Source organism: Maylandia zebra, linkage group LG5 (genome assembly GCF_041146795.1).
Source record: "Maylandia zebra isolate NMK-2024a linkage group LG5, Mzebra_GT3a, whole genome shotgun sequence".
NCBI lineage: Eukaryota > Metazoa > Chordata > Actinopteri > Cichliformes > Cichlidae > Maylandia > Maylandia zebra.
The window spans coordinates 22900591-23040938 of NC_135171.1; the positions used below are offsets into that span (position 1 = coordinate 22900591).

At 39.4% G+C, this 140348-nt stretch overlaps 11 protein-coding genes and 2 long non-coding RNA genes across 34 annotated transcripts; 7 read left to right on the top strand and 6 right to left on the bottom strand.

The window, feature by feature from the left end:
* Nucleotides 1–963: 963 nt before the first annotated feature.
* LOC101485037 (uncharacterized) lies at nt 964–5001 on the bottom strand. The gene is made up of 6 exons (XM_076884464.1): nt 4949–5001; nt 4799–4858; nt 2806–2841; nt 2573–2668; nt 1988–2028; nt 964–1894 (listed from the first exon to the last, which is right to left on the bottom strand). The coding sequence occupies exons 1-6, from the start codon at nt 4956–4958 to the stop codon at nt 1823–1825; spliced, it is 315 nt and encodes a 104-aa protein (XP_076740579.1). The 5' UTR covers nt 4959–5001; the 3' UTR covers nt 964–1822.
* Nucleotides 5002–11622: 6621 nt separating this feature from the next.
* LOC101468274 (WD repeat-containing protein 82) lies at nt 11623–15022 on the bottom strand. Its single transcript, XM_012917458.2, has 9 exons — nt 14658–15022; nt 14459–14559; nt 14306–14372; nt 13122–13221; nt 12614–12730; nt 12356–12511; nt 12179–12248; nt 11957–12099; nt 11623–11857 (listed from the first exon to the last, which is right to left on the bottom strand). The coding sequence occupies exons 1-9, from the start codon at nt 14816–14818 to the stop codon at nt 11825–11827; spliced, it is 948 nt and encodes a 315-aa protein (XP_012772912.1). The 5' UTR covers nt 14819–15022; the 3' UTR covers nt 11623–11824.
* A 216-nt stretch (nt 15023–15238) lies between these two features.
* On the top strand, nt 15239–17922 carry rpusd4 (RNA pseudouridine synthase D4). Its single transcript, XM_004544739.5, has 6 exons — nt 15239–15832; nt 16542–16749; nt 16836–16929; nt 17120–17270; nt 17360–17457; nt 17551–17922. The coding sequence occupies exons 1-6, from the start codon at nt 15421–15423 to the stop codon at nt 17749–17751; spliced, it is 1164 nt and encodes a 387-aa protein (XP_004544796.3). The 5' UTR covers nt 15239–15420; the 3' UTR covers nt 17752–17922.
* A 1091-nt stretch (nt 17923–19013) lies between these two features.
* Nucleotides 19014–27062, bottom strand: qrich1 (glutamine-rich 1). Of its 5 annotated transcripts, none has more exons than XM_012917533.5 (12): nt 26916–27062; nt 25514–25773; nt 25371–25439; nt 22267–22404; nt 21366–22172; nt 20843–21002; nt 20509–20663; nt 20295–20409; nt 19822–19930; nt 19576–19727; nt 19397–19487; nt 19014–19309 (listed from the first exon to the last, which is right to left on the bottom strand). In XM_012917533.5, the coding sequence occupies exons 1-12, from the start codon at nt 26920–26922 to the stop codon at nt 19120–19122; spliced, it is 2253 nt and encodes a 750-aa protein (XP_012772987.1). In that variant the 5' UTR covers nt 26923–27062; the 3' UTR covers nt 19014–19119. The 5 variants fall into 5 exon arrangements, with proteins under 5 accessions (XP_012772987.1, XP_004544793.1, XP_012772988.1 ...); XM_004544736.3 differs by lacking the exon at nt 26916–27062 and adding an exon at nt 26780–26902; XM_012917534.3 differs by lacking the exon at nt 26916–27062 and adding an exon at nt 26675–26812.
* LOC101484200 (proline-rich transmembrane protein 3) lies at nt 25757–32515 on the top strand. Of its 3 annotated transcripts, none has more exons than XM_004544737.3 (3): nt 25757–26053; nt 29620–30113; nt 30448–32515. In XM_004544737.3, exons 2-3 carry the CDS (start codon nt 29636–29638, stop codon nt 32085–32087), a joined length of 2118 nt encoding a protein of 705 aa, XP_004544794.1. In that variant the 5' UTR covers nt 25757–26053; nt 29620–29635; the 3' UTR covers nt 32088–32515. The 3 variants fall into 3 exon arrangements, with proteins under 3 accessions (XP_004544794.1, XP_076740132.1, XP_076740131.1); XM_076884017.1 differs by lacking the exon at nt 25757–26053 and adding an exon at nt 26858–26959; XM_076884016.1 differs by lacking the exon at nt 25757–26053 and adding an exon at nt 28753–28883.
* Nucleotides 32516–37694: 5179 nt separating this feature from the next.
* tmcc1b (transmembrane and coiled-coil domain family 1b) lies at nt 37695–53629 on the top strand. 8 transcript variants are annotated; one of them, XM_076884018.1, is made up of 9 exons: nt 37695–37836; nt 40946–41119; nt 43620–43663; nt 43807–43875; nt 45704–46481; nt 48842–49261; nt 51483–51967; nt 52046–52181; nt 52263–53629. In XM_076884018.1, exons 5-9 carry the CDS (start codon nt 45882–45884, stop codon nt 52575–52577), a joined length of 1956 nt encoding a protein of 651 aa, XP_076740133.1. In that variant the 5' UTR covers nt 37695–37836; nt 40946–41119; nt 43620–43663; nt 43807–43875; nt 45704–45881; the 3' UTR covers nt 52578–53629. The 8 variants fall into 8 exon arrangements, with proteins under 8 accessions (XP_076740133.1, XP_004544795.1, XP_012773032.1 ...); XM_004544738.3 differs by lacking the exon at nt 43807–43875; XM_012917578.3 differs by lacking the exon at nt 43807–43875 and having other exon boundaries at nt 46219–46481.
* On the bottom strand, nt 44575–46904 carry LOC143418622 (uncharacterized). Its single transcript, XR_013098642.1, has 3 exons — nt 46781–46904; nt 44805–44915; nt 44575–44709 (listed from the first exon to the last, which is right to left on the bottom strand). It is a non-coding gene; the product is annotated as an uncharacterized LOC143418622 (long non-coding RNA).
* Nucleotides 53630–55201: 1572 nt separating the features above from the next.
* LOC143418623 (transmembrane and coiled-coil domains protein 1-like) lies at nt 55202–60101 on the top strand. 2 transcript variants are annotated; one of them, XM_076884021.1, is made up of 4 exons: nt 55202–55432; nt 58789–58962; nt 59035–59170; nt 59452–60101. In XM_076884021.1, exons 1-4 carry the CDS (start codon nt 55359–55361, stop codon nt 59761–59763), a joined length of 696 nt encoding a protein of 231 aa, XP_076740136.1. In that variant the 5' UTR covers nt 55202–55358; the 3' UTR covers nt 59764–60101. The 2 variants fall into 2 exon arrangements, 1 of the variants encoding a protein (XP_076740136.1); XR_013098643.1 differs by lacking the exon at nt 59035–59170 and having other exon boundaries at nt 55207–55432; nt 59452–60097.
* A 347-nt stretch (nt 60102–60448) lies between these two features.
* Nucleotides 60449–62052, bottom strand: h1m (linker histone H1M). The gene is made up of 5 exons (XM_024802570.2): nt 61831–62052; nt 61521–61756; nt 61348–61447; nt 61223–61272; nt 60449–60751 (listed from the first exon to the last, which is right to left on the bottom strand). Exons 1-5 carry the CDS (start codon nt 61922–61924, stop codon nt 60530–60532), a joined length of 702 nt encoding a protein of 233 aa, XP_024658338.2. The 5' UTR covers nt 61925–62052; the 3' UTR covers nt 60449–60529.
* A 615-nt stretch (nt 62053–62667) lies between these two features.
* LOC112434845 (uncharacterized) lies at nt 62668–79511 on the top strand. 5 transcript variants are annotated; one of them, XM_076884022.1, is made up of 21 exons: nt 62668–62748; nt 65248–65295; nt 65545–65589; nt 65763–66059; nt 67297–67323; nt 67953–68267; nt 69833–69880; nt 69973–70035; nt 70227–70283; nt 72508–72555; nt 72653–72712; nt 73667–73729; nt 73892–73942; nt 74034–74096; nt 74207–74308; nt 74575–74593; nt 74897–74916; nt 75025–75065; nt 75212–75278; nt 78594–78634; nt 78733–79511. In XM_076884022.1, exons 1-21 carry the CDS (start codon nt 62727–62729, stop codon nt 78823–78825), a joined length of 1590 nt encoding a protein of 529 aa, XP_076740137.1. In that variant the 5' UTR covers nt 62668–62726; the 3' UTR covers nt 78826–79511. The 5 variants fall into 5 exon arrangements, with proteins under 5 accessions (XP_076740137.1, XP_024658341.2, XP_076740138.1 ...); XM_024802573.2 differs by having other exon boundaries at nt 74037–74096; XM_076884023.1 differs by having other exon boundaries at nt 73670–73729.
* A 1695-nt stretch (nt 79512–81206) lies between these two features.
* Nucleotides 81207–92713, top strand: LOC101483443 (uncharacterized). Of its 2 annotated transcripts, XM_024802355.2 has the most exons (19): nt 81207–81328; nt 81529–81555; nt 81671–81958; nt 82249–82563; nt 85426–85482; nt 85580–85636; nt 85925–86014; nt 86365–86424; nt 86518–86577; nt 86776–86820; nt 86922–86972; nt 89282–89341; nt 89537–89641; nt 90200–90218; nt 90504–90523; nt 90617–90657; nt 90755–90821; nt 91666–91703; nt 91794–92713. In XM_024802355.2, exons 1-19 carry the CDS (start codon nt 81295–81297, stop codon nt 91884–91886), a joined length of 1527 nt encoding a protein of 508 aa, XP_024658123.2. In that variant the 5' UTR covers nt 81207–81294; the 3' UTR covers nt 91887–92713. The 2 variants fall into 2 exon arrangements, with proteins under 2 accessions (XP_024658123.2, XP_076740139.1); XM_076884024.1 differs by lacking the exon at nt 86365–86424.
* A 20803-nt stretch (nt 92714–113516) lies between these two features.
* Nucleotides 113517–124150, top strand: LOC143418624 (uncharacterized). Of its 3 annotated transcripts, XM_076884025.1 has the most exons (8): nt 113517–113804; nt 114261–114341; nt 114425–114496; nt 114652–114750; nt 117821–117861; nt 118007–118073; nt 121571–121611; nt 121718–124150. In XM_076884025.1, exons 1-8 carry the CDS (start codon nt 113543–113545, stop codon nt 121814–121816), a joined length of 762 nt encoding a protein of 253 aa, XP_076740140.1. In that variant the 5' UTR covers nt 113517–113542; the 3' UTR covers nt 121817–124150. The 3 variants fall into 3 exon arrangements, 2 of the variants coding, with proteins under 2 accessions (XP_076740140.1, XP_076740141.1); XM_076884026.1 differs by lacking the exon at nt 114652–114750 and having other exon boundaries at nt 121718–124149; XR_013098644.1 differs by lacking the exons at nt 113517–113804; nt 114261–114341; nt 114425–114496; ... (1 more) ...; nt 117821–117861; nt 118007–118073 and adding exons at nt 119685–120162; nt 120233–120403 and having other exon boundaries at nt 121718–124144.
* A 5851-nt stretch (nt 124151–130001) lies between these two features.
* LOC143418752 (uncharacterized) lies at nt 130002–132560 on the bottom strand. Its single transcript, XR_013098768.1, has 3 exons — nt 132496–132560; nt 132343–132403; nt 130002–130165 (listed from the first exon to the last, which is right to left on the bottom strand). It is a non-coding gene; the product is annotated as an uncharacterized LOC143418752 (long non-coding RNA).
* Between the last annotated feature and the right edge of the window lie 7788 nt (nt 132561–140348).

The following is a 140348-nucleotide window of genomic DNA, read 5'->3' on the forward strand; positions in this document are numbered from 1 at the left end:
CACATCACTCTGAACACACCATCCTCACTGTCAAATATGGTGGTGGCAGCATCAGGCTCTGGGGGTGCTTCTCTTCAGCAGGGACAGGGAAGCTGGTCAGAGTTGATGGGAAGATGGATGGAGCCAAATACAGGGCAATCTTGGAAGAAAACCTCTTGGAGTCTGCAAAAGACTTGAGACTGGGGCGGAGGTTCACCTTCCAGCAGGACGACGACCCTAAACATAAAGCCAGGGCAACAATGCAATGGTTCAAAATAAAACATATCCATGTGTTAGACTGGCCCAGTCAAAGTCCAGATCTAAATCCAATCGAGATTCTGTGGCAAGATCTGAAAACTGCTGTTCACAAACGCTGTCCATCTAATCTGACTGAGCTGGAGCTGTTTTGCAGAGAAGAATGGGCAAGAAGTTCAGTCTCTAGATGTGCAAAGCTGGTAGAGACACACCCTAAAAGACTGGCAGCTGTAACTGCAGCAAAAGGTGGTTCTACAAAGTATTGACTCAAGGGTCTGAATACATGTTTGGAATCATGTATGATTTTCGTTCCACTTCTCACGTGTACACCACTTTGTGTTGGTCTTTCATATGGAATTCCAATAAAATTGATTCATGTTTGTGGCTGTAATGTGACAAAATGTGGAAAAGTTCAAGGGGGCCAAATACTTTTGCAAGCCACTGTATTCTTATATACTGTAGTTGTATAGGGGCACAATCTATGGTGAAAGTCTCTCTGGCTGTGACAGATGTTTTAAAAGAGGAATTTCAGGCTGCTCATGTAAACATGAAAAGTGATGTGGATTACCTGATTGTCTGGGAAGATTTGTTGTATGTATAATCTCCATCAATAATACAGTAGCAAGTGTTTGTGATACATGTTTAAATATGTAATGAACACAGTATCCATGTGCAGAAAGTTAAAAAATTAAGAAACAACAGGTACTTACTGAGTACAGTTAGTAGGTTTATTTATGTTTTTTAAAAAAATAAATTATATAAACAAAATAAATATTTTTGTTTCACTGAATATGGTTTTCCATTCCAAAGTGTGACATGGCAATAGTACAGGGTTTAAATGGAAGATACATTTTTGGACATTCAAATCCACAATTTCTGAGACCTGCGATTGAAGTCAAGATTGGCTTTTTTAATATTTAGGCAAAATCCTTTACTTCAAAATGTGTCAATATAACTTTAAAAAAACAAAACGGGATTATTTTTTTCATTACCAAGAGAAAACTGAAAAGGACATGCAGTTAAATCCTTTGACCTTTTCCAGGCAGGTTTTGGAAGAACATTTTGTGTTGTCAGTTGACAGTTTGTAGATACACGTTTAATATGTTGTTTTCCCCTTTAGTTTGTATTAACACAAAACATATACACTCCACCTTAAAAAACAGTTGAATAACACAATTTGAAATGCAAATGACACCATTAAAATAAATACACATTGTCTATTAGCTAATTTTTAAAAGCAGCAATTGTTTAAAAGGTGGACAATTTGGAAAGAAGCATATCTTATTATATGGCAACAGTATCCACAGTTCTAAGTTTGGAAATGACTCAGATGTTATGACTATCATCTTCCAAATTACAGTTACTTAAAACAAAATAATGAAGATCTAAAAGCATTTATTAAAAATGCAAAAGCTGAAAACTGCATGATCATGCCAATTATCCTTAGAAAAAAATAATCTACAACAAAACTATTTGCAAAAAATATCTACTACCTGTAAAACGTTTCTGACTTTTACATGAATTAAAACCCTTTAAATACACTTTACTGACAAAATCACCAAAATGTTTCAGTGTGCATCAGCATGCTCTAAATCGTATCCTGTGAATCTGGTGCATCTGTTTCCTCAGAGATGGTGGCGTACACATGGTAAATGTCAGACTAGAAGATAAAGACAGTAATGTAAGAGTCCTTTAAGTCTGTGGCGATGATTAAGCCAAACAGAAAACATATTTAGTACCAGCTCTCACTTACATTTTCATTTTTCATCTGTTGCACGTTTAGGTTCTCCTCAACTGCAGGTAAGAAAATAACATTCAACAATTATTGCTTTCATTCAGCATTAAACACAAACACACACACACACACATTGCTCTTGTAAGTCCGTGTAGGTCAACTGACTGTCAGGTTTTTCTCTGAATTATTCTCTGAGGTGACTTGTTGTGATTTGATATGATGTAAAGAAAATTGAATTGAACTGAATCTTTAAGAATCCAGGGTCTGTCTAGGGTGCTGTTACTCTAGATCTAGATAATACATAGATGCAATTTTGCTACAGAGACATGACATATTCCACATTGGTCATACTCAGAGATAATACAAGAAATTATGTTTAACAAGTTTTGATGATGACACTGGTAGTGGGTGTAAAACCGAGTTGTTTTTTATTTTAATTTTGATGATTCTGAAGCGATCTAATGATATATTTGTTTATTTATTGACATTGCTTGATACGCTGAAGGCAAAATAAAATGGAAAATGCTATAATCGTGCTTCAATATGTGTCACCTGAACACTGAAAAATTGTTTTTCTAAGCACATGAAGTAAGTATTTCTCACCAGTTCTTTTGAGTATAAGAAGCCCCAGTACCAGTAGGATCATGCCCATAATTATTCCATTTCTTGTCACAGCTGCTGCCAAATTCCATAATGACTCTGTTTTGAAAGCCACAAACAAATTTCACTTGTAACTCAAACACAAGATACTTTGCTATCTGACAAAGTTGCAGCAGTAACCATGGACTGAGTGAAAGTATAAGTAATATTATGGAAGTCTACGCAGTGTCTCTTACCTTCGACTTTCCCTGTAGTATCATTCTTGTTTGAATCTGTTTGGAAAAGAAAATTGATTTGGGCCTGTTAGCTTTGTATGTAGAGGTGTATATTTGTGTTCAGTCACTTAAAGCTGCAACAGCATGGTTTCAATTCCTCAGGTTCTGTGCTTCTGCACATTCAGTTTGAAATAATATACAGTGGGTAAAATAACTATTGAACACCAATATTTGAAGGTCTTGAGAGAGCTCACTGGTTTTACCCACCATGAGATGCTTCTTGTGTGACACCTTACTAAACAAGACACTTTTTCTTTACACACCATCTCTGTTTGGTTTTCTAATTACTGATTAATTTCAGGCATCATGAATTTCCATGCCTTTTTACACCTCCCGTTTTTACCGCGTTCAGTACTTTTTCCCTGTGTCACTTCTCATAATTTAATTGAACTTAATTTATGGAATCTTTGGTTTGATGTTTTCCACGCGGGGCTTTAATGGGTCGTTATTGATGTCTGGCGAGAATTTCATTTTAGTAGCACCATTACAAATATATTTACTTAGAAAATTGGTGACATGTCTGACACTTATTTTACCCACTGTATATTTTCCATGTCTTAGATAATTTGAGTGGTTTTGCATCTTTTTTGGTATTTGCACAATCACTACAACATATAATTCTAAAACTAAAAACTGTGTTTTCTGTTTAGCAATGCAATCAACACTTCTGTCCTAATGTTGTCATCAGCTGGTCAGTTGACATTACACTGTTGTATTAGTTTTTATTTGGTATGCAATGGTAAACTAGTACTTATTAGGGAATGGAAACAATTATAATAATGAATATTAAACACACAAAAATATCTACAGATAAAATGTATCTGGTCATTTGCATCAATCAGGTTTATAATGAAGTGCCTGCAAAGTTAGTAACTTCCTTTCAACACCAGCTATAGCCCTGCTTACAAAGTACTGTTTTATTTAAGCTATTTAAGATGCTGAACATGGTGAATATTTACTGTTCCTACCAAACATCAGAATTTTAGAGTTAGAACTCAGATCATATTATTATGCTGAGAGTTTAATCAGACTCATTGTCTGCATGGTCAATAGGTCATTGTCGAATGTACTGTAATAAAACAGGGGCATTTCAAACTTTCATGACAATTTATTTTCCCATTATTTATGCACTCAATGACGTCTCACCTGTGGTGCTGTCTCCTGATGTTATATACTGAGTTGTTTTGACAGGAGTGTTCACACCAGTTGTAGGGTTTAGATTAACAGTAGCTAATCCTTTAAGACAGAAAAACATCAAATAAATATTATGTCACTACGACATTTTGCTGCTTTCTTTTCTGTATTAAAATTGAATTGAAGTTATGACATGCCAAAAGAAAAAAAATCACAAAAATATTTCCTGGTGTATTTCTGACATTGTTTTACTCTTTAGTCTTCAGAACATTCAGTTTGAAAAAGAAAAAAACTACATTTAAATTGAACGTCTTATTTTTTACAGTTCTTCCTTAAGTGTTATTGATGCACTCAATGACGTCTCACCTGTGGTGCTGTCTCCTGATGTTTTATACTGAGTTGTTTTGACAGGATTGTTCACACCATTTGTAGGGCTTTGATTAAGAGCAGCTATTCCTTTAAGATAGAAAAATATCAAATAAATATTATAATGCCACGTATTTTCTGTATTGACATTCTTGATTATTTATTTCCTTGCATTATTGAAAACAAGTATTTGGCATGAAGTGCTAAAAGAAAAGAAGAGTTTCTTGGTGTATGTCTGCCAACTTTTCTATAATTTAAAGGAGAAGTATGTTAAACATAGTATTGTAACAGCATTTGAACTGTTAGACATCGTTTCACTCTCCAGTCTTCAGAATATTTAGTTTGAAAAATAACATATAACACAAAAATTAAACGTCTCATCTTTCATTTGAGCAGATTTACTTTAATACAGAAAAAATATTTTCTAATTTTACCACGTGAGTAATTTATTTACCTGATAGTGAGTTCACTGAAGTGGTAGAAGTTAAAGTACTGGGTTTGTTGAGACTTGATTCTGTTCCATAAATGTTCAATAAAATGTTAAAGACATTTAAAAGAAGTGATGTGTGATGATGCTCTGGGTTGTTTGTTAAGTGTGTCCTACCTGTAAACATGATAGATGACGGTTTGTTGATCTTTGGTGATTCACTTTCCAGAATAGCTACAGTAAAAGGAAATTAATTTGAGTATAAATAAAGGTTTTGTTAATACTGCAATCAATTCAAAAGTGATTTAAATTTTTGAAAACACATTTACTATTTTATTAAATGTTAAATCTGTCCCAAAGGGAGTGTCAGACGAGGGACTATTTTTTACCTATACTGAAATATTTGGTAGTGTCTAGGCCTGGGTATCATCACTGATTTCTACAAGTGATCCGATTCTGATTAAACAAGGTCCCGATTCGATTTGATCCCCGATTCCAGTCGATTCGATTCAATTCAATTTTGAATCTGACAGTGAAAAATATTATAATTCTGATCATTTATCAGCAAATATTCATATTTTTATATCTATGTATTAAAACAAAATATTTTGTGTCAGGAAGGGTATCCAGTGTAAAAACCTTTACCCATTTCTACTGTAAGCATGTTATTATGCTGACAATATCATCAAAGCTCAAAGAGACTGCAAGTCTGGACGTACTCTTTTTCACATCAAAGCTCAGTTCTATTTATTTGCACTGAGGGTCCAAATAAACAAAGTGAAACGAAATGAAAACTTTGCGAGTAACAAACGCAGAACATTTTTAGAGAAAAATACTTTGAATGCTTTTATTTTAGTCATTTTCATCATTTTAATGTATTAAAGTAGCATCTGTGCTATAAAGTCTGTTTATCTTTGACTTACCTGTTAAGTTGTATCGATCACTGTGAGGAGAAAAAGACCTGGGTTCCCTTTTCAAAGTGTAATCACAGCTGGCATCTTTTTGTTGAACAAAATGTAGATGTCTCAAAAAATCATCAATTGAGACATAAAACTGGCAGAACCGCTGTTTGTTTTTTGTCTTGCTATTCTTCCCGACAGCTACTGTGAGGATTAAACGACTTGCTTCTCCAAAGTACAGATTACATCTTGTATCATCTTTCACAGATCCAGGCAGAGAGCAAACAAACCGAACATGTTCCCCATTAAAATGCTGCACACTCATCTGTGGTGTTTGACCTACATGAAGATTAATCAAGTCCCATTAATATACAAGAATATTGTATGTTTTACCAGCACAACAATAACAATACTGGTGTTCATAAAAGCTGAACTGCAACACATTTTGTAATTAACTGTAACTGGTCATGTTTAGATTCCTGCGTGCTGTCTTTGGTGGTGTAAGAAAATATGTAAGAACAACACTCCTAAAAAAGTTTTGTGAAAGAAAACATGAAGGTTTATAAAGATAATAACGTCTAACACACTGTATGATAACTTATCCAGTCACAGGAAGAGCAGTCTCTCACTTTGTATGGTGATGGAGGATGGTTCACTGTCAGCAGATGTTGAATTAAGGTCTCCAGTGTAAAAACATCTCACTTTAACTTCAGCAGGTGAACTGTGATTTGACATTAACAGCAGTTCTGTTGCAGTGAAATTCTGCAGGCATGAGAAGGCTTTGGAAGTACTTTTGCTCACCGTGTAGAAAAAACACTGATGAACTGAAACAGATGTTGGTGCCTGACAGTGTAACGTGACCGAGTCCGTCTCTGAGATCACCTCTGTGTTCACTGTCAGTGTTGGTGGAAGAAGAGCTGAAAAATTAGAGGTAAAGAAAATTTTGATCTAATAGGTAATTTTTGGTTTAAGTAAAGAACAAATATGCAGTCAAAGAAAAATCTGAACACTGGAACATCAGGAACTCACCTTGTGCTTGAATCTCATGAACAAAAGCTGTTGGAAAGAAAATTTGTTAACAACATACTAAATGCACGTATTAATAACCGTTATTATAATTATGTATTAATGGCTCATTAATACAAACAAACTGTCTTTTCAAGATCACAGGAATTTGTCCTGCTGAGAAAGTTTTAGTTTGGGACTCCTCACATGAGTTTATTGATTAAAAATAAAAAAAAATAGAAGCACCACAAAGTTACAAAAGTTGCTGTAAGAACACAACGTAAAATCCACAACCATGAAAAATGTAAAACCTACAGATTTAGCATCTTCAATCGAAAAGCTACAAGAGGTTTAACTTACACATGAGGATGACTGACAGAAGGTGTCCAGCCATGATGAAGAGGATTACTGTGACTGTGCAGAACACATGTGAAAGTCTGACTTTGTAAAGGCTGATGTTCCAGTTTAAGGAACGTCACAGGAAAACCACAGGAACCACTTTAACACAAGCAGAGCAAAAAGCCATGAACGACCCTCTGATACTACTTATACTGCAGTGGAACCAGGACTTCAACTTCCTGTTCTGTGGCAAAGTCACATTTTACCTGCTCTCAGCAGATTTGACTGGTGATTCTACATTTTCCATTTCTATGATGTGATGATCCCTGAAAATAAATATGCGACCAACCATTAACATGGGTCACAAGATGGCTGGTGAAAAGGGAAACTTGCTTCTTTGTGTTTAAATAACAAGTTAGCTTAGAATTTGTGTGTATGTGTGTGTGTGTGTGTGTGTGTGTTATATAATAAAATACACTAACAATAAATATACTCATTAAAAATAGTCCCCAACAAACAGTACCAATATTTATATATTATAAAACAAATATCTATTTCCATTATTGTTTCAGCAAAAGAAACAACCTTCATTTGTCACATACACAATCATACAGAGGACAACATGTAGTGAAATGCTTGTGTACGAGCTGCGGACATAGTTGTGCCATTCCAGGGCTTGGTTTTAGCATGGGGGGTCTAGCCAGGACCCTTACTGGATACCAGGTGGGAATAAAACTTGAGCCTCCTGCTCCAAGAGTGTGTAGTCTTACTACTATACTATCCAGCTGCATGCTTCTGTTCCTATTGTTTCTGTTGTAACAATATGAAAATAAAAATATGAAAATAATGACAATTCTTAGATAAAGGTAAAGATAAAGATAAAATAGAGATTGAAACTTTACTGGTAATTCTTGTACCTAAATAAAGTAAAATAAAATAGAAAACTACAGAGTCGTTGCATCAAGGTACCAAACTGTCTCAGAGACAACGTCACCCAAGACAAACGGAACACCTCATCACTCCTCCTTGGAGTGAATTTCCAGCCCTCAAAAGAGATTTTAATAATTGTAACAAGGAAAAACAAGACCTTGAAAACAGGATCACAAAAATGCAGGAGGAGAAAAGTCAACTGGAAGAGAAGAACAGTGAAATGCATTGCAAGCTCCAAGATATGGAGGAAAATAATGAAGGCTTGCGAGTAATGTTTGATGAAGCACTTGAAAGAAATACACAACTGGAGAAAGAGTTTAAAAAATGGAAAATCAAACATAGAGAAATGTTTTACGAGGTCTATGACACAGAAGAAAAATACATAGAGATGTAGTGCAAGCTCCAAGACAGAGAAGAGAAATGAAAGCCTCCAAGTGACGTCTGATGAAGCATTGAGAAGAAACACACGAATGCTTAAAGACAAGGAAGAACAGGAGGCAGGTCACCAACAGATGCAGTGCAAACTTGAAGACACAGAGGAAAAAATGGAAGCATTACAAGTAATGATTGATAAAGCGCACAAAGAAAATTCAGACCTGCTAAAAGAGAAGGAACAACTGGAAGAAACCCAAAGAGAGACGCAGCACATTCTCCAAGAGTTTGAAACACAAAATACAGAATTACAAGTATTTTACAATGAAGTGAAGGAAATAAAATTGAACTTGAGAAAATATGCAGAGATATAGAGTGACGAATCCACGAAGTGGTGACCAAAAACAGCCATTTACAAGCAAACACCAAAAAGCAGAAGCAGAAGCAACGGCAGGAGAAAAGTCATAAAGACATACAGTCTTCATTTCAATTACTACAGAAGAGACATGAAGAGTAACAAGCCACCCATCATAAAGAACAACAAAGAAACACATGCATGAGGCAAACAAAGAACTGGAAGAAAAACGTGAAGAAAAGCAGGAAACACTAAAAGAACGAGAGAAAAGGTTCAAGAAACTTGATGTGCAGCATGAAGCACTTTTCAGAGAGATGACAGAGTTCAGAACAAAAATCTACAGGAAATGAGAAAAGTCTGAGAAAGAAGAGAAAGCGGTTCGGGTTATTCTGGAAGAACGACTGTAATAATAATAATAATAATGGATTGCATTTATATAGCGCTTTTCGGGACCCCTCAAAGCGCTTTACAACACTATTCATTCACTCTCACATTCATACACTGGTGAAGGCAAGCTACAGTTGTAGCCACAGCTGCCCTGGGGCAGACTGACAGAAGTGAGGCTGCCATATCGCGCCATCGGCCCCTCTGGCCAACACCAGTGTGCTGCTTCTTCAGTTGAGCCTTGACAAGAATAGCCTCATCTTCCTCCAACAGGGGCAAATTATATAATAAAATATGTAAATAAATTCAGTGTGATTCAGAGCATTATTTAATTTGAATGTTGTTAAGATGTAAATCACCATTCAGCTTAAGAAAAGCTTCTTTACTTAAGAAAAGCTGGATAACTTAAACTGAGCTTTGTTTAACATGACTCCCTGTATTTAGATGAGGCAACAGGTTTGAGTTAGATAACAGAGTTCAAGAATAGTTCACCATAACTGAAACATAAAACTTAAGCAAAGTCTCACTTTCAAGATTCAAGAGAATCGTGCATTAGCGTTGAGTGATCCTTTTAGGGGTGTGACAAATGGAAAAAGTCTGAAAACTGGAAATGGATCAGTTAGAGCTACACATGTGTGAGGGGGCCTACATTTATGTTTAACTGCTAAGTCATTCAAATATCTAATCAGCCAATCGTATAACAGTTACAGTGGGGCAAAAAAGTATTTAGTCAGCCACCGATTGTGCAAGTTCCCCCACCTAAAATGATGACAGAGGTCAGTAATTTGCACCAGAGGTACACTTCAACTGTGAGAGACAGAATGTGAAAAAAAAAAAATCCATGAATCCACATGGTAGGATTTGTAAAGAATTTATTCGTAAATCAGGGTGGAAAATAAGTATTTGGTCAATAACAAAAATACAACTCAATACTTTGTAACATAACCTTTGTTGGCAATAACAGAGGTCAAACGTTTACTATAGGTCTTTACCAGGTTTGCACACACAGTAGCTGGTATTTTGGCCCATTCCTCCATGCAGATCTTGTCGAGAGCAGTGATGTTTTGGGGCTGTCGCCGAGCAACACGGACTTTCAACTCCCGCCACAGATTTTCTATGGGGTTGAGGTCTGGAGACTGGCTAGGCCACTCCAGGACTTTCAAATGCTTCTTACAGAGCCACTCCTTTGTTGCCCGGGCGGTGTGTTTTGGATCATTGTCATGTTGGAAGACCCAGCCTCGTTTCATCTTCAAAGTTCTCACTGATGGAAGGAGGTTTTGGCTCAAAATCTCACGATACATGGCCCCATTCATTCTGTCCTTAACACGGATCAGTCGTCCTGTCCCCTTGGCAGAAAAACAGCCCCATAGCATGATGTTTCCACCCCCATGCTTCACAGTAGGTATGGTGTTCTTGGGATGCAACTCAGTATTCTTCGTCCTCCAAACACGACGAGTTGAGTTTATACCAAAAAGTTCTACTTTGGTTTCATCTGACCACATGACATTCTCCCAATCCTCTGCTGTATCATCCATGTGCTCTCTGGCAAACTTCAGACGGGCCTGGACATGCACTGGCTTCAGCAGCGGGTGTTCCGCTGAAGCCAGTCTTGGCCATGGCAGAGTTTGGAGTCTGACTGTTTGAGGCTGTGGACAGGTGTCTTTTATACAGATGATGAGTTCAAACAGGTGCCATTCATACAGGTAACGAGTGGGGGACAGAAAAGCGTCTTACAGAAGACGTTACAGGTCTGTGAGAGCCAGAGATTTTCCATGTTTGAGGTGACCAAATACTTATTTGCCACCCTGATTTACGGTTAAATTCCTTACAAATCCTGCCATGTGAATTCATGGATTTTTTTTTCACATTCTGTCTCTCACAGTTGAAGTGTACCTCTGGTGCAAATTACTGACCTCTGTCATCATTTTAAGTGGGGGAACTTGCACAATCGGTGGCTGACTAAATACTTTTTTGCCCCACTGTATTCCAGGCATTTAGACATGTGTACATCATCTACACGATGAAACCGAGCATCAGAATCGGTCAGACAGGCTGAGGAAGTAGACTGGTACTTGCATCGTCATTCATTTCTGACCACGTCCATCTCTTTATCACCACAGTGTAGTGGTCTTCAGATGGCTGCTTCAATCAGGATAATGTGCCTTGACACGAAGCGTAAACCATCTCCAACTGATATCCAACTTCTGTGTCTTCATGTCAATATGGACCAGAATCTCTAAGAAATGTTTCCAGCACCTTGTTGAATTTGCGCCACGAGGATCTAAGCTAGGGTAAAGAAGCACAGGATTTGGAAACACACACACACACACACACACACACACACACACACACACACACACACACACACACACACACACACACACACACACACACACAGAAAACTCTCACTTGTTAGTGTTTGTCAGTTTACACTTATACTTCTAATATTGTTCGTTAATACAAAGGAAAAATAATAATAATAAAAGCACTTGTTGGAATTCAGATAATTCCTAGCAAACGTTTGAGGAGGGATGAGGGACAACGTTTAAAAAACAAGATTTTTTATTATATAACTTTAAACCAGTTTATTATAAAACCATCAATAAAAGCACAATTATTATTTTTTAAAAACACAGGCAAATAAAAGCTAATGAAACATCTTTTTTAAAAAAGGTAGAAACAACATAACATTTTTCCAAAATATTCCTTGGTCATGATGTTTGTAAAGGAAGGTCCAACTTCACTCCATGATGGTGACCTTTGGTGCCTTTACAAGTCATCAACACACGGGAGCCAAAAAGTCTGTTGAGAAAATAATTTTTAAAAAGTCAAAATGAGAACAATAAGCAGTTTTTCCAGCAGGAGATCAATGACACACTGGTAAGATAGGCTTGCTCTCACCGTGTTAGAGCAGGCACTAACAAACGTCATGAATCTGGGGTTGAACTGGAGCGCACTGATGGGTCCTGGATGCTTCCCATCCAGCACGGCCACTTTCATTCCACTCTCTGTGCTCCAAACGTGAACTCTCCCGTCTTCTGAGCCTGGAAAAACCAGAGTGTTAACAGGAAGCTTAAAGGAAAAGGCTCAAATCTAAAGTTTGAGGGGTTTTTTTTAGCTTACCAATCATGACAAACTGCGAGTCAGGTGTGAAGCAGGCCTCCAGTGAGATGCCTTTACTGTTGTTGTAGCCCTTAAAATGAGGAAAGACAGGGATGGCTTCAGCATGTAATCTGAAAATAATTATATTAACATAAAAACAGATGCAATTCCGTATTTTTGTTCCAATATGTCTCTTACGGAAAAAGTGTGCAGAACAGATCCATTGAAAGCATTCAAGACTCCAATAATCCCTTTATTTGTAGATATGAGGATCTGCTTCCCATCACTACTGAATTTGAGTCCAGTCCAGTCACAAACGCGATTAAACCTCGTTTCAAAACAGGCAAACGGGCCCTTCAACGGGAAGATTTTCAGATAATTAAGAATTTCATTTAAGGCTTTTGGAAAGAATGCATGTGAACACAAACAGAAAACCCTTAATGGACTCAGCTGTACCTTGTCAAAAGCACGAAAGTCATAGAGTTTAACTGTCTTTGAATCCACTCCTGCAGCAAATATCAGCCCATCGGGGTCAAACGAACACAGAGGTGTCCCCAGTGGATTTATCAAACCCTGAAAATCAGAGAGATTGTGCAACATAAACTGGTAACTTTCAAGAAATATGCAAAAGAATCCTCAATAATGACCACTTTCTGCATCACATGTTTTCATATTTATGTGTTTATTTCCATTTGGTGTTTATTTACTCCTTATATTTTTGCAAGGTTATGTTTCTGGTATTACCCATAGATTTATTATGTCTGAGCAGATCCAAGAGAGATTTGGAGACCTCTGGTGGTCAAGACTACTCAGGGACTACTAATCAACAGCACTTTAATAGGCAGTATTTTGTGTCACAATATAAAGCACACTATTCTATTACTGTAGCTGTTATTACACATTTGTAAATGTGTACAAATGGCAGAAGAAATGGAACTTTTCAATCAAGTGACAAACTACTTACTTGAGAGTTTTGACAGTGGAGGTCCCAGATCCGGATAGTCTTGTCCAGTGACCCAGAGATAAATGTGTTATCCACCGGAGACATGGAGAGAGCAGTAACCCTGAAACCCAAACAAACTGGTTTTAACTGATCAGGATTGAGCTAATGTTTTATTGAATGTAAAATTACTTTAAGGAAAGACAGACAGGAACAAGCTTTTCAGGTATGCACACTATATGCACATCCACAATGAGAATCTGAATTCCTCTGCAATCCAAAAGTGCTCTGTTGGACTGAAATCTGTGACTCTGGAGGCCATTTGAGTGCAACGCTTTGTTTCATCCAAATTTTGATCCTAACATCTCAAACTTACAGGAGAAATTGAGAATCATTCAATCAGGCAACGTTTTTCTTCTGTTGTCTAATTGTAGCGATATAAACCGTAACTACTGTTTATTGTTCTTAGCAGACAGGAGTGGCACCCAGTGTGATCTTGTGCTGCTTTAGCACATCTGCTACAGAAATGTCTGGAGAGCATTCAGAGATGCTCTATTGCATAACTTGGTTATAACGAGTGGTTATTTGAGTTACTATTTCTCTCCTTTCAGATCAAAGCAGTCTGACTATTCTCCTCTGTCACCAACGAGGAATTTTCACCCAGAGAAATGCTGCTTACTGGAATTTTTTGCTTTTTCAGATCATTTTCTGTAAATCTTGGAGTTGGTTGTGTGGGAACATCCCAGCAGATCAGCAGTATCAGAAGTACTCAGACCAGCCCGTTTGGCACCAGCAACCACGCCACATTAAAGTCACTGAAATTACCTTTGTTCCCCATCCTGATGCTCAGTTTGAAATTCAGCACATCACCTTCACCATGCCTAAATGTATTGAGTTGCTGCCATGACACTGGCTGATTAGATATTTCCACTAAAATCCAGTTCAACAGGTTTAGCTAATAAAGTCACCATTGAGTGTATATTTCTGTATTTTTATGAGCACACTGGAGAAAGCTCCAGAAAGGTAGAAAATGAGAATTCCACTCAACTACATTTTATTCTATTTAGTCTGGTTACAGTAAATAAAAGCATGTCCATTTACTTAGTAGGCATATAGGGTGCATACTATATAACTGTCTGCTTTCACTGAATACCAGTCTACATGTTTACAGTTGTGGTTGATTAAGGTTGTGTGTTTGCTTTACGCACCTCTTAGTGTGACCTGGGAAATATCGGATGTACTTGTTGTCAGTGAGCGAAAGGTATCTGATGGTATCTGAAAAATATCCCAAAATATATTTCATTTTCCAAAATGGACCACTAACTGTATTCGCATTGCTGTGCATGGCGTCAAGTGTTTACCATCCAGTTTGTTGGAGCTGTAGATCACTGTATTTGTGTCTCCATGCGTGTAGCGGATGAGGTCTACTCCATACTTTTTGCTGAAGAGGTTGCTTTTGCACCTGAGAAAAGCACAAGGACACCATAAGAACACAATGCAGTCACATTAAGGATCTTATTTATCATATACAGTATACTGTCTACAGTGGCTGCCACTTACTTTCCATCTCGCATGTCATACAGCAGTATGCGGTCATCGTCGCTGCTTGTTATCACATTTTCACCATTTGGGCTGTAGTCCACGCAGTTGACCTTCTCTTCGTTTTTCCGATGAGTCCTGGCCACTCTGAAACATCGTAATACACCGTCTGTGATCTTCATAGCTGCAGGCTTTTACCAAGAAAGCATACGTTAGGAGAAAAAACACTCCATCAGCTTCCTGTCTGAGATTTAATGAAGCCTGGTAATTATTTCGGTTTGGTTGAGCTATGCGCATCTGCTGTCCATTAGATCACTAAGGTGCTTGTATTTGCATTATGGCAACAAAAATCCACAGCAGACAACATGCAACTTTGTAACAACCGGAAATTATGATCGACTTAGTTTTATTCATCTACCAGGCGGGCGGTGCTTGCCAGAAGCTATAATATTTTGCAGTTGTGACCTGGCGGGCCGTGTAAGCGTAGTTAACAAATACACCCGTTGAGAGAAAGGCGGAAATTACCGGAATGCTTTTTTACATTTACGCAGTGTGTATTTGTTATGTTTAAGAGCATTTAAACGGATAGTTATATCGTTTGTCGTTTGGTTTTATCTATATAGTGTCTAATATGTCAGAATTATTTTAATTTGAATGAATGGATGAAATTATGCTTTTATTCTGAAAGGCTTGGCCCGGAACTTCTTTAATAACTTCAGAGTTCATGCTTGTGTTTTGAAGCTCGTGTGCGCCGTCTGGTCTGTGAGGTTCACTCAGTGCCGTGATGAACAGCTGTGGGAGACTAGCGCGTGTGTTTGACCGGCGCTCCGGCCTGGATGTGCTCTTCTGTCTGGCCAAACCCCGGACAACCTGCCGCCAGTGTCCGCAGACAACACCGCCCCTCGCCCGGGGTCAGAGCACCGCTGCCAACCACACTCCAGGCTCCGACGCAGATGACAAACCCCGTGTTAGAGCCGTTGACCTGGCCCGTAAGATCCGAGGAGAGAAGTCGAAGACCCGAGAGACAGCGCCTCCCATGTCTGCCCAGCAGAGGAGGGTGATGGAGCTGAAACGGTTCAGTGTACAGTTACAAAATGTGCACCCCAACGTGCTCGCCAAACACCTCCACAGAAGCGTGCTGTACCAGGACAAGGATGTAGTGATCGTCAACAAACCCTACGGCATCCCTGTGGCAGGTAAACCAACACTGGGCTGTCTTCTTTAATCTGATTACACTGACAAGAAGTTTGAAAAAGTTTTTATTTTCAGTTTGAAATAAAAATAAAAATCAACTCATTGTAATGTTAAGAAAAAAAAAAACAATATGAGATCTTTGTAACATGGTGTTTTACAATGGACATGGTCAGCAGCAATATTCAGGTAGACTGTGGTGTTTAAACGATGGTACTAAAGGGCACAGAGTGTGCCAAGAAAACATCGTCTGACATCATCCATTTGTACTGTTCTGTGTGAACCCGAAAGATGATTGGGAAACTTTATAAAATACTCAAACCTGCCTGTCTGACACCAAGAGCCATGCCACATTTAGTCTTTTAAATCACCTTTCTTTCCCATTCTGATCATGGCTCTGAATTATTGACCATTATTGATGCCTGCATGCTAAATTAATGTGATTATCTAATTAGATATTTGTATTAATGAACAGTTAAACATGTGTATGAAAAATTATGTGGTGAGACTATATTTTATTGTTGTACATATTAAGGTGTTCTTAAACAGGCTCAGTATTGTTGTTATTATTATTATTATTGTTGTTGTTATTGTTAGGAGACATGCAGTATCATTACTGAGAACAGCTGGAATGACCATAAAAATGTCAGCTATCACACTGAAGCTGGGATGTCTAACTGGCACCACAAATGTAATGTTGCTGCTGTCTCCCAGATGACTCCGACGTCACATCCATCACCTCTGTGCTTCCTGTTCTCTCAAAAATGATGGATGGGATGAAGATCAAGTCTGATTCTCAGCTCATTCCCTGTCTGGGTCTAGAAAAGGACTCAACGGGAACTCTCCTGCTGGCCAGGAGGGATGAAGTGGTGGAGCACGTACTCGCTCTGAATAGAAATAACAAAGTGGAGAGGAAGTACTGGTGAGTAGGGGAAACTGATAAGGATTAATTAAATAATGTACATGCTAATACTCCCACTGCATGTTAGTTATGTTGTTCCTTTTCAGGGTTATCACGGTTGGTGTTCCTGTGCCATCTGAAGGTCTGATTGATATTCCCATCATAGAGAGAGAGGTCACAGGTCCTCAGCCACACTACAAGGTGCCTCTTATTCTGTATGATCATTGCTTTAAACATCCTTGTATGTACGGCTTTTAGCTTAGTAGTTAGTATGTTTATTACACATTAAATTAGTTTGGGTTTGTTGTCCAGAGCATTTGAGTAAATTACTAGTTATTGTTTAAATAATGGTTTGCATTTTCCAGTCTCATAACAACTTCTTTGATTTCAGATGGCTCTGAGTCCTCTTTACAGACTGAACGATGAAGGTGATGGTGTAACCAAAGTCCGAAGTCATCGCCAAGCTCATCCAGCATTGACGAAGTACAGAGTCCTGGACAGCAGCAGTGGTTGCAGCCTTGTGGAACTCCAGCCTTTTACAGGTAACAGTGCACATGTGAACAAAAGGAAATCATCCCAAAAACCTGCCTGGGCACATGTTCGGTATTTTTCTGCTTCATTGTGTTCACAGGAGTGAAGCACCAGATGAGGGTTCATATGGCCTTTGCTCTCGGGTGTCCCATTCTTGGTGACCACAAATATTCCCACTGGAGCAAACTGGCACCACAGGTAAGATGTTTACAGTCTCTTTTTTAACATGTATAAGAGTTTGATTTCTATTTTGTCACAAATGATGACTAAATAATACATTTCCTTCCACAGAAATTACCAGAACGTGTGTTGGGAAAACTTGGGATTGAACAGAGCAAGGTTCGGCACCTCCCCCTTCATTTACATGCACGACAGCTGACGCTGCCAGGAAGCAGCCAAGCTGACGTCAACGTGTCCTGCCCGCTACCGAAATACTTCACCCAAACACTGGGCCGACTGCATATAACTCTCCCAGATGAAAAACGAACGTGATCATCTCCTTGCTTTGTTCAGCGTTTAACAGTCCAACCCTGTTAAATGTAATTTAAATGTGGAATAGAACATCAGGATGTGTAACTACAGCGCCGATACGTGTGATAGTGGACAGATGTGGAACAGAATGTGTTAATTATTAAAAACTGATGCTATGGAACTGAATAAGAACCATTCAAATGCGTCATTATTAAAAAGACCCACAGCTCACTTTTTCTTTTTAGAAGACAGTAATCATTATGTTTCAGCTTGACATGACTTACTACAAAGATTCCATCTGCATATATTGTTTAATAACCTACTATACACACATACATGAAGGAATACGTTGGCAAAAATCCTTGATGGGTGTTTCAGATGTTAGTTTTATCCTGAGAAAAATCTGAATGACTACAATATACAGATATAGGTGACAAATTAAAGGGAAAAAAATCCAACAGTATATGGTGTCTCAGTTATGCTGAGGGAGTACGTCTCAGCTCACATTAATCCTATGTTAAAATGCTTCAGTTTTGACACGAGTGGCATCTCCCAGGATGCAGGAAGGGGTTGAAATACTTGAGCTATGAAATTATGAATCAGGCTATGACCTCTGGAGTCACCGGATCTTAAACAAAAAGTGCCCTGCGGGGGAGTTTGGGCCAACATGGCCACTACCATGGTTAAAATACCCATTTAGAGGATATCTTCTAGATAAAGAAAAATTGTGTCCTTCACTACAGCTGAGTTAAAGAGGCAGCACAGGCAACCAAGTTACTGAAACACACTGGTTTTGCCTTCAATTTGTCACCGATCTGTAGCACTTAACCATGTGAATGATTGAGTTTTAACTTATTCCACAAGCAATATCATGTAATTATGTTTTGGAAAAAACAGGCACAAGTATTTCAGATTCAAACTTATCATACATGGTCCAAAATGTATTTTTAAAAAAAAGTTGTGAGCACTGGTCCCTGTAACTGTCTTAAGATTATTACTAGTGGTACTAGAGAATTAAGACATGAACAGCCTGTGAGGTTAAGAAAGAAAAGATTACAGTTGTTTAATCATTTATAAGATTGACTTTGTACACGAACGTGTATCATCTCTGCCCAGCTGAGAAGAGACTAAAGTCTTGCTCACTTGCCGGTTCAAAAGTTACAGAGGTGATATCTTACAAAGGCAGCCAAGAGAACGAGAAGTCCAACCCACCGGTCAAAAACAGAGATAATAAGAAGAGAAGAATTTATGGATCTGATGAGCATAATCATGATACTCTCCTCAGAAGTTGTTCCACTTTATTTTAATGGCCATCGATGATAATAGTCAGGATGGATACTGCATAGTCAACAATCTGGAGAACAAGTTCCTGTGAGCCAAGTCCTCAATCTAGCTCACATTTTCTGGAACAACACAGATGATCTCCTGGATCTCTCTGACCACGATGATGCGAGACAGCATTTGTTCCACCTGCTGAATTGTGAGGGGCTGAGAGGAGTACCACATCGGGCTGTTTGGTGCAACGACAGGCTCTGGAGTCATGTAGTACGCATCGTTACGTCCTTTAACGCTCTGTGGGCTGGAAAAGAAAGTTAAGCATGTGTCTGGGGGTGTAAACTGAAGAGTAATCATCACATAAATCCTACTAAGCTGAAGTGCTGCTCACCATTTGAAGAGGTAAAAGTCATAAAGTTTGATGGGACAACGAAGAGGATTCGCAGGATCCTCGATCTGCTCTTCATACATGTCATCGGTTCCTAAATGATGCAGTACACAGCAACAGGTCAACAACGGGCATTTCTGCTATCCAACACTGAGCTAATCACGACCTGAGCAAGAGAGTACCTTTTTGTCCAGCACTGTGTAGGCCTTGCCCTTTGAGAAGGCGAATACTGGTTGCTTTGTCCTTGGCGTTAGTTGGGTTCTTCCTTGAGTGTCTTAAGACTTTAGAGAAAGCTACTTTCATGTGCTGTTCAGGTGTTATCAAGTGGAAATACCTGCAACAAATACGACATTGTACCATATTCGGTATTTGACTCTGAGCGATTAGAGAGAGGATAAAAGACTAAGGGCCATTCAATGGTTACTCACTTAGTGTTGAAATACATTAGAGTTGTGAGCAATGTGGAAGGTGAATGTGCGCCAAGCTGTTTACACTCCCACAGCATCTCCTCTGTCACGTGACTTGGGATGATATAACCTAAGAGGAAAACATACCATGAGTACGGCAGGATTCACATGCATGTGTTTAAGGCTTCAGCGCATCTCCGTCATGTTGAACAGGATGATGTGATCCCGAACTAAATCGTCGATCTGCTGCTTAGCTCGTCCTTGCCAAAAAAAATGCTGTTAACTGCATAAGGTTAGTAAAGTGCAGCTAGCATGGCTAATGCAAACAGGCAACAGAAGCTCTTTTAATCTTGTGAATGACTGATGGTTGTTGCTATGACAATCATGCCAGAAAAGATCCCAAATGTCAAAGATGTATGTAAACACTCGACAATGGACATGTAAATGCTGCCTGAATATCGAAAACAATTACAAAATTGTGGATTTTGCCTTACCTAAAGGATGCACAGTGGGTTTCCAGTCGTGCAGGATTTTGTGTAAACTTTCACAAAATCGAGTGTAATATGGATCATTGAAAATATCATCCACACGTCCATTTTCAGAAAGATACTATAAAAAAGAAAAAAAAACCCAAACAACACAGAAAAGCAATTTCAGCCTTAGTTTTATTCTTCCTGCCTTTTTGTGGTTGAGTATGGAGATACTAACCTTCTGTATACACAAGAAAACATAATACAGGACATCGGGAGCAAACTGTTCGTCCTCGGATCCTCGTGCCTCCTGAGTCATCAGGGAAAGACCCAAGTTTAACTCCGCCACTGCACTGGATACCAGATCTTCCTGAAAACGCAGGGGCTGACGACCTGAACGCAGAAATACCAGAAAACACTACGTTTGGAGAAGCAGTGTAAAACTGACTTTACTTCTAGGTGACTAAGAATAACAGTACGTACTACAGAGTGCCAACAGCAAAATGTTGTGACTTCCTCTGGTTTCAGCAAGAGCTCACTGTTACTGAGACAACTGTAACAGGCCTACTTACGTCCTATGGGCGCAAGCTTTGTTGTTTCCCGTTTGCTTAGTTCAGCATTTTTTCTCTTCACCCAAAGGCGCCAAACCTCCAGCCCTTCCTCTGGCTTTAGACACACAGGAACCAGAATCTCTGTGGGTGCTTCGCCCTGAGCTTCAGTGGCTACTTGACCCTGCAGTAGAAGAGCAAAGGGAAAAAAAAAAAAAAAAAAGGTTTTTGAGAAAGATGGCAGCAGAGTTAAACACATCTTATTAATTACATGATGGTAATTCATAGTATGATAATACTGTTATGTTGTAACATGGTATTGTTATGATTAGTAGTATTAACTAGTCCTAGTTAAACTAGTTCACATTCTTAATTCAGAAAGGAAAAAAAGGCTAAAAATAAACATGAACTTTTGAAAACACCATCATGATTATGACCAAAGCAACAATTATCAGTTATGTTCTGTTACATTTGCACAGGGCAAATTTAGTTCCAGCCATAATCATCGAGGACCAGAGTACAACTGTAAGACGGAGTCTTTTCTAACCTGCAGATGGAGCTGCTGGTCTTGTCCATCTTCCCCTTGACTCTGCTGTTGATTTGGGTCCCATATTTGCACTGACTGTGTAGTGTTGTATGTCCCTCCTACGGTCTGCACTGCCACGGGGATATGAATGTTGCCGTTCATGAACTGTGCTGGGAAGAGGGTCTGCACGATCTCTTCCTGCGTTGCAGTGGTGGCCGAATGCACGTCGGCAGACCTCGATGTGGAATTTGGGGACATTTTGTCCTTGCCGTTGGCGGTAGTTACTTGCACTGTGCTATACGTCTCCTGTGGTATAGCAATGTGAGTTACACCCTGCTGCTGTGGAGTGGAGTACACAGGGATGGTCCAGGTCTCACCTTGGGGACCTGTGATTGTTCCTGTAGTGCTGTACAGCTGAGCACTGTCAACTGTGAGCAAATCCGGTCGTAGGGACACATAACTTTGCTGCTGGCCTTGAGGGATGGCTAAAACTGTAGCCACCTGCTGCCCCTGTGGAACAGCATACGAAACAGCTAGGGGGACATCCATCTTACGCTTCTTGGCTGGTTGGAGAACAGTGGGGATAGTGCTGGGCCTCCGCTCTGCCTCCCTGGTAGAGTCCTGTTGCTGAGCAGGAGTCATGGTCTCAATGGTCTGGATCTGGATTTGTTGCCCACCCTGTAACTGAATCTGCTGGCCGGCCTGAAGTTGAATTTGCTGTCCCCCAGGCAACTGAATATGCTGCATTCCCTGCAACTGGATTTGTTGGCCACTTGACAGTTGGATTTGTTGTCCTCCAGCTACGGCGGCAACCAACTGAGCCTGAATCTGTGAAACACAGTAAACATGTTTTTTTTGTTTGTTTGTTTAAATGGGGAAACATGGAAAAACCTGATAGACGTAACTGAAGTTAATCCTCTACCTGCTGTTGCTGCTCCTCTGTGAGCTCTCCTGCCTGCACAAGCTGGGCTGTTGAGATTCCCTGTATGTCCTGCTGAGAGGGGTGGGCCACCTGAAGAACCTGACCAACTGTTTGGCCCTGCTGTTCTTGGATCTGAACCTGGCACAGAGGGAGAGTAAGAAAAACAAACAGACTTGTAAGCAACCTTATGAATCATAAACACACTGAAATACTTTTCTTTGACATTTCTGCTATGAACAACACAACAGTCATCAAAGTCATAAGGCGTCTCAAGTTTATACATTTGAAGTCTCAGTAAGATACACCCATGTCTGAGGTGACCGATCCTGTTTTAATTACATTAATGTGAATTGAACAAGCATGAAACAGCAACCATAATCCTGAGAGAAAGTTGATCTTTTTTTTGGCTTGTGATACTTCATAGAACTAACTTCTGCTACTAATCAAACAGATATTTCATTGATTGTGCTACAAGGTCTTTAATTATCTGCACAACAGGCAAACAAAAAGCAAACACCCTCTTTCCAATTACATTAAAAACATTTACATTGCTTTAATTTTTATTGCACAGAAGGACTACAATGTGATGGTACAAATCAGTATAACCAGTCAGAAATGTATCCTCCATTTCCACCTGCACCTTTTCCTACTGAAGAATCATTGTGACCACAACATTTTTCTGTAAAGTGCTCCTTTGCGTGGTTTTCACATTTCCTGTTGGCTCTGTATGCATACTTAAATACTAAGTGAAAGATCTTCTGTTTGTATTCAGTAGGAAAGGGATTCCTTCCAGTGAGCCTGACTGTAGCCTCTCAGAAGGCACTGCTTTGATATTTGGATTGGATATCAGTCCAATACTCGATCCAACTTTTTGGGTCAGTATGGGATCCATTCCTTTGAGTTCTACAATGTTTTCTGTTTACCAGATAACAGCAGCAGTTAGCGCCACAGCTAACACAGCATGGAGGGAGGTTTGGGGTCATTTCATGCTGCTACACCAACAACTTCTATCTGTACATCTGCAGAAGCATTTATTTAACTGGAAACTTTCCTCCTGTTTACTTTCACTCTCATTATGCTCTGTCCAGTCATGCAAGATGGAAAGTTTTGTGTAACACTTTTTAGGAGTGTTTACTAAACTTATGATATAATTATAATTTAAAATGTGATCAAGTCAGTTAAAGTTAATTTCACTCCAGCTGTCTCATTCTTGATGAAGAAAGTACAACGCCTGTAAATGACACCAGTTTGCAGCCTAATGACTCCAGTCCAGTGCAAATAGATTAAATGAACAAGAATATATTTCTATATCCTCCCTTTTTCAATAATAAATACCATAAATTCTGTAAATTTATAGCCTGTTTTTAACCCTAACCCTTTTCAAAACTTGTGAAAACTTAAGTGGAGTATGACCTCATTTCATACAAATGATTCACATCTATAGCTGATAAAGACAACACCAGTACACATTTTATGTGCTATAAGAGTGTCATATTTTGATGGTTTGGCTACAGCAATGTCTCACATTTACATTTTCAAATGTAGGACTAGGAGAAAAACCCAGGCATGTCTGAGAGGAACAGCAACATGTCAGCCTCTGATAGATTTAGTAAAAAGGGAGCTACCTTTCAAATATTCCAGAAAACCACTCCTGCAAAAGGTGGAGAAACTTTGAGGAGAGCCTCGCAGCTCCTGACATGTAAGCCAAAAGTAAACAAATGCCTCAAACTAAGCATTACTACGACAGGAAGAGCCAATGGTGGGTAGAAATTACCAAATCAATCACCTGCAGGTGTTTAAACAGCTCAACCCAAGAAAAAAAAAAAAAACAACATAAAACATCCTGGGTAAAAAAAAAACAACAAAAAAACGTTTTCAGGTTAATTATATGACAATACTGCGCAGGTGTTTGAGGTTAAGCTACTTTAGTTATTGATAAACTCAAATGTTAAGCAGTTATTTTATATGTTTATACAGACTTACATGGAAACACTACCTCGGCTACTTTTGTGATTACATTTGACGTATGCTGTGTCACTGTATGTAATGCTGTTGCCATCTTGTTTTGACAGATTCACATTTCAAATTTCATTTCAGTAAGAGAGTGCACTTCATGTACTTACAAAAAAAGCTGCTGTCTGCAAGTGTTTAAAATTTTTGTATTTTTTTTTCTATATCACCAAAATTAGCACAAATTTTCTGATGAAATATCATGATATAAATTTTGAATCTATAATTACCCACCCTTATTTCAATCTCTTCCTCACAGTGAGAAATACAGCTTTCTAATCCAACACTGAGATCAAATCAGTACATCAGCAGAGACTCACAGTCAAAGCAGTGGTGTCAGATCAGAAAGGGAAAAAGCTGGACTGGTACATCCTTAGTAGCCTCAGGTTTTTAATGTCAACATAGATGCATTCTCATATGTGTGACAGTGTATCAGGCTATGCTATGGAGTAATGCAAAAATAACGCACTGCTTTTTAAAACAGTAACTAATAATTTGTAACATATTCTGGTCTCTATGTAATGACACAAACACTAGTGAGTAATTGTGGTGTGCTGAGACTGAGAGGACAATCGGCTATATAAAATTTAAACACACTATGTTTTTGTATGAGGTTAGGCAGGAAGAGTCTCTGTGGACTACGTTTGCAAATGACATCATGTTCGATTAGTTTAAATTTCTAGGATCAACCATGCAAAGCAACAAACAGTGCACAACAGAGGTGAAGAAGAGAGTGCAGGCAGGGTTGAGTGGATGGAGACAAGTGGCAGGGTGATTTGTGACAGAAGGATAGCAACAAGAATTTAAAAGACGGTAGTGAGACCTGCTCTGATCTACGGTTTGGAGACAGTGGCACTGACAGTAAGACAAGGCGGGACTGCAGGTCACAGAGCTGAAGTTGCTCAGATTTGTTTTTGGAGTGACCAGGATGGATATGATTAGAAATGAATACATCATTGGGCCAGGTCAGGTTGAGCAGTGTGGATGCAAACTTTGAGAGTTTGTGTGAAAGAGGAGGATAGGGTGAGATAGGGTGAGATGGAGGCAGATGATCCGACCAATAACAAGAGCAGCTGAAACAAGAAGAAACTAACCTGCACTTGAAGCTGCTGTTCAGATCCTTGATGCAGCTGGGGTGACATCTCTGTTGAGGTCACCTGTACCTGTTATAAAACATTTACATGTAATTGCAAACCACCAAACAACATAATTCAACACCCAATATAAAGTGTCTTACTGGACAGGCCAGCTCCAGGAGAGATCCTGCCACCTCCGTGCTGTCTGTGTAAACACAGTTGGCACCCTGCTGATGGTACACCATGGCTGTACTGGTGGCTGCCCCTTCCTGCTGGCTGAACTCCTGCAGCACCTCTGGGCCCTTGGCAAGAGACTCCAGGAACTCCTTCATCCTGTGCTGAGGCACAGTGCGGGCCTTTTGCCGCACATATTCGTCAAAGGAGACCACCCCACTCTCCTGCTCGTTCATCGTCACTGGACCTGGAAAGGAGATTTTTCTTTTACACTTCTAAGAGCACAGTTACATCCATTACATCCTAAACAAGCTGCATTTGCAATGTTCATGTAAAATGATGAGAGACAGCTTTTCTCTCTTACATACAACTACAATGATGCAGTTTAAATGTTTGTCAGTAAGGTTGGGAACGTTAGGGTTGCTATGTTAAATGCATTTGGCTTGGAGCTAATACAATGACTGTGCTTTGCTTAAATCAACTTTTCCTACAATTAAGAAACACTGCAATCACAGATTAGCTGAAAGGTAAACCTAAATGTTTACTATGAGCGATTAACTGGGTTTAATAGCAATGAAGTAATGAAGCAACGCACCAACAATGGTGCCTGGTTTCATTATATTGACAGTTTATGTGACAGCTAGTTGTTAGCATGCTAGCTTAACAATGTTAGCTAGGCGCTGTTTTGCCACAACCCATATGGATAGTTCACTGAGTAGCAACCGCCGACTGCATTCTACACTGTTGAATACCAATATAATTTATGCCGTAACTTATACAACACGGCTATAGTTTTACTCATAATAGAGGCTATCGAACTGTATTTAACACAGCAACACCTCGCTGGCTAACCACTGTGCTAACGTTAGCTAGCGAGCTAGCTCGGCTGCTCTGGATCCTGTCATGCTACCTTAAATAAAATGAAATCCTCTTGTTTCCGCCAAGGCACGGTGTTTAAAACCAAAAAGCCGATAAACGTCTAACAGCTACCACCAGCATACCATTTACTTGGCTACATAGCACATTTTAGCAGCTGTGCAATACCGCAAAACAATGCCGTGATTACACGGAGATAAAATTTAACCATTGGCCGATTCTCTGACGTCTGCTTATTTCACGCTGAGCTCCGGGTTGTGTTAAAAGTTTACCACTTCCAGCAAAGCGCAGGTTTAGTTATGCGGCGAAATCCCACGTCGTATGTCCAAAAAAACACCACTCAGCGACACACGCACAAAACCCCACACACTGTTTACCAAGTGAGACATAAAATGACGGAAGTATAGGCCCCGAAAACAACGCGGCTGCTCTCCACACTGCTCTGCCAACCAACGGGCTGATAACTGCAGCTCCCATCCCGGTAGCAAGAGCAGCACTGTTATGAAAACTTACATGACATTTGGACGAGAAGTGCAACCACATTTGTGTAGTTAAAGGTAGGGCATGTCTCATCTGTAACGGTGGGTCAACCGTAATCTGGCAGTGCAAGATAATCACAGTCTCTCAGATTAAAACAGGGTCATTTGCATTGAAATGATAGAACCTATATACACAGATACCCAGTTTGAATGATCGCAATAAATAGACAGCCTTTTACAATACCACTCCTTTCATTGAGGATTAATTTAAAAATCAGACAAAATAATGACTGATCATTGTCATACTATTAGATATCTGTTCTAATATTACAGAAAAGTAGGATCTGTATAGTTTTAAATTAGATAGATATTGGCCACATTATGTGGTTAATTGGCCTTGGTTATTTATTTTATTTTAAAATATTTTAGTAGGGATTCCTTACTTAAATTATTATTTTCGGTCAAACTGTTTTTATGTTATGATGTCTCTGTTTTTGATTATTAATCATTTTATTTTATTATTAACTGTTTAATTTATTTCCTCTGACTCTGGAAATCAAGATACGTGACTTTAAATGAACACAAACATTTTCTTCCAGGATGGTTCTCCTGAAGCTTGGTAAACATGAATGCATGTGCCTTTAACTTGTTCTAACTTCCCCAGTCTGCCTTAAAGAGCCAGGCATGTGCTACTGAGGGCCTCCCCCTGTTCCCTCCACAACAAACTGCCTCTTGCCCTTCTTAAGGTGGACCTAGACAGATGCGCTGTGTGCATAGGCTGTGTCCTCTACACACTGGATTGGAAAGAGTTAATTCCCACACTCGCTGCAGACTATCTCTGACTCTACAAGGGCTCTCTTATGGCAGCGTTTATGTAGTATGTGTACATTTTTCTTTAACTGCTTAACATCTTCCAGGGTGTTGGCAACACATCTAGGGTTAAGGATAGGTTCTTGTTAAATGTCCACCCCTGTTTATAGACTTTAAAACACCCAAATTCTGAGTCTATTATAATTAACCCCTTGAGGTCTCTCATCACAAGCAATGATCCTAGAAGATGTAATTTAAAAAGAAAATGTCCAAATTCTTTGCAGTAAGGGGACAAAATTATTTTAACATATGCAACAGAACTATTTTTTCCAGTATAATATATACTGGCTTTTCTCCAAAATACAGGGTTAAGTTTATGGTTTGAGGCTAAATTGGGGCTGTCAGCAAAGATGACTTGGAACTAAGAGGGTTCATGGAAAAAACGAAAGTCATAATGCGGTGAATCTTCATTTGAAATGTAACATCTTCTAGTTTCTGAAAATCTGCCTGTTTAGCAAAATCTAGCCCGAACACTATCACCATTGTGGACGTTAAGAGGAAAGAAAGCTGATCCATTATTGATAGAGAAAAGACCACAGGATTCATCTGAGTGGTGACTAACACTCTCCTAATTTGATCATAAAGCGTAAGTCTTTCACATGCACACTCTGGAAAAATAATAAGCTAGTAAGTTGGCATGAAACAGCTTACTTGGCTCGTGACTTACTGGCTTATCACTGCAGGTGACTTTATGCCACTGTAAGAATCTTAATGTAATCCTTTTGAGAAGGATTTACCTTTAAACAGCTGCCATTAAAACAAAACAGAAGGCTTGTAGGTTGTTATTAACAGTCGGTCATTTACAACTTTGATTTTCATTTTAAAATCCTTCATTTATGAACACTGCAAACAATAAACAGGAATTATTTATTCAACTTTTTTTCTCCAGAAATGGGCCATGGTAATCAGGTCTTTGTTTTACTAGCGACATAGTGATGGAAAGTTGCCAAGTAACCAGCAGGTGCAATAAGCCGTTAGTTAGTTGTGAGCGCGCCAGTCAGTATGTTCAAGGCTCACTGTGATGCACCTTGTGTATCACCTCAGAAATCAGGCTTTACACATACTTTTACCAGAGATGCAGCACAACCCGTGATGCACTAAAAAGAAAGCAGAAAATAAGACTTGATCGCAGGTAAGTCAATGAGTTAGACTGATTTGACAGCTGAATGATGTGTTGTCATGTGTGTTTTATACTTGTGTTTGCCTGAATCATAACTGAACTATGAAGGGGTAAAATATTTCAGTTTTTCAGAGTTTTTCTGGATTCACAGCATTTTCTAGTCTTTCTAATTGCATTTAGATACCTATTGTTTACACTGCCTGATTTATTACTGAAATGGCTACTTTATATTTTTGGTCCGACTGACTCATATTGTGAACAGTTTTTCCAAAGTTGTGTTGTAATTTTGCTGATTCAAATGTGCATTTATTGTAGAGGGTGCACATCCTCCAGATTACACGTAGAAAATATTGTCATTTAGAACTGAAACATAAAAGTTCGTCTGTGTGAATCTAAATATATTTAATAATCATTTACCTCCCCATTATGGCTGTGAAGAAAGTGTTTCAGTGTTTATTTCAAGGTAAAATCAAGTTTTAGCCATCTTGACATCAATAAATATTTTTAGTACATATGTTTGTGTTTACCAAAGCAGTTTTTGATTATTTAGTTGCTGTGAAAGTGTGGCAACAAAAGAGGAACTTTTTATTAAAAGAGGCTTTTTATTATCTTGGTTGGCTGAAGTTTTGCGTTAGCTTCAGAAAAACTGTAAAGCATATTTTTAGACTGTTAATTTTAGTGCTAGGGACATTAGGAACCTGAATGCATGGAAACGTGTTTCAGTGCTTTCGCTCTGTCTTCTCTACAGATCTTGGCTGTCAAAAATGGGGCGTCTGCTCTTTGTGACACTAACCGTGTCCCTCTCTTCACTTGGAAGCCTTATTCAGTCTTCGCATTCACCATCCAACTCTGGCTCAGTCCAAACAACTCAAAGTGGAGCCAGAAACAACAGCAGCCTGGACAGCTTGGCCAGGGAAGTAATCTTTCAATCAGAAAGCCCTGTAGAAGGCAGCCGGTATAGTGTTGGCAGCATGGAGTTGCAGCAACTCATCAATCAGGCTGTCACTCCATTGAGCAAAGAAACCCACTCTGGGTCTGGAATCATAGTGGGGACAGAACCCAGCCTGCACCACTCAGGGCCTCTGGACCAAAGAGCTGACAAAGCTAATACTTCAATTACAGGAAACACTCACCCCAGTGCACCCGTAATCTCAGAGGGAGCTCTGCTGGAAGGCGGCCACATAACAGCAGAGCGCTTACAAGAGAGTCATACCTCTGCTGTGAAACACAACTTCCCAACTCGTAAGTAAAGCTGTGATATGGAAGTGAAGTAGCGCACATAGTGCATTACTTGACGTTTTTCTTTAACTGCATCAAATTGTCAGGTGGTCACAGTGAGATCTAGTATAAAATTATATCCTTCTTTTCACATTTTTGTATGAAAAATCAAATTTAAATCTATTTAAAAAGCAAATAAAGTAAAAGTGATTGATATTGGATCTTTTGGTTCGATGTAGCTGTCTGTGACACTGCATGCTGTGCAACTATGCTGGTAATCGGGCTAACAGTACAGTATGTAAAAATTCACCATGAAATTATTTTTAATTAAAAATATAAAATCTTCTCTTTCTTTCAGGTGGAGACCGCCCTAAACTTCCTTTCCATACCAGTGCGTTTACTTCCATGATAAATTATAAACCTTCAGAACCTGGAGGCCCCTGCGTGCTGGGTGTTGGGCCGTGTATTGTTCTTAAAAACTTTAATGGCACCAGTCTGCTCTGGGACGACATGAGGCGCACACTGGCGTTTGCCTGGGAATTGCACGTCTTTGGGTCTGCCAGCCTTTTCTTGCTGATGGCTTGCCTGGCAGTTGTGGGGACGGCTGGAGCATGTACGCTTCCTCGGCCCCTCTGTTACACCCTGATCCTGGCAAATAGCTTCCTAATCATGGGTGGTTCTTTGCGTACCATCCTCCTCATACTTGACCCCTATGGTACCCGTCAGATTCTGTCTCATGCCACTCTGGCAGCGCTACATAATGTTCCTCTGCAGCTTCTTCTGTGGGTGCAGCTTGCTCTCGCTCTGGTTACACTGAAAGGGTTAAATTTATTACTTTTCCCACTAAAGCTGCAGCACCCATGGGTGGTTGGAGGGTTTGGTATATTTCATTGCTCTGCATTATTTGTAGCCGATCTATACTCTTTAACTTTAACCCCTGCTGTCCCTCTTTTGCTACAGACCCTTTCCCTCTGCTGGGGCCTCCCATTTTGCTTGGGGATCCTCACAAAGGCCCTTTCCAATCTGCAACCCTTTCTCAGGTCCTCTTTACCACAGTGGGCTCCTTCACAGAGGCCCGAGAGGCGCGGAAAGCGAGTCATAGCAGGGTGCGCTTTCCTTGGGGTGCTATGCTGCAGCCTTCAGATGTATAGTCTCTTCTGGCTTTATGGGCTACTGGGAAACTGGAGGCGCTTTGGCTGGGGCTGGTGGCTGAGTCAGTTCTGGGCGAGACTCCTTGAGTTAGCCTGGGGATTCTCTTTGCTTGTCCTGGGATCTTGGATCTTCTGGACTCCATCTAAGGGTCACACAAGGGGTGATCATGTGCAGAGCAGAGTGGAGGCATTCAAAAGAATGGAGGATAAAAGCTTTTGGGATAGGGTGTTAGCCACTGTGTGGAAAGTCCCACTAAAAAAATCAGATAAAAGCTGGGAAGACCTGATGCCAAATAACTGGTCCAAATATAACCTGTCAAAAGCAGGTATCAGCAACAACATAATGTCCCCATATGATGATCGAACATCCACCCAAATATCAGAGCACAAGTCTGATCCTGGTAGTAGCAGCTCGGACTCTCAGGCAGCATTGCTGTGGCAAAAAGTTGGTGAACGTGAGTGTATTCTTTCACTTATAGAGTTTGACATGCGGCCCCCATCTCCTATTAACCTCAGGCGCAGCATTGACAATGCTTTTCACCACGGACAGCTTGTAGCAGGGAGTCTGTTCACACCTCCGCCTCCCTCATGGACAATGGGCACCAATGATGAAGACGGTGGTCTAAAACCCTTCCCTCCAGCTTTTATCAGCTACGGCTGGATGGACACAGAGTCCATTTCGGCATCTCTAGACCATTTCCAGGCCAAAGAACCAGTACAGTCACCCAGTGCTGCATCTGAAAATAATGGCAGCAGTGAGTCTAAAGCTGCTGCATACATGAGAGAGGAATTCTCTGCAGTGATGCATCAGCATTACTGGTCAGATGACGATGTCACAGACCTCTAAGGACATAAACTTCTTTTACATAAACTATCATATTTCTTTTAGTAAAAACTGTTTACTATGGGTGGGTTTGATAATGCAAAAATACAGTCAGTATGACCTGAAATTTGTCACTTTTTATGTGATCTTTATGTTTTTGAGAAGATGATGGTACTTTCACTTAAATAAATCTGTTGAGTCAGATTTTTTTCTCCTAGTGAATAATATGAGTATTTAATAATAATAAAGGTCTAATATGTTTTGTTCTGTCAGTGTTATTTGTGTATGTAGGACAGATGACCTTTAATTCAGCAGGTTACCATCTCTTATCTGTTGACATCTGATTAGTGTACCAACAGCGACTGGATGTTTTTACTGTCTTGTTTGTAAATCAATTTGAATTTATATGAATAATATGATCAACAATAAATTTAGAAATTGAAAGAATAAATTTTGTGCTAACCATGTTTTACATCATACCAAATTTACTTTTATTGATTTTGCCTCAAATATGTGTGTGTGTGTGTGTTTGTGTTCAAATCATAATAATGGCAGTCAGCATGGAGGTGTAAGGATGTAATCTTTTAGTAGATGTTTAGATCACTGAAAACTGGTTTACGTAAAGCTGAAAAACCGAGAAACAGAAGATTTTGAGAAGAGGTGACAAAAATAATAGAATTTAAACATTCAATTTTAGACATGGGTGTGGGTAATTATCCCGAACAAAAGGGAATTAATTAAACTTAGTAGCATTTAGTTGTGTTATTATTCAGCTTGAATTGTTTGATATAACTACCAGTGTTAGAAAAAAGGAATCTATTGGGAAGAACTCAAAATTTTCAAAAAGTCATAAATTGACAAGAAAAAAAATTGTACAGAGACAAAGTGGTAAATTCAGGATTAAATAAAGGCACATTTACAAGAAAAAACCTCAGAAACATTTGAAATTTTCTGAGTTTTCTTTTTCCTGCTGAATTTGGAACTTTTTTAAACCTACATTTTGTTTTTTTTAATCGCAAACTCGATGGTTATTTTTCCCATAAATATTTTAATCTTCTTATTTCTACTTTCAGTAGCCCCAATGCATATGTCGTAATGTCGTATTTCTCAGTGGTGCGCAAACACAAAAAACAGGATAACAGAGCTGATTAGTCTAGTACATGCTTATCATACACAACAAAGACTTCTCCCGCTACAGGTTGACATGGCAATGAATGATTGGTCAACAGTTTGAAAAGGGGGTGGTTCTGGAGATTACCTTTGAAATCATTTTACAAAAGCACCGTTATATAATAATTAAAGGTGTGATGCCTTGCCTCCATTTGCTGTATGTTGCAGTGACAGTTTCTCAATCGTTTTTCAAACTTTGTGATGATTTGTGATGATGATGCAGTGGGTGCTGTGCAAACACCTGCAGCAGTGTGATTGATGTTTAGCCTAAAACTTTGCTGACATTCAAATGTGACCATCAGAGTGACTTAAATTGGTAAGTTTCAATAGCCTAAATACCATCTCACATCTGTCTTATTAGAGGTGGTGTGTCCGGCGACTCACTGTTTACTTTTAAACAAAAGATTTGTTAATGATTAATTTTAAAATGTAAATTATTCATTTGGAATAGATCATAAAAACCCAGCAGACCACATCAATCAAATCAAAAAGTCTGAATATATTTAATATTCTAATTATTCTAAATCAAACACTTTTCATTTAGTGTATGAATATTGAATATGCATTGATACTATTGAATTTAGATTCACTAGATTAAAAAAAAAAGATTAATGGTTAATAATCAGATATTAAAACTACTGGAGTGTTTACACGTGTAGCATCTGTGGATCTATTGTTAAACAGTTTTCTGAACAGTTGACATTTACTGCACCTTCTAATTGATGCATGTGCTCACAGATCAAGGTGTGATGGGCCCTCTTGTGGTCAAACATTGTAAACAAACATTTACTCAGTTTATTTCCTTGCAGGATAAAGAATATTCACTCCTTCCTTTATGAGCGGATGGTGAGTTTTTGGTTACTTGCCTTTTGCTACCCAACATTAACCCTACTACAACACCAATCGCACCTCCTGGTGAAAGTGGTCAGGTCCTGCGGCAGACTCAGTACCCTCAGTTCCCAGTGTTTCCACAATACGTAGTTCCCACACTTATCACACATGTTTATGGTATTCCCTACTACATCCGTAGCTTCCCTCAGGTACCGTTGCAAGCTTTGTAAACTAAGAAGTGCCTGCACTTCCCTACCCTGAATTCTCATTTAGGCCTCATGTCTTGTTTCCCAGACGTGAACTGCCTCTCCATAGTATCCACAATATCCATTTCCTCTGTTCTCACAATTCCCTGTGGGACCTGGAATTTTCCATCCCACAACCCCATCTCACCCTCTTGCCCCTCCTCCATGACTGTGGTTTTTGTAACCATACCTGTGGCCACAAATGATCACAAGTCCAATAAGTTCCCCACTTGCCTGTTTCTAGTATTTTCTCAATATACTTTTCTGCCATTCCCTAACAAACTGCTCGTATCTCCAAAGGATCAAACTCAAACTGCCGAGCATCTTAAACCTGTAAATCCAGAAGCCCACACCACAATACCCGAACACTCAGACTAACCAGATGCCTGTGGTGTGTCCATCAACATACTGCTGTTACTATGTCAACAACAGTGTTGCCACCGCTCAGAAGCCTTTGACTCAAACATTTTATCATCCACACCCTTACAAGTAATGACATTATGTTCCTCGTGAGGCTGCCATGCCAGTATTTCCTGATCCTTCAGCCACACCTCTTACCAGCACAGCTCCATCAGCTCAGAGAATTTCAGCCTGTCTGCCGTGTTTCCTCTTTGCCCTTTCCTTTATCATCGGAGGCCAAAACTGGATACACAATCATTGACTGAATTTGTTTAAAACACTCATACTCAACTGTTTTGTCGTGTTTTTCAGTCAGTCCATCACCTATCCTTTGGCATTCCTTAATGTGTACATTTATGCAGGATTGCTTTCTTTCATCTGTACGCTGTGAACAGGTTGCTGTACATTTTACATTAACTCACTGGCAACTGGATGACAGTAAATTATTTTCAGTAACTATGTTGCTGTAGTTTAAGTTGCAGTAAAATTACTGTAAATACTTTTTACATTAACTTAATAGCATACAGCTGCCAATCTGCCAGTAACTTATTTTATTTTATTATTCAGTCCGTAAGAAAATTATTGTATTTGTTGTTTTTATTTATTTTTTAATTATAGCAACAGAAGTGTCACAAAAGTCACTCTAGTTGAGCACTGCAAACCACATCTAACTTTCCATAAAATAAAATATAAAATCACAATTAGTCACGAAGACCTGTCACTACAAGATGCTTTTTAATTGTTAAACGTACAATTAAAACAAATTACAACAAATAACAATTATACTCATATATGGCGTCTTTTCGCTTGGTCTTAATATTAATAACTAATAAACACGCCTGGCTGTCCTAATATCTGCGACAGTAACACAGTGCTCTTATCATATCAAATCAAACATTCACCTGATGATGGTATGAGATGCAGAAACAGAGATTCACTAAAGTTATTAGTATTAGCTATTAGTTTAGCAGCATCACTAAAATTAAAAACATGTTAAAAAGTTAGGCTTGACTATTGAAACCCTTTATTTCAGGCTGTTCTACAAGCTACCTGAAAAACCTTCAGTTAATCCAAAATAATGCAGAGAAAGTACTAACAAGGGATAGAAAGAGACACATATTGACCCAATATTGGCTTCTCTTCACTGACTCCTGTTAAATCCAGAGCTGAATTTAAAATCTTTACCCTCACATTCAGGGTACATTCATAGAAACATAATCCCAACAGAAACTGCTCTCAGGCTGCAGGCCTGTTTTTAAAAGTAGAATTCAACGCAAAGCCTTCAGCTATCAGGCCCGTCTCCCTTCTAACCAGCTCTTAGTTTGAATTTGAAACACAGACACAACCTTTACTTTTAAGATTAGGTTTAAACGTTTCTTTTCGATAAACCATTTAGGATCAGATGACCCTGAACAATTGCTACAATAGGTTTAGGCTGCTGTGAGACCTCTTATGACACTCTGAACACTTCTTCTCCACTCCACTCTCACCTCTCTACACCAGCCTGTGTTTATACACCACTACTGCGTGACATTAAACTGTATTTCTTTTGTCTCCTGTAGTATGTTTTGGCCCTTGTCTCACTTTGTTCTCCTTTATTCTTTTCTCTTTCCCCTCACTCCCCAACTGGCTGCCGCTCCCCTGCCAGAGGTTATGTCTTGGTAAAAGAACGTTTTTCCTTCCCACTCTTGCAAAGAGGTAGCTCTTAGAGATCGTCTGATTCTTGGGGTTTTCTCCGAACAATAGAATCTGTACCTTACAATATAAAGCACCTTAGTGATTTATAAATAAAACTTAATTACCTCAGAGCCTGTCAGGGGGACAGCAACCTTAGCAGAGATACCCAGACCTCTCTCTCCCTAGCCACGTCCTCTAGCTCTTCTAGTGGGACCCCATAATATTCTCAAGCCACCTGAGTGACTTAATCCCTCCACCGTTTCTTGGATCTGCCTCTAGGTGCCCTCACAGTAGGATATACACAAGACGCCTTAATTAGGAGGTACCTGAGTGTTTTAACCACCTCATCTGTCTCCTTTGATGTGGAGATATTCCTGTAAACTTAACTTGCATGGTTTCTTTCTCAAGATGAATGTTGTTTGATAACAGAATAATCTTAAATTTATCTTCTAGTTCAACTGATTGATAAACCCAAAACTGAAATTCTGCATCTATGTTGTCATTAACCAGTCACATTTACATATATTTAGCACAAAAGTAAGGAAATATGTGTTTGGTCTTTCTTTGAGAAGAATGCTTCTTGGCAATAAAACTTATGCCACTGGAAAACCTGTTTATTTTACCTGACATGGTGACACATCTGTAAGGAAAATGCATTTGTGAGTTGTGCAGCAGACTTGAGTATGTTGGTTGCATCCATGAAAAACTGGCCGAAAACGTCTGTGCCAGAATCAAACAGCTTAATGTTTTGAGCTTCTGGTCTTTATCAGGACTGGTTGTTGGCAACATGTGCGCTGTACCTGAACATGTGGGTGAACATTATGTTCAGCGTTGAGCCCAGAGTCGGCCTAGCAATTAGATCGTAGGGTCAAAGTATGGAGAAGATGCAGAGAGAGAGAGGTAATTGATCTGCGATCAGTGGCAATCACACATTTCCAAGCTGTTTGGCACTGGGAGAGACGTTTTGACAAACTTTTCATGCAACCCACAGACTCAACTCTGCTGCTCTAACCACAAATGTATTTGCCTTACAAATTTGGCTCCATTTAAAGGGATATAAACAGTTTTTTTTTCCAATGATGTAAGATTTATTCCCCCCCAAAAAAGAAGCATTGTTAGAACAGATACATAATCGACCAGGTTTCTATACTGTTTTGTGTTACGTTTATATTCAGGGTACAAATACAGACCCTAACATTCCCAAACAAAATACTGAGTTAAATTTAAGAGAAAATATCTGCAGCCACGCCTGAAAACATTTACTTGAACAGTGCAAGGTCAGGGACGTGTGACCCAGCAGTCAACCTGCTCACCTGCGTGGATCACACGCGCGAAGGATGGGCGAGAGCTCGGCACTGCTCTGACGTCGAGCACGCTATTTGACGTCACCGTGGGAGTGTCCACCATCGGGAGAAATGAACGGTCATCAACACAATCCTCTGAGCGCTCATGTAAGTTGATACCCGCAAAACACACATTTTTTTTTTAAATGTGAGAAGCCTCGTATGAATGAAACGTGTTTCCTCGTGCTGTCGCCCGCCGTGCAGGCACTCCAGGGCCGGTGGGTTAATTATCCGGTTGCCGCTGCCGCCTGGCGATGAGCCTGTTTGCTGCCTGTAGCTAACCATGGCTGAAGCGATGTTGGTTAGCTTTGAGAGCCTAGCCAGCCTGCTGCTAACTGACAGCTGCGAGTGGTCAGGCGGCGAATAAGCGCCTGATTTACCAGCCAGGGTGTTCAGGGTGGGCGATGTGGAGTGTATTTACATGTGTGTGCTCACGAAAAGCGAACTGATTGCTCATGTTGTAACTCGTCAGGGTTCAACTTTGGGGACAACACCCAGCTGGATTCAGTGACGATATATGTATATGTTTTTTTTAACAGTCGGGATATTCGAGGAATATAACATTTAGCTAAAACTAAAGGATTTTGTCCATCAAGCCCTGGTACAAAGAGTATTAGCTAACGCAAAGCTGCTCTGCGAGGACTAAATACGCCACCATGAAATACAAGAAGGTGTGATTAAGAAAGCCTGGTGGGAGTAGGTGACAGATGGCCACCCAATACCTCCAATGTAAACGTGTTCGAGATTTTCACACCTGTCGGGACCGTCCCCGCCTCCCCCTCTCCGGTGCTGATGCTGTCAGTTTATTTCTGCTATTATGGATTTTGATGGTTACATTTCATATGGCAGGAGAGTTTCCAGTGTTCATGACTCAGTATCTTGGTAGCCTATTTGTTGTTTGGGTATGACTGCATAAGGTTTCATTGTCATTATGCAAGCATAATGAAATTATAGCTATACATGGTGCATGCAAGGAGTAGAGATAGTGAAGGTGTTAATGTTAATACCTGAGGTCATCCATCCAAAGCACCTGAAAGTGCACAAGACAGATAAAGAAGACGTGTGCAGGCAGGGTGGAGATGAACGTCACGGGTGATCTGAGACAGAAGGATAGCAGCAAGTGAAAGGGAAAGTTTACAAGATATAGATATGCATAAGTTAGTGACAGAGTTCAGCAGTGCTACAGCTTCTGGGAAGAAGTTGTGTTTCAGTTTGTGTTTGTGGGTGTAAGTGTATGACGAGGCTCTTCTAGAATAACCTGTAATAATGACATTAATAGCCATGTAGTGTAATAAACAGCTACTAAATGTGTATTAACGCTTTGTTTTGTTGAAAACGGGGAACTCCTGCAGAACTGCTGCTATCACTGGAGAGCCTGTCATAAACACCTGTCACCTTACACAGCGGTCATCTTCTGGTTTATACATTCAAATCAGGGATGTTGGGTGAACTTTAATATGAAGCCACATTACAAGGCGTGGCAGCAATGAGAGGTGATGCTAGCCTACACTCTGTTCTTTGCAGGATACACACACTGTTAAATCAATCAGGTCTCCTGACAACACAAAAACAACACAAACTGGCTTTAAAGAGTTTCGGCTTCTGTATGTAGGTTGTAAAACATTGACTGCATTTTAAAGAGCTTCACGTGAGCTCCGGTGTGATGTGGGCAGGGGTTTGACACTGCGATATGTGCTGTTATCATGAATTTTAAGCATGACCTCGCTCCGCTTAACACCAACACCGGTGTGCACCGTGGAGTGAAATAAACGCCCTCCGGCTCCTTTACGTTAGCTTGCCCGGTTAGCCACCAGTGGAGAAGCCAAGCCTTCAATTCGGGGAAAGCGATGTTTTCTGACTTTAGCTGGCACAAGGGTTTGTACCACTCTGAAGTAAAGCCGTAGATTTCACGATTGTTTTGTGAAAATGTCCAACAGTAGTTTTTTTAAAGCCCGGACCCACGAATATAAGCTAGCGAGCTGCTAATTCCATCCTCTTCTTATCTCTGGCTAATGTTAAACCGCTGGGCTCGGACTATTTGCAGTAACTCAATAACGGCACTCATACAGACAAGTATGTACATACATAATTTAGTTTATCACAGCATCTCCTTTTCAATTTTTAAGTACAGGCGTTACTACAGTTACCTCACATGTAATGACACCGAATGCACCTGTAACCCCTCGAGTAATGTAATTACCTAGCCGGGGCTGTGTGGTGATGGGTAAACGACGGGCGGCTTACGTGGTTTTGTCAGGGTGTTTTCTTTTCCTACCGTCCTTTATTTCACAAAGAATGAGTGCAGAGAGGAGTTGTTCAGGTGATATGAATCAATCACGAACACGAACAAAAACAACAGAAACATGCCGGGACCATCATTAATTCATGGTAGAGCTTAAACGTACTCAACCACCTCTCTGGTTGAGAAAATGAAAAAAACATTAGCACAGTACAGTTTGATTTAACTCTCTTAACTTCATTGAAGCGAACTGAAGTAAGTGTCAGTGCTATAAATACATTTAGCTGAGCCTTTTTGTCTTGACAGGATCATTTTGGTGCTGTAGTATATTTAAAGGAGACTTTTTTTTATTAGTAGGCACAGATCCTTTTCACTCCTTGTGCTTTGATTGTGGCAGATTATTCTTACAGACAGCGATGTTTACATCTGTGTCAGTGTCGCATTATTTTATTGTAGATTTGCCTCCGTAAACCTGTCCAGCACATAATCCCTCTGGGCTATGCAGCACTATTAATTAACATTACACAGTTAATTAAGCTAAAAGTCCTCAGGGGGGCGGGGGCCCTGCGCTCTACAAAATTAAACTACATGTTTTCATTCCGCCATCCAACGAGTTGTATGAGCTTCCTGACATAGGGGGGATGGCTGTAACCATTTGTTGTGGATTGAATATCGGATATTAAATGGCCTTGGTTTGTTGTGTGTGCTGTTAGGGGCAATCCTTGTGGTTTTTAATTTAAATCCTCATACATCAATTTCAGCAGCACTGCAAGAACACCCTATTACAGCTTTGCTTTATAAGATTGTTAGAATTAATTATTGGTGCCAAATATTGACTCTACTTTTAGTGCAGGAGGATGGCTGCTTGTGGTCTTAATAATACAGATTATGTAACTGCTTGATTATTACCGCACATTAGTACACACTTTTGCATCTCTTTTTAATGCTTGTTTTTCTTGTTCTTCTTTTTCTTTGCAGCATGTGATCTTTCTAAATGTCCACGGAAACAGTTGACTGAAGTTTGACAGCTCTTCTGCCAGTTTTAATTTGGAAAAACGTACCCAGAGGAAGCAGTGCTGGATACTTGCCTGGATTACTGAGTCTTTTTCTGTGGCAATAGAATAGATCTATTGCACATGACCACATTTGAAGGTATGTCTTATCACCAAGTACACTCCTGCTGCAATGAATGCCCTTTTTGTCAGGATTGACATTGTTGGATCTTTTCACTTATCTATCTCTATCCCCAGTTAAATTAAGGAATAAACTAATGCATTCAACCTAGTTTATGGTAATGAGTGTGAATAAGAGTATTCAAGAGTATTTCTGAGGCCTCAAAACAGCTGATCATGCTGGAACTCACAGTGCCCTGGGAAGAGTGGATTGAGGAGGCCAATGAAAGGAAACGACGACTTGGAAGACTTTCTATGAGCCCATAGAAGTGGGTTGTAGGGGTTTGCCAGACGATCACTCTGCAAAGTCCTAGGCCGGCTGGGCGTGGCTGGGGCAGCCAAGAAGAGGGCCATCCAGGCTGTGAGTGAAGCGGCAGAGAAAGCCACAAGGTAGCTGTGGATCAAGAGGGCTGATCCGTGGGTAGCTACGTACCGCAAGTCGGGGCCTGATCACCCCCGGCTGGGTATGATGTTGTGAGACCCGAAACACCTGATGACCCCAGGATACATCACTGAAGATGCGTACCAGTGCATCCAGGAGATGTGTCTTTTATACTAGTAAGACACAGCTCCAAAAGGACTTGCTGACATGCTCCAAACAGGAACGCTGCTTGCATATTTCTGGTGTAGGAACTTGTGGGTCGTTTCAGGGCACCTTGAAACAACAACTGGTTGAAACAACAACAGCTGGTTTCAGTGGTTAAAAAATGAATCATAGCAGCATTGGTTTAAACTCTCTAAAGTCAATTAACCACCTTTTCTTTCCTGAAAAACGCTAATTTAGGAGAAGTGGAACGATGTTCCCTCTGTTGTGGTTTCATTCATCCTCGAGCTGCCTCGTGCCTGCCGCTTGTTCCTGCAGTGAAAACGTACCTCATGTAGATGATGTGCCCATGCAGCACTGTATGTACACAGAGTGATGGGCGAATGTTGGCTGACCCACTTCAAAGAGAACACTTTGCCCTCAGCCTGGAGGACTCAGATGCCTTTGTACTTTTATTGTAGATGTAGGACGTTGTCACATATCTGTGTCGAATATTTGTCTTCACACGAGTCTTGTAAGCGATTCAGAGTAATAATGTGTGGTCAAAGAGCTTCTGTTTCTCATATCAGATGAAATTTATGCTTTAATCTGTTGGATATGTTGTTATTTAGATAAATATAGTATTCAATACCTCTATGAGCAGGTAGCTCCTCTGAACTGAAGCAGCAGATACGAAAACCAAGAGCAACAACAGGAGTGAACCAAGATACTGGTTTAAAACTAAATAGCAGCGTTTTAATGTGTTGTTTCTGCAAGAAGCGGTTAAGGAGCTTCCTTTCGTTACTGAACTGTTCACCACCACCTACTCTTGAACAATGAGCTTTCTTCTCAGATGCTGCAGGTCTAAAAGCTGGACCAGCATGCAGTGAGTCACAGTGTCACTAATGGAGCATTTCAAAGGGTTTTCTGGGCCGGTTTGCTCTGCTGACTTGTTAAATGATACATACATAGCTGTGCTGACTCAAAGGATCATTTTTCTGTTTGTCTGCAAAGTAGCTCGTCCTCAATCACTTTAAGCCTTGGATGTTTTCTTTATGGCTCGATGAAACAGACGGTACATTGTGTCTCGCAAAACAGACTGTCTGACGGCTCATCATAAAGTTACTGCTGCAAAATAAACCGCATCACAGCCTTAGTGACATGCAGCGTCGACTGTAATGTTCCCTTGGTTATCATGCTTTGAAAGATGTATTAAAGGTGTAACGTAGCAAGTGAATATTTGATTTAGAAAACATCAAACCCTCTAATTGGTAATCCTCTGCTGTCCATAAGCACTCTGATTAGGGACAGGCGCGATCTCACATACTTGAAGCATGCAGAAGCACGGCTTGAGACCAGTTAAATTGCCTGTTAGTGATATAAGAAATCAGCATGCTTGAAAATTGTACTTAAAAATAATTGAGTTTAATTATTGTCAAAACATGCCCATGAATTCAAACAAAGAAGACTGTGTAGCGCTAACTCTGCTGTTTGGTTTGGAGCTTGTAGGACAAATGATTTGAAAAGTGTTTAAGTAGGAATCTCTCAGGCTTACATCCTCCCGTCTCGTATGTGTTGCAGATGAGCTGTGCAGTGACAGCTCCTTGGAGCAGTTCTAAGCTGCGTTCATGTTTTCATATTCATGAGCTGTTGTCTTGTCTTGCTGTTGTAGTGTATATCTAGTAGTTGTTATTCAACAGTAACAATGCGTATTAAACATAAACTTAGTGTCAGGGACTAAAGGTTTTAACCAAAGGTCCACTAGGCTGTTGACGCTTTCCGGTGGGCAACATGTTGGATGCTGATAAGTTGTTTATTGCAGTGCTGGTTTACATATCCATCATTCCACTCATTAGTGACTGAGTGGCTTTTGTTCAGCTCTGTTTTTCTCTTTTTCCTGTTATTTGAATATTGTAATTTATGTTTTTTATTTTGTCTGCGCTTCTGCTTCATTTAGCCAGTCCTGATTCGTGAGTCAGAAGAGGAGAGGCTGGGCTGATGGTAAGCTCTCTTACAAACTATCTAACCTTCTCTATTGCTCTCATCCTCACTCTGTCGTTTCATGTTGATAAACCCAAAGAGCTGTGTTCAGCACAAACTGACATTTAAAAGCCGAGCACTTGGAGTGGCCCTCTATATTACAGGATGTAGCCTTCTCATGAAATGAGAAGCAAAGTGGGGAGGCCGCTGTGGATCGTGGAGCACCTTACTCAGTTGAGAAATAGATTGTAGTCACTCTCCATTTAGATCTTCATTTATGTTTATTTTACGTTTAGTTTGTTGTGGTCTCTTTGTTAGCATCTGAACATTCTCAGTTACGTTGATTATTTAGTTCTGTAAGGAACACTTTCTGAAATGTAATAATTCAATGATTTTATACATAAGGGCAAAAATAAAGAATGGACACTATCTGCACATGTGCAGTATATCAGATATGAGCATTTCAGAAACTGTACTTGTTTATTTCGTAGATTTTATGTTTTTGCTTTTCTGGGTTGACACAGTCATGACACGAAACACGCAGTATAGCTTTCTGGTGGTGATTCTGGTGTTTTTTTTCCCTTACATATCATGTGAGTAATCTACTTTTAGGATCTCTTTGCAAAAATAAAATACTTAAACAAAGTTGATCCTTAACAGGGTGCTGATTGTGCTTTTAGGTTACATATAATGTCCCTTTGTGTTGCATTAATGTTTCCATGGAAGTGTAGTTATGTGCAGCTTTGCCACAGCCTCCATTCAAACTTACTCTTCCAAGTTTTGTGGCACATGCTCTGCTGTCATCAGGAAAAGCCCTCGAATAACAAGTTTGCTTTGCCTTACTGAACACAGAGGAGCTGCATGAGCACAAATTCCAGCAAACTTGTCAATTTTATTTTTAAAACACCAAATATCCAAATAGAACATTCACAGTCTCTCTTGGTCACAAGTTACTTTGATGCGTCTCCAGTTTAGTATTTTCTCGTCCTCTGACCAGTGGCAGATTGCCCTTGCAGCTATCACACACTGTTATTCTACCTGGTTAGCTGTAATTACATTCCATTCAGCTGTTAATGTGAGAAATAGTAAATGATTCACAGATTAGTTGCAGATTATTAATCACAATGTAGTGGTTTACACATTCACATTCACAAAAGGTCACCTGTTCAATTCCAGCTGGAGACACAAATTCCTTTTTTGGTTGAGTCAGGAAGGGCAAACGGTGTAAAGCTGTGCCAAATTAAACATGCGGCGCTGCCTGCTGTGACGAACCCTTTTGACAAGGAAGCAGGGAAACGTAGCTTTAGTTGTAGGTTAATAATATTTGCCTTATATGGCTTTTTACATCAAATCTTAATTGAATAATCATAGCATCCAGGATGTGTTAACCAATCTAGATGACACTACCTAGTGCACCAGCATCTAAATGTAAATAGCATTTGGGAATTAGTTTTATAACACAAATTCTTGCAAATTATATATATGAAGTTTAGTTGCAGATCTCAAAATGATGAACAAATACAAGAACAATAAATATAAGTTTTAATTATTCAGTTGTTCGGTGTTTTGAACCATTTGCTGTATTTGCCATCTCACCAAATAAGAATAACACGATAGATTAACACGCATGTCTGTGTTTTTGGACAACGAGAACAAGTGCCTCATTGATAATAACTGTGAGGAGGAAGGCTGCTCAGTCACCACAGGTCCCGTCTGAATATTATAACACATTTAAACCCCTTGATGAGCCACAGTGGGTGTTTTGTCTTTTTACTGAAACAGTGGCATTTTAAAAAATTAATATCACGCTAAAAATTACGACTGGTATACCAGCACGTCCAGTACATCTGCCCAGCACGAACCGAAATGGGTACCTACTGTCTTTATCCAGATTGTGAACAAAAGTTAACTAAGAATCATGTTGACTGCAAAAAAAAAAGGTCATGTCTGTGCCAACCCAGGTTTTTGTTGCTTAGTATTGTTTCCTATTCTTCTGCTGCTTATTATGTTCCTCACTCACTGCTGCATGTCATAATACATTTTATTTTCCTTTTGTGGTAGACAAGCATGACATTGAGCCAAGCCACAGATGCATGCCCACTCAAAAGGCCCAACTGAGCGCCATCCCCTCTGCTTCCCTGCTTTCAACCTGCCTCTCAGAGGGCGGGGTGTCGACGGGGCGTAGCTAGTCTCCTTCACACCCCGAGCAGGACCCTCACTGTGAAACTGGAGGTCTCAGATGGATCAGGGTAGTAGTGAGCAGAGTCCAGAGGAGCCGGACGCAGGAGGGCGAGCGGAGCCAGAGCTCGGCAGGAGGGCGTCGGAGTCAGAGCACGGCTTGTCCAAAATCACCCATAATGCCCTGGAGAACATGGGAGCGTTGGGCCATGGCCTGAAGCAATTCTTCCAGCCACAGCGCCGACGCTCCTCCGTTTCCCCGCATGACTCCGCCTCGTCCTGCGCAAGCGCCCCTCCCTCCGAACCCGCTGACGTAGGGTCAGAAGTAGGGGACACCCCCGCCTCCTCGGCCCTCCCTTTGGATTCTGACACCCCTGCCACTTCCGCCCCTCCTGCAGCTCTGAGCCGTGTCCTGCAGCAGATCCGAGGTCCACCAATGATAAAGCGAGGCACCAGCCTGCAGAGCCGCCGCAGCAAGGCGGGCGGCACTGGGGACCCTCCCCAGAAAGGTAGCCCACAGATCCACCGGCGCAGCACCCATGAAGCCCTGTTGCAGGCTGGACGCCCACGCTCCTCTTCGACCACAGACACACCCAGCAGCCCAGCCTTGGCTGACATGCTGCTGACCTCTGGTTACCACTCCACTGAAGAGCCCGACAAGGTGAGAGTCTTAGTTTTGATTCTTGTTGTAAAATCTGGCGTGTTTGCCCTAAAAAGTCTGAACTGAAACTTGCCAGTAAATAAGTGTTTAATGTCAGTAATAGTGTGTTATAGCTGGTTCAGGATCTGCCTCCAGTTAATGTAGTATTACTTGTCAAAATGCTTGTTTTACAAACTGTAATGTCGAAAGACAAAAATAGAACCAGAGTCTTTACTTATACTTAGTTTCTAATTTGAAAATGAGACATTTCCTGATTCACGGATGGAAACTGTAGTTCCAGAAGTCAGAATGACACTCACCTCTAACCACATACAAATATGTGCAGTGTACTGTGAAAGCACAGGATGTGAAGTACAACTCTCACTGCAAATCCTGACATCATTATACTGTATATAGAGATGAGGTCTAAACCTTCAGAATCAAGGTGCAATACTAAGGCTTTGCACTCAGGATTAATTTGTTTGGCTTATTTAAAAATAAACAGTTACATTTTAAAAATAAACACAAACTGACTCGCGCACTAATTTGTGTGCAGGAATGTCAAAACTAAATGAGTTGGACAAACTTGTTAAGAGGCCATTAATGCTTTAGATGCGCAGGGATGAGCTGCTGAATGGGGAGATGAGCTGTCAGCGGTGGAAGGTCAGAGATTGCCTTTGAGTGTTTGGTCACTATGTGCTTTAAGCCTTTCTAAATTTAGCTTTTGCTGTCCGAGTGTACTTCAGGTCAGAGCGGGCTTGCAGGGCTAAACAAACTCAAAACTTGTTTGTTTGACATTTAAGTACAGTTATGAAAGACTGCATGACCTCACAATGGCGGGAAACTCTCTTAAATTGATTATTCGGCAAAACCCCCCAAAACAACCTCAGAAATAAGAAGCGATGGTGGGGGGTATTAGCACGTCTCTAAATAGGTGATACACTTGGAATGTGGTTAATGATGCTGAACTTGTAATCAGCAGCTCTCAGCTAAAGTCTGCTTATGGCTGACAGTAAAAAAAGTCTCTCAATCTCTTTGTTGTTTACTTTTAGAAGAAGTAGACATTAAAAATGAAGCACAAATTCAGGTTAATGGATGAGTTTTCAGTTTGAGATGCACAAGTTTATATAAACAAATTGTAAATTTAAAGCTAGTTTTTGCATGTGGTCAAACATCACATCCATCAGCCTTGCAGTCCTTTACCTTTATAGTCGGCAGGTGTGTTGAATGTGGTTTTTTTTTTTTAGCCGGATACAAACCGACACCAGTCAGGATCACTGATTCAGAAATCATGTAGGAGGAAAATTTCATGATTTCTGAATATAAAAACTTTATTTATGCTGTTACAGAAGATTATTGTGATTATAGGAATAGGGTCACAATCACACATAAAACACGAGCTTTGTAGAAGATGTTACATTATTATGTAGCTGCTCTACGACTCACCCTTGTCGTTTCAAGTATATTCAACCCTGCAGTTGGAATTTGAAGTAGTCTTCCTGTTTTGCAGGTTATTAGATAGCATAACCTTGCATCACCTTTTTGGGTTTACGTCATTTAGTTGGCTGCAGTCGTGTTTTCAGTCATGGGTGTTGGCTCTCGTGTTTGTTGATTTTCTGTTTCAGATTTAATGTTTCTCTCTCCCGCGGCCTCAGGGTGAGGGTGTTCGTTTGTGGAGTCGGGTTACTTGTCCTGGACTTTGTAACTAAAGCACGTCACAGGGGGAACATTTAAATTGCTGTCAAAGCAGCACCACAAAAATTAGTTGACTTGCTGCCTTTTGAATGATTTTTCTTTCCTTCTGTTTACCTATTTTATTGTACTTGTACCTTCTGGATTTGGAGCTGGGCAGTGACAGTTAAGGTGGAATTTTGTTGACAGGTGCCCTCTGCTGTTGTGAATATGTAGTTACAGATCACTCTGAAGGGTGCAAACGTGTGTGCATGAGTAGGTGAAAATAGTCATTTGTATACCTTCAGTTAGTGCTGATTAGTGTTGCCAGTTTTTGGCCTAAAAAAATCTTTGCAAATTAAACCTTAAGTTTAAAAGGAGCGATTCACAGGTTACTCAGCGTTTATAGGATGATTAAAACTACAAAATTGGCCCAGCAAGAGCAGTTTGTCATTTTGAATTGGACACAAATGGTGTGATCCAGAGACATTAGAGAAATGTATCAAAAACGATGTTGCCATTTATACAAATTGTGGAGTAGTTGATACTTTTACACTTTCAGTGCAGGACTTACTAAACTGATAAAACACATCTGTTTAGCACACTATATGAAACGAGGAGGTTAGTTTTAACTATGGCACAGTGATTTAAATGTTTTGATTATGTTTTAAGTGGTTAAATACTTTCCTCTTTCCACTTTTCTTGAACAGCTTGATCGTTACGATGCATCGGGCCCTGCTATATCACCCAATGCCCTCCCATACGGCGCAGATGGATATGACGTGGTTGACAGTACCCCAGACCCCCAGCGTACCAAGCAGGCCATTGCCCAACTGCAGCAGAAGATCCTCAAGCTCACAGAACAAATCAAGATAGAACAAACTGCACGTGACGACAATGTGGCCGAATACCTGAAACTCGCCAATAATGCTGACAAACAGCAGAGTGCACGCATCAAACAGGTGTTCGAGAAGAAGAACCAAAAGTCGGCTCAGACTATCCAGCAGCTGCAGAGGAAGCTTGAGCACTACCACCGGAAGCTTCGAGAGGTGGAGCACAACGGCATCCCTCGCCAGCCCAAAGACGTTTTCCGAGACATGCATCAGGGCCTGAAGGACGTCGGAGCCAAGGTCTGTGTTTTTCTTTTTTTTGTTTTTTTTAAGCATCATTTAAAGTTTTAGGTAATTTTTTTTCATAGCTCTCCAAAGCTTTGAAATCATCCTGTCCAAGTCGTTCTCCTGTAGTGCACTCATGCCTTAAAAAAGTGCCCTGACAACAGAACATTAAAATTCATATTATCTCAACCAAATAAGACAAACCTCTGCATTCTGCTCTCTTGCAAGGTGCTGTGGCATTTACCTGAAATACATCACTGCATGTAAATACTGCATACTTACTGCTAGGGCTGAACGATATATCGCATTTGCGATAATATCGCGACATGATCAAGTGCAATTTTCTAACCGCAAAGGCTGCGATTATACTCTGGACATGTCCAAATTCATGGGCTGCATCCTCCTGAGGCCGCATTTGTAGACCGATTACGTCACAGCGACGCGCCGAAGGCTGTCCAAATTACTACCATATCCCAGAATTCATAGCGCGGCCCAGCCAAACTCCAGTTTCCAGCAATGGCGGCCGCTACTGAGTTTTAAAATTACTCATACTAATCTTTCAGGGTCACAAAATAAACTTTTAACATATTTTCAGGCGAGAAAGTAGTTGTGTAAACATCAAATATCTGCTCGGTTTATCAAGATATCCCATATTTGCAAAAGTGCTTCGACGTTTTCAGAGGCGTCTGCTACCCACCAGCTCGACAGCTAGCCGGGAGCTCGAGGATTACTGATGCGGCCGAGAACGGCACAACTCCCGGCACATCATTTTCAGATCACCGCGGAGTTTCGCTGCTCGGGTTAAACGTAATATATAAGTCACTTAGACAACCTAAAAATGTTATTGTTGGGCTTTTTTCAGTGTTTTGTTTGTTCGTGAGTAAATCGGTTTGGCTGAGATTAAAGTTATTAGATTAGATAAAATAAAACTTTATTAATCCCCCGGGTGGGTTCCTCCTTGGTTTTCACACAGCTGACTAAACGTCAAACAGAAAACTTATTAAACAGAAGTATGAGACAGTCGAGAATTTACACCAGTGTCTGGTTATATTTTAGATAGCAAGAAGCAGACGGCCGAGTTTATTAAACTCCACCGAGACTTCCAGGTCTTCCAGGAAAGAACAGTTTAAAATTAATGTAATATAGTATTGGCCATACTATATGATGTATTGCTTGTCTTTGTTTAATAATACAGAAGACAAAGACCTTAAAAAATAATCGCATATCGCATCGCAATCGCAATATTGGGGCAAAAAATCGCAATTAGATTATTTTCCATAATCGTTCAGCCCTACTTACTGCACATACTGCCAGTCGTTGTTCTCACTGTTGACTTTCTTGAAAAGCAGAACTCTGTTGAATAACTGATAAAATATGTGACTCGATATAGAGGAGTACAGTGGTAGTGGTTACTGTTTACCTTCCATACTAATTATTTATGTTAAACCTTTGTGAATTTTCTCAGAGCAGCTCCCAGGTCACATGGAGGACAATGCTCAATGTTAAGACTGAAATGCATAAACATGAATAACAGACTAGTTATTTTTCTGGTGGAATCAATCCTCAAGTTCTCCATCTGATAGTGTTGCAGTAACATATTTGTGGCCTTTTTCCTTCAGTTTACTTGATAACAAACATCATACAATCTTAATCTGTGGCTTCACCGACCATTTGCTGAGTATCTGCTGCAGCACTTCACCTGGTTTAGCCATTTTTGATGATGCCATTGGAAGTGTCAGTGCAGTTGTACAAATCAGCCACGTAGATTAGAGGCGCAGAAGTAAAAAAATAGACTAGTCTTCCGTTTTTTAACTTTTTTTTTTTTTATTAAATTGTTGTGCGGAGTCTGCATTCTCCCTGTGGTCGTGTGAGGTTCCTTGGTTACAGCCAATTAATGGGTTAATGGGTTAATGGATAATTCAAAATACATCCACAGATTTATCTGTGATTATCTGGACTGCTGAACTGTTCAGGTGTACTCTTATCTTCTAACCAGTGTCAGTTAGGATAGGGTTTATCACCTCTCACCTCAACTTGAAAACATACCAGTAAAAGTTCAAAATGTTGTTTTATTTGTGATTGACCCAGTCATGCACAGATCTGCAGATGTGCCAATTAAAAGTGTGTGCGCTCTGCAAACTGTCTCGATACACTTGGTGTTTAATGTAGCCAGAGCTTTTTTACAGTATATCACAAAAGCATTCTTGAGTATTGACTTGATCCTGTTTCACTACAGGTAACAGGAGGCCTCTCCAGCTTCTCTCAAGCAACTCATTCTGCAGCTGGAGCCGTGGTGTCCAAGCCGAAAGAAATAGCTAACATCATCCGTAACAAGTTTGGCAGCGCTGATAACATCGCAGCTCTGAAGGACTCTCTCGATGAAACCCAAGGAGATGAGGGCATTGGTCCTGGGGGAGCAAGGGCACTTGGAACAGGGGCCTTACCATCCAGCCCAAAGTATCCCAGTGATGATGACTGCTCTAGTGCTACTTCTGGTTCTGCAGGAGCAAACAGCACCCCTGGTGCCCCAGGAGGCCCCCCCAGCTCTAAGGGCAACACGCTTGATCATGCACAAGCCTCAGGCTTTGATGCTATACTCCACGAGATCCAAGAGCTTCGGGAAAACCAAGGTCGACTCGAGGAGTCCTTTGAAAATTTAAAAGCCCACTATCAGCGGGACTACACTATGATCATGGAAGGGCTGCAAGAGGAACGATACAGGTAGATTTGTCATGTGCTCTGCAGTATAGTCTGTTTATGTAGGACTTGTACCATTTTGTGAAATGTGCTGCTTTGCAGGTGTGAACGTTTAGAAGAACAACTGAATGACTTGACAGAACTGCACCAGAATGAAATTTTGAACTTGAAACAAGAACTGGCGAGCATGGAGGAGAAGATCGCCTATCAGTCTTATGAACGAGCGAGAGACATACAGGTAAGCCTCGCTTGGATGAACAGAACACGTGTGCTTCCTTATTAGAGCTCTGTCACCGACTCTTTTGTCTCTCACCTGCAGGAGGCGCTGGAGGCTTGTCAGACACGCATTTCCAAAATGGAGCTGCAGCAGCAGCAACAGCAGGTGGTGCAGCTGGAGGGTTTGGAGAATGCCACAGCGCGGACTCTTCTTGGAAAACTAATCAATGTGCTGCTAGCTGTGATGGCAGTCCTTTTGGTGTTTGTGTCCACAGTGGCTAACTGCGTCGTGCCCCTGATGAAAACCCGCAGCCGCACACTTTCTACATTGCTCCTTGTAATTATCCTCGCCATCCTCTGGAGGCACTGGGATGCCATTTCAGAGTATATGCATCGCTTTCTTCTGCACCCCAGATGACCGGCCTGGAGAAGGTGCATTTAAGTAATTTAAACATGAAGGGACCGGAGGTGTGAAAGCGATAATAAAGGAATGACACTGGCCCATGTGGGAAGATGAATCTCAGCAGTCCTCCTTTTTCCAGCAGCTTCTCAAAACAGGAGGATTACAAAGCTGTCTGTCACTTTACTGCTCTATGAAATACGTTTCGAGGAGAATAAAAGTGGATACGGAGAGAAAAGGCTGGATGTTTGATATGGACTTTCTATATCTGGTGCAATTGTGGCACGAGCATACTGTAAAAGGGTGAACGGGGCATAGTTGAAGGAGCGGGCTGAGAGAACTGCACACTTGATTTCTCTCTTCTGAGTGAATTTGTTTACATGTGGGAAAACATTTCATTGTTTCCCCACAGAAGAAAATATTATTCAGAGTTTTATTACTTTTCAACTGATTCAAGTGGTATTGTTTTGGAGTTACTGCTATTTTTAATACAGCCGATTGATGGATTTTTATGTTCTTTTTAACTGTAATGAGCCTACAGTGTTCTGCAGTCATAGTCGCCCACGCTCTCTTTTTTGTACTTTTTTTTTTCTGGTCTTGTGATTCAATTTTTTTTCCGTCTGCTTTTTTTCCCCTCTTTGCTCTCTTTTCAGATTTCAGCTTTTATGACCAACACTTCTTCTCTCTGCTCACTACACTCTAAAGAACGGGGTGCTTGCACATCAGCTACATTGCTCTGGGTCAGACACATGTGGGTTCTTGTTTCTTACTGGATGTGTGAAGTCAGTAACACTGGTAACGGCACAGCCAGGATATTACTATTATGAAATTTTGTGCTTGGAGTTGCAATCATGCAAACCGGACCCTACTATCCTGGTGGTTTTTCCACTGCAGAGGAATCATCTATGAACTCATTTAACATACTTGAAGAGCAGTTAAAGTGCTCAAAGACTCAGTGCTTCCGTACTGTTTCTATTAGTGACAATGAAATAGTAATACTTTTAGTTGGGGTTTTTCTTGTTTTTTATTTTTTAATTAAAGATAAATAAATTTGCTGTTTAAAAACTGAACTTGAAAGTCTAACTTCTCTCCATCCTCGGTTGTCTATAAAAATCTGTTTTATGGGGTCATACACCTTTAACATTAAAGCGGGTTATAGTCAAAATAATACGAAGGTAAAAAACACAAAAACTTTTGCTCGCTGGCATGATCAACAAACTGGTTTCAGGTGATTTGACCTTTTTGACATGAGAAGATGGGCATGGTCAGCAACATTACTCAGGTAGGCAACAGTGATCAGCCTGCACTAAGGGGGCTGTCAGTGTGCTATCCCTATGTCCCGTGCACCAGGGATGTCAGACTCTGTTTACATCGTGGGCCACGTAGAGCTGTGTTTGACCCTCTGTAGGCTGGATCGGTGAAATTCTCCTGCCAGTGTAAAGAAGTTTAACCACACATGGAATGATTCACATATCTTAGAAGAAGAAAACAGAAGTGCAGCTTCGACAGAACATCTCAGTTCTTCTAAAAAAAATAGATTCCGTAATAAATGGAAGAAATCTGTCAGCATGGCTCTCTGGGCTTAAACTGTAACACATAGATGTGTAAAATTACAGAAAGCTGTTAGCTTATTGCCCAGTAATGAAAAGTTTTTTTTTCTGTAGACCCTCTATAGAAAAAAAGAAAGTTCTATTTTAGATAGTGAAAAATGCAGGAAATGTTCTGTTATTTAAATGCTTATGTTACTTAGGTAAATTGATGTAGTATGAGAGGCCATGGAGGAAGTTTGTCACTAGTAAATGTAAAACGTGAAAATGCAGTTAAAAGTCCAAAATCTATACCTTTCTTCACATTTTACAAAGTGGGCCCGTAGGCCAGATTAGAGCCTCTGATGTGTCCCCGGCCCATTTGACACCCCTGCCTACACCACTACGCCATCCCCACCCAGACCCGTAGATACGAAGCAGAATAGAGCCATGCTTTCATGTTGTTTAAGACCAATTCTGACCTGATCATCTGAGTGTTGCAGCAGAAGTTGAGACTCATCAGACCCGGCAACATTTTTAAATCTTCTATTGTCACATTTTGTGTGGAGTTGTAGCCTCAGTTTCTAGTTTCCTCACCGGTGTGGTCTGCTGCTGCTGTAGTTTGGAAAAATCCCAGCAGATCAGCAGTATCTGAAATAATTCTGGCACATGCAATCATGCTACGTTCAAAGTCAGTTTGAGCTTCAGCAGCTCATATGGAGCCTGTCTACATGCCTAAATGCAGTGAGGTGCTGCCATGTGATTGGCTAAGATATTTGCAATGAAGATCATGTCAACAATTATATGTTAACCTTTCTCATCGTCTCATAAAAGGGTCGAGAGTGTACAGAAAAACAAAAAACGTCAAAGCCAACAGATGCTCCACACAATCCATTAAATCTGCTGTCGTTTTAAAAACTTCTTTTTTCTCTGTTCCCCGCGGATGAAGGTGAAATTGAGCTGGGAACTGCCTCCTTCTTCAGACCTTTAGCTACACCCAGCAAAACAACTTCTTTTATTGAACTACCACAGATTTTATTTAACTGCAGAAAACTTACTGAACCTGAAACACCGGATAGCAGATCGTTTACGACATTCACAAACCTGAATCAGCGTGAACGTTTCTGTTTCTGACAGTTTTACATGTTGTTACGCAACATGAACGTTGGGCACCAACGTCGTTTTACTGTTTACAACATTTATCGCTTCGATTCCGCTAAACTTTAACACATGCAAAGTAGTTGGATTTTTTTTTTTTTTTTAAAGGTGACAAATGTGTCTCAACATATCAACGCCTGAGAGGTCACTGACACCCGACTACGACTCAACGATGTCACTTGAAGCCAGGTGAGCATGAAGCGACTAATATAACCAGGAAGAACTGCACAGTCATCAAAAATGATGTTCAAGTGTGAGGTAGGGATCTTTATCGCCGTGTACTGTGTGTTAGGTGTAAGTCTGCAGGCCACACACACGGGGTACAGCAGCAGCAGCCTGACGGACGAAAGCTCCCGGTGAGAGGCGGGCAGATAATACCGATACCAACGCTGGTATCGGATCGATACTAGCGTGATAGGACCGTTACTTTGTTTCTATCCTGTTACGTCCCCCCGAAAGGGTCTAGGCATGCGAGTGAGGGGACCAGTAACAAACTAGAAAGTGCATTTTCTGAAGAAACTGCAGTGTGAATGCTTGAATCTGAATGTATGCATTGAAATGAAATAATTACTGAATTTAAGTTAAAAATTTTGAATGAGATAAAAAAAAAAAAAACCCGAATTTAACCTGAAAACAAAAGTGCTGAACTGCTAAAAGCTGAAGGTTACACAGAAGAAGAAGTTGGAAAAAAGCTGAAAATGTTTTAATTGTAAATTAGAAAAACCTAAGAAATGAGAAAAGAACATTTAGAGTCAGAAAACATCTGAAAGAATATTAAAAGGTCATATTCTTTGAATCACTGAATGACTCAAATGTGATCCCTCCACTTGGACCCACACAGTTTAAAAAGTTTACATCTCTGAGCTTTGAAAGACAAGATGTTGGAAAAAGAACAACGATGGCGACGTTTTGAGGGTAAAATGATGGCTTTAACACTGTGGACACAGCAGCAGTTGAAAGAGAAGTGTTTAAGATTAATTTTGGCAGAGTGGCAGAGAGAGCTCGTTAAGCAGGAAGGTGTGAGCCTGGTTGCTATAGTGACCGCACCCAATGGCTCCATACACACGCACACAGACATGCACCTCACTTTTGCTGCTTAAAATGAACAGAAAAGTCAGGGCGAAACAAATCGTTCCCAAATGAAAAGTAAAAGTCGTATTGACAAAATTCTTTCACTGTGAGCGACAGCAATGTCTAGTCTACCAAATTCTCAGTTTTCATGTCTGTGGAGTTTATTATATGGACGTGGTGACAGTGGAAAGACACCATGCTCTTCTGATTTTCAAACGAACCTTCTGAGCCATTTTAACATTAGAGTCTATGGAAGAGTTGGAGGGAGGAGGCTGTGCATTGGTGACATTTATGAAAGAACCATAACACCTAGTACAATAGTAAACACATTGGATGAAAGAGGACAGCGATGGCTACGTTTTGAGGGTAAAATCATACCTGTAGAGCAAACGCTGCGGACACAGCAGCAGTTTTAAAAAAGATTTTAATATTAATTTTTTTGCTCCTCTCACTCTAGCAGTTGAGCTGTCTCACTCTAGCCCCAACATTCCGTCCCATACACACCCATTATAAATTTTGAAACGGGTGAAAAAACATCATGAAACTTAAACTGGAACTGAAGAAAAAGTATAATAGATATTGAAAAGATAAATACAAGTTGAATAGTTGAATGTCTTGTCTTCGTTTTAAAGTTTGAATGGTGGCTCTATGTCAATGTATGTGGAAGTAGTAAGAGTTTAAAAATGAATAAGTTGAATGAGAATTTGAAGGGTCTCCCCATTGAAATACATGGGAAATTTTGGGAAATTTTTGTTGAATAAAGTTGAATATGTCCAAAAGAAGAGGAATCTAATGGTGTTTGAATGGTTTTTCTAAGTTGAACGGTTTTGAAGGAGTAGGAGTACAAAAAACGTACGGAATACAGAATAAAATAGAATAAAGATTAGAAGAACAATACTGTGAATGCTTTTCAAGCATTCACACTAATGAGTCCAGAACAGAATGAAAGGAAAACAGACAGGTGTTTTTAGTAAATAAAATAGTCTTTATTATAGATAATCTTAACATAAAGAGCCGGCAACGCCGTTTTACCAATAACACTTGGAAAAAGGAAAAAAGGTTGCAATAACAAAGAACACAACAACCAAACAAAAACGCCACACCAGGAGGAGGCACTTCCAGGGGCCCACAAGCTCACCCTATCACTAGCAGCAGCCCACACTACTCACATAAAGCAGCTATACTATTCCCACAACTCCACACCAAGAACACCCCCCACCCTGCTCACAGCTCATCCCCAGCTTATATGATCTCAGAGAGGTGATTGCTGACTGGGCCCAGGTGGTAAATGAGTCCAATGAGCAGCAGCTGTGTCCTGGGGCGAGAGAAGAGCAAGAGAGAGACAGAGGGGTGGAGCAAGAGAGGAGGAGGCGGAGAAAAACACCACGCCCACACAAGGGCAGTATCAGGAGGCCCAGCTAGGGCCCTAACATATCCTCTGTGGTCTGTATAAGCCCAGGTGTTTCTTGAAATGTAATAAATAAAAATATCTTCGAGAATACTGATTTACACTAGGGTCACAGCAAACATTTACTCAGCCAATCACATGGCAGCAAATTTAACAATGTAAGCATGTTGACATGTTCAAGTCGTGCTCCTGAAGTTCAAACAGTGCATCAGAATGGAGGAGAAAGGTTATTTAGGAACTTGAGATTCCCATCATAAACATGCAGCTGAAACTGCTCAGAGTTTTTGGTCCATGTTGACATGATAACCTCACACAATGTTTCCAACACTGTGCTGAATCTATGCCATGAAGAATTTAGCCCAAAGTGGTCCAACCCATTACTAGTAAAGTGTACCTAATAAAATGGCTGGTGATTGCATATTAACATTTACAACTGTTGGATGTTTCATGCACTCTAGAAATGACATTTAATACAACATTTACTCATGCCCTGGCGTGATGCTGATCGACTGTGATGATGGTTTGGAGTTCTGGGTGAATTTTTATTCTCTCAGTCATTTTTGTAATAGGTTAGTTCCCATTTTATCAGCACAACTTAACAGTGACATAATGGACTTTTTAAATAAAGCATAGATAGATTATAAGCAGATACCACACTAAAATGAGTGCTTATAAATCGTTTTAAATGAATTTTTGTCCTAATGCAAAAAAAAAAAAACCCCATTGAATTTAAAGACTTTAATTAATTTAATCTCACTTTTTTTTTTTTTTAAGAAATTGTTTTATTATTTTAAACAGCAGTAAAAGACAGATTTTATCAGTAAGGACACACTGCTCATTGCTTTTTACTGTAAGTGGAAAAAGCATGCTTATATATGTAGTCACCCCACAGAGGCCCACTTTGAGGCAGACCAATTTTCAGGTTACAGCCGTCATCTGGAAAGCACGCTGTTATCCAAATACCGCTAGTAACAAACAGGAGGCCTCTACATCTTCTTTCAGTCCAATTATTCAGCAACTGTGGTGCAAAATCTGACTAAAATGTCTCTTTCAATATCTTATACAGTAGCTCAAGGCAGTGTACCTGTGACCACAGCGAGGCCTTTGATGATGTACTGAAGTACGTCGGTAAGCTTCAGGAAAGCCACAGCCAACTTGAAGAACACTTTAAAAACTTAAATGCGAGTCACCAACGAGACTACTCTTTGCTCTTTGAGGACCTTAAAGACCTACAGAACAGGTACTATATTACTCTGTACAGCTGTATAGGCTGAAACCATCTGCTGTTTTTATGTAGTGTTGTGTTTTGCAGAAGGGAATCTCTAGAAGAGCGATTCATTGACTTGACAGAACAGTATCAGAATGACGTTTGGAACTTGAAAAAAGAGTTAGCCGCCACAGCGGAGAAGAGTGCTGATCGGTCTTCTGATGCAACACAAGATTTTTATGCAAGTTTCAAATAATGTTTTCCCATGTCAAGAGAAGTTGTTCCAGTATGTAACTGATGTGCTGATTCTTCCTTTCTGTACAAAATAAAAAAAAAAAAATCCAGATTTACTCTTTACTATTCCACCTCAGAAAAAAACTCCAAAAACAGATTCTGACAGGGCTAAAAAGATGCCAGGCCCTTTTTAACCACTATAAGGGCCTGGCATCTTTTTAGCACTGACTTTGTAACTGTACTTCTCCTTGGGCAGTAGAAAACTTCAATTCTGTCTCTGGCCTGCAGGAGGTGCTGGAGGCTTGTGAGAGACGCCAGTTCAAGCTGGAGCAACAGCAGCAGAAAGAAGAGGATGCAGGGCATCCAGAGACATGGGTCAATACCACTGCACAGACAGTACTTGAAAAACTAATTGATGTATCGCTAGCCTTTATAACTGTGCTTTTGGTGCTGATGTCCACAGTGAGCAGCTGGGTGGCCCCATTTTTCAAGACAGCCCTTCTAATGCTTTGCACACCGCTTTTTCTGGTCCTTTTGTCTTTCCTGTGGAGGCACTGGGATGTTATTTTAGAGTATCACCATTTACCCTTCTGCAATTAACATCTTTGAAACAAATAAAATGAATGCAGACACCCCTCAGTCATCTTTATTACTGCAGTGTATGGAAACTTAAATCTAGTGCATGTGTCTTACTACAGAAAGCAATAGCCCATACAGTGAAGTCCGAGTTACACAGGAATGAATCCTTTGTTTACAGGTTCAAGGTTCGTTATTTGTCACATGCATAGTTATACAAGTATAACACACAGTGAAATGTAGCCTGACACGCTCCTCAACATGTGCAAAAATGTTGCACATGTTGGACACGAATCTACAGCTGAGGATGGTCAACATATTCAGGGACATGCACCGATTTATAGAAACAGTGACTCAGTTTGGTGAGGAGCCCACTAGGTCAGCTCGTTTACACAATTGTCTGCTGAGACTTGTGCAAATATGGTTCACTCAGAAAAGCTGCCACCTGAACGTTAAGTTCAGAATGTTTGCAGATGAACAACTTTTTATTTTGAAACCAGGTTACACAGCATTATAGACTTGCTGTCATAAACTCACAATTGCAAAAATCGGTCAGGTTTCTTTCATTGTAGGGCATGTTAGACCTTCAGTAGCACAAATGCAGAAGGTCTGAAGTAAATTAGGTGCCAGATTCAATACATTTGCAATGCTTGGGGTTAGTTATTGTATAGTCTAGTATTAAAGGTAATTAGAATATACTGAAATGCACTCGAGCTAAAAACTTAGATTTATTTGATAAACGATATAAAAACAGTCTAGAATTACAAGTTCAATCTTCAGACTTTGTCCCTCATTTTCCGCTTGATTTAGAAGCCACTTTACTGTCCGCTTTGGCAACCTTGGCCTTTCCAGGCTTTGACTCCTTTGTTTTCTTTGCTTTAGTCTTGGTCGAGTCAGCAGTTTCCTCACCATCCCCAGTCGGTTTAGCTTTTTTAGCCTTTGGCTTCTTCGCTGGAGCAACCTTTGATGTAGAAGCCTCTTCATCCTTCAACTTTTTGGGAGGCTTTGAGTCCTAAAAGGCAAAAGGGGAATTTAGGAGACAGCAGTAGATTGAATGTCAGAATTTTATGACCACTGGAGAGAATGTAAACTACTTTACCAGACAAATAAGAGATCCTATGAAAACTGACATGTTCAGGACACTTTACCAAGCCATTAACCCCTTAAAGCTTGAATTGTAACGCAATTGCCAGAAAATTCACTTTAAGATGAATCTGACAAATGATCAAACACACTCCAAATCAAGTCATATGTAAGTAAAATACATCAAATTTGCTACATCTGGCTTAAAATAAATGCTCAAGTCTATTGTGCAATTTTGGATTTTTCTCTAGTGAGGCTGTACATTTTGTTGAAATTTATAGTTCTGCAAAAGTAACATTCTGACCATGAATATAGATGTAAATTACCATGAGATTCATCCACATTCTTAAATACATGAAGAGTCAACTTCCCATCTAAAGCCAAACTTGCGTCCGCTCACCTCTTTGGACTTTGTTTGTCCATTTGCAGCGTCTTTCTTCTTTGTGGCACCTGTAAGAAATGACGAGTTGACACCGAGTAACAGCTTAAATTACTGCTCGCTCGAGGTTTAACGGTCATTCATACCCGCTTTCCTGGGCTTCTTGGCTCCATCCTTGGCTGCTTTTGGAGACTTCTTCACACTGGGCTCTGCGTTTTCGGCTTTTGGTTTAGGCTTCGGTGCAAGCTTAATAAAGACGAAACCCGTAATTGACATTTGAACTCTTCGTTTGAACCCAGCTGCAGATGTAACCTCTTACCCTAAATCTCCTCGTGGCCATTGTCGCGCTGGAGTTTCCAGGCTTCACCAGCGTCCCATTTTCCACTCCCTTCTTCAGGTTTTTGCGAACTAAAGTCTTCAGCCTCGCCAAATCCACCGACGGATATTTTTCTGTGATATACTTCAGTATCGCCTGGGATGAAACCCCTTTGCGCGAGTCCAACGCTTGAAGTGCTTCTTTCACCATGATCGCCGTGGATGGATGAGGCGCAGCATCTACGCAGAGTAAATTTACATATAATTTTTAAAGTTCGTTCCATCTTAAAGATTTTCGCCTTTTGCGCACAGACCTGATTTCTTTTCCGGCTTCTCATCCACCGACGCCTCGCTTGTGGATGAATCAGACGGCTCAGTGGAGTATGCTGGTGGCCTTTTGGGAGGCATTTCACTAAAATCTAAATTTAAAAACAGGACACAATAAAGGCAGACAAGCTAAAGTCTTAAAATATGCGTACTCTCCTTTTATTTGGCAACTGTCTCCGTTTTTATGCAGTTGTTTCCGGTATAATGAGACCAGGTGAACCGCATCGCACCAGGTGTGGTAAATTAGGATTTGAAAGCCACCGCGGATTCATCCAACTTCATGTGTTATCACTGAATCCTGTCACCTCATCCGGTGTCAAAACACCCAAGCAGTGCTTCAAATGCACAGATAGCAAGGCGACATTAAAACAACGCTGCCTTTTTATTTGAATCGTCGTTGTGGCTGAGACTGAAATCTCAGACCTAAATAAATGTCGGATCAATGTTAAATACTGATTAAACTTGACGGTGTGACGACAGTGACGTATGCTTTAATTGGCTGATCGAGATTTTGGGAATAATATTTAAAAATCACGGATTTATGACCAAGAGACAACCTACCCAGGGACTGAAACGCACTTTATCACATACATATCTTTGCTGACTGTATTTGGCACTTTATGCAACCTTTTGCACCTCTTTATGATGATATTTGTAATAGTAAAATAAACTGTTTTAGGTGGTTAAATGTTATGCTCAAAATTAGCTTTTGAGATGTGAATTTAATCATTTTTAGTTTTAAACAAGCTGTTGACAGGTTTCTAAAATTTCACGTGCTTTATTCACATTGTGTTTTTGTATTTTCTTTTGTAGTTGGTGCAAATGCATTACACAGAGAATTTTCCTTTAGCTATAAGCAGTTCAAAGCTACAGTCTAGGCTGGATGGAGGCAGGACATCACAGAGGTAGGAGAAAATTCCCCAGACATAATTTCAAGCTAAATAAAATATTCTAAAAAGTATTTAACGTGAGTTAAATGAATAATAAGAAGTTTAATAAGGATAATATATTTCAACATCATTACACAATTTATCCTGGCTGTAGATACAGAAGTACAATACTCTGAAGTATTGAGTATTGTTAGTAATTTGCCTTTTAATATGAGTTGAAAGCCACAAAAGTGATTAAAAAACAATGTCAGAATTCAGTATTGATTAAATGAAATGTTTTTCTTTATCTAACTGGATAATTGCATGTTGATGTACATCAGTATGCCAAAATTAAAAGATGCCAGGTTATAACCAAACTCATCATTTATATCTGTAGTCCCAGGCCACGTCACATAAAACATTAAAATGAACAAAGACATAAAGATATACAACAAAAATAAATACTTAAATGAGTTCTGGGTGGTCACACACCTGGTTTGCTATCAGCCAGTGTTTGAGATGCTTCCTATTTTTGTTGCTGTTTAGCTTTATTATTGAAGTTCTCTGGTCATGTTGTTAATATTATCTCAATATTATCTGAGGGTGCAAAACTGATTAAGAAACAATATCAATGCTCAATGCAGAATTCATCAAATTTAGACTGATAGCACAATGTTGAACAACTATTGTTTGCTATCTCAGTGTGCACACTTGTGTCTGTGTCAAAAGCAGATGCGTGTCACACATTGTAGACGTGCGAAAATGATCTTTACTTTAGTAATAACCGCCTTAGTGGCTTCTGTGTTCTCATAGATAAAATTACCTCCTAGAGAAAAAGGACAGGAACTAAATTTGTACTCACAACTCATCACTGAAACTTTGTATCTAATTTACATATGAAGCAAAATCAAATTTAGATTGCTCAGTGACTGCAGAGGCAGACTTGTGATGAGTGTAAAAATGTTTGCGTAGGTGAGGATGAGTTCATGCTTGAGTTCAGCCTTGGGTCTTGAAATGCCTACAAACAAAGAATGGCTTTGATATGTTTATATTGAGGACTTCAGAAACTCAGCCGCGGCTCCTCTGAAAACACAATGTAGTGGTGACATGATGGGTTTTCCACTCAGAGTATGTTTTATGAATTTTCCTCTGGGGCCACACAGGACACTGGGACTCTTGTGGTAAGCTTATAATCGGATAACATTAGTATTAAACAGAACTGAGTCCAGCTTATTGATGCAGCCCTTCACAACAGTCCCAATTTCCCATGTGGTCCCTTGAGAAAATGAATTAACCACTCGTGCATTTAATATTAGTTCTTCATCCATTTATTGAATTTGCATGCAGCATGCACCATTACATTATGCGACTTTATTTCTATTTTGTCTATTTCATAGAGAAACAACAGCTCCAGTAACCCTAAAAGATACAATGTAGTGGGCTCCATTTTGCATCTTTTCTCCTCCACCTTCATATGAATATAGTCTCCATGCGTTCATGTGTCTACAGACATACAACAAAAGAAACACAAATAACATATCAAGCAGACATTACTTAAAAAAGAGGCTGATGATTTGCAATGAGCCACTGATTGAGATGTCTTAAATGTTGGATATGTAGAGCGCTCTGTTATTGTCTCTGGGTTGCAAGTTGGTTAAAAAAATCATGTCGATCATGGTCATGATTGTAACATTATTTCAGTATTATCCGAGAGTGCAGATGTAATTAAACTTAGTCTGATAGTGCAATGTTGAACATCTTTATGCATACTCAATCATTCAAGTAAGAAAATCGCCAAATGTTGATTCTGTTCATCTGGATGTAGTGTTTTCAGTGAATGCGGCACTTTCTGAATGTATCGTTCTCCCTCTGAAAAAACTGAGTCCCATTTTTGAGAATGTTGAACATCGTTTCAGCTGTTGTTCAGTGCGCACATTTGTCTGTATCAAAAGCAGATGTATATGATGTGTTGTAGAGGTGTTAAAAATCTCTATTTCAGTAAAAACCATCATTGTGACTTCAGTGTTGTCATAAATACATTTATTTAATAGAGCTAAAGGGCAGGAACTAAATTTGATTTGACCTCTCATCACTGAAACTTTGAATGAATCTATATATGAAGCAAGAAAACATTTAGACTGCTCAGTAAAGAGGCAGAATATCAGGTAACAGGTTTATCAGGTAACAGCAGATACAAAAGCTAAAATGTGCGCTTTACTGTCTTATGAACTAACTTGTGAATACTTCATGTGTTGCAGTGCTTTGAAAATAAATGCAAGTGATGCATGTGTGCAGATAGTGAGGCCTTTAACCCACACAAATTCAAAGTAAATGATGCTCAAATGTGCTCTTCTCATTAGCTTCTTTTCACCCCTCTGCTGTGGTTCTTTGTTTCTCAGTAAAACACGTATGGGTACTTTCGAAAGCTGCATCGTTGTGGCCTTTGGCTGTTGTTCAGTGCTGTTGCTTCCTGTCTTTTTAGTTTGAACAAGTGCTGCAAAATAACAATCAGTCTGTTTAATTTGGCTGTTGCAGTATTCAGCTTCATCATGGCTGGACACCTGCTGTTTGCCATCCTCATGAGTAAGTCAATTCTCTGTAGATTTCACCATAAATGAACTCAGGGTCATCTTTGCAAATTACCTACATTTTTCATGGCTGGTGATTCTATGCAGGTTCGTTTATTGAGAAACTATTGTTCTTGTTGGATTAAATCTGCATTTATACAGACTCTGAGCAAGAACTAACTCAAACTTTAACAGTTTAATTGTTTAAATGTTACATATGTGTTCATATCCAGTTATTAACACATGCATGTATTTCCCTTGTTAGACATGTTATTTCTGACAGCTTCCTCTCATGAGTATCAAGTCCAAGGTCAGTCTGCAATTTACAGTTTTAATTTCAAACTGTTCTTTTAGCATCATATGAACTGATACAGTCTGCAAATAACCAAACGAAGTTTTCCCACACTGTTTGTTTACAACAAAGTGTGTTGTCATAATAACCTTTTAGATATTTGATACATGTATTTCCCTGTAATCTTTCAGCTCTTCTTCCACCAACACTGACAGTGAGCACATCATTGATCTCAGAGACAGACTCAGTCACATTACACTGTCAGGCACCAGCATCTGCCTCAGTTCATCACTGTTATTTTTATACTGGGGAGCAACAAAGTAACAAAGGCAACTCGTGTCTACAGACACTGACAGGAACTGAACTGCTGTTTATGTCACATCAGAGATCACCTGCTGAGGTCAAAGTCAGATGCTTTTACACAGTGAAATATGGAGCTGTGAATTCTCCTTCACCGCACAGTGACACATCCTCCATCACCATACAAAGTAAGAGACTCTTCTTCCTGTTATTAGATCATTTATCATACAATTACCTTTAGCAGGAATCTGGTGGACAGTGCTTCATGTTTAGGAGAGTATGTTAAAGTTAATTACAGTTGTTGTCAGTTATTACTTTGCAGGTCTCTGGTTATAAACATCTAGCCTACTACACTGAACTAAATTTGCAGATACAAAAACCTGATACAGAATCACTGTTTGTATTTCATATAAAAACCTGTTATGATAAAATTATGATGGATTTCAGTTACACCTTTCTGTGTGTTCATATTAACAGACATGATGTGATGGTCCAGCTGATATTTAACCAGTTCAACATGTGTTTCTCACGCATCATCTGAGAAGGCTGAATGTCAAATTTTACTGATTCGTCGAATACATGTAAAATACATTTCAGCCTCCATGTGGTGTTAAAAGAAATTTCAGGGGATCGAAAAATGTTAACGTCAGTTGTAAAATATGATGACTGAGTGTTATAGTAGGACAGTTGTGATTATCACCGCTGTCGTCGTTTTTGTACTGGTAAAACATGCAGAATATGTGACTGATATCTAATGATACTGCATTGATCTTCATGTAGGTCAAACACCACAGATGAGCGTTCAGCATTTTAATGGAGAATATGTTCTCATCACTTGCTCTCTGCCTGGATCTGTATCTGGATCACAGAAAGCCACAGCAACAGAAATGGTGTAAAACATGTTCTCCTTTTCTTTATTTCCTGTGGTTTTAGCTCAGGCTAACATCTATAGGCACTTTCAAAAGCCTGTTCACTGTGTAGCTTGTGGTCTTTATGTGGGAGTTTCAGCACTGTTACTTCCTGTGGTTTTACTCTGTGTAAGTTCTGCAAAATGATTGATCGAGTGTATCAGTCAGACTTCTGGACAGTTGTAGTTTTCAGCTTCATCATGTCTGGACTCCTGTTATTTGTCATCTTCGTGAGTAAGTTAAACATCCTGAAAGTTTTTGCATTTTATGTAGCAATAATTTTTGATGGCTGGTTTTGTGTTGAGTGTTTATGCAGTGTGTGTGTGTTTTGTTTATTTGTATTTTTATTTGTATTGAGAAAATTCAGTATGGAGTCCAAAAGAAATTTCCCTGTGTTAAATTAAATTGATCTTGACTTCTATCTGGACTCTGATACAATAAAAAATGTTTCTACATTTTATTTATATTTTTTTTACTTATTAATATATATATTTACCTTGTCATTTTTTTCTGACAGTTTCCTCACCTGAGCTTCAAGGACAAGGTCAGTCCACAATTTACTATTTTAATTTCAAGCTGTTCTTTAAACATTTAACATGTTTTTCTTCTGATGAGTTGCTCTTTACTGAAATCATAATTTCTCACTGTCATATTTAACAATTATATTTTTGATAAAACGCCTCTTTACCTCTTATTGTTTAGCGTGTCTTGGACCAATGCAACAGTGATCTCAGAGACAGACTCAGTCACTGTCAGCCACCATCATCTGCTTCAATATGTTTAGGTTATTTTATACTGGGGAGCAAGAAACTATCAAAGGTTTCTCACGTTTACAGACACAGACAGGAACTGAAATGCTGTTAGTGCCACATCAGAGGTCACCCTCTGAGGGCAAAGTGAGATGTTTTTACACTGTGCAGTATGCAGATGTGAATTCTCCCTCTTCACACAGTAACACAATCTTTGTCAGCGTACGAAGTGACAGACAGTTTCTCATTTCAGTTTAGATTAAACTCTAACATTACACATGTATGTTAATGTAAATTATAAAACATGATGACTCAGTGTTACAGTAGGACTTCTGTGAATGTCAACACTGTTTTATTATTGCACTGTTGAAACATGACGAGTATGTGACTGATACTTAATGACGATACATTGATCTTCATGCAGGTCAGAAACCAGAGATGAGTGTTCAGCATTTTAATGGAGAATATGTTCTCATCACATGCTCTCTGCCTGGATCTGTGAAAAATGATACAAGATGTAATTTGTACTTTGGAGAAGCAAGTCGTCCAGTCCTAAATCAAACTGTCTCCAAGGAAAGCAGGAGAAAAACCAAACAGAGGTTCTGCCAGTTTTATGTCCCAGTTGCTGATTTTTTGAAGCATCTACTTCTTGTTCAACAAAAGGATGCCAGCTGTGATTACAGTTTGGAAAGTGAACCCAAGTCTTTGTCACCTCGCAGTGATCGATACAACATGACAGGTAAGTCAAAGAGAAACATAGCATAACCTGTTTTAGTGTATATGATGCTACTTTTGAAATTAATAAAACATTAATTAAATAAACTGCTACTGAATGTTGAAGTTGACATAACTTTACAAAGTGTGCCTTAGTCGCTGTATAATTATTCCATCTTTTCTTGTAGTTGATCTGATTAATTTGACTGAATTCTGTTCAGTTTATTGAATTTCAGCCTGTTTGTCCATTAAAATTCAAAATTATTTGAATTTATTTGAAAAAAAAAATTCAAAATTATTGGAACTGGTGGTTATAAGAGTGCAGCTGTGCCAGAAGATGTGAATAAAGTCACAGTTCAGCTATGATTAAACTCTTAGTAAGCCATTTTGTAAGCGTTGTAAATATTAACAATGTTGAGCATTGAGCCCAGCATGTGCTAGTGGTGAGCAAGGCTGCAGCTGAGGTTGACATGAAATCATTAATATTCTACTTGGTTACAACCCTCTGATCTCCTACACAGATCTCATCTGTTTTTAATATTCAATAATTGTTGTCATTTCCCAAGAAGGGGTAGTTTACAAAGACATACAGTGGTGTAAAAACCTTCCTGTTTTCCTATTTTTCAAACAAATGTAAATATTAGACAAAGAAAACACAAGTAGTCACAAAATGCAGTTTCTAAATGAATGAGTTTATTATTAAAGACTGCTGTGTATTTTTGTTAATTTCATGTTTTATAGGTGTTTTATGAAAACCTCATCTCTGCAGTCACTTAGTGTATACTCTGAAAAAGATCCTGAATTTCAGGATTTCAATTAATGTCTGTGAAGGTTCTCAGTCATCCAGGTCATCGTAGTCTAAGGAGCTTGCAAAGAAAAGCGTCTGGACTTCTTTAAGTTGCTTGAAGACGTTTCACCTCTCATCCGAGAAGCTTCTTCAGTTCTAAGGTCAAATGGTGGAGAGTCCCAGATTTAAACCTAGTGGGACTCCCCACTAGGTTTAAATCTGGGACTACAAACATTTCGATTAATGTTTGTAGTTCAGTTTAACAAACATGACAGTTCTGTCTGAACAGAGAACTCAAACTGTCCGGAGGGGGAAAGGAGAAAATGCAGTTAAGCGACCTGTAGAAACGGAGCAAAGGAGTTACGAGAGACTGCACAAGGAATAAGTTAGAGAGCTTACTTGCCACACATTTACTAAAGGCTTGGGCGAGGTACTTAAGGCTGGACATTGAAGTGGGGACGACGTGGACCCCAGGCAGCGCAGGTGAGCAGGGAGGTAGCTTGGAGAGTTAGCCAGGATAACTCCAGATTGAGAATGGCTGGGCAGTGAAGCAGAAGAGATGACGATCCGTGAATGTCGTGCAAATCAAAGTACTACATAGAAGCCGGTTGATGATTTACCACTTAAGGCCGAGACAACAATCCGACACCCGAGAGCTGTCACAGTGCTCCTTAAATACCCGGCAGATGACTCCCAATGCACCACAGGCAAACACAAGAAAACCAACCAACAAAATCACCCATCAAAATATAGACACATTCATTTTTATATACATAAACACTTTTTTTTTTTAAAATTTTTAGATATTTTGGCAAAAGAATGCACAATGTCACCATGTACCATGACCACAGGTAAGACAGACTATACATCTAAGTAACATACAGAACATTGTGAATGTTTTCTTTAAATTAAAAACAAACAAACCTTTTATGTATTTATGCAGCACAACTGAGTCTCAGCAATCCCAGTGCTTCCAATAATACCACTCCTGTAACCCCACCATCAGGTAACTAAATTACTGATAGGTTATGTGTGACAGTAATTAATCAGAAATAGAAAAGTCTGTTAATCTGAGTCCCACAATTAGTGTGACCTAAGAGCATGGCATGAGTAGAGATGACAATGTGTGATTTTGTTATGAGTACATGAAAAATGGAAAAACACGATTTTTTTTTTAATGTTTCTGTTTCACTTCAGAAGTTCCAAAACTTCAAAAGCCTGAATCAAACCATACCTCAAACAAGAAAACATCAGGTAAGTAAAAACAATTCAATCATTTTAAATCCATAATATTTTTTTTATTAATAGTTTTAACCAGATTTTTTCTATGTACCATGATACAGCAGCTGTGTGTACTTTGTGCATTCATTAAATTCTCACCATGTTAACATATTAAGTTCATTCAGCTCCCAGTGTGTTCATCTGAGTTAAGCATATTAGAAAAAGAAAGTCATCATCAGTTGAACTCCACAACAAGGACACATCCGTGCAATGAGTATATAAAACACTATGTCGCCATTTTAATTCTTTTTTTTTTTTTTTTTTTGGCCTGTCCCGTTTGGCTCTTTTGCCATCAGAATTATTGTCTAAAGGCAAAGAAAGATGCCCAACGGATTTACTTTACCAAATTGACCATCCCAGCCTTGCCGTAATGGTCCATTTGATTCACCTTTTATTGTTTATTTTATTTTCACTTGCTGAATACGGGACAGACTTGACTGGGGGAAAGAAGGGGAGAAAGAAAGAGGGAAAGAGAAACAGCTGAGAAGAGGGACGGGGGAGAAGGGCAAAAAACAAAAACCAACAGAATGGGCAGAAAAAAAAATGCATATATCAATCACCTGGATCACCTGCTGAGAAAGAAAAAAGAGAACAAGCAGAAGAGAACAAGAGTAATAGAATAAACAACATCACAATGATATATGGGAATATGACAGTAAATACTAAATATTAAACATTATTGTGCAGCACATAAGATCAACACAACACAGTGTGCTTTGAGGTAGGAGCCAAAAGGGGTGTAGTTTGTGGGTGTGATCACCCGTGTGTACACCTGTGAGCATGGACGCGCTTGTTTTTTTAAAAGGTTCCTTCATGTAATGATCTGCTAGAGGGTGTGGGGGGGCCACAGCCCCGTCCTCCAGGGCATGAAGCAGGTATGGAGGAGATCAAAACTCCAGACATCCAGAGGCCCCCAGAACACAAGAGACCAAGGAAGACCAACAGAGGGGCAGCTGCGCCACTGTCCCAGAAAGAGCTGAGGAGAGTCCCAGATGAGGGCTCACTCAGCAGCCGCGGAGCAGAAGCCAGGGGGAGTTGCAGTGACGCGCCCGTGAGCTCCGCCGGCAGCCAGCTGTGCCTGAGTGACCGAGCCCCAGGCCGAGAGGCCGGGGGCACCCCAACTCTGAAGTGGCCCGAGCGAGCCCCAGGCTCCAGGCCCCGATAAGCGGCCGCCAAGGAGTGAGCCGGTGTGTACCTGGATGCCCATCCCCAGACACAAAGAACCACCAACACACCGATGTCTGAGGGAGTCCGCCACTGGCAGTGGCCATTTTAATTCTGATACACCTGGGGAGGATTCATCATTAAATCTGTTTGTAAATAAATACAAAACTACTGTTTTTCATCCTCACTTCTATAGAGTATTTTTTGATTTCTGAAATAAAAATGCTGAATAAGATTAACAGAAAAGCACTGCTTTAATTTTCCAAAGTAAAACCATTAATAACTTGATAAATGAAAAATATCAGCCTTCACTGAGAGATGTTGGCTCTTACACCCATAACAGAAATACTTTACTTTTTTATTGCTAATAAGAGATAAGCAACAGTAACTGCTTTACATATAAAACAACAACAACAATAACAAAAAAAAATAAAAAATACACATCAGCTTTCAGTGTCAAATGTTTCCTGTGCAAAGAAACTGCTCACTGTCCCCAGAGTCACAGTTAGAGAGATTTGCGTTGATAGCTGAGCTGATAATAAATCCACAGTGTCCACTGGCTCTGTCCTTTCTTTGACCACTGAATGATAATAAAAGGTCTCATCTTAGAGACCTTTTATTAATAGAATAACAATAATACCATGATTCCAATAATTTCTCTTCTTGGCTTAATAATTAACTCTGTCCATGTGACTGTTGAGTGCAACACCACAGGCACCAAGCACCAGAGAAATACAAAGACGAGAACGATAAATATTTAACAGACATATAAAACATTTTCAGTAAAGACTCAGAGTAAAGGTGGAGGTAAAAACTAATTTTATATTTTAAAACAGGTCCCCAAATATTTCAGTTTGAAACAAAGTGGGGGATGACTGATTAACTCAACCTTGCATTTAGGGTGGAAATGCTGCAGTACTGTGACAGTAAATTTGTTTTTAGTTCCAAAATTGCTTCTTTTAAAATGACTGTGTGAAAGGAAAAAAACGTGTCATGTTGATTTATTTGTCTTCTTTTACTCTGTTGTGAAAAGCAGAATCAAGAGCGACCACCACAAAGTCAACATCTACCACAGCCACAGGTAGGACACAGAGTACATTTAAATATCAATCCAGATCACTTCTTTTTTTCACACCACTTCTTAAAATGATCTTAAACATGTTTGTGGATTTATGCAGCAAAACCGCAGCAAAATACTTCCACCTCTACCACTTCTGTGAACTCACCGTCTAAGTCAGGTAACTGATGTGTTTTGTGTGACAATTGTTGATAGCACATTTAAATAGTTAGCGTCAGCCTTACAGTTAGTGCGACCTCTGTAGTCAAAACGTGACGATTTTTGAGTGGTAAGATTGTTAGGTATGCATCAAAAATTCAGACATAAGCATAAACATTTGCTAAAATGTGCTTCTGAGCAGCTGAGCCATTAATTTAGCAATGTTTTTTTTTCATCATAAATTTGTAACTTCCTGCAGGTAAAGAAAGAGCCTGTTCGTGTAAAAGTAGAGGAACTAAGTAGAGTGACAACAGTTTTTTTCTTTTTATGGCTAAAATTACAAAATATTTACTGAAGTAATTCTGTCCTCAGAGTTAGCATCAGTTTTCCAGTTAGACGCACAGTGAACATACTCACACAGTCAGGCACAGAAGTTACATTAACTTGATTTCTATTATAATTACGACTGTCTACTGTCTGGTCTCTACTGTTATTTTGTTCCCCTGAGGTACGGGGATTTCTAAAACTGAAATAACACAGGGAAAATAAAGAAACCAACACATTTTTATCAGAGCAAAACCTACATGATTTCTCTTATCTGTATAACAAAAGTTGTAATCATTAAATTCTCTTAGCTTAATTATTGTTCCTGTGACTGCTGACCAAGAAAACTAGAAGTACTGTTTTGAGTGTAACAACAAAAATAACCACCAGAGGGACACAAAGACAAGAACTATTCAGCATCTCCAGACATTTGCACTCATATTATGTCTGCACTAAATTTACAACAATAAACAAAATATTAGAATTTGGAACAAAGCAGTGGATCGACTGAGTAACTAACAATACTGCTGGGAAAGAAATAGTTAGTCATTAATGTGATAATACTTTTGATTATTAGTTCAAAATGACTTGATAACTCAATCACACAATCACTATAAATAAAGTCTTTAACATTTTTTGTGTATTTATGCAGCAGAATCAAGTCTCACGGCACCCAGGGCTTCCATTTCTACCAGTACTGTGGACGTATCGTCAGGTAACTAAATTACTGAGGTTTTATGCATTGTAGCGTTATTTAATCAGAATTTATTGATTTTTCTTTATTAATGCAATCCTCCTCAAAGCAGAGACATGGAGCTTTGGTGTAATATATTGTTTTGTTTAGTTTTTAAATATGCTTTTATTCTAAACATTGTAGAAGAAGTTTCAAGAAAAACAAACACAAAATCCTCATTTACCTTGACCACAGGTACGACATACAATTCACGTGAATATTAACTCTGATCATCACACATCACTTCTTAAATCTTAGATCTTAAACATTTCTGGTGCTTTTACAGCAGAATCGAGTCTCAGCAGTTTCAGTGCTTCCACTTCTCCCACTTCTGTCATCTCACCATCAGGTAATTAAATTACTGATGTATTATTTGTGACAATAGTTAATAAGAAATCAGAGCAGACATTAATCTCTTTTTCAGTTAGAGATGAGATGTGTTTGTGGTTTCCTAAACAGGAATGTGGACACTGACTGTTGTGCTGGTCGTTGTTGGTTCTGGTGTAACTGTGGGTGCCATCTTATTGGTACTGGCAGTTTTCAGATCTAAAAGAAGAACTGGTGAGATCTCAATCAGTTATTATGTAAAATCATGCAGATGTATTTGATAGTTAGAGTGTAATATTAACATTTCACACTCAGTGGATTAATACCGACTACAGTGTCTTCTTCTTAAAAGCAGTTTTGTAGTCAGATTTGTTGTTAAAGGCTCTTCTGTTTCACAGACGTCTCACTGAATCAGAGCTTGTCAGTTTGTAATTAATGGCTGTAAAGCTGATCTGACCCCAGCAGACTAACTGTCACTTCTTTATTGCTGTTTATTCCAGAAGGATATTCTCTAAAGAGGCAAGAAACCTGTTTTCAGCAAGTATTATTTTGTTATCACTTGTATAGACGGAAGTTAAACTTACTGACTTTAGATTTTCTTATTCTGCAACTAAACAGAATTATTGGAAGAGTTGTGGATTAAATGCCTTGCTCAGGGGCAGCGGGGCACTTCAGGGCAGAAAGTCCATTCACTTTCCTGTATCAAAAAACAGTCTTTAAAGTAGTAACCAAACAGAGTAATACGATTGGTCTATGGAGAATATTCAACATTTATATGATTTTTGTTTAATTTTTAAATTAATTTTTCTTTTTTATGTTTAGGACAAGAACCAGCATCCAAGGTACTGAATTCATTCAGTTGCAGCATCAATGTGTTGTTGATTTATACAATATTAGGACAGTATTTATACACTTGTTAACTGAGCTTTATGATTTACCTACTGCTGCAGATGACTTTGTGTGCATGACAAATATTGACCCTGGAAGAATGGTAAATAAACTAAAATGTTTGTCAAATTCTACACTAATATAACAAAACATTCAAAAATTGAAATGCAAGAGGTTTAAGGGTAGTTTAACTTTAATGTATTATTAATGGATTTTCTCATTTAATGTCCTCTTTCCTGCTGCATAAAGTTACCTGAAGGTGATGATGGAGCCTACAGTGTGATCACTTCAATACCTGACGCCAGCTGTGCTACCGGTGAGCTGTTTTTATTTATTCATTTATTTTTATTTTCCTTTTTGTTTTACACCTACTTAAACACTGTAGTGCAGGGTGGAAGACAAATTTCAATATTGTAATTATATTATTATACCACAGCTGTGGGAACATGTTTTATGTGGAGGCAGGGGGTTTTGAAAGGATGACATGTGTGAAAACTGGGGGTACCTCAACAGCAATATGAAAATAGATATTTATTAGGGGTGCAACGATACACAAAATTCACGGTTCGGTTCGGTTCGATACTTTGGTGTCACGGTTCGATATTTTTTCGATACAAAAATTTTTTTTCATGCCTTTTTAATTTGTCATTTATTAAAATTATAAATATATATTTTAACTCAAAAGTACAGTTTTTAAATTTAATGTTGCTGAAACAACAAAGGTATAAAATAATAAATCTATCTGATGGAGAAGTCACTCATCTTTGGAAAAGAGAGTTTATTACAGCGAAATGGCTCTTTCCAAAATAAAAGCTATACTATCCGCTTCTTCTGGGCTATATTCTCAGCAGCATATTAAACAAATCAGGTCCCCATAAGGAGAATCATGTGCTAACGGCTGTCTAAATGACTCGGGTAAAGTTTGTAGCATGCGTGCTTGTTGTTTTTGTCTGCTTCCACTTGTCTTTGCGCTAGGATGATGTCGGAGTAAATGTGCAGTCATATTCGTTGTGTTCCCACTAGTGCTGTCAGTGTTAATCTCGTTGAAATGACGTTAACGCCACAACACGGCAAATCTCCGTTAACGAGCTACCGCGGATCACCCCGTGCGTGGGGCTGGAAGGCCAACACGTTAACGAGCTAACTGCGCTAACACACTAGTTCCCACCAGGGCTGGACTGGCCATCGGGCATACCGGGCATTTGCCCGGTGGGCCACTCGTAATTTTTCATTTTTATGGGCCGATGGGGTTTTATTTCTTTCTTTTTTTTAACGATATAAATGAATGGTGGTGGATTGGCCAGTTGGTCATGATCGACTCTGGGCTTGACCAGTTACAGCAGAGGAGGTCGAAATTTAAAGTTGAGGTGAAAAGGAACACAATTTCATCACTACTTCAGCTAGAAAATTGCTAATTCAGTCATGAAACTGATCAATGATCAGCTGATCGGCTTTTCTCTCCAGAAAGAGGGAACCAGCAGATGTCGCGCTAAACAACAGCAGCACGTTTAAGCTTGATCAGCTGTCGGTAGAATTTATTTAATGTTAATTTCAAGTATCAGCTGATGTTCGTTGGAGCCACAGCTGTAAAGCTGCTGGTCATGATATCGGTTTGGATATGTGGTAAGAGGGAAACATGAAGATGAAACCAGGAGATGTCCTTACTGAATCATCAGAGCTGAACAGGTGATGGAGAAACAGGTTTACATTTTAGGTGACATGAATGAGTTGAAGGGAAGAAACGAACTGTTTCTGAGAGACAAATAACACCAGAATCCATACTTTTCTTTCTTATTCTCATTTAAAATGTCTAGCTTTTAATAAATATTTATCTGAATCTTACAACCAAAGTTTTCATCTGATGTAAAATGTATAGAAATACATTATTGTATTCAGTAAATATTGAGTCTAGTATATACCCTAGTAAGTTATAGTATTCTTTCCTTTGGGAAGGTACCATCTGTGGAGTCTGCAATTCTGTTGAAGAAAGATGTTGAATCTATTTGATTACAGGAGAAAAATAATAGATTTCTGTGCATTTGTTTGATATGTGCATTAAATTAAAATCAGTTTTGTCAATTAAGTATCTTGAAACAGAGGGTGGGGGAGTGATTCCCTTTTTTTTTCTGCTGGGAGTTGGCAACCCTATTAGTTAGGTATATGTAATTATAAATTAGGTTGTTTTATATTTTTGCTAAAGACCGTTTAGAATACCAGAATAGGGAGGGTGGTGTAGGTTTAAGTTGATTATAAAGGCTTTATGGCTTTTCCTATAATACCATGGTGGGCCGGTCACTAGTCAAAATGCCCGGGCTGATTTTTTGTCCCAGTCCAGCCCTGGTTCCCACCCATGTAATTGAGCATTGCGTGGCACATCCGACATACTGTTTTACTTTAGTCCATGACGCGCTTACCTTCAGGGTCATACTTCACATGAAAACCAAATTGGTTCGAAACGCCACATCTGAATGAGGGTGGGGGAGGTTCAATTTGCCATGTTGCAACCAGAGCTTAACTTCTGTCTCGCTAGCTTGCCCTGCACTCAGTGAATCTGCGTTCGACTACTCCGCCTAGGCTGCACTGTCGAGCGCAGATCCACTGAGCGCTCAACACAGACAGCATCGTCAGAAGAAAAGTTGATAAAATAAATTAAAAATTTTGTATTGTTCGATACATATGCGTACCGAACCGAAAGCACTGTATCGAACGGTTCAATATCGATACGAGTATCGTTGCACCTCTAATATTTATATAAATGTTGTAAATTGTACATTGTTATGCATGTTTGATGAAACGTGTTTGAAAAGTAGTTCAATATGGCAGCACTTTATCTGCAAAGACCTTGTAACATAACACACAACTACACCGTTTTTAATTATATTTGTGGACATCCACCATCCACCAGGGGGTGCTGCAGGACCCTCAGTGTCCCTAATCCCTGCAGTCCCTACTGCTATATAGAGAATGTACAATATGGTAAATGGCCTGTATTTATATAGCGCTTTTACTAGTCCCTAAGGACCCCAAAGCGCTTTACACATCCAGTCATCCACCCATTCACACACTGGTGATGGCAAGCTACATTGTAGCCACAGCCACCCTGGGGCGCACTGACAGAGACACTGGCGCCACCGGGCCCTCTGACCACCACCAGTAGGCAACAGGTGAAGTGTCTTGAGACCGAGACAATGACAAGGACACAACGACCGAGACTGTCCGAGCCGGGGCTCGAACCAGCAACCTTCCGATTACAAGGCGAACTCCCAACTCTTCCTCAGTTTATCTGCAGGTTTAGTTGTTTAGTTGCTGTGTTTCTTTCAAAGTATGACAAAGTGAATACTATATAATTTAAAGAGTTGCACCAATGAAAAAGCAAATCTTTCAGTTACATTGTTGCTTTTATCTGTTGCATGAAAAACACCAACAAAAGATCCCAATGTTTCAGGTCCTCTTAAAGAAAAAAAAGAATAGTGAAATGACAGTAACATGTGGTGTATGCCCTTCAGTACATGGGGAAGTACACCAGGTCATATTTGTGCAGGAATAGAACAAAACTGTATTACTTCAGTTCTTCTTGCACTTTGTATCTGTCTAAAACAGCAGTTTTAGTTTGTGATTCTTTTAATTGCAGGTGCTGAGAAACTGAATAAACAAGAAAGGAAAGATCAAGATGTAAGTGAGACAAAGGTTCAGTAATTAAGATGTTTGTTATTTGGCTTTGAAGATGCGAGACGTAAATGACTCACACAGCTGTGTTCTTTCTTTTCTAGTTTGATATTTATCATCCATACGCCACCATCGCTGAGAAACCAGCTGCACCAGTCTCACAGGACATGACCTACAGCATGCTGCAGGCACATTGATGATGCTTATTATTTTATTTTCAGTAATGGAACCAAATGCCCACTGTCACTCTGTCAGTACTGGAAATGTTTTTTGTCCCTTGAACAAACTGTATTCTGCAGAAGCTGCAAGTTAAGATTGAAACCGTGTTTTTGTTCTAATCAATGTTAGCACAACATTTTGTAATTGGATATATTCTGCCTGGTTAATGTCAAATTGCTATCTGTGTTTGGCTCAAAATTTTTGCACAGCATTTTTCCTGAAACTATTTTTTTTGCATATAGTGTATCCAAGTAATGACCCTTTTCCACTTTTGTATTTTATTCTATGAAATATTTGTTAGACACTGGCAGGAGGCTGCTTTTGTATCTGGGTTAGGAACAGTAGGGGTTACTTTTTTGTTTTTGTTGCTTTTGCTTTGACCAGAGCTGAGGGCCTAAAGTGGCTGTAGCTGGGCTGTAACGGTGGAGACTTTCTCTTCAGTGGTTAGTGGTTGTCAGTGCAGCCCTGGTTTGAACTGCACTGTAGTAACAGTGTGTGTAAAACTGAGATGTACATTCGAGGTAAAGTAATTCCCTGGACCTCTGCTTACAGGAAAACCACAACACCAAACTGGGATTCAAACATGTGTGAATATTTTTAAAATGAATATTAGAAAAAATAACTTCTTAAGGTCTTAATCAAGTATAACTGTGTGTTATTTGTACTGGTTTGAAATAAATATTCTCTTGGTTAAATTCCCATGATGGTGTCCCTGTTATTAAAACTCTTGAGTTCTTTACTGCCACATGTTGCCACACAGACAGTAGCGGTTTTTGATACGGGTGACACGGGCGGTTCCCCGGGGCGGCATCGTGGTGGGGAGCGGCATCACGGGCATCGGCAAAAAAAAAAAAAAATGCTCGTACTCATGCTGCCCCGACGTCAGCCAGCGCATATTGGGAATGGCATAGGCACCGATCGGTTTTCTATCGCCCATTTCCTGGGAGTAAGGGCGCCCTTCGTCTGCGAGGTGCGCCTGCTGCTTGTGGCGCAGAGAGGAGAGGGCGGGGCGGCGGGGGATTCTCTGACCGGCTGGAGCAGCATCTAATAACCAACTCGCAAAATAAAACAAAATAAAAACAAACCAACAAACACGAAAACACCAGACAGATACAGACTTATAATTTGCACCGATGTTTTTTCGAAATTCTATACACGAAAAGTGAGCGCGAGAGCCCTCGGTGCGCCTGCTCGCTGCTGAAGTCAAAGTAAACTTTATTCTCATCTCCGCTACATACAGTCCAGTATATAGACAGACGAGATGACGAGGCTCCAGTTACAGCAGTGCAAGTAAACAAACAATATATATAAGAAGAGTAAGAAAATAAATATACACTTTAGGACTCGGGATAAAGGGATCAATAACAATTTAAAATTTACAGTTTGATGATTTAAAGTCTCACACACAACCCGTCGAAAGGGGAGGGGGGCGGCTGCTTCCAAATAGAGCACATTTCATTTATAATGTTGTAAATCCAAGCCCATGATTTGAATCCTGGGTTGTGTGAAATCTCAGAAATGCACCCTAGACAAAGTGAATCTGTGAACTAAGGTTTAGGTGTGTTAGATCATGTTGTGGTGATCCTTGGGTTGAGGGATGGGTGTTCATACTGGGGCGCAAAATTAAAACCAATGGAAGATGGACAAGAAAAGTTCAAAGCCATCAGGTCCTCAGTTTAGAAAAAAAGAGAAAAGAAGAGGAGGAGAAACGAGCAAAAGATGCAGGTATGCAGATGTCATTGGATAATGGCAGGTCATCCTGAAACAATCAGAATCAGAATACTTTATTAATCCCTAAGGAAATTATGTGCGTTACAGTTGCTGCAAGAAGAAATGGTAAAAATAGTAACAGTAACAGACTCAACTTCAAACAATGCATTATGTTAAAGATTTTAATATTAATTAGTCCTTGTCAATTGTTGATTTGTCCTGTTCTCATTGTATGACGAATTATGATGGCTGTTTGGTAGCCGTTTGCATACTATGCATACTCTCTCTCTCTTCATATGTGTGTGTGTGTGTGTGTACAACAGCTTTATGTTAATGTACAATCCTTAATATGTTTTGTCTGTGTGTGTGTGTGTGTGTGTGTGTGTGTGTGTGTGTGTGTGTGTGTGTGGAGGGGGGGGGGGGGGGGGCGCGCCAGAGGGAGTGTTCGCCCAGGGCGCCAAACAGGCTAGGACAGACATCTGGGAAACTAAGCCCATAGCAACAGAAATGACACAAATGTACTCATGCTTGTCTTTATTTCACTTCCTTTCTTGTTCTTTGATCTAAATAAAACTCATAAGTAGTTTCAAAGGGCTGTTCACGTTCATTTGCTCCGCTGTGTAAAAGCATTCATTGTTGCTGTGGTTTTCCTGTGACGTTCCTTAAACTGGAACATCAGCCTTTACAAAGTCAGACTTTCAGATGTGTTCTGCACAGTCACAGTAATCCTCTTCATCATGGCTGGACACCTTCTGTTTGTCATCCTCATGTGTAAGTTAAACCTCTTGTAACCAGTTTTGTGTCTTTTGGTGCTTCCTTGTTTATATTTTTAACTGATAAACTAACGTGTGGAATCAAAAACTAAAACTTCCTCAGCAGGACGATTCCCTGTGATCTTGAAAAGACAGTTTGTTGTATTAATGAGTCATACATGCCTCCAGTACGTTGTTGACAGACTTTCTTTCCAACAGCTTTCGTTCATGAAATTCAAGCACAAGGTGAGTCCCTGATGTTCTACTTTTCACAAAGATTTTCTTTGACTGCATATTTGTTTTTTATTAAAACCAAAAATTACCTATTAGATCAAAAATTTCTTTACCTCTAATTTTTCAGCTCTTCTTCCACCAACACTGACAGTGAACACAGAGGTGATCTCAGAGACGGACTCGGTCACGTTACACTGTCAGGCACCAACATCTGTTTCAGTTCATCAGTGTTTTTTCTACACGGTGAGCAAAAATACTTCCAAAGCCTTCTCATGCCTGCAGAATTTCACTGCAACAGAACTGCTGTTAATGTCACATCACAGTTCACCTGCTGAAGTTAAAGTGAGATGTTTTTACACTGGAGACCTTAATTCAACATCTGCTGACAGTGAACCATCCTTCATCACCATACAAAGTGAGAGACTGCTCTTCCTGTGACTGGATAAGTTATCATACAGTGTGTTAGACGTTATTATCTTTATAAAGCTTCATGTTTTCTTTCACAAAACTTTTTTAGGAGTGTTGTTCTTACATATTTTCTTACACCACCAAAGACAGCACGCAGGAATCTAAACATGACCAGTTACAGTTAATTACAAAATGTGTTGCCGTTCAGCTTTTATGAACACCAGTATTGTTATTGTTGTGCTGGTAAAACATACAATATTCTCGTATATTAATGGGACTTGATTAATCTTCATGTAGGTCAAACACCACAGATGAGTGTGCAGCATTTTAATGGGGAACGTGTTCGGTTTGTTTGCTCTCTGCCTGGATCTGTGAAAGATGATACAAGATGTAATCTGTACTTTGGAGAAGCAAGTCGTTCAGTCCTCACAGCAGCTGTCGGGAAGAATAGCAAGACAAAACACAAACAGCGGTTCTGCCAGTTTTATGTCTCAATTGATGATTTTTTGAGACATCTACATTTTGTTCAACAAAAAGATGCCAGCTGTGATTACACTTTGAAAAGGGAACCCAGGTCTTTGTCTCCTCGCAGTGATCGATACAACTTAACAGGTAAGTCGAAGATAAGCAGACTTTATAGCACAGATGCTACTTTGATACATTAAAATGATGAAAATGACTAAAATAAAAGCATTCAAAGTATTTTTCTCTAAAAATGTTTTTTAGTTGTTACTCGCAAGATATCATTTCATTTCACTGGCCACGACCTTAGATGTGAAAAAGAATAGATCCAGGTTAGCAGTCTCTTGGAACGTAGGAAGAGTTGAGCTTTGATGATATTGTCAGTATATTAACATGCTTACAGTAGAAGTGGGTGGCACAGTGGGTAGTTTTTACACTGGATACTCTTCCTGACACATCCTCAAAGGGATTTGTACAGTGGCTTGCAAAAGTATTCGGCCCCCTTGAACTTTCCCACATTTTGTCACATTACAGCCACAAACATGAATCAATTTTATTGCAATTCCACGTGAAAGACCAATACAAAGTGGTGTACACGTGAGCAGTGGAACGAAAATCATACATGATTCCAAACATTTTTTACAAATAAATAACTGCAAAGTGGGGTGTGCGTAATTATTCAGCCCCCTTTGGTCTGAGTGCAGTCAGTTGCCCATAGACATTGCCTGATGAGTGCTAATGACTAAATAGAGTGCACCTGTGTGTAATCTAATGTCAGTACAAATACAGCTGCTCTGTGACGGCCTCACAGGTTGTCTAAGAGAATATTGGGAGCAACAACACCATGAAGTCCAAAGAACACGCCAGACAGGTCAGGGATAAAGTTATTGAGAAATTTAAAGCAGGCTTAGGCTACAAAAAGATTTCCCAAGCCTTGAACATCCCACGGAGCACTGTTTGAGCGATCATTCAGAAATGGAAGGAGTATGGCACAACTGTAAACCTACCAAGACAAGGCCGTCCACCTAAACTCACAGGCCGAACAAGGAGAGCGCTGATCAGAAATGCAGCCAAGAGGCCCATGGTGACTCTGGACGAGCTGCAGAGATCTACAGCTCAGGTGGGGGAATCTGTCCATAGGACAACTATTAGTCGTGCACTGCACAAAGTTGGCCTTTATGGAAGAGTGGCAAGAAGAAAGCCATTGTTAACAGAAAACCATAAGAAGTCCCGTTTGCAGTTTGCCACAAGCCATGTGGGGGACGCAGCAAACATGTGGAAGAAGGTGCTCTGGTCAGATGAGACCAAAATGGAACTTTTTGGCCACAATGCAAAACGCTATGTGTGGCGGAAAACTAACACTGCACATCACTCTGAACACACCATCCCCACTGTTGAATATGGTGGTGGCAGCATCAGGCTCTGGGGGTGCTTCTCTTCAGCAGGGACAGGGAAGCTGGTCAGAGTTGATGGATGGAGCCAAATACAGGGCAATCTTGGAAGAAAACCTCTTGGAGTCTGCAAAAGACTTGAGACTGGGGCGGAGGTTCACCTTCCAGCAGGACAACGACCCTAAACATAAAGCCAGGGCAACAATGCAAAGGTTCAAAATAAAACATATCCATGTGTTAGACTGGCCCAGTCAAAGTCCAGATCTAAATCCAATCGAGAATCTGTGGCAAGATCTGAAAACTGCTGTTCACAAACGCTGTCCATCCAATCTGACTGAGCTGGAGCTGTTTTGCAGAGAAGAATGGGCAAGAATGTCAGTCTCTAGATGTGCAAAGCTGCTAGAGACACACCCTAAAAGACTGGCAGCTGTAATTGCAGCAAAAGGTGGTTCTACAAACTATTGACTCAAGGGTCTGAATAATTATGCACACCCCACTTTGCAGTTATTTATTTGTAAAAAATGTTTGGAATCATGTATGATTTTCGTTCCACTTCTCACGTGTACACCACTTTGTATTGGTCTTTCATATGGAATTCCAATGAAATTGATTCATGTTTGTGGCTGTAATGTGACAAAATGTGGAAAAGTTCAAGGGGGCCGAATACTTTTGCAAGCCACTGTATCTTCTCCTGGGAGAGGAGGGTATCGGGGCATCTATTCGTAGGTGAATGTGTAAACCACAACAATATGCAGCCAGCACTTTCCAGGTTGTTAACATGACATGTTCAAATGTCTTTGTGTGTTAACAATCATTGTTGATTCATTTATTGTTGAAATTATTGTTACATATTAAGTACTGAATTTAGGCAATTGGAATTTTTCTGACTACCAAATCACAATACAATACATATATACAATACACCCTATGAGGTTTAAAATAACATTTTTGGTGTGGGATGAATTTCTATAACTGGAAACACTTCCTGATGCAACTCTAGTATCTGAGTGTGGGAGTACACATGACCCTGCTCATGATACTTAGTTTGTTAGGCAAACAAACCAATAAACTTTCAAAATATGCCAACCTTTGAAAGATTTGTTGAAAGGTTACTTTTTTAAAAACTATAATTGTGTCTAAAGAATAAATAAATAAAATAAGAAGGACAGAATTGAAAGACAGCTAAAACATTTCTTTTCCACATTCACAGTTGGTCAAATTTTTTTTAAACCTAAAATAAATTTGATATTGTATTTAGGTGAACAAAAACCTTTCATTAGCAGAAGAGTCTACAGTGTACAAGTATGTTTTCACAATTCATCAGATTGTCCTTTATAAAATCAAGTGAAAGTTATCAGAACAGGACTTAAAGTGATCAATTTAAACAGAACACATTTTGTTAGCATTTCACATTTCACTAAACATCTCAAGTAAAATTTTGCCTTAATGCCTAAACTTGTTTGCATTCATTATCTCAGGGCCACCTGACACTGCCATTGGGACAGATGTGACATTTAATAAAATAGTAAATGTGGTTTCAAAATGTTTCAATCACTTTTGAATTGATTGCATAAATAACAAAACCTTTATTTGTACACAAACCCATTTCCTTTTACTGTAGCTATTCTGAAAAGTGAATCACCAAAGATCAACAAACCGTCATCTATCATGACCACAGGTAGGACATGCAGTACACTTAACTAACAACCCAGAGCATCATCACACATCACTTCTTTTAAATGTCTTTAACATTTTATTGTCCATTTATGAAACAGAATCAAGTCTCAGCAAACTCAGTGCTTCAACTTCCACTTCAGTGAACTTGATAACAGGTAAATAAATTACTGCTGTGGTGTTAGTAAAGTAGTAAATATTTTTCTGTGATAATGTAAATCTGCCCAAATTAAAAATTAGACATTTAATTTTTCTGTTATATATTATTTTTCAAACTAAATATTCTGAAGACTGAAACAATGTGTAACAATTCAAATACTTGGCATTTCATTCCCTTTACTTGGGTTGAATAATGTAAAGAAAAAAAAAGAAGCAGGAATTTCTTTACAGAGAACAGTAACATATGTGACATTATAGTATTTATTTGATATTTTTCTATCTTAAAGGATTGGGTACTCGTAATCTAAACCCTACAACTGGTGTGAACACTCCTGTCAAAACAACTCCGTATATAACCTCACCAGACAGTACAACAGGTGAGACCGAGTGCATCAATAATGTGAAGATAAATTGAAATGTCCTTGTTTTATTTATGTCTGATTCAATTCTAAGAATGTAAAAAAAAAACTCAACTCTAACTCTAAAATTCTGATGTTCATCAGGAACAGTAAATATTCACCATGTTCAGCATCTTAAATAAATGGCAGTACTTTGTAACCAGGGCTATAGTTGATGTTGAAATGAAGTTACTAATTTTGCTGGCCCTTGGTCACAAACCCTCCAACACTGATGCAAATGACCAGATATGTTTTATCTGTAGATATTTTGTGTGTTTAATATTCTTTATTTTGAATATTCATGATCATAGTTCATTTTAAAACTGTAGTTATTGTGAGAAGAGAATCAAGAATGACCAGCGCAAAAATGCCATTTAGTCTGGCCACAGGTAGGAAATACAATACATCGAAATATAATCCAGAACATCATCACACACACAACTTCTTTAAAGAAACTCATTTTTGTGCATTTTTTGAAACAGATTCGAGTCTCAGTACTCCTAGTGCTTCCAGTCCTACCACGTCTGTGAATTCTCCTTCAGGTAACTGCAGGGACAGTAGAATTGTAAAATATTGTATACAAATATATTTCTACATTAATGCAAACCAACTCAAAAAAATAAGCTAACACATGAATCAACTATTGCAGTATATGTTATTTCAAACTAACTGTGCAAATACACTAACAACCTCAGTCAGCTTTTTGAAATTTTGATCCAAATATTTTTTTTTCTAAAAAGATTCATACAAGACTAATGCTACAGTGACTATTACTACAGTCAAAGGTAAGACAATGTGCAGTTAAACTGTACATATATATAAAAAAATATATTATAAAAGTCATCTGTTTTATCTGTTATTTCAAAAGTAAAAAGTTTTTCACCAGGTCCAACTTTTACTTGGTCTCATACTTCCACCCGTGCCACTGCTACCTCAGGTATCTATTTTTTATTTTTAAACAAAATGGTAACATACACTATATTATCAAAAGTGAAACTTATCTCACGGCACATTGTTAGTCAGTGGTGCTGTTTTCAGTCATTATACAGGGTCATTTGAATGAGTGATGAAAAGTTTCTCCCACTGAAAACGTTACATCAACATTAACAGAATTAACTTTTTGTGATTACCAAAAGTGCCTTCACATGCATATGAACTGGAGTGCCATCCCATTCTTAATCATTTTAAATCCTGTGGAGTGATTTTTCACACCATAGGGTTTAAAATGAAGTTGGCCCACTGTTTGCAGCCATAACAGCTTTAACTCTTTTAGGAAAGCTTTCTGCAAGGACGTATTTATGGGAACTTCCATTCTTCCATTAGCACATTTTGAGCTCGGACACTTCTGCTGGACAAGAAGGCCCGGCCTGGAATCTCTACTTTAATTCATCCCAAAGGTGTTCAGTCAGGTTTAGGTCAAGACTCTGTGCAGGCCAGTCAAGTTATTCCAAACCAAACTCACCCATCCAAATCTTTATGGTCATGGTCATGTTGGAACAGGAAGGGGACATCCACAAACTGTTTGATTGATTGATTGATTGATTGATTGAATCTTTATTTTGAACATGTTGAAAAAGTATAAAAAAAAAATAGAATTAAAAGAGACAAATGAACAAAGCAAACAAAAGGAAAACGAGCAACCACAACTCCAAATAACGTCCATGTTCAAAAAGGAGCAGGAAGAAGCATAAGCTTATTTAATCCCACCCCTTTTCCACTATCTAGTATCAATAGACTACAGAAATACCTCCTTGTAATTACATTATATGTTATGTGTAATTTTTTTTTTTTTTTTTTTTTTAATATATACACATATATGTTTCTATCTATCCATACCTACGTATATACACACATACGCACATATACACATTTTCAATAACCCCATTAACACCTGAAGGATACACAACCTACAATTTTATATATATTTAATATATACATATATATATATATATATATATATATATATATATATACACATACATACACACATACATACACACACATACACATATATATACATATACATATATATATATATATATATATATATATATATATATATATATATATATATATATATATATATATACATACATATACATATACACATATATATATATACATACATACATATACACATACACATGTTCTTACAAAGACAGAAGAATGAAAATTTTCAAAATGTATAGTGGACCCAAATGCAAACACAAAGGAACGTGGAACAAAACTTGAATTAGCAAAAAGTGAGCTGTTTAATATGGCTGATGGAAAAATACAAAACAAGGCAAACAAAGACAGGAATAAACCATAACCTAAACTGGGAAAACTAAAAATAAACATGAAAAACCCTAAACATGAAACTTGGTCTGGATACAAAGATACCTGGAACATGAGACATGGCACAGAAGCCAACAGATGTCATGACCCTGAACAGAGGAAGCCAAAGGACTTAAAATACAGAAGGATAATGAAAGTAAATGGACTGATTCTTATTTTGCGCTTCTCTACTCTCCCGGAGTACTCAAAGCGCTCTATACAACATGCCTCACTCACCCATTCATACAAGCACTTCTAAACTCAAGTCCAAACTAAACTACATTCACACACATTCATACTCCGATGAATGCATCGGAGGGCAACTTGGAGTTAGTATCTTGGCCAAGGATATTTGGCATGCAGACTGGAGGAGCCAGGAATCGAACCACCAACCTTCCAATCAGTAGCTGATCTGCGCTACCACCTGAGCCACAGCCACACGAGGACAGGGATGGCTGTGGGATGGGGAACAGGTGGGAACACAGCTGGGACAACTCAGACCTAACGAGACAAGGGGAAACAAAACTACACAAACTGCACACAGGACAGGGGGAGCATTTGCTGACCCAAATTTCTGATTTTATGTTACCTACCACTTTGCTGTCATTCCCAGTTGTTTCCATTTTGTTATAATACCACTAACAGACTGTGGAATATTCAGTAGCGAGGAGATATCATGTCTAGATTAGGGGCATCCTATAGAGGTACTCTTGTTGCAATTTAACACAATATAAATAAAACTTTTGGTGATATAGTGTATATAACATTATAATATTTATCATATATTTATATCCTAAAGGATCAGTTAGTGCTTATCCTAAACTGCTATTAGTGTGACCTCTGCTTTTAAAAGAACTGAAAGAAAAATGACATTTAAAAGATGTTATCACATGAGTTTCACAACTTCTCAATGTTTCGGTTTCATTTTAGTGGGTCAGGCACGCCAGCCTGACAGTAGAGTAAACTCCTCTTCAAAAATATTACAATCATGTAGGTAAACAACAATGTCTTCAACTCTTTCTCTTTGTACATGGCATTATGGTTATTAATAGAATTAATAAAAAAAATAATAATAATGTATTAATGTCTTACAGTTTTTTTAAGCAGTTTGGCTGGACCAACTGTGTCTACTTTTAAGTGTTTTGGTTTTGAGTTAGAAGTGAAACTCTTGTTTGGCTTTCAAAGCAGAAGCATCGATATGGAAGTTGGCAGTAGCTGTGACTGGATTGGGAGTAACCATGGGTGTCATCTTACTGGTGCTGGGGCTTCTCACGTTCAAAAGAAGAAGTGGTGAGGGCACATATGAAAGCATACAACTTTTTATGTTTATGTTTTTTAGAGATAGAATCTGCCTGTCAACCAAAAATAAGATAATATTACCTTTGAAAGTTTAACCAAAATATGCATTTTAAAAAATTATCTTTTGAATGATCAGAAAACAGATAAAAAGCCCATGGTACCAATGATTATTTCACTTCATCTATGCCATGAACAAGCAAATGAAAAATTTGCTCTGAAAAAAATCAATGTGGCTATTTCCTGTAGTTATAGTACAACATTGTGAGGGCTCACAGGGATTTACCCCCACTTTGAGAACCTGGAACTCATGAACTTTTTGTAATATAGTGATACATTTTTCATAGCAGCATTAAATATATAATAATAATAATTGTACATTAAAAAGATCATCTTATTCTGAAGAAGAAAAAAAGTTCAAGCAGAAAAAGTTCATCATGCCTAATTTATACACGTGTAAAAAATGTTATCAGTTTCATAGTTATAAATGAACCTGTGACTTTAAAGCTAATCAGATGCTGATCAGACATTTCTTTGCCACTACCTTTTCAGAAACATGTTCTCAAAGCAGGTAAGGAATATTTTCTCAGCAAACCTTAATAAGCTGTTTTCCTGTCATCATTCAGACAACCAGAAGTTGGTCTTATTTACTTCAGACCTTTTCTTATTTATCCAGTGAACAGAATCACTGGAGCAGTGGTGAATCAAATGCCTTGCTTGAGGGCAGAACGCCTAATAAATATGTCTCATAATGTTGTTTTCTAATTCTCTACAACAAACACACTTTTTTCTTGTGTAATGTAATGCAAACAGCTTTTTCTATTTTTTTTTAAACATTTTCTTTATTTATGTGTAGGACAAAGGCAACATCACCAGGTATTGTATACATTTTAGCTGTCAGGCAGCATTACAAAACTATCAATCCATGTATTATGGTTTTTATTTTGTTGAGTTTTTCTTTTGTTACAGGTGATTTTATATCAATGACTAAAATGAACCAGGGAAGAATGGTAAACAAAATGTTTCAGTCAAATAAAAATACTCTTAATTAAAACAATCAATTTAAATACCGAGGACATAAAGTTGATTTTTCCCTGTTGTGTTAAGTTACCTGCAGGTAATGATGGAGGCTCCAGTGTAATCACTTCAGTACCTGATGACAACTGTCTTACTAGTAAGCTGTGTTTTGCCTCTAGTAATAAGATGGTGAAATTGTTGTACATGGTAGGGCTGTTCGATATAACGATATATATCGGATAACGATATGAAAACGTCTATCATTGCATATTACACTATCGTTTGTTTCGTGGTGTCGCAAAATAATCTGTTTATGGCAATATTTTTTCATTGTTTTGATGGTCACTGTAGAATTTCTCTCTTTCGCTTATATTTAATATAACCACACTACAGACGATCAAGCGACTGTTTTTATGCGTTGACGTTAGCAACAACGATGGTAAAACCATTGCGTGGTTCTGTCATCTGCTTGTTTATTTTCCACATAAACATTTCACAATAAAGCTCAAGATCCTGTTGAGATTTTTGTGATATATATCTTTGTGTGGACGATAAATATCTTATATCGGGATATGAGATTTTGGTCATATCGCACAGCCCTACTACATGGAGTAATTATTTATGTGTACCATTAGTTGTTTCTGAAAGTAACACAATAACATGATGACTGTTTAACAGTAATATTGTTAATATGCTCAAATCTTTATTTCATATCTATAGCATATTTAGTTATTACTGCTGACTAACTTTCAGTAATGATTTTTTCCAGTGTATGACAAGGGAGCTTTGGCTTTTATAACATTTTACTACCTTGTGATAAGGAAAGCTATTTGACCACTAAAGAGCCTTTAAAATGTCCAAATTTAGAAGAACACTATGACATATACAGTTACAAGACAAACTTTGTGAACCCACTGGACTACATGTTGTCTTGCACTTGTGTGTGTGTGTGTTTTAATCCTGACTGAAAGAAATAATTTTTCAATGTTGTTCTCTTTCAGGAGAGAAACTAAACTTGGAACAGACAAAAAATGAAGATGTAAGTTAGACCTGGTGTAGTAATAAATATGTCCGCTTCTCATCTTAATCAATGCTAATGACTAAAAGGGCATTACTCTTTCTCTTCTAGTCTGACATTTACCATGTGTACGCCACCATCTCTGAAGCAACAGATCCACCAGATTCACAGGACACGATATACAGCACGCTGAATGCACACTGAAACATGTTTGGTGACGTTGTTGGTAAAATGCCTAAAATGATCTAAATCATGTCAAAGTGAGAAAAGTGTGACAGGTAATAGATGCAATCTTGCAAAAAATCTTGAGCTTGAATTGTTGTAGATTTTTTTTCTATTTAAAGATAACTGACATGATGATGATTTCAGCTTTAGTATTTCTAATAAGCGGAATCTAGAGGAATCTCTATCTTTACTGAGGGCTATGAAATACATCTCCCCTTAATCTTATCTGTACCCTGTCTGTTATTGCACAACTTAATAAAGCTGTTTAGTACTTCGAATGTATCCATATAATACAACTCCAGTATATAAATTTGTGTAGATGATGCTCTACTACTCTGAGTTGTGACAATAACATTAGCAGTTAGTCTTTTGTTACGTGCTGTGACTGCACACAGGCTTGTAAAAATAGGCAACATACAATTGACCCTCAGCCCACCAACCAGCTGCAGTTTTTAGGTCAGCACACAAGACCATTTTAGGCCAAAGATTATGATGATGAAAAAATACAGGAAGAATAATGTACTGTAGCTGATTACTGCACTACACAGCTGCTACAGTTTGCCTAGTAGTAGTAACATAATCATGTGACATAAAACATTTAGTGATGATGATACTTTGTATCCACACAGGCAACAGAAGTAAAACAACAGGGGGAAGATCTGAAATTTACATTCAGTAAATAGAGATGTATGTTTTTGGTTCTAGGTTTCATTTGTGTGATATATCACTGTGAGATGTATTAGAAATATGTAGTTTTTCATTTTCAGTTTCTGGTTCCTGGTTATTACACATAAACTAACACAGGTAATAAGCCACAGTATTTGTCGCGTGTTTTTTTTCTCTAGGATGAAGAAAGCGCACACACACACACACACACACACACACACACACACACACACACACACACACACACACACACACACATTTCCCTGACCCGTTACCCAGTTTCATGCACCTAAAGTTGCATCTATCTATGTGAGCTACTGTCTATGGCCTCGCTCTGTTTACTTCCACACTCCTTTCACTAAGTCTGCACAAACAATTCTCAATCATGTGAATCTATAACTTTTCTACTTATTTTATTCTGAGGGCTCAGTAGCCCAATTTAACTATATTATTTTCAGTGCTCAGAATTTCAGTTAACTGTGAAAGTGATCTAAAATGCATTAAAAGCCTCAAACCATTTGCCAGCACAAGTCTTGTAAACCACTTTTCTAGTCCTCACACATTAAACATCCATCCATCCATCGTCTTCGGCTTATCCAGGGCCAGGTCGCGGATAACAACATTAAACATATTTAAATTGTTTTGGTGGGTAAACTTACCATTTTCTTCTCAAAATATTATTATAATATTATTAATTGTTTTTTCTCATAGACTGATGTTTATTTCCACATTATTATCAGCAGGTTCTGGGTGTATGCATATAACCAGAAGAAGGACAATGTGGGCATGCACAGCACATGTCATACTCACGCGAGCGGCCTGAAGTTCCTTTTTCACAACATCTTTTGAGGCCAGTGAGACTTTCAGACACAGAGCCCACTGGTGTATTTATAAACTGTGGTATCTGAATCAGTCACATGATTTGTGAAATTATAATTAATATAAATGAAAATATAGTCTGAAATTTGAACTCTGGAATAATTGTGTTACAATATATACAATTTCTTGATTGTATATATTGTCTAATGCTACATAGTAGCATTAGGAATTAAGACCCCTACTGTACTATCAAGTTTGTGCACTGCACCTTGATTGACCTTCATCTGAGGAACAGCTAAAGCAACAGAAATGATACTGTAGCATATATTTAGTAATCTTAACTTAGCCCCCCTGTGGTGGCTGGTATATATAACACACATATAGGTACTTTTAATTAGCTGCTCTTTATATGTGTAGCTTTGTGGCCTCAATATGTGATGAAGTACTTTTCCTGCCTCTTGTGGTTTTCCTGTGACCAACTGCTACAAAACGATTCATCCCCTTCTGTGTCGTCAGAAACGTGAGAATCTTCTTCTCAACAGAGCCTTTGGTGTGGTGTCCTAATGTGTGAGTTAAACATCCTGCAGATTTTGCAATATTTAATGTGATCTCTCAACATTCGTGTAAGTTCACACTTGAAACATATATTTTGCTAAAGTTATTTCTGACTTATTAATAGATTTATTTATGTCCTTGACATATATTTTCAACAGTGTCCTTCCATGTAATGCAAGTACAAGGTCAGTCTCTGATCTACTGTATTTATTGCTGAGTTGTGTCGTAACTGTATGTTATTCCACGATTAGTCTATGATTGGATTGGGTAATGTATAACTGCTTACATGGGAAAATAGGGTAAAAAAAAGGCCCAGGTATATTATGTGACATAACATCTAAGCGTTCAGTATAACATGTCTTGGTCTAAAACTGGCAATGAAACAGCAGTGATCACAGAATTTGTTTTGTAGAAGTTTTGGCTGTTGATCTCACATCAGAGTTCATCTGCCTCTGTGTCAAGGCTCGGCTGTGTGGCAGGCAGGAGGAGGACCCAAAATGCAAAACTCACACACACGGGGATGAACTCAAAAAGCAGCTTTATTGCTGACCAAAGATAATAGGAGATACAAAACTAAACTGGGAAAAACTAACATAAAGCTCACCAGGAAACACGGGGGAATCACACACAGCATGAGGGACGACGTCACGCTGAACAGAGGGAGACGCAGACAGAAATACACAGAGGGTTAACGAGGAAAGTGGGAACACACGGGGAACACAGGTGACACTGATAATCATAACGAGACAGGGCGGGGTGAACTGAACATGACATGTACGGGCGTGAGAGTCACAAAGTAAACAGGAAGTGCACAGAGGTTCAGACAGGAGGAGAGAGAGAGCACGGGGAAAACACAGACATAACGGGCTGGGAAAACATGAAACAACCACAAAGGGAGACGAGGGCTCATAAATACATAGAGGGCACACAGGGGGAAGAGAGAGCACGGGGAGAACTTAGACATAATGGGCAGGGGAAACATGGAATAAAACATAAGGAGAGACGAGGGCTCACAGATACACAGAGGGGCACACAGGGGGTAAAAGCCATGAAGGGAAAACACTTAGGGAACAACACAACAGGGCAACTCAGAAAACATGGCCTAAGCAAGGAACAAAATACAAACATACAAGAAAACTAAGAACACTGGGCCAACATGGCCCAGGACCATGACAGTACCCCCCCCTCAAGGGCTGGCTCCAGACAGCCCAAACACAGAAAAACAAAACCAAACAGAAAACAACCCAGGGCGGGCGGCGGGGGCCCAGGACAGAGGGCTCGGAACAGAAAACAAAAGAAGAGCACAGCAAACACCGGAGCCCAAGAAAACAACCCAAACACAGAGCAGTTCAGGGGGCCGACCATGCGGAAGGCAACGGCGGAGACGTGGCAACGGCGGAGACGTGGAAACAGTTCAGGAGGCCGGCCGTGCGCAGGGCAACGGCGGCGACGTGGAAACAGTTCAGGAGGCCGGCCGTGCGCAAGGCAACGCCGACCGCGCGGAAGGCGGAGGCGGCGGCGAAGGAGCAGTTCAGGGGGCCGACCGCGCGGAAGGCAGTGGCGGCCCTCCAGTCCCAGGCGTGCTGGCCATGGCCTGGTGGGCACAGGACCAGACGAGGCCGGACCAGACGAGGACGAAGACTCGGAGGCCGGACCAGACGAGGACGAAGACTCGGAGGCCGGACCAGACGAGGACGAAGACTCGGAGGCCGGACCAGACGAGGACGAAGACTCGGAGGCCGGACCAGACGAGGACGAAGACTCGGAGGCCGGACCAGACGAGGACGAAGACTCGGAGGCCGGACCAGACGAGGACGAAGACTCGGAGGCCGGACCAGACGAGGACGAAGAGGCTGAGGCCGGACCAGACGAGGACGCAGAGGCTGAGGCCGGACCAGACGAGGACGCAGAGGCTGAGGCCGGACCAGACGAGGACGCAGAGGCTGAGGCCGGACCAGACGAGGACGCAGAGGCTGAGGCCGGACCAGGCGGAGCTGCAGAGGCTGAGGCCGGACCAGGCGGAGCTGCAGAGGCTGAGGCCAGACCAGGCGGAGCTGCAGAGGCTGAGGCCAGACCAGGCGGAGCTGCAGAGGCTGAGGCCAGACCAGGCGGAGCTGCAGAGGCTGAGGCCAGACCAGGCGGAGCTGCAGAGGCTGAGGCCAGACCAGGCGGAGCTGCAGAGGCTGAGGCCAGACCAGGCGGAGCTGCAGAGGCTGAGGCCAGACCAGGCGGAGCTGCAGAGGCTGAGGCCAGACCAGGCGGAGCTGCAGAGGCTGAGGCCAGACCAGGCGGAGCTGCAGAGGCTGAGGCCAGACCAGGCGGAGCTGCAGAGGCTGAGGCCGGGCCAGGCGGAGCTGCAGAGGCTGAGGCTGGACCAGGCGGAGCTGCAGAGGCAGAGGCTGGCCCAGGCGTAGCAGAAGCACAGGCAGAGGCTGGCCCAGGCGTAGCAGAAGCACAGGCAGAGGCTGGCCCAGGCGTAGCAGAAGCACAGGCAGAGGCTGGCCCAGGCGTAGCAGAAGCACAGGCAGAGGCTGGCCCAGGCGATGACGAAGACTCGGATGCAGCTGGACCAGGCGACGACGAGGCGGTCGCAGATGGCGGCTGGACAGGCTCCTCGGGCCCTCCAGCTGATGCGGCGTGAGGCTGAACGGGCCCCTCGGACCCTCCAGCGGAGACAGGAGGCTGAACGGGCCCCTCGGACCCTCCAGCGGAGACAGGAGGCTGAACGGGCCCCTCGGACCCTCCAGCGGAGACAGGAGGCTGAACGGGCCCCTCGGACCCTCCAGCGGAGACAGGAGGCTGAACGGGCCCCTCGGACCCTCCAGCGGAGACAGGAGGCTGAACGGGCCCCTCGGACCCTCCAGCGGAGACAGGAGGCTGAACGGGCCCCTCGGACCCTCCAGCGGAGACAAGGAGGTGCTGGCCGGGCTCACTGGAACCCCCAGCGGACGAGGTAGATGGCGGCGTGGGAGCCGCGGAGTCCTGGATGAGCTCATCCGAGCTTCCAGCAGGAGCTGATGTAGAGCCAGAGAGGTTTGGGACCCCTGGCTGAATGTTAAGCCGAACAGAAGACCGTATTGCTATCGGGGACTGGGCCAATGGTTCAGGTGCGAAGTGAGCTACTAGAGATGCGGATGAGAGTGGGAGCTGAGCTACTGATTGTGGTGAAGTAGATAACTGCACGGGAGACTGAACTGAGGGCGTCTGCACTGGCACAGGGGACTGAACTGATGTCTGTTGTAACGGAGGTGGTGAGAGTGGAGTAGGCAGTGGAGTTGATGACTTCACAGGAGAATGAACCAGAGGTGAGTGCACAGGAGACTGAGCTAGAGGTGGTAGTGATAGTTGAGGGGAAAGTGGAGCTGGTGATTGAGTGGATGACTGTGCTAAGGGATGCTGCACTGGGGACACTGGAGACTGCACTGGGGACACTGGAGACTGCACTGGGGACACTGGAGACTGCACTGGGGAAAGCAGAGCTGCAGGAGACTGCGCTAGAGACTGCAGTGATGGTTGTAGTGGAGGTGCAACGGGTGGAGGAGTGGCTGAAGTGGCTGTGGGTCGGGCGGCTAGTGGCTCAGCTACAGAGTATAGTAACGGCAGGGCTATGGGTTGAATGTCTGACTGAGTAGCAGCCTGAATGGCTGGGTGTAGTGATGGTTGGGGTGGAAGGGAAACAGGTGGTAGTGTGGATGACGGAACTAAGGGCGACTGAGTGGCAGACCGAACTGATGACTGAAGCGATGGTAGAGGTGAAAATGGAGCGTGTGGTGGAGTTAATGGCTGAGCTAGCGGGGACACAGGAGACTGAACTGAGGGGGACACAGGAGACTGAACTGAGGGGGACACAGGAGACTGAACTGAGGGGGACACAGGAGACTGAACTGAGGGGGACACAGGAGACTGAACTGAGGGGGACACTGGAGACTGAACTGAGGGGGACACTGGAGACTGAACTGAGGGGGACACTGGAGACTGAACTGAGGGGGACACTGGAGACTGAACTGAGGGGGACACGGGAAACTGAACTGAGGGGGACACGGGAAACTGAACTGAGGGGGACACGGGAAACTGAACTGAGGGTGGCTGCGAGGGAGCTAACTGAGCTGTGAAGGGCTGCGAGGGAGCTAACTGAGCTGTGAAGGGCTGCGAGGGAGCTAACTGAGCTGTGAAGGGCTGCGAGGGAGCTAACTGAGCTGTGAAGGGCTGCGAGGGAGCTAACTGAGCTGTGAAGGGCTGCGAGGGAGCTGACTGAGCTGTGAAGGGCTGCGAGGGAGCTGACCGAGCTGGAAGTAGCTGCGAGGGAGCCGACTGAGCTTCTGGTAGCTGCACAGGCGATAAGCAGCTCGCATTGACATCCGCCACACAAAACACAGCCCCTGAATGAACAGTCATAATGTCTGGAAAAGACACAGAGTCCTCACTCACCACAGCAGGTGAATTAGAAGGCCGAATGTCCGGCTGTGGGGTGGCGCGTCGGCGGCGTGAATGCCGTTTTCTTCGGGAAGCCGGAGGTGCGGTGATGGAGGAAACCGGCAACGACGGAGAGATCACGGCCGGCTCCTCATCCTCCGACCACATTGCTGCGAGAAAAGCAGCGGGTGAGTGACAGTCAGAGTGGAGGGTGGATGGAGAGGAGTCCAGTGGCAGCAGCGTGGAAACGTTTCCTGATTGTGGCGGTCGCTGTTGCGGTATGACGAGCTCGCGAATTTGTACTGTCTCCTTGGCTTTCTGTAGATTGGACAGTAGGCCCGAAAATCCTGAGAGCTCGTGAAGATGGGGATTCCCCTTGAGAATTGCCTCGATGGCGTTTATCCCAATGGACATTGCTTTAATGTCCGAGGCGTGGGAAACTCGCTCCCACAGGCTGAAGATGCGGGCCAAATCGCTTTCCCGGGAGGAGCCTGCTGGGTCCATGTCTGGTGACGTCGTACTGTCAAGGCTCGGCTGTGTGGCAGGCAGGAGGAGGACCCAAAATGCAAAACTCACACACACGGGGATGAACTCAAAAAGCAGCTTTATTGCTGACCAAAGATAATAGGAGATACAAAACTAAACTGGGAAAAACTAACATAAAGCTCACCAGGAAACACGGGGGAATCACACACAGCATGAGGGACGACGTCACGCTGAACAGAGGGAGACGCAGACAGAAATACACAGAGGGTTAACGAGGAAAGTGGGAACACACGGGGAACACAGGTGACACTGATAATCATAACGAGACAGGGCGGGGTGAACTGAACATGACATGTACGGGCGTGAGAGTCACAAAGTAAACAGGAAGTGCACAGAGGTTCAGACAGGAGGAGAGAGAGAGCACGGGGAAAACACAGACATAACGGGCTGGGAAAACATGAAACAACCACAAAGGGAGACGAGGGCTCATAAATACATAGAGGGCACACAGGGGGAAGAGAGAGCACGGGGAGAACTTAGACATAATGGGCAGGGGAAACATGGAATAAAACATAAGGAGAGACGAGGGCTCACAGATACACAGAGGGGCACACAGGGGGTAAAAGCCATGAAGGGAAAACACTTAGGGAACAACACAACAGGGCAACTCAGAAAACATGGCCTAAGCAAGGAACAAAATACAAACATACAAGAAAACTAAGAACACTGGGCCAACATGGCCCAGGACCATGACACTCTGTCTGTGTCTGCACTTGAGGCCTCTCACCTGGTCTGGCCTCTCGGCCGTAACACAAAGTAGAAGTGAAACTTTGCCTTCTTACAGTTATTGACAAAAAGATGATGAACAAGACAGCAGATGCAAATGTTAATTTATTTACGACCACAATTATCTTTTACGTTAGATGTTGTGAAAAGAGCATCAGGAATGTTCAACATGGTATGACACACAAAACAGCTAAACAGGAACTCATTATTCATTGCTCATTAGTTGTTCTCACAAAGACCTTTTTTGCACATTTTATTCAGAAGAACGGAACCTCAGCAGATGCAGTGTTTACACTCACACCACTCCCAGGAAGTAGAACGATTGTTAATCAGAAATAGACTGATTTGTATATGAATGTTTTTAGTGTTGTTCCTTCTACACATTTATTTACCTGAATATATAGAATTAAGAAAAAAAAAGAAGAAAAAGACTTTACACATTAACCTAAAATATTATGAAAAAACATGTACAGGACAGAGTGAGAAAAACGTATGGCTTACTGTGGCCAGTTAGTGTGATTCACTTCTGATCCTGTGGTTTTCCTGAAAGCAACTTTTGAAAATGTCACTTATTTCAGGCAAAAGTAAAAGCAGTTAGTAGTAGTCTGTTCTGTTCACATGGTTTCATCATGGCGGAACTCCTGCTGCTGTTGGTGGCCTTTGCATATAAGTTAAACTTTTTCTCATATCAGCTGGTACTTGATGTCGGCCATTCAGGTGATTTATCAGTTAGGTATCACTGTTAGCATGTTGCATTTTTACATGAGGATGCTAACACTAGACAGTAAATTTCGTACATTGTTGCTTCTGTGTTGTATTTTTAACTATCAGTAACAAAGTACGGGATCAATCTCTAAGCTTTTATGTTTCTATGGGCTTTTTACTTTGACATTATTTAGTAAATGTTCTAAAGTCAAACTTTTTGTCACATCTAATTTTTATTGTTTCCTATTACTTAAAATCTATTCAGTTATTATGTCAGTTATGATTTCATTTTACAGCTGTATCATCACTTTTTTCTCATATTGCCGTTCTTCACCAGATTCTTTTCATGAAATTAAAGCACAAGGTCAGTCTCTAAGTTTCATGTTTTGTTTTTTGTCACCAATGTGTTGGCTATTTATTTAGACTTTCTTTGCAGTTTCTCTACAAAAATCTTATCACCTTATGATTTCTGACACTGGGAACTAACTATTAGAAATAAAAATCTGTGCATATGAAATTTCAGGCATTCTGCCACCTGAACTGACTGTGACTCCACTTGTGATCACAGAGACAGACTCAGTCACACTGAACTCATGTTTCTGTGTCTCAGTGTTATTTCCTCATTTCAAGAAAAAAAACTGCCAAAAGTTATTCTGTTACACTTGAAGTGACATGTTATTGCTTCTTTTTTTTTCAGAAGTCCCCACTCAGTAACATGTCACCAATCACCATACAAAGTTACCCATTAAAACACTGATTTTGATTTTGCACATTTAACTTTTAATTTATTATTTTATTGTTTTTTTCTGTCATCAGTGTGTCAACTATATACTGACTATTCTTGAACAATATATTATTCTGTTAATGGTGATTTGACACATGAAATTATTATCTATTTAATATAACTTATATTTAGTATCTCTAAATTTCAGCAATTCCTTCATCTGAATCCACCTGTGATCACAGAGACAGACTCAGTCACAGTGAACTGTCAGACTCCGTCATCTTTTAAGTGTTTTTCATACGTTATAAGAAGAAGCAAATATACATCCATCTCCTGTGAGCAGAATGTAACAGGAACTGAAGTCCTATCTTGGGCAGCAGAGTTTACTGCTGAGGTGGTAGTGACATGTTTTTACATGTCACAGCAATAAAGGAGGACAACATCAGTGTCCTCACAGTAAAATATTTTCCATCAACATAGGAAGTAAGTGACATACTCCTCTTTTTCTTTTACATTATGTGCATATAGCCACACCAAGAGGAAAGTTGAGGTAGTAGTTGATTGTAGTTTATTGCTTTTTGACTTTGAAGATTTGACTTTTCTTTTTGTGAATGCATTAGTTCTGACTACTTGTAGATCACTCTCATCTGCAAGCACTTTGACCTCTGCTCCTACTATGAAAGTCACAACAGGACATGGTCCTGCAGATAAGAATTTTAAAAATGAAATGGTTTTAATTGTTTGAACAAGTACACTTTTTAGGCTTGACTTCTAAAGACTTCAGCTCTAAATAAATTATTTCTCCTGCTGTCCCACTGGAGGCAGCTCCCTTTCTCCTTCTTTTCCTGGTATAACTGACACAGCTGCCAGTAATCTGACCACTGCTAACACTCTTACAGATCCAGCAACCAGTGATGAAATAACAGACTTAATTTTCTTATTTTGAATAAAGTAAAAAAATGTTTTTGCACTTACAGGATATTGTTTAATAGGTTAGTCAGCATCTGCCACAATCTTTGGTCTTTGAACTAACGTTTTGAGTTTTTGGACTGTAATTTAATGTTTTCTGTCTTACTTTGTTTTAGTTTGTTTACTTTACATCCCCAGTGTTTTCCATCCTGTTAGATGTTCCCATGTTTAGTCACTTCTTGTTGTATTTTGTTAGTTTGTCGTCTCATGTGCACTGTTTAGTTTTGCTTCCTTTGTCTCGTTTACCATGATTAGTTTAAGCTGTGTGTGTTTTCCCTTCCCTTGTTATCTCAGTATATTAAAAGCCTCAGTTTACCTTATTTCCTCATTGTTAATGTTTTGTTACTGTTGATTGCTGCGTGTTTGAATGCCTGTATGTTTTAACCCTTTTAATTTATGGACATTGTTTTCTTATTTTTATGAATAAAGGTTCACCTTTTGTTTTTTGTTTTTTTAACTCAAATTTAAAAGTCCACCTTCACACCAACTTATGACACCTTCATAAAATCATAAAGATACCAGTGCACTCTAAAAAACAAAAAACAGAATTTAACCAATGTAGAGCTTTTCTTACACCATGCCCACAATAAGTTTTTTTTTTATTACTGTTTTAACATTTTAAACTTAAAATGTGAATTGAACTCCTTTCTTAAAGCTGCAAAAATGATATGGACAATCAGATCATTCGTAATGGTGGATGTCCTCTTGCTTACACTACCTCTTGTGCTTAATCAAAGGAAGACTGGTAAGAAAAATCTCAGCTGCAGTTACTTTACTTCTCAATTTATTACAATTAACTTTCAGATAACATTTTTAGTAATAAAATATACTGTATCTCTGATTTCCTGTGGGTTATGAAAGTATTACTCTTGTTGTTTTCTTTTTTTTTAATCTACAGAAATGTGATTCCAAGACATAAGTAATATTATTTTCAAGCTGGTCATCTTCCTTAAGAACCAGTCTACAGCTTCTTTTCCATTATTGCTTTCAATTATGTTCATTCTGGCCACCACAGTCCTCTCATATCAACTCTTACATACTGTTCAAATTTCAAGCCTTCACAGTATGTAAGAGGTCATTTCTGACCAAGAATTCCTTTGTTTTGTACGGGTGATTCCCGTGCCCACTGAAATGGAAGCTCAGGTGCCTTTATTGGATGAAGCGTTTAAGACTTTTAGCTCCTTAACATATGTCACCCTGTTTTTAAAGGGACGAAAAGTACAATTGACTCAAAGGCTATTTCATGAGCAAGTGTGAGCTATTCCTTTGCTGTATCATTATCAGTTAAGCAGATAAAAGGAGTTGATTTGAGGGGTCGTGCTTGCATTTGGAAGATTTTGCTATGAACAGGCAACATGCGGTCAAAGAGGGTTCACTGCAAGAATCAAGAAGGCTGGATTGGACTTTTCTAAAAACATCTAAAAAAAAAAAAGTCCAGCACAGTTCTGGAAAAACATTCTTTGGACAGATGAAACCAAGATCAACTTCTACTAGAATGATGGCAAGAAAAAAGTATGGAGAAGAAGTGAAACAGCTCCTGATCCAAAGCATACTACATCATCTATAAAACACAGTGGAGGCAGTGGGATGGCTTGGGTGTGCATGGCTGCCAGTGGAACTTAGACACTAGTGTTTATTGATGATGTGAAACAGGAAAGAAGCAGCCGAATGAATTTTGAGGCGTTCAGAGATATACTGTCTTCACAAATCCACCTAAATGCAGACAGACTGATTGGGCCCCAATCAGTCACAGGCGGTGGCTTCTAGCAACAGCTGTGGAGAAGTGAGGGAGAGAATGAGGAAGGTGAAAGGTTTTAAAGAAAAACTCCCTCTTTCTTTTTTTTGTCACGTATAAATGACGCAACATCACTGGTGACATAAAATGTGTTGCTCATTTGCTTTCACTGCAGTGATATAGTCTATATATATTTGGTCATTTAAGCCATTTTATTGTTTTGTTTTCTATTTTAGATAACTCGAAATCTATGGTAAGTCTCAAAAGTTGAAGAATATTTCAAAAACTTCTGTTTCTACTCATAGATGTTCCACTTTGCAGGAATTATTCTGTCCCTTCCACCTAACGTCTGTTTGAAATAATTTACAGGCTGATAGTGACACCTACAGTACCGTCACCTATGACTGCATCTTTGGTGAGCTGAACACAGGCAGGAACTGACCGATTTCATTTTCAAATTCTACTGAAACTAAAAACAACACTACAGGTAAAATCGTTTTATATGCGACATGGAAAATAAGTTGTTTTGATGTGTCATATATGAAATACTTTACATTTTGCATAATGATGGAAAACAAATATTTTTAACTGAAATCAGTTAATTTGTGCCTCTCTGTTTATTTTCTATAGTATGATGGCTGTACATCACGCCCTCATCCAGCTGTTCCAGGCCTGGGAAATTTATTGCTAAACTTTCTTTCTTTTGTTTTAATATTGGTGTTTTGGACTAGAAACTGATTTGTCAAGGTCAGCATGTGTAGGTTGTAACACATGTGAGTGTTTATCCCTCAAACTAGGGCCCATCTTGCTGTATTTAAGATTTACAAAGTAAAAAGAAATATTTTCAAAGTTGACATTGAGAAGCAAAGATCCTTTGCTTTTAATAAACATTTGTAAACTTTTGTAAACATCTTATTATTATGTTGTGATTAAAAAATCTTTCTTACCTAATTAAGGTACATAATAATAATCAAACATATTTAATTCTACACACAGTGACATTTTCTGCAGTGCAACAAAATAATAACGTTTAAGATAAATCAGCACTTTCAGGGCTGATTAATTAATGTACATTAAAAAAAATCACAGTCCTTGTTTTCTGTTGGAATTATTTTGCCCCTTTGTTTATGTCAATTTATGCAAATGACTCAACTGCAAGGCTCACTGGAGAAAGGTCACATGATTTAATGAAAAATAGTAGATGGTGTTAGTCTAATTTGGTTGTATGGTGTCTACATTGACCTTCTGTGTTGTAAGTTATAATGATTGCACAGCCATTAAGAATCAAATCAGCTTCTAAAAAATGTTCTGCTTTTTCTCCCTCTGCTTGCTTCTTACTGTCTTTGAGGCTCGGGAACAGCACTCCTGCTGTTGGACAGAAAGACTTCAACTAAGGTAAGTATTTTGGTTTTCCAATATATCAGCAACTGTCAGTGACATTCAGGCTGAACTTTAATCATACTTTAGATCAGCCTGTTTTACTTATTGTTTTATTTGTGCTTTGGTTTGGGGAAGTTGTTTCTTTACTGATCTTTTCCTGTCTTCTGTTATTAGACTTGAGATATGACTGCACTATGCTGTTGCTGGTGACTCCAGTTAATTCTACAAGACATGCTGTGTAAGTAAACAAACAACAACAGTCTGGTCTGCATTTCTTGAAAGATCACATCCCCCAAACTTAGTTTAGAGGGTCTACACTGTATATAGTGAAGTCTGCAAGTTTTCTAACAGCAAAATTTGTTTTGTTCCCAAATCATTTTGCACATCATTAGAATGAAAGTTATTGGCCATGTTTGCATAGCCCTTTTTAAAATGATGCTTTCATGACATTATTGTGTGTCGGGTGGTGGTCACGGCTATCCAGACTGACAAGTGGGACATTGAATGTATTGAATCTCAGGAGGGAGTCTGAGATTGTCTAAAATGGAGTCTGTTCTATACAAAATGCAGAAAAAATGTTTTAAGAAAGCAATTAAGTTTGTGTTCCAAAAAATATGATTGTTTTCTTGCAGGACAACAGGAGAGATGAGTCCTCCGTCACAGATGGTGTGGTCAGTGAAGATGGTCGCCTGCAGGTTCAAGCTCATTGCATCTCCAACCCCCATCCACTGCCACTGTACTTAAGGGACGTTAAAGACTTTCTTCTGCACCTACATTTGGATCACCTCGATCCATGATAGTCATTCAGGCAGTAATGCCTGGACTGGAAACAAGCCATCCTTAAAATATTACAACATTCCAGCTCATGTGTTGGAATGAAAAACAAATGTGTTGTTTAAATTAGAGACTGCACTTGTGAAGAACAATAAATATATTTTATTTTGATTATATAAGTAATGTAAGTACAAAACAAACTTGTGGTAGGCCTAAACTTATTTTCTTAATAATTAAATCTGAGACTTTGTTTCATTGTAAGATTATAACAGTGATGGCAATATACTTGTTTGTTGTTCAGTAGAACAGTGTCCAGTATGTTGGCTGTTATACTTTGTTGCATTTGAAAATAAAAGTTGGACTGATTTTAACATCATTACAAAAAGTGTTGTTAATTATTTTTAATCATATTCAGGTTACCACACATTGTTTTTCATTTAGTTGAACTTGAAATGTTTGTCAGTGGGTAAACTTGTACAGTCAGAAATATCAAGTTATTCTTAACACTGCATACTTGCAATTAATAAGTTGTCCTAACAGTCATCTTAAGTAAGCTTTACTTAGTTTTTTTGGGAACTAACGAGGTTGTACAGTGTACTCAAAATGAGTAAGTTGCCCTAGCTTAATCATCTTAAGTAAAACTTTACTCTTTTTTTTTTTGAGGCAACGAGTTTGCATAGTTTTTTGAATTCTGTGAACTAATTAGATTTTACAATGTAGGGTTACAGCTTTGCACACTAAGATTGTTGCAAAAAACAACATCAAAGTCTGAATATTTGGATATTGGTGAATATTGGTTACGAACTTATACATATACACACCAAAATGTTGTGTTTTCGCAAAGATTTCACCCTCAAAAACTGCACTGTGAAAAAAATGAAGCAATGATCAAGCAATGATGCGCACCTCCTGATGTTTCTAAACAAGGAAAGGAAAAAAACAGCGATTTTGACTTCTGCCACTTCTCATGAGAAGGCAGCAACATGGATAATGTCATGGTTTGATCCAGAAGTTGAAGCTGTATCACGATTGTGTTCGTACATATTTCAGGATGTCAATGGGCAGTTTGAGCTCTTGTTGGCAGAGTTGGATCATATTAAAGCTTATCAAATCTTAACTCGCTGACAGGTCATTCTCGGTTAATTTGGGCAACTTCTTGTCTTTCTCGGTACCTGTACGCTGTGGTGTGCCTCAAGGATCTATATTAGGCCCTATTCTCACTATATCTGCTACCTCTTGGAGTAATTTTTGAGAAGTTTAATATTGCCTTTCATTGCGATGCTGATGATATTCAGATTTATTTTGAGATTACTCACACTCTTGCTATGTCTTTTCACTATTTTCGAATGAATGCATGCGTGAGGTTAAAGACTGGTTCAAGAGTAATTCTCTTGTCCTGAACGAAAAGAACTTGCTAATCTTTGTAGTGATACTCACTCCTTTTTAAAAATTATTTAGACCTGGTTTAATTCTGGTATAGTTTAATATTTGTATATAATCCCCGCAGCTATCAGACTCTATAACAGGGGCCACCAGCCTTTCTTAAAACTGAGAGTTAGATAAAATTGTGAACAGTTTGGTTCATCTTTAATTATATGGTTCTATCTAGCATATTCTATCTTGATAAGCTGTCTTATCAAGATAGAATTTTTGAAAAATATTAACAATGATTTAAGCAAGGAAAGGGCTACATGTCAACATACAACTCTTTATTTCTATTAATGTCTTACTTCATTCCTACCTGATTGACATGTTTAGGAATTATGAGTGATTGGCACACTGTAGTTGTAAAAGTTGCTACCAATCAAATTATGATATGTTAAAGTTAAAACAAAACACAACTGACTGTTTAATATTATATCTAATATATATTATGTAATTATCCTTATAATTACAAAATGTTTTATGTAAGATTTATGTTTTGTAATTTAAATCTGACATCACAAAAGTATTTTGGAATTTGAATAATATATTTTGTAACTGCAGCACACATAATACTAATTTTGAACAATTTTGTCCAGGCTCCTTGTCACCGGGGACTCCTTCAGGACCAGTTTCAGAGTCAGTGTGTCCACGGTGTGTCAGATCACCCCCCAGGCAGCGATGGCCATCTGGGACTGTCTAGTGGACAACTTTATGGCTGTGCCTTCACCTGGAGACTGGCGGTCCATCACAGAGGGATTCCAGGAGCGCTGGAACTTCCCTCTGTGCTGTGGAGCTCTGGGTGGGAAGCACGTCCAGACAAAGGCACCCATATATCATATAGGAGACACACGCAGATGGAGTGTTCGCCCCGTGCGCCAAACAGGCTAGGACCGCCACTGAACCTGACGCTCTGGTCGCGTCTATCGCGTTTGGTGTGAACACACCGTAATGATGCACTGAGTATTTCTTCTACAGTCACCTTTCTTACCTTTCTGAACTGAATTGAATTTTAATAAGTATGTATAAAATTTTCATTAACACACTCACAAACAATAAACTAATAATTTAATCATGTGTATAAATGTGCATCTAAATACTTAATCATTTATACAGACTTTCTAAACAACTCATTAGTGCTTGATGTCAAGCTTTACTGAGAAACAGTTTATCCATTTATAAATTATAAATATACTGTTATTCTTAGTTATGTATGAATAAACCGAAATAACCGAAATAATGAATGAACATATAAACCACACTGTACCTATTAGCCAACACTGGGCCACAGTTTATCTAAATATATCATAGTTAAATGGATTTCAACAAGTGTGTCACACCAGGTTTGACATTTGTCTTATTGTGGGTACATAATGTTTATTTCTGGCTTTCTGGGAATCAAGTTCTCAAACATGACCAGCTGCTAGCTCTCTGTTGCCCAGAGCCAGATTGATTAACCTGCACTAACTCAATTGTAGATGTTATGTGTGCTTGAGTAGGAGCAAAAGTCAAGGAGAAGTAAATATAAACCTTCTATTCCATCGGTTGCAGGGATTGTGAGCTGCTGATAAGATGCATGAGCTGTGGGTCCTGGTGAGACATCAGAAAGAGTACTGGCACTGCAGCGTGTTATGGATCATGAAGACATGATTGCACCTGGACCAGAGTGACACAGTACCCAGTTTTATGACTGTTCAGGCTGGTGAAGATTCAAAGCTAAATGGTAAGAAGAAAAGTGGAAGGATTGCAGTGTTTGTGAATGAAAGGTGGTGCTATCCCCAACATGCTACCATGAAGGGCTGTCTCTGCTCTCCAGACTGAGCCTTTAGCTGTAGGTATGCTTCCATATTATTTATCATAAGAATTCTCCTCTGCCATACCATTATCAGCTCATGGGGTCGTGGCATGTGACATCACACATTTGACTGTAGTTGACCTATAGTATAAACACCTTAAGACTTTCATCATCTTCAATGGCATTTTTAACCATGTTAATCTGGACTGCACTCTGCCAACTTCTAAGTTGTATGTAAACTGTAAAACATGGGACAGTAAAATCCTGGATTTTCTGTATGCAAACACTGAAGATTTATAAAATACTGGGAAGTCTACCTTTTAAGCTTATAAATTGTATTTTTAATTCATATGTATGTCCTGAATATATATTTTCAACTCAACAGCAGCTTCTGCGTTGACATTAGTGTTACAATGCAGTCATGTTCAGTATTGCTTTGTGCAAACATTAATTTATTTCCTCTGCGGAATCAATTATTTTCTTCCTTTTTCCATTTTGCTGCTTATCAATATCTGTAGTAGTGAACTCATTAAATGCAAATTATAAATAATTAATTAAAAAAGGAAAGTAGTGTTTAACAAAGGTAAAAACAAGGGCAAAACATTTTCTCCCTAGAATTTAATTAAAAACTTCATCCGCAAAATGTTTTAATATTTTGTGTATATTTTGGGGGGTTCCTGTTTTGTTTTCTTCATTTTTTGTTTAAAAAAATGGTACAAACTGGATAAAATATACATGTGAGTCAGCTTTCAATTTTGTTCATTTAGCTTTAAAGGAGACCTTTTATACCCATTTTCAGGTCAGTTTTTTTCATTATTGGAGGTTATTTATAACAGACCTTGGTTAAACCCCTCAGTTCAGCCACAGCCTTTTTTTATTTTCCTTTAAGACAAACTTTTTTCTGATTGGTTGAACATCAAAATGACGACATTTTTACAGCAGTTAGGAGGAGCTGCTCTGCTCACAGTCAAAGCTTTCTTACTTTATAAGTCATCCTGACTGTCAACGGTTTGTCATGTTGGTCGCGTTATGTGTTGAAGCCTTTGCTTTGGATTGCTAAATAAAAACATGGCATAGACATTCAAGGGTCATGATAATGTTGCTTCTGCTGGAGTCTTTATATTAATTCTGTCTGACACATGTATATTCCAATCCGGATGCTAATCTCACAGATCCCTTGTTAATGAACGGTGAACAAAAACAAATAGATAAATAAATATCAGCTACGTCAAAGAATTATAAGTTGCAAAGCTTCAGTTTCTCACAGGATATAAACTCTAGTCTCGGTTAGTGTTCTGTGTTTGACCCACTAATGTACCACATCCTCATCCTGTTGGGGCTCATATGACTCTGTACAGTCATGAAGGGAAACTTCTCTGAGGACATGAAGTGAAATTTTTTAAAATGAGAACTGAGACAAGTATTTTAAAATATGGACATAATATGACTTTAAGGAATGAAGTGAGGCATGACAGACTTTATTATTGTAGTGCCGTTAACATGCAACATTTTCAGTGCAATATGTGATCACTAAATGAATACCCAAACAAAAATGACAGCCAGAAGTGACATTGCTATCTGATTACTGTCAGCATATTACTTTCATTGTAAATGTTTAGATCAGCGCACCAGAGCTTTGCTGAGGTTCACAGAGCTGTGAGAGCTGCAGTTCTGACTGAAGACTTCATGCCTGAGTCTAACATGAGTGTCACAATACAAAAATGTAATGATTATATCACACTGATTGTAAAAACGTATTCATAATATGCCTAAAAGAGTACATCATAATGGTAAAACAGCAAAATGCTTATTTATAGTATTTTTAAAGGTTTATTCTGATGTTTCTATAGTAAACATAACTACAGTCAGGACACGAGGTGGAAGGTTTCAATAACCATGTACCAGCATCTTAAAAGTTCATTAATAATTTTTCGTCCTGTCATTCTAGTGAATAAGCACCTCTAAGAAAGAAAAAAAAAAGCAGCACAAATGACCAACAAACACTTTAACTATTCTGTACCAACGCTGTAGCTGGCTGTATACACTCTAGTTATATTGGTGAAGGTTTTGAAAAGTGTATCATAGCAGGTCTGTGTGACATGGGTTTTACTGTGGCCAGCTTGTGTGACACTGCGAAAACTGTGGTTTTTCTGAAAGCAACTTCTCCTAATGACATTTAATCTAAATGAGAGTCAGAGCAGTCAGTCAGACTGTTGTAGTCTGTTCTGCACATTCACATTGTTCTTTTAATCATGGCTGATCTCCTGCTGCTAGTCGTTCTCATGTGTAAGTTAAACTTCTTATCAGGTTCATTCTATTAGGTGTTCATGTTAGCATGTTTCTCTTGTTTGCCTCAGACGTCTAACACTAGTTTAAAATTTTCATCTTTTTATTGTTAAATTAATTTTTTATTTTCTTCCTTCCTCCTTCAGATTCTTTTAATGAAATTAAGGCACAAGGTCAGTCTCAGGTTCATGTTTACTTTCTTTTTTGTCTCTGGAGCTTCTCTACAGTTACTCAGCTTTGCTCATCATGAATATTATTTGTGTAACTACATGCACTGTTTATATTATGTTTCAATATGTTTCAGTCAACTATGTTTAAGACTTTTTGAATCTATTATTATCTCAGTGCTTACTTTACCATTACATACAATATGGGGCTAAATCTATTTGATTCATCTAACATACAGTCTAAGGAGCTTGGAAGGAAAGCATCTGGGCTTCTTACATTTCTTTAAGTCTATTAAGTCCTTCATCTTTAAGTTTTCAAGAAACTCAAAGAAGATGAAAGACTTAAAGAAACTTAAAGCAGTTCAGACACTTTCCTTCCTTAGACTACGATGGGGTGGCTGTAGCTCAGAAGGTAGAGTGGGTCATCTGCTGATTGGAAGGTTGGTTTGATCCCTGGCTCCTCCAGTCTGCATGCCAAATATCTCTGGGCACGACATGAACACCAAGTTTCTCTCCAATGCATCATTCGGAGTATGAATGTTTGTAAATGTTAGTTAGAAAGCCTTTAAAAGCATAGAAGAAAGTACTTGGGTGAATGTGGCATGTTGTATAAAGCATTTTGAGTGCTGACATAAACTTTAATTTTTCAGATCTTCGTCCACCTAAACTGACAGTGAGCCCGCTGATGATCACAGAGACAGACTCAGTTACGCTGAACTGTCAGAATCCTCTTCCTATCTCTGAGTGTTATTTCATCATTTCAGGATATAAAATTGATAAAACAGCTCCTTGTCTGTGGACTCTGACAGGATCTGAATTTCTGTCATGGACACATGAAAGTTCACCTGTTACAATTGAAGTGACCTGTTATTACCTTTTAGCATATAAATCTCCAATGAGTAACATGTCAGCAATCACCATACAACGTGAGTAAACACTGCTGTAGTGCAATAATATGAGGATGTTTGGCTACAGAGAAAAAAAGAAATCTGCTCTCAGCTTGGGGGTTGTACGAGGCGTGAGCAAAATCTGCATGTGAAGCCGACATAAATATTTAAAATAGTAAAACTCCTGGAGCAGTTTCTATTATCAGATTTTATTGTCAAGTAAATTAAAGATTTGTTTATTTTACTTGAGAAATGTTTATTTTTTTTAGCTCCTCGGCCTGAACTGACAGTGAATCCACGGACGCTCATAGAAACAGACTCAGTCACAGTGAACTGTCAGACTCCATCATCTGTTTCTGTGACTCAGTGTTTTTTGTACTTTATGAGAAGAAGAAATTCTACGTCCATCTCCTGTCAGCAGAGACTTAATGGAACTGAGCTCCTCTCTATGGCAGAGCAGAGCTCGTCTGGTGAGGTTGAAGTCACATGTTTTTACATGACAGAGCGTAAAGGAAGACAATACCAGTCTCCTCACAGCAATATATCTTCAATCAACATACAAAGTAAGTGATTAAACTGTCTATATTATACCTCAGTATATGATGGACATAAGTTCTTCAGTTTTTCCAAAGAAGGAAGCTAAAATGATGTTAATAAAGCTTTATTTAATTCATAAATAACAAATCCTAGGAGGGATGTATAAATTCATTCTTAAATAAACTGTCAATTGGTTGAATTGATTTAAGTCTAAATGCATTTAGGACCAAATTTCCAGTGAGTAACATGACAGCAATCATCACGTAAATACTGTAAATACTGCAGTAATGTATTAATATGTGAATGTTAAACTACAATATTAGTACAAAACAACAAAGGTGTTCTCAACTTGTGGGTGTGTGAGAAAAAATTATCATGTGCAACAAACATGATAATTAAAAAAAAAAAAAAACCCTCAGAACATTTTCTATTGTTAGATTTTATTTTCAAATAATTGAAACATTTGCATTTGTAACTTAACAAATGTTTGTTTTTAGCTACTCGACCTGAACTGACAGTGAATCCACGGATGATCATAGAAACAGACTCAGTCGCACTGAATTGTCAGGCTCCATCATCTTTTTCTGCGACTCAGTGTTTTTTGTACTTTACGAGAAGAAGAAACTCTACACCCATCTCCTGTCTGCAGATTTTAAGAGGAACTGAGCTCCTCTCTTTGATACAGCAGAGTTCACCTGCTGAGGTGGAAGTCACATGTTTTTACATGTCACAACATAAAGGAGAACAATACAAGTCTCCTCAGAGCAACATATATTTCATCAGTATACAAAGTAAGTAATCATACTGTGCTGGTCTATATTATACCTCAGTATAGGATGTGCATAAGCCTTCAGTTTTTTCAAACCAAAGAAGACACATAAACAGATGTTTCTAAGTCTTTAATTACCTTTAAATGTAACAGGTATTAGGAGGACATACATAATTTCATTCTTAAAAAAATGTGTATTTGTTGAATTGATTTAAGTCCATCCAGGGAGCAGAATACTCAGTAATGACAGATGTATTTGTATTTGTATACTGCATTCAGTTTCAGTATTATGCACTGATATCAGATGACAGCAAAACAATATTCTTTTGAATTTATAAGTTAAATTTTAAGTGTAAAACATTGACACTTTGCAGTTGTGTGTCAGTATTGCAGTAGTGGAAGGAAAATGCCTTCTGAGGTGAATCCACAAGAAATTCAAATAATGAAACAATCACAACACCATCTTCTGTTATTGCAGCTGAAAAAAACACTTTGACCTCTGCTCCTCCTACTTCTATAAACTTCACAAGTGACACAGTCACGAGGGACACAACTATTGGTAAGAGTATTACAAGTTAATAAAAATGCGTAGGTCAATTGCTGTGGAGTGTTTTGACATTTGGTGATATTTGTTCATTTCAGTAGACTTAACTTCTACAAAGCTCAGCACTAAAAGGACTACTTCTTCTGTCACTACACCAAGGATATCTTCAGGTAAATGAAATTTCCTTAAACTGTATTATTAGTCATACTAAAAGCATCTTGCTTTTGAATTTCAGTATTTATTTCCTATATGACATTCAGGATACTTTGCTTAACAAAAATGGGAAGTGAGACTGAGTTTTGACTGTGGGCTGTGTTTTTTCTAGTACCTTTTAAACTTCTACCTGTAATTGCAACTGGTTTTGGTGTAGTCGTGGGCGTCATCTCACTGGGAATGGCTCTAGTGTGTGTGAAAAAAAGAAGTGGTAAGGACAGTAACAATTCCTTATTTCATGTAAAGCATCAAACCTTTCTATATGCATGTTTATATGCTTTCCCACAATTTTCAAAAGTGTTTATTCTGCAGAAAATGTTCCCCAACAATTTTATATGGATGAGGATTAGTGCTGCAAATGTTTAACACTGAGCTCATTGTAAATCCTTTCTATGTTTAATCTAAAGTAGAGTTGGATGTCTCGAGACCAGTCTCGAGACCACTTTTACGTGGTCTTGGTCTCGGTCTTGGTCTCGCTGTTTCGGTCTTGCGTTCTCAAATCGACATAGTGTTCGGGAGATTTGGAGTCAACCATCAGCGGAGCGGGGGGGTGGCTTACTGGGCTTAAGCCCGGGTCATTTTTTCAGAAGCATGGGGTCTTTTGGAGTGTAATTTGTTAGTTAGATGCCTGACTGACAACTGTATAAAACAAAAACAACACACGAAGCACAGAGCGCACCGTCGTAAATTCCCCCTAATTTTGGTATGATCCGAGCTCAGGCACTAGGCGACTGAGCACAGCACCCATGCGAGTTTGCTGCAGACAGAGGAGAGCTTAAGTTTGACCAGGTACCAAAGCAAGTCATTCGTACTGTACAAATAATGTAAATATGACGGTGTATCACAAAAGATTGATATCAAACTGATCACTTGGTTGCGTTACTTGCTCTTTGAGTGAATCAATAAATGGATAAATGAAAAGCCGAACAACAATGCTTTGGTAGAATTAAAAAAATAAGTATAGTGCAGGTCTATGATGATTTTTAGTGCTACTATCATCTAGTTCTGATTCTGGTTCTGTCTTGGTTAAATCCTAAATTGTCCTGATTTTGAACTGTTGTTGTCCTGTTTTAATTCTGGATCAGTTCTGGGTCTGGTTGAATTGGGGTTTAGTCCCTGTGTCTTGATACAGCCCCGACTTTGTTCTGCCTTGCTGCTTAATTAAAAAAAACTAAGGTGTCCTGCATATGCGATATTTATTTTTTTCCTATATGAAGTCATTCTTTTTTTTTAACAAAACTCAAAACAGAGCCTAATAATCTTTCAGTCATTTCTACCCTCACTTAATTTCCTTTCGCTGCTCAGCTCTCACACAGTGGCTCAGCTATGCTCCAATCCCTCCATATTGTGGCCAATCACATGCGAGGATATAGGATAATATCATCAGTGTTGGGAAGGTTACTTTTAAAATGTATTCCATTACAGAATACAGAATACATGCCCCAAAATGTATTCTGTAACGTATTCCGTTACGTTACTCAATGACAGTAATGTATTCTGAATACTTTGGATTACTTAATATATTATCATGCTTTTTACAACAACGTGAATGTACTATTGCTGTGTGATTTATTACTATTACTGAAGGTCCGCGACTCCGAACTGTAGTAAAGGGACCTCTGACTAATACGGCGGGGTCCCTGTCGGCTCGTAGCCGAAAAATAGCTTTACTTTGTTGTGTGGGTCAACTTTTCTTGCGAGAGACAGAGAGAGGCGTTGAAAGGCTGCTCCAACGGAACTTATTGTTTTCGGAGGAAAACACGAACACGGTGTACAGTCGAGTCTTAATAGCTTACTTACAACTGGGCTCATCAGGCACTCTTCTTGGCTGCAGTGTTTATTATTATATTTACATGCTTCCAGCTCCCGTTTTTTCTCGATGACAACTCGTACGTTTCCACTCCCCTTTTTCTCCCTCCTCGCGCTCACAGACACATAACGTGTATGGCAGTGCATTCTCCCTGCAACACGGACTACACTGCCCATGATGCTACATTCTTTAGAGCTATGCTTGTAGCATTCTGCCTGTTAGCTTAGCATAACAACAACAACGAAAAGGTGCTCTCTCACCCAGGAAACACAAAGTCGCAGAGAGAGAGAGCGTCGCCCTGTAACCATGGCAACCGTAACGCTGCCGCCTGGAACAACAGAACGTAGCTGTCAAACAAAACCCAAACAGTCCTGACCCGCGACAAAATGAAACAGGAAAGTACCGCAGTGTAATCCATTTATTTCAACAAAGCAACTATATTCTGAATACCACCTTTTTAAACGGTAACTGTAACGGAATACAGTTACTCATATTTTGTATTTTAAATACGTAACGGCGGTACATGTATTCCGTTACTCTCCAACACTGAATATCATTATGCGAAAAATAGAGAGGGTGAGAGACGCGACAGTCAAGTGGAGCGTGCGTCTGTCCTCTCAGTAAGTGAGTGAGACAGTAGACAGCGGTGAGGAGGGCTGTGCGACAGAAAAAACACATAAATATGCCTGACACCCGTAAACGAAGCAGCATCTGGCTGCAGTTTAAAGACTTTTTTTGTCTCAGTCTTGGGCTCGTCTCGACTTGGTCTTGTCTTGGTCTCAATACCCTCTGGTCTTGGTCATGTCTTGGTCTCGGATTAGGCGGTCTTGACTACAAGTCTAATCTAAAGTGATACATTGAGTCTTTAAAATTATGTTTGTCGAGTTTGTTCAGTAATTACAAAAAAAAAAAAACAGTGTTTAATAAGGTTAGAAAATACGCCTAAATTACAAATTTATGTATATTTAAAAAAAAATCAGAGCTGAATTAAAACGCACAAGAGCTTTGTTCAGAGTCAGCGTTAGCTTGTCCTGCACACAAAACAACCAGTTGCAAACTGCAGGCCTCTCAGCTTAACAAGCTCCAGTTAACACACCCATGAGAATGTCTATGCCCATATAGATTTCAGTGGGTCCAGTTTCAAGTAGAATTCTGCTTCCAGAGTCAACAGGCAGCTGCTGTCACGAAATGCAGTGTTTTTTCTCATACCTGTTTGCGTCCATCCAAACAGGTATTAGATAAAAACACTGCCATTTTGTGGCTTCATGAAAAGCTAATGACAGATGTTTGACGAAAGCAGAGATATCACTTTACTTTCATATTTATTAACCAACAATCACATGACAATTAATGCTTATCTTTTTGCCCTGATGTAACATCACTGTCACATCAACTATGTGTTGTAGCCAATGTTGTTGTTGGGGCTTTTTCTCTTGTGGTAGTTTTTTATGAGTTTTGCCTTTTGTTGTAGGTGATTTTTCAAGCACAAGAAAAACTGACAGAGGAGGATGGGTACTTTTCTTTTTCTTTTACATTTTGTTAGGTTTTTGTTTGTTTTTTTAATAAATTTCCCTGTATCTAATAATAATTCACGTTTTTAATTGCTAGTCATTCTTACTTCTTCTTTTCTCAATTTCCTCTCTTTTTATCAAATAAGATGTCTCCAGATGATACTGAAGCCTTCAATATGACCAATTTAGTCCCTGGTGATGACCCACCTAAAGGTGAGCTGCTGTATTTCCTCTGTTTCCCTCAGCAGGAGGGAAACAGAGGGCTTAAATAGAATAGAATAATCCTTTAATTGTCCCACAAGGGGACATTTGCTTCTAAATACACCAGTTGTTCCCAAAGTTTTCTACCTCATAAAATATATGGCTCTTAAAGTACCACCCTCATGACTAACATTAAAGTACAGTAGTATAGGCCTATTTAACACCATATATAGTTTACACAAGACAATTTTACTTCTTACATGAATGTTATTTATTTTAACTGTCATAAACAGGATGTGACAAGTAATAATAATAACAACTGTACTGCATTAAAACATTTAAAGCAGATGGGATATACGGTCTTTGATTGATGACTTATGAACCCTGCTTCCAGGTCCAACCTACTCTACGTTTATTAAGGCTGTTTTGTTTTTAATATGTTTTAATGCTTTGTATCTTGTTCTATTTACCGTATTTTCTGCACTATAAGGCGCACTTAAAATCCTTTAATTTTCTAAAAAAATCAACAGTGCGCCTTATAATCCTGTGCGCCTTATGTATGAATTCTGGTTGTACTTACTGACCACGGACCGATTGTATGCGCTCAAAAATCTGTCAAAAAATGTTTTAGTACTACTTTGGTAAGCTACAAAGCCGCACCATTTGATGGATTGTCGGAGCATTACGGCTACCGTAGTCCAGAGCCTCACGGAGTAATCTGGATCCAAAACTCTGTTCATTTCAGGTCCCAAAGTCAAACAAACACTGAGAGTTAAAAACTGTCTGAATTCTTTCATCTGTGATAAAATGATTAGAGTTTCTGCTTTACCAGAAGTAACAATTAAGTTTAATGTCCAGGCATCCATGAAAACAGAATTTATTAAATTTAACAGAGTTAGAAGTTAGCAGGAAGTTAGCCTAAATGTGATATGCCATGTTCTGACAGAGAGATTTCTGAAAAAATTAAAAAGGTACAGCTCTGCTATCACTTTCAACATAAATGAAGACAGAAAACTAAACATCAGTGTAACTCCGAAATGACAACACAGGCACGGCTTCTTCAAGACGGGCGCTTCGCTGCATTTATTGAACGCCGTGAAAACTACAAACATAAAACACAAAGGCTTTAAGCGCTTTAGTCTATCTAAAGTAACACTTGTGCTTTAACAACAAAAATTACCTCGTGGCCGCCTGCCACTTCGGAGGTCCTGGAAGAATAGCTTTACAGTCTTGTGCATAGGGATGGGTATCGAAAACCGGTTCTTGTTGAGAACTGGTTCCCACTGTTTCAATTCCTTGGAATCGTTTGCCATTTTTGCAAACGATTCCCTTATCGATTCCAGTCGCCCCGAATGACGTCACCACGTTGCGGAGCGTCATTTACCTGGCAGGAAACATGGCGGCTCAGACGCTAGAAAGTTTGGTTATACTTTACAAGAACGGATGACAACAGGGCAACTTGCAATACTTGCAAAGTAGATACTTCATTTAAGGGAGGAAACACTACGAATATGCAAAAGCATTTGCTCACAAAACACGCGATGACCTTAAATGAATGTCGTGTTTTTAATTCCGCTCCGGACTCGTGAATAGTGATGGGCAGATGAAGCCCCATGAAGCACTGGAGCTTTTCATCCAATTGGTTCACCCCAACGCGAAGCTTCATGAAGCTTCATTTGCTCTAGCAGGACACCTACTGGACGTAAAAATAATAGCTGGCATGAATTTGAAGAGTGTGGCATTTTGCACACAGCCTGTAAATGTCAACAACAAAAGGAGTGTGTAAAACATGTATATTGTAGTGATGGCAGTATACTGTGTATATTTATGCTGGCAGTATGGAAAATGATTATTTGCGGCAAAGTTCGAACCGCTTCATGAACCAGTCACGTGGTACAGCCGGGCAGCGAGGCTTCGGACGTCATCATTTTCAGCTCCTCCCATAAATGAAGCAAGCCTCGATACGCGCTTCGCGGAAACGCCCCCTCCATTACTCGACACACGCTCCGAAGCCTCGATACAGAACGTCCCATCACTACTCGTGAATCTCAACCCAGCAGCAGTGGTAACGTTTGCACGTCCTCTCCCGTTAATGCGGCAGGTAAATAATCAACTAACAGTGCATATTATGTTAGCGCGATCTGCCTTATCTGCCATTACTGTGCGTTTAGGTGACCATGATGAGAGAGACAGAGTCTGGCTGGCGCTCGCTGGCAGTTCTCGCTGCAGTCTACCGGTAGCGTCTCCTTTCAAGCCAGGATAGACTAATGTTACCGAGCAGTGACTAAGTTTGTGGTCAAAGGCTTGCACCCATTTGCCACAGCAGATGCCCCCGATTTTCGGTAAGTGAATGTGTTTAATTGTAGGCAGGGACATTACTGGATATTCTTGTGTAATTGCTACAGAATAATTTATGTTATACTTTGTTATTGCTACAGAAGAATATTTATTTTATTATTTTACATTTACAATTTTTTTTCCCCCGGGGTCCCTGTGACACCACATTGAAGAGCCATAGGCTGGATCTCTTAAGATCTCACTGCTGGGTTTGTAAGGCCATGTTACTCCTAAATTTCTATCTTGTTCAAAGAGAAAATATAAAACAAAGTTCTAAGCTAATCGACCTTAGTGTTCTCCTTTTTTAAAAAGAATCGATAAGAGAATCGATAAAGAATCGAATCGTTAAACAGAATCGAAAATGGAATCGGAATCGTGAAAATCTTATCAATACCCATCCCTACTTGTGCATTCTAAATTAAAACATAAAATAATTAGAACACCATACATTACAAATTTTCACAATATTACAATACAGTTATGGCAAATGACAAATACCTTGTACAGCTGGTAGACTAACCCGGCCTTTGCAGATAGCTCGCTGAACTCCTTAGCGTGATTATTAAACGTGGGCTCACAGCCTATACTATCACGCCCAAACCTCGCGATAATAGCGGTGTAACAAAACTTGTTCTTTGTGACAAGATAAACACACCCTTACAATATTGACCACAGAAACGTACAAGCAAGAACATTTTAACTGCTGGAACCATCTATTAAACTTCTTTATACACAAGCCATTTCTGTGACACTTACAATCAGTGACTTTTGTAGGGTAACTGAAGTTGGGCTAGCTGGTATATAATGATGTGCTACATGATATCTAGCGACACAGCTATGTTAGCATAACATAACCACAGTTATGTTGGTGAAATTAGTGAAAACATGTCACTTCCAGCCAATTTTAAATCAAAATTTCAAAGAAAGGCTGGTCTGGACCAGGTAATGTGTTTAGCAAAGGTTACCATGGCAATGTAGGTGGTAAAAAGAGATCCACTTTTGTGACACTAAAATCTCTGAGTTTAGATTCAAATGACCTTGCTCAGTCAATAACCTTGCTTCATAGAACACTCCTCAGACCTTTTCCTATTTCATACACATTACATTTTCATGTATAGACATACAAAGTGAAAGAAATGTAACTCTGGATCTGTCTTCTGGTTCTGTTGCAGGGTCTGATCATCTAAACAGAAAAGAGTCTCGAACTGAGAATGTAAGTGAAACAAGTGCATCCTCAGTATTGAACTGACTACAGAGATTACTATTTACAACAGAGAAGATACAGATGCAAAAACCTTTTTGCTCTATTTTATTTCTAGTCTTCTGTATACCACTTGTACTCCACCATCCCTGAGGAGCCAGATGAAACACCTACAACGAAAACAGAACTGGCGTACAGCACTCTACAGCCACACTGAAGCATATGAAAAAATACTGAACTGGAAAAAAAACAAAACAAAAGATAAGACTATATGGCCATTACCCACTCAAGCCATATAGATAAGGCAGGAGATGTTTTTCTTTTTTTATGTAGGAATCTCACCCGGATAACTTTTCTACTTCAGCTTTCAAATTGTATTAAAGACAACAATTTTCAAAAGATTAACATACATTTTTTTATTTTGGTGTCAGCCCATAGCTTTGTATTAACAGTGCAATGTGTGTTATTCAAGCAGCATTTGTGTTTTTCTAACCTTTTTTCCCCAAGATTTATTTTTGTTTTTATTTTAATAACAAAAGCTGTTACAGAATACTCATGGCACAAAGTAAATATCTACAACTCATTACAATATAATAAGTTATTGTCACTGCAGAAACAAAAGTGTATATTTTTGTATCCATGCCATTCAAGGATGATTTCAAGCATCAGAAAACCAAACACAAAAAATAATCACAATATTGGTAATTACAACAAAAAAGAACAGGTAGGATTGGAGTAAGACAGTAAGTGAGGCAAAAAATATATATAAATAAAAAACAAATAAATCAGCAAAATCAAAAATTAGAAAACTCATTATGTGGACTTTCCCACCCACCCTCCAGCCTTGTATTGTTCCTAATTTCCTTTCATTTATATATTTATACAGTTTAGTATCACTTGTTTATATCAAGTCTTGTGTACAGGAATCAACACACTTCATGGTACAGCTACATCGTTGAGTTAAGCCAGAAAAGCCTAGTAGGGGATTAATTTAAGGCAGACCTGGGAGGTTTTGTATCACTACTATAGTCTGTCAGGTCCAGAAAAAGTAGTGTTGCTAAGAATGGGCTCTAGATTTAAAAGAAGGAAAACCAATAAAGGAATTAAGCTGATCTTAACTGATTAACCATTAATTTGGGCATTCTAAGAACTAAAATCACTAAAATCAGTGAGAACTCTAATCTTTTGACTAAGTTATTAGTTTAATGAGTCTCATAAAATACACTATTGATTTGAAACCAGTTAATGATAATTAAAATCACAGTTGAACCTCAATAGCCAGTGATGTTGAACAATTTTGCATAGCAAAGATTGGCAGCATTCATTCCTATACAACATTAAGAATGAAGAATGTTATGACTGCCATCGTAATCTTGAATGCAAATCTAAGTGTGCAGGTGCCTTTCTGTCATTGGTGGATGTAGACCAGTGGATTTATCCTCGGCGCACCCTAACTAGTGGACCCTTTTGTTACTTGCTCGTTGCTGTTGCTTTATACTAGAGTATGTAGGGGTAGATTGCCTTTTTGTTTCTTTATAGTTTTCTCCAGTTTTTCTTACTTAGGGAGGTAAGTTTTTGTCTTTTGGTTTAATTCTGTTCAGTAGGTAAGTTTGTTCAATCCTGAAGTAGTCTCCCTTTTTTTTTTTGGCATTAGGTCCACCCTGAGTTGTAATCACCCATATGGAAAAGAAATAGTAAAAACTTATATGTGATTACTCATGAAAGTGGCCACTTTCTCATTACTTTCATACATTGTTTTAGTAAGTATCCAAAACATACAAGTTTCATTATATAATTTTTCAAGGGATCTTATATCTGTTTTCACTCTTATATGCTTTTCATACAAGTTTCACACAAGACAGATACAAACTTTATAAGATTTATATATATCTTTTCCATATGGGCAGTTCTTCTTTTTGTGTTAAATAACCTCAGGAATCATTCTATTGTAAATAAATCATTATCAAATGCTATCAGTTGTGTGGCGTGCTGCTTGGGGTCTGACGAGGATGGATTTCCTGTGTGTTATGTTCTGGCCACCCCTAGATGTGTTGTAACAAGAATATATCTGTATGTGAGAGAATTTCTTCACTATGTGTGACCATGTATAATAATGTATGTGCTAGGTTAATAGCCCAAGTTGTTAGTTGGCATACAAGACCTTGCATATGTCTAGTATAGACCAATTAAACTAAAATTCAGGAGCAGACCCATTACAAATATCACCATTAAATGAATTAAACAACTTGAGTTCTCCTAAAAGTCCATGTTCTTAGCCGTGTGTTGTGAAAAGCTATGTTTTGCCCAGGTGGTTTACGAGTACGTGTTTCAGCCATTGGTCAGGGCACAGCTTCATGAATACAAAAACTGCCTTGGTGTAAGAAGGAAATAAGTTCTATAGTGACCATGAGAAATGCACCCAGTCCACCAGATACGCATGCAGCATCTGCATGCAGATATTGGAGGGAAGATAATGTATGTATAGTAAAGAAGTTTCTAGTGAATGGGGAAGGTACAGTATGAAGTACACTGGAGGGTGCTTCAATAACACAAACAATTAAGCGACTCTAGGTGGCTAATATGCATTTACATGTAAACATGTTAGTCTTTTTTTACTTTAAACACTTTCTTGTGATTATTTTCATTTTGGCTTGAAATAAAACACCTCCCTCTGCTGGTGCTGCAGCTTACTGAAACTTCTGCATGTGTGTCCATTTAAAACTCCACATACATGTAATGAATAAAATGATACTTCTTCCAATAAAAAAAGATTATTGTTAAAAGACAGAACCAGCCAGGCAAGGTAAAAACTAGTTTAGTCTCTGGCTTCAAACAGCTTCTCCTGTGCTCTGTCCCCTTGCTTCCTGTGTATCCACACACAGTTCTCATCCTTTCTGTCTCCAAATTGTTATTCAAAAATTGTGATTATTAATTGGCAAGACTAAGGAAAATGGCGATGAGGTTAATTTCTTTCTCAGTTGCAGATTTTATTTAACAAGATCGAGCAAATACTCAAAATAATAAAGTAAGTCCACTAATAAGATAACATAAAGTTCAGGCATATAGCTTACAATTAGGGATGCGCGTGACTAGTTGACTAGATGATTGATCGTTGTTGTTGTCACTGGTTGGAGATTGCTTCATTATCTTGTTATTCTTTTATTGCAACATGCATCACGCATAATGCACAGCACAACACAACACACTTTTCAGTCTTGATTTAGTATTTTTCAGATGTTAGGACATGTTTTGTTCCTCTGGACACAGATACACAAAAGCACACGTGCACGTTCACACACACACACACACACACACACACACACACACACACACACACACACACACACACACACACACAAAACAAATTTTAAATTAGGGAGTTTTCTTCTTAAATATTGCTGGCTTTAAAACAAGAACAATCACAATAAAACCATTTTAAAATCCACATTGTATTTCTGGTAATTTTTGTGATGTCCATCCATCCATCTATTTACTTCCGCTTATCCTGGAGCCTTTCCCAGCTGTCTTAGGGAAAGAGGCGGGGTACACCCTGGACAGGTGGCCAGTCTGTCACAGAGCTAGCACATAGACACAGACAACCATTCGTGCTCACATTCACAACTATGAGCAATTTAGAGTTTCCAGTTAACCTATCCCCACTAAGCACATGCCTTTGGACTGCACAAATCTATTTTATTCATGTTCTCTAAAAGCATACCATGAATAAAAAGTTGGATTTGTTTGCTTGAACAGATACGTAGGCAGTAGATTATGAAATCTTTCTTTAAAAAATTAACACCTCACATAAAACCTAAACATATGCAGACCACACAAGTGGGAGAACAACTCTGCATAGCTAGCCTCTATTTCTATACTTTGCATTTATACTAAAATGATTTTGTCATCATGTACGTTAGTGAACTTCTGTGGTTTTCTAGGAGAGTTGTTAAGCTACCGAGCGGATTCATTCTTTTTAAGGTTGAGCTTTTCTCTTGAGCTTTTTTCTTTTTGAAGTGAGGAAATAAAATCCTAACAGCACCCCTCTTTTGGTGTCAGAAAGCTACTGTTGTGGTTTTTAAAAAAAAATGTGTTTCTATCTAAGTTTCTAATAAAACTTTATAGGGGTGTAGAGTGGGGTCATTTTAAAAATCCATTAAAATTTGGCTTACACCCACCAAGATCTTCATGGTCACCTTAATGATTTATTGGTCAAAAACTGACAGAAGGCTTAGAAATTATAACTTAGAAATTATGATTCAAACACGTGCTGTGTGTATGGTTAAAAGATGAAAAATATCACGTCAGATTTGACCATGGTTCAAAGCGATATCAATGTTCTATAGCGCTATTTAAAACTATATTTCTTAAAGTACAATGTTGTACTGACAGCATATAGGGGAATGATGTGGGGATTCTAACTGTCACCTTATTTGTCACGGTTCTGGGTCATGTTGACCCAGCTTTCTGTTTTTCATGCTTTGGTGTTTTTCTAGATTATGATTTGATTTATCAGTGATACTGTTTTGATTATGATTAATATTTAGTAGGCTTTGGTCAGTGTCAAGTCTGTCTCTCTCTGTCTACGTATTGTTTGTTCTGTTCTTATAAGATTCACCTCAGCTTGAAGGTCCACCTTGTGCCTCTTCTTTTTTGGATTCCAGGTTTGTTTTTTTTCCCAGCTTTTAGATTCTGTGTTTCTGTGGTTTTAGATGAAACAGAGGTCTCCTGCATTTGGGCCCTGTCTCTAGTTATCTGTAACAAATGCACACAGAAAACATACACATAGAATAAAACATATATAGAACTTCATGCTCTGTTTGATCTTTTTATTGTTGGACATTATTTAAAATAGGTCTCAGTAAAACCCCTGAGTTCAGCCACAACCTGTTTTAGCATCCTCTTTTTAGACACACTTTCTTCTAATTGGTTGAGCATCACAATGACGAATGGCAGTTCAAAGTTCTGTGAGTTTCTGAGTAATACAATCTCTTCTTAGCTATGCTGCTTGTCAGTCTGTTGTAATGTGTTGACACCTTTGCTATGGTTGGCAAGAAAAAAATAGCATAGATCTTAATGCATGAGGGCCATGTAGCTGCTGCTGAAATAGCATGAACTCTGCCACACACATATGTATATGCCAAATTGTATTTAACCTCCCTTTGGAATAGTTGATGAACAAACAAGGAAACTACACTCAATCACAGATTAAAGAGAAAAAATAGAACTTTTAGGATGGAGATATGACAATACATTTAGACATGGTGAGCGGAAAACTAACAGTAAATATATGTGAGAGGGCAACAGCCAGGTCCACTCGCACATAATCAAGTCTGTTCATTTTGTAAAGATCTGTGAGTACTGGCAACATGTATTAATGAACCTAAAATAAGCCCTGAAGGACATCATGTGAGATAACATGTCAGTTAATTAGAGCGACTGTGAAAAGTTCAATTGAGGAAAACTTTGACATTTTAGTAAAAATGCTTACAGTAGTTATACTCCTGTTAAGTGGTATAAACAGTGGTGTGCTGTGACTTTTACAGAAAGGTAAGCAGCGACTATACCCCTCTAACCCCTGCATAAAATAAAATAAAGCTTCCTTTGCTCTTTAACAAGACAAGCTGGTTCAGATTAAAACAATATTGCTCTGACAGGATCTTGCTTGCTTCCTGGACATCTTCTCCTTTCTCCTGTGGATTTGCAAATTGTATTACTGCTATAGTTATCAAACTTTTTACTACTAGCTGAAAACTATGTTAGTTGTATTAGATGTGACAGAATTTGTTAGAATAAAAGAAAGTTACTATGAAAAAAAAATTACTACACACAAATTGTATTACTGGCAAATTTTACAAAAGTATCAAAAATGTAAATATTTATTCTGTAGAAAAAAGTTATATGGTTCAGTGTTAGTGCTGCAGATATTCAAGATCTGACATTTAAGAACGCTTATAAACTGTTCAATCTACAGTAAAGGATCATTATCTATAAATTATATGTTTGTAGTGTTTGTGCAGTGAGAACGAGAGTGGAACCTCAGCTCAGAAACATACCTAAATCCTGATTTAAAAACAACAAAAGCAACAACAACAACAACGATAGATTACGTACATTTATAAAAACAACAAACAAAATAAAAATCTAGCACGCTCTATAACAAGCCAGTCCCATCTAAAACCTGAGGTTTATCTACATTGTGGATGCACAAACAACCTGCTGAAAGCTAAAGGCCTCAGCTTTAAAAGTGTCAGCTCACGAGAACGCCTACCCTCATACAGATTTAGTTGGCTCTGTTGTCAAGCTGCATAAATTCAACTTCCAGTGAGAATGGCCGTCTTAGGCCACAAGATGGCAGTGATGTGGATGGATGCAAACATGCGTAAGAGAAGATTTATCACAGAAAGCTTTTTAAGATAAAAGTAGAGCTGTTGGTTGTTTAAATTGATGTCTGTTTTCTGTTTTGTTAGACAAGCAATGCTTGCCTTGCTTGCTCTGATGTGATGCCACTGGGTTTAAAAATAATACCACCCTTGCATTTCTATATAAAGCTACAGCCATTACACTTTTGGGATCTTTGTCTAACAGGTTTCAATAGCTATGCACCAGCAAAAGTTCACTAATAATGTACTCAGGCCAATATAATAGCAAGTCTCTTCAAAAACACTCAAAGTCTGTGAATTATGGAGATTTTGATGTAGATGTTATAAATCTATTATAAAAAACATGATAGCAAAATAATACTTCAAACTACATAATATTAAGCATTAGTATGATATTAATAAATACTTCATCTGTTATAAAGCATTACGCCTCTTTAGCATGACATTTATACAAATGAATATAACATGGAAACAAAGTAAAAGAGAGTGCCGCTGTCCATTCGGTTTTAACAAATGGTGCTGGATGGGGATAAATATAGCATGAGACATGAGTTGTACACACTCAAAGAGGAGATTCAGGAACATTTATGTAAGGAATAATTACATTGAAACCCTTCTTGGGGAGTTTAGCTGTATTAAGCTAGCGCTAAATAGCCTTATAGCTGTGTTCTCTGTTGATGCGTTGGTATGGCAGACTCTATATTTCAATATTGATGGGTGAACTTGACTTGACATTCCATTTACTGCTCTTTTGGGTTGTTTTAAAGGTTTAATGACTTGGAAATTTTAAAAATTAATAATCACTTTTTTGAGCTTTGGATGCCAGGTTACTTTTTTCTCATGTTAATATAAAGGCCATTGCACGCCAAGCATGTTGTGAAAAAGTAACATGAATTTTGGATCTAAATTTGTCATGTAATGATAATAAACACTTAATTCATCCTTTAAAACCCCAAAAGTTGATTCTGTTTATCTGGACGTAACGCTTTCAGTGGGAGAAACGTTTTGTTAATCATCCAAATGACTTCTTTAGTCTCAGCTGTCTGCAGGTTTCTCCACCCTTATAAAGACTACATTTGCATAATGACTGAAATGTACATGAAATTACATACAAAAGAACATTAAGAACAGGTGAGCCTGTGAAATGATAAAACTTTTGAGACTCCATTGAAATTTTTTCTTTGGGATTCTCCACAATGAAGGAGATGCCAAGCCACCCATGAACCTGATTCACACCAAACCTCCTTATCCTGAGGCAATGGTGCCAACTCCTCACTAAGGAAAATCGCTATTGGCTGTTCTAAAAGTTGCTAGAAGTTGCTAAATGGCATCATCGCCTAATTTGCATAATTGGTCATGCTTATATAATTGTAACAGACATTGTAGGGGAGAGAAATAACATTGTGGAAGGACATAAGTGAGTAAAAAACACTCACTTATATATTTAGAACTACAAATTAAATTTTGCAATTATTGTGTTTTTTTAATGTCACAATGAGGTCACACAAAACACTGAACTAACAACAAGAAACTGCTTGAATTAACCATAAATGACATCATAAAATAAATACTCATGTTTAGAAACTTCTATTAACGCACGCATATGTGTAAATGTGAATCTAAACACTTAAATCATTAACATAGATAGACTTTGGAAACAGTTCCTAAACAATGTATTAGTTCTTGATGTAATACTTTATTCTGAAATAGTTAATCCAAGGCAGCAAGAAGGCAGCAATGTGACTAAGGAGACGGAAGAAGAAACAAACAAGACAGAGAAAAAAAACCCCAAATAAAATAAAATAAACACACTTCTGCGGCCTACAGGACCAACCTACTCACTGGTAGCAGCAATGAGGCCCGCAAGCCCACACTACTCAATCTGGAGAGAAGGAAGAGAGAAAGAGAGGACAATTGTTTCTGAGACAATCTGGTGTGGTGGGTATATCAACTATATTGAAATCTGATAGACTGTACTCAAAAACATCGCTGAAATCATTAGGCAGACACTCACTCACGGTTATGCATGGTTCGGCGATGAAGAATGGGGTTCCGAGTCTCCGTTGTTGCACAAAGGTTGTGGTTTTTCTTGTTGTTGTTGTTCTGGGAGTACAACATCGCGTAAATATTCTAAAAGCATCAAGGGGTCTTCATGGGGTCCATAGTGGGAAGGGGTTGTGTGATTGCTGTGGAAATATACGTGTGTTAAAAACATTTTATATATATATATATATATATGTATATATATATATATATATATATATATATATATATATATATATATATATATATATATATATATATATATACATATGTATACATATATATATATATAAAAAAAAAAAACACCCAGCACGCCCCTGCGGGCGGTTTATCCTTCAAGCTCGGGTCCTCTACCAGAGGCCTGGGAGCTTGAGGGTCCTGCGCAGTATCTTAGCTGTTCCCAGGACTGCGCTCTTCTGGACAGAGATCTCCGATGTTGTTCCCGGGATCTGCTGGAGCCACTCGCCTAGCTTGGGAGTCACCGCACCTAGTGCTCCGATTACCACGGGGACCACCGTTACCTTCACCCTCCACATCCTCTCGAGCTCTTCTCTGAGCCCTTGGTATTTCTCCAGCTTCTCGTGTTCCTTCTTCCTGATATTGCTGTCATTCGGAACCGCTACATCGATCACTACGGCCGTCTGCTTCTGTTTGTCTACCACCACTATATATATATATATATATATATATATATATATATATATATATATATATATATATATATATATATATATATATATATATATATGTATACATATATATATATATATACATGGATGACATGAAGCTGTATGCCAAGAGTGAACGAGACATCAATTCACTGATCCACACTACCAGGCTATACAGCAATGACATTGGAATGTCGTTCGGACTGGAGAAGTGTAGTCGGATGGTAACAAAGAGAGGGAAGGTAGTCAGAACTGAAGGGATTGAACTACCAGAAGGCAACATTGCAGACATAGAGTACAGTTAAAAGTACCTGGGGATCCCGCAGGCGAATGGGAACCATGAAGAGGCCGCTAGAAAGGCTGCAACCACCAAGTACCTGCAGAGGGTCAGGCAAGTCCTGAGGAGTCAGCTGAACGGTAAGAACAAGATCCGGGCCATCAACACGTACGCCCTGCCCGTGATCAGGTACCCTGCTGGGGTAATAAGCTGGCCAAAGGAGTAGATAGAAGCCACTGACATAAAGACAAGAAAGCTCCTTACCATGCATGGAGGGTTTCACCCCAAGTCCAGCACCCTGAGTCTGTACGCTAAGCGGAAGGAAGGGGGCCGGGGACTGGTGAGTGTCAGCACCACAGTCCAGGATGAAACAACGAACATCCAAGAATACATTGGGAAGATGGCCCCAACTGACCGAGTGCTCAGTGAATACCTCAGGCAGCAGAAACCCAAGAAAGAGGAGGGAGACGAGGAACCATCATGGAAAGACAGGCCCCTGCACGGTATGTACCACCGGCAGATAGAGGAGGTGGCTGATATCCAGAAATCCTACCAGTGGCTGGACAAAGCCGGACTGAAAGACAGCACAGAGGCACTAATCATGGCAGCACAAGAACAAGCACTGAGTACAAGATCCATAGAGGCTGGGGTCTATCACACCAGGCAAGACCCCAGGTGCAGGCTGTGTAAAGATGCCCCATAGACAATCCAGCACATAACAGCAGGGTGCAAGATGCTAGCAGGCAAGGCATACATGGAACGCCATAACCAAGTGGCTGGCATAGTGTACAGGAACATCTGTGCCGAGTATAATCTGGAAGTCCCGAGGTCAAAATGGGAGATGCCCCATGGAGAATGACCGAGCTAAGATCCTGTGGGACTTCCAGATACAGACGGACAAAATGGTGGTGGCTAACCAACCGGACATAGTGGTGGTAGACAAACAGAAGAAGACGGCCGTAGTGATCGATGTAGCGGTTCCGCATGACAGCAATATCAGGAAGAAGGAACACGAGAAGCTGGAGAAATACCAAGGGCTCAGAGAAGAGCTCGAGAGGATGTGGAGGGTGAAGGTAACGGTGGTCCCCGTGGTAATCGAAGCACTAGGTGCGGTGACTCCCAAGCTAGGCGAGTGGCTCCAGCAGATCCCGGGAACAACATCGGAGAACTCTGTCCTGCGCAGTATCTTAGCTGTTCCCAGCTAAGATACTGCGCAGGACCCTCAAGCTCCCAGGCCTCTGGTAGAGGACCCGAGCTTGAAGGATAAACCGCACGCAGGCGCGTGCTGGGTGTGTTATACAGTATATATATATAGTGTATCATTTCAAAAACAGGATATGTTTGGCTCTTTTGATTTATTTATGACTATACTCACACTTTGTTCTGTGTTATTCCAGATGGCCCCGGTTCTTGACACGCTGGGTACTGTCTCAGATCTGATGTATTAGAACATTTGTAAATATTTAAACCTTTTTTTTCCCTTTAAATTGGTTGTCATGTATATGTATACAGAGACTTGTATACATACCTAACGTAAGGCTTGGTCTTATTGCATCCGCTTCTGTGGGTTTTTGTGGTCAACTTATTGACCCTGTGCCGGGGGTATAAGCACAGTTAATACACGGTTTAAACAAAACACACTTATATTTAAAACATGTGTAACACTGTATTTACCTTGTGTTTTTTAGAGGTGTAGTTTGACCTATATAGGCCTGTGATCCTGTAGAAAGAGAGAGAAATATACATTTTAAATGTTACTATATGAGAAAACAGGTATGATTGGTTCTAAACAACGAGACATAAACTGTTTTGTGCAGAGCGTTCTCACTCCCGAGGCGTAACATGTGGACGTTTTGTCACGTCCCGCGGCGTTCCTGAGGAACGCGAAAGGAGACCTTCGGCGTTCTTATGGTACGCGGCGGGTTATGGCTGGAATCCAGTGCAATGACGCTCCCGCGGTAGTAGACGTTCCAGACCTGTATTCCAGCCCTAAACCTAACCTTATCCCTAGCCCTGACCATAACCTTATTCCTGACCTTAACCAGGACTTTAATGATGCGTGTTTCTAAGCGATTTGAAGAAAAAGAGCGAACATGTGTAGGTTCAGTCCAGACGGTTCTCATATTTCCTCTTTTTCTGAGGTCGTCATTTAGGAACGTGGTGGGTAGCCGAAAACGTAATATGGTGACGATTTGTCACCTAGCGTAAAATGTTACGCTTTGGGAGTGAGAACGGGTTGGGGATGAATGTCCAGTATGTTTATTGTCTCCACTGGTTTCAGTTATGTAAGTTCATTATAAATCAAGCTTATGTATATTGCTGATGATTACTATTATATCTGCAGAAGAACAGCAACCTAATCCAAAAAGAAAAAGCGTTGCTGATATAAAAACCCGATATCAATGACTCCACAAAATTAAAAATCAACTGCAAGAATTTAAAAAGAAAAATCAAATCAGGATTCAAAAGATTCAACAAACACAAACATTTACATTTCAAGCATTAAAAAAAATGTTCACCCATACAAAAACACAAACTCAATGCATTGACCAAGAACCCAAAAGAGAAAACTCAAAGACTATGGCAAGTTTTCACTGGTGAATGCTGAAATGTTTTATTTTTAAAAGATATAAAAAAATATTTCATTGATAACGTAATTTCGAACATAACAAAACACAACACAAGGCCATAAAAATTAAATTAAGTCAGCATGTAGACAATGGAAACAGTGCCTATATGTATTTCTGTAGCCTGTTAAATATGATGTTTTCTGATGCTGCCTGTGGTTTCCTGATAGCAAGTATATCGTGTCTCAAGACCACGTTTCCTTATACTCAGATAGGTGTAGTTTTTATATCTCAGTATTCAGCTTCATCACGGCTGGACATTTGCTATTTGCCATCCTCACCTCTAACTTCAGTTTGTTATCATTGCTTTATATTCGACTTGGTTTTATGTTTAACTCAATCCATATTTAATGTTGATTTTTATAAAATATTAAATGTTTATGTAATTACAGTATTTTACGTAGACTGACAGAATTACACTTAGTGGGAGTTGCAATCTTTTAACATTTCGTTTTTAATAAATTCTCTCTCCAGCAGATTTTTGTTGATGATATCAAAACGAAGTTAGTCAGAAAACCGAGTATTTACTTTCATGGTCACCTGCCTGATGTGGTGATGTTAGCAGCCTTTCCTCCACCAAAACTGACTTTGAGTAAATCCTTGATCACAGTGACAGCCTCAGTCATATTGAGCTGTGAAGCTCTGTCAGTGTAATTTCTACATTGCAAGCCAAGTGTCTACAGGCTCCTCCTGTGTGCAGACACTAACAGGGACTGTGTAGTTGGAGATGGTTAGAAAGATTTTACCTGTTGAAGCTGAAGTTTGGTGTGCTTATGTTACAAAACTTGATACTTTTCTTTTTATGTCCCATCTACTTTATGACCCATCTACTATTGCTATAAACAGTAAGTAACTGTACTGCCATGAACTTCATATATATATATACTGCAATTATAGTCTATAGATGGAGTTGAATCATTTACACCTCTATGCTGACTCTGAGAAAGACCTAACTTCCGTTTTTTCAGGCTTTTTTCACCTAAACTGAAAGTGAGACCACAGGTGATCACAGAGATAGACTCAGTCATACTGCACTGTGAGACTCCACCATCTGTTTCTATATCTGATTGTTATTTCTGCACTTCAAGGCAACAACTTGCCAAACGATTTTCTTGTCTGCAGAAGTTGAATGATCTGAAAAGCTATTGTTTGCACATAAAGGTGCAACTATTACAGTAAAACTGGTCTGTTTGTACATTTTTATATATCAGTCTCCGTGTGCAGACAACAATATTACAATATGCAGTAAAACCACTCTATACCTATTTCAGACACATATGTTAAAAGAAAAGTTCTCCTGTCCGACACACCAGACAGCAACTAAACTTCTGGAGATGGCCGGTCTCAGACCACATGGAGAGTGAATTGTTCTTACACACCCCAAACGAGAGGGTCAAACTCTTTGTACAGTGACTCTTCCTCCATCATCATCAAAAGTGAGTCTGCGGCTTTACCACAAAGTACTGATATTATCTTAATGTGTGAAAGCAAAGCATGCTTTCAGTATGTTGGTCAGACACAGATGTGATCCTAACTGCAGTTATTGTTTCAACTCTTCAGCTCCTCTTCCATATTATTACATACTGATACACCACCCTAACAACAGACGTTTGTGCTGTAATGGTAAATGGTAAATGGCCTGCATTTGTAGAGCGCTTTACTCAGTCCCTAAGGACCCCAAAGTGCTTTACACTACATTCAGTCATTAACCCATTCACACACACATTCGCCACCGGGCCCTCTGACCACCACCAGTAGGCAAACATGGGGTTAGTATCTTGCCCAAGGATATTTGGCATGCAGCCAGGAGGCAGCCTGGGATCGAACCACCTTCTGATTAGTGGCTGACCTGCTCTGCCACCTGAGCTACAGCCACCCCTCAATAATATGTCAGTTGTTGTTTATTTAAAGGTTGGAATAAGAACCACAGCTTTAACAACCTTCATACGGGCGATCGTGGCTCAAGAGTTGGGCGTTCGCCTTGTAATCGGAAGGTTGCCGGTTCGAGCCCCGGCTTGGACAGTCTTGGTCGTTGTGTCCTTGGGCAAGACACTTCACCCGTTGCCTACTGGTGGTGGTCAGAGGGCCCGGTGGCGCCAGTGTCCGGCAGCCTCGCCTCTGTCAGTGCGCCCCAGGGTGGCTGTGGCTACAATGTAGCTTGCCATCACCAGTGTGTGAATGTGTGTGTGAATGGGTGGATGACTGGGTGTGTAAAGCGCTTTGGGGTCCTTAGGGACTAGTAAAGCGCTATATAAATACAGGCCATTTACCATTTACCATTCCTGGGGACAGACTTGATCAAGGTATTCTTCATCTACAGTAAACTAACCTCCATTACTGTACAAAGTAAGTGACTGTCACTCTTGTCCTATCATATCTTAAAACGAAATGATATTAATAAAACTTTTTCACTTTTGAGTTTTAAAAACCTTCATTACAAGTAAAATGTTTTCTACAGTAAGATGCAGCTCATTGTTTTTTGCAGGTTTGGTTAACATTTTGTTGTAATCTGTGTGATCCTGAGAAGTCAATATTTTAACTCCATTGATTACATATTGATTACAAAATACACAGATTTATTCTCGTAAGTGTCACAGAGATGAGCTGCCCGTTGACTTGTCAGTTCAAATATTAAAATCCGTTTAAAACTTTAGCAGAATGAGGCCTGTTTGTTCTCCAAGTCTGTCATGCTTCTCGATATTTAGAGGCCTAAATCAATTTTGAGACATTATGGAAAGAGACTTGATGATAACATTAGTACAGCCCCAGGAGAGACATGTATCTACCCAGAGGTCCACATCATTATCACTTAGCAGTTTATATCACTTAAATTTATTGTTTTAAAGGTTTTGTGAACAGGCATTTATTTATTATTTGTACTACTTTTGTCATGTTAAAGCTGCTGCAGGCCTTCTCCTGTTGAGCTGGGTCTTCTCCTGTTGAGCTGGGCCTTCTCCTGAAGTTGCCTGTGTGGGCGTGTCCTACTGTCCTCCTGCCTTAGGTGCCACCGTTTTCTTTGGTACAGCTGACTCCCATCAGCAAATAAAGGTATTAAAGGCCAGAGAAAGGTGAGCTCTAGGGCCAGAAAAAGCAGATGGAATGGCTAAGGAAGTTATTAAAAGAGTAGACGCAGAGGTACAGATACCATTATCTAAATCTGAAGGAAAGTGTATAGTTTGGAGTGAAAGTAAGAAGTTGTGGAAAATGGTGTGGGATAATGAAACTAGAGGGAGACAATTGTATAGGGTACAAAATACAATAGAAGTAAAAGCAATAGAGGACTGAATAGGAGGGAGGAGATTGTTATGAACAGGGCATTGTTACCTGAATGGCACTCTTTTTAGGATGGGGAAACATTTAAAGGGGCTGTGTAATTGGTGTGGTGTTATGGAAACAATTGAGCTTGTATTTATTAACTGCAGGAGGTATGGTAACTATAGGAGAATGATGAGGGTAGAAACTGGAATGAGGGGGGACTCAGGTTTGAAAAGGTGGTTGAATGGCTAGGATGTCATGAAAGGAAAGAAGTGGTTCTTTGGTTTCTGAGAAGTATGGGATTATTTAAGAGGATTTAAAGAGCTAGATGCAGTCTAAGTAACACAAGAGGGTGGCAGTAATGCAACTTCTATGGAAGTGCAAGCTGCCGTTAAAATGGAAGATGAAGAAGAAGAAGAAGAAGAGCAGCTCTAGGGCTCTGTTGATTTGCAGCTAGTGAGCTGTGTGTTCTGCTCCTACTCGTGGAGAAGAGTGTGTTTGGCAACTAATCCTCTTTACTTACTTTTCATTTTACTGACCAACGCTTGAGTTTTGTTTTGTTTCTTTAAATGGTGATAACAGCTTGTCTGTCTCTTTTAGTTGAGTTATTAATAGAAACTTTAATAAAACTCTTTAATTGAACCCCTTTTGCCTCCCTGTCTCCTTTTTCTGACCTGGACACTTTTTGTTACTTTCCCTAATCGCCTGGACCCTTTTAGGGGAACGTGACAAAGATTAACAATGACTAACACTGAGCAGTGCTGATTTTCTAACACTGGAAAATAACTAAACATGCTAGTAACTTTACAGTGTTAGAGAATCAACACTGCTAATGTTAGCCATTGTTAATCTTTAACACTGACTAGGTTACTGTTAGCAATATAACACTGTCAAAAATGTTCATTTAACCCTCAAAAGAGTGTTAAATTAACATTTTAGCAGGTCTTTAGAGACAATTAGTTCAAAATTACTTTTGATTTTGTCTGGAAACACATGAGAGAGAGACAGCTCATTTATAATACATAATTTAGCTTCCACCAACATATTTCTGAGGAAAAGACTGTTGCTCGCCTATTGAATAAATTCCTTCCTGTTAAGATCACCTCTGTGCTTGTGTCCAGATTTCCATTTAACTTAACAATATCATCATTATATAGGTTTAAGGGTTTCAAAAAGTGTGCTACAGCAGGTCTATTTGGTTTCTGTGTCTCTCTGAGTTTTGATTACAAAAAAGTATCCAGCATTTAGGAAACAGACAAAGAAAAAAAAATTAGTGTGCATTGTTGTTTATCTTTTGTCTTTTTCCTGTTTTACTTGGAAGGTTAGTTTTCTCATACTCCTTGCTTTCATTTGACTTCCAGCTTTTGTCTGTAATTAGCTTCTCTGCTCTCATTAGTTTCACTTTAGTTTGCTTTTACCCGTGTTCACTCGCCTATTTGTGTATATGGTCTTGTCTTGTCCTCTACAAAAGCCTTGCTTCACCCACAGCCTGTGCTAGCTACCTTTAAAACAAACTTTCTTCTGATTGGCTGAACATCACAATGAAGAGATTTGAACAGCAGTTAGGTGGAGATACGTCTGTCCTCGAAGTCAAACCTCTTTACTTTATATGGTCTCATTTTAGACAAGTTATTTATAATTCTGTTTGTCCATTTATTCTCATATATTGAGGTTGTTGCTATGCCTTAGAAGAAAAAAAATATGGCATAGGCATTCATGGTTTATAGTAATGAGACCTCTGCTGTATAGTTTATATGAACTCTAGCTGTAGCTATACTGTATGCTAAAATGCATTTTTACTTGAAAGGAAGTTTTATGATGGCTGGTGAACAAACACAAAAACTATACTGATAATCAGGTGGAAATGGTATCCCCATCTGTGTCTAAAGATTTCTATAACCATTTTTACCAACATCTCAAAATTTCATTAATAATCCATTTACTAAAAAGCAAATTACTTTTGTTTTGACATACATGATAAAGCATGTATTCACTAATCTTTCTGCCATGGTAGAAATAAACATGTATAAGAAACACAAAAGTGATCAACAGACACTTTAACTGTTATGTGCCTACAAAAAGGTTGACTAAATATATTCTAGTTATATGTGTGAGGGTTTAAAAAGTGTATATTTGCAGGTTCTCAGTATGTGACATGTGTCTTACTGTGGCCAGTTAGTGTGACACTGTGAAAACTGTGGTTTTCCTGAAAACAAGTTCTAAAATTAACATTTAATGCACATGAGAGTCAGAGCAGTCAGACTGTTGTAGTCTGTTCTGCACATTCACATTGTTCTTTTAATCATGGCTGATCTCCTGCTGCTAGTCGTTCTCATGTGTAAGTTAAACTTCTTATGATTCATTGTTCATGTCACCTATTACTAAATATAGTCTCACCTATTATTACTGTTAGGTGTTAGCATGTTTACCTCTAACACAAGTTTACATTTTGAATCTTTTTATTGTTGATTTTATTTTGTATTTTCTTCTTTCCTTCTTCAGATTCCTTTCATGAAATTAAAGCACAAGGTCAGTCGTAGTTTCATGTGTTTATCACTGTATGGGTTTATTAATTTTACTGTTTTGTCTCTAGAGTTTCTCTACAGTAACTCAGCTTTGCTCATCATGAATACTTTTTGTGCATATATAAAATATTTAACATAACATCTGCGTAAATGTAATTTCAGTCAGTCTTCCACCTATACTGAGCGTGAGTCCACCTGCGATCACAGAGACGGACTCAGTTACACTGAGCTGTCAGACTCCATCATCTGTTTCTGTGTCTCAGTGTGATTTCTACACTGCAAGCCAAAAACTGTCCAAAGGTTCCTCCTGTGTGCAGACACTGACAGCGACTGAGCTACTAAAGATCGCACATAAGAGTTTACCTGCTGAGCTTGAAGTGAGATGTTCTTACACTGTACAAATTGATACTTTTAAACTGCCATCTCCTGAAAGCGAGCCATCCACCATCACCATAAACAGTGAGTGACAAAAGTACATGAACAGTTTATAATATGTTTCAATTGTAATTATGGGGTTGATTAGTTATTATCTGAGTACTTGCAATAATTATTCATCTAAATGTAATTATTATAAATCTACAATATAAATAATATAATATAGATGCGAATGTGCTTAATTAATCTAACATGTACCTGAATTTTTCAGATCTCCGTCCACCTAAACTGACAGTAAACCCACAGAAGATCACAGAGACAGACTCAGTCACAGTGAACTGTCAGACTCCATCATCTGTTTCTGTGTCTCGGTGTTATTTCATCATTGCAGGGAATGAAATTGCCAGAACAGCTCCTTGTCTGCAGACTCTGACAGGGTCTGAATTTCTGTCATGGACACGTCAGAGTTCACCTGTAACACTTGAAATGACCTGTTATTACAGTTATATATATAAATCTCCAGTGAGTAACATGTCACCAATCACAATACAAAGTGAGTAAATGCTACTGCAACGAACGCAGTAATATGAGGTTTAAAT

What these genes read in the sequence shown, in the direction of transcription:
- LOC101485037 (XM_076884464.1), bottom strand. An exon ending in TTCAGTGAACTCACTATCAG is followed by an intron (nt 2,842 to 4,798) that starts GTAAATAAATTA and finishes TTTTCCAAACAG; the next exon opens with ATTCAAACAAGAATGATACT. An exon ending in TACTACAGGGAAAGTCGAAG is followed by an intron (nt 2,669 to 2,805) that starts GTAAGAGACACT and finishes CTTTCAAAACAG; the next exon opens with AGTCATTATGGAATTTGGCA.
- LOC101468274 (XM_012917458.2), bottom strand. Translation starts at nt 14,818, where the DNA reads ATGAAGATCACAGACGGTGTATTACGATGTTTCAGAGTGGCCAGGACT. An exon ending in TCCACTGTCAAAACTCTCAA is followed by an intron (nt 12,731 to 13,121) that starts GTAAGTAGTTTG and finishes TCTGATTTTCAG; the next exon opens with GGTTTGATAAATCCACTGGG. An exon ending in CTCGCAGTTTGTCATGATTG is followed by an intron (nt 12,100 to 12,178) that starts GTAAGCTAAAAA and finishes TGGTTTTTCCAG; the next exon opens with GCTCAGAAGACGGGAGAGTT.
- rpusd4 (XM_004544739.5), top strand. Translation starts at nt 15,421, where the DNA reads ATGAACAGCTGTGGGAGACTAGCGCGTGTGTTTGACCGGCGCTCCGGC. An exon ending in CTACGGCATCCCTGTGGCAG is followed by an intron (nt 15,833 to 16,541) that starts GTAAACCAACAC and finishes GCTGTCTCCCAG; the next exon opens with ATGACTCCGACGTCACATCC. An exon ending in GGAGCAAACTGGCACCACAG is followed by an intron (nt 17,458 to 17,550) that starts GTAAGATGTTTA and finishes TTCCTTCCACAG; the next exon opens with AAATTACCAGAACGTGTGTT.
- qrich1 (XM_004544736.3), bottom strand. Translation starts at nt 26,879, where the DNA reads ATGGGAGCTGCAGTTATCAGCCCGTTGGTTGGCAGAGCAGTGTGGAGA. An exon ending in GTCATTTTATGTCTCACTTG is followed by an intron (nt 25,774 to 26,779) that starts GTAAACAGTGTG and finishes TCTCCTTTCCAG; the next exon opens with GTCCAGTGACGATGAACGAG. An exon ending in ACCCACTGTGCATCCTTTAG is followed by an intron (nt 19,931 to 20,294) that starts GTAAGGCAAAAT and finishes TTTTCCTCTTAG; the next exon opens with GTTATATCATCCCAAGTCAC.
- LOC101484200 (XM_004544737.3), top strand. Translation starts at nt 29,636, where the DNA reads ATGGGGCGTCTGCTCTTTGTGACACTAACCGTGTCCCTCTCTTCACTT. An exon ending in GAAACACAACTTCCCAACTC is followed by an intron (nt 30,114 to 30,447) that starts GTAAGTAAAGCT and finishes TCTTTCTTTCAG; the next exon opens with GTGGAGACCGCCCTAAACTT.
- tmcc1b (XM_076884018.1), top strand. Translation starts at nt 45,882, where the DNA reads ATGGATCAGGGTAGTAGTGAGCAGAGTCCAGAGGAGCCGGACGCAGGA. An exon ending in CCACTGAAGAGCCCGACAAG is followed by an intron (nt 46,482 to 48,841) that starts GTGAGAGTCTTA and finishes TTTCTTGAACAG; the next exon opens with CTTGATCGTTACGATGCATC. An exon ending in CTGCAAGAGGAACGATACAG is followed by an intron (nt 51,968 to 52,045) that starts GTAGATTTGTCA and finishes GCTGCTTTGCAG; the next exon opens with GTGTGAACGTTTAGAAGAAC.
- LOC143418623 (XM_076884021.1), top strand. Translation starts at nt 55,359, where the DNA reads ATGTGTCTCAACATATCAACGCCTGAGAGGTCACTGACACCCGACTAC. An exon ending in ACGATGTCACTTGAAGCCAG is followed by an intron (nt 55,433 to 58,788) that starts GTGAGCATGAAG and finishes TATCTTATACAG; the next exon opens with TAGCTCAAGGCAGTGTACCT. An exon ending in ATGCAACACAAGATTTTTAT is followed by an intron (nt 59,171 to 59,451) that starts GCAAGTTTCAAA and finishes TCTGGCCTGCAG; the next exon opens with GAGGTGCTGGAGGCTTGTGA.
- h1m (XM_024802570.2), bottom strand. Translation starts at nt 61,924, where the DNA reads ATGCCTCCCAAAAGGCCACCAGCATACTCCACTGAGCCGTCTGATTCA. An exon ending in GAAGCCGGAAAAGAAATCAG is followed by an intron (nt 61,757 to 61,830) that starts GTCTGTGCGCAA and finishes TACTCTGCGTAG; the next exon opens with ATGCTGCGCCTCATCCATCC. An exon ending in TGGCCACGAGGAGATTTAGG is followed by an intron (nt 61,448 to 61,520) that starts GTAAGAGGTTAC and finishes GTCTTTATTAAG; the next exon opens with CTTGCACCGAAGCCTAAACC.
- LOC112434845 (XM_076884022.1), top strand. Translation starts at nt 62,727, where the DNA reads ATGGAGGCAGGACATCACAGAG. An exon ending in ACCATGTACCATGACCACAG is followed by an intron (nt 69,881 to 69,972) that starts GTAAGACAGACT and finishes GTATTTATGCAG; the next exon opens with CACAACTGAGTCTCAGCAAT. An exon ending in TACTGTGGACGTATCGTCAG is followed by an intron (nt 73,730 to 73,891) that starts GTAACTAAATTA and finishes TAAACATTGTAG; the next exon opens with AAGAAGTTTCAAGAAAAACA.
- LOC101483443 (XM_024802355.2), top strand. Translation starts at nt 81,295, where the DNA reads ATGGCTGGACACCTTCTGTTTGTCATCCTCATGT. An exon ending in TGATCGATACAACTTAACAG is followed by an intron (nt 82,564 to 85,425) that starts GTAAGTCGAAGA and finishes CTTTTACTGTAG; the next exon opens with CTATTCTGAAAAGTGAATCA. An exon ending in GCCATTTAGTCTGGCCACAG is followed by an intron (nt 86,425 to 86,517) that starts GTAGGAAATACA and finishes TTTTTGAAACAG; the next exon opens with ATTCGAGTCTCAGTACTCCT.
- LOC143418624 (XM_076884025.1), top strand. Translation starts at nt 113,543, where the DNA reads ATGATCATAGAAACAGACTCAGTCGCACTGAATTGTCAGGCTCCATCA. An exon ending in TGGTGATGACCCACCTAAAG is followed by an intron (nt 118,074 to 121,570) that starts GTGAGCTGCTGT and finishes GTTCTGTTGCAG; the next exon opens with GGTCTGATCATCTAAACAGA. An exon ending in AAGAGTCTCGAACTGAGAAT is followed by an intron (nt 121,612 to 121,717) that starts GTAAGTGAAACA and finishes TTTTATTTCTAG; the next exon opens with TCTTCTGTATACCACTTGTA.